Source organism: Podarcis filfolensis (assembly GCF_964270895.1).
Source record: "Podarcis filfolensis genome assembly, chromosome: 5".
Taxonomy (NCBI): Eukaryota; Metazoa; Chordata; class Lepidosauria; order Squamata; family Lacertidae; genus Podarcis; species Podarcis filfolensis.
In genome coordinates, this window is record NC_139608.1 from 74,605,392 (window position 1) to 74,741,765 (window position 136,374).

A 136,374-nucleotide genomic window follows, 5' to 3' on the forward strand; every position below is an offset into this window, starting at 1 on the left:
AGAAGAAGTTACAGCACTTGTTCAAGATCCCCTCCCCCTGGAGTGTTGTGTCTTCTTAAGAAGGAGAAACAATCGCATGTTCCATCAATAATCAATCCTTAACAGAGAATTGCAAATTGGGCATACTCCACGTGAAGAGCAATTACCTGATACACGGATGGTAGCGAATTGCTCGGGAGCAATCTATAGCCTTTTATGTCTCTATGAAACATTAGTGTCATAATTCTGAATAACATGTTCCTAAACATTACCCTTCTGTTCAGCGGCAATTTGTGAACAGACAAGAAAGTGCTAAATGTGTTGAATAAATTAAACTGTGCTCTCGCAGTTCTACCAGATCGTATCAATTGCAAGCTGCAGAACTTTAACCCTCCTACACTTGTAAAAGGAAGTGCTCTACTCCGCTGTTGGTGGGGTCAAATAGACCCAAATTAAAGTGTAACATAAGCCAAAATGAAATGTATTTGACAGTGACAACAATTTATTGTAAAAAAAAAAAACCCGCAAGAGACTCCATTAGCATATAAACTAATAGCAGACTTTCACTTTTCTGAATCAGCTTGTGGATATTTTTTTGGAAAATTTGTCAGAAATTTAGTGTTTAAAAAAGAAACAGAGACTGCCTTCTCACATAGACTAGTAGGGAGCTCTTTATCCAAGTGACAGTCTTTATGTAGCCAAAATGGCATCACTCCAAGGATCTTTAAGAGATACCAAACAGAAAACAAATAGCCCAATGAGGACAAGGCAGGAAATACTGACTGACTGCTGGAGCAGGTGGTTAGAGAAGACCCAGGAGGAGAAGGAAGGAAGTGAGATAGAGCATAGCTGGCTGGTGGAACCATGGAGAGGAGCATTCTAAACCGCAACATTGTGTTGCAGATCCCAATAGTCATTAATCATTCTTAAGTACAAGGATGGTATCTGCATTGATCCACAACTGTGCAGTCATACCTTGGATCCCAAACGCCTTGGTACTTGTCCGTTTTGGCTCCCGAACACTGCAAACCTGGAGTGAATGTTCCAGCTTGTGAACGTTCTTTGGAACCCAAACACCTGACGGGGCTTCTGGGGCTTCCGATTGACTGTAGGCACCTTCTGCAGCCAATCGGAAGCCGTGCCTTGGTTTCCAAACATTTGGGAAGTCAAACAGACTTCTGGAACAGATTCCGTTCGACCTCTGAGGTACCACTGTATTTATACATCTAAATTAAAAAACTGCCTTTTGTTTACTAGAAATCTGGGACAATGTACAATTCAAACAAAGCAGAAGAATATGGGGGAAAGGACCATCTCTCTTCATATGAATCAACCTGGACCCTCTGATCATAATCTGAGTCCCTTCTTTTTGTGTCCTCTCCGCAAGAGGTTCTGAGGGTGGCAACACAAGAGCAGGTCTTTTCTGTTGTGGCTCCCCACTTGTGGAATGCTGTCCCCAGGGAGGCTAGCCTGGCCACTGGCGGAGGAAGAGGGGGGTGGGGGGAGTTCACCGTCCCCAGCACCACGATCCTGGTGGGGTGCCATCACAGCTGCCCCTCCCTCGCTGGGCGCCACACCCCCTCAGGTGGCACACCACGCCCCAGGATGTGCACCACGCCCCCAGGACATGCAGCACGCCCCTGCGGGTGGTATGCCATGCCCCCGGGATGCGCGCCAGCCACGCCCCCGCCTGCTCTCTGCCACTGAGCCTGGCACCCTCTTTACATATGTTTGGGCTCCAGTTGAAAGTGCTCATCTTCTCCCAGAACTTTGGCTAATTGAACTATGACCTTTTCAACTGTGTACGTGAGGGGAGGGTGCCTTGTTTTGCTTCTTATGCTGCTATGCATTTTGTGTTTTTATGTTGTGAACCACCCTGTGATTTTTGGATGAAGGGTGGTCTATAAATTTAATAAATACTAACAATGATATAAAACATCCCCGAGACAGTTAAAACAAGATCCGCATAAAACAATTCATTCAACAAATGAGATGGGAACAGTCCTAAAAACACCCAGATCCATTATATTAATTCTCATAATGTGATGGATTAGTGATACCTCATAGTACTTTCCCCTTCAATTCAGAATCTGGAAATCTAAAAAAATATTCTTAGTCTAGATGCTGTATCAGTACAAACTAGACAGTTTGTTGTTATATCCTTTCCTCCTCCCAGGAGGGGAGGGGTTGTGATCGGGAGATGATTCTCGCGTCATGCAGGGGGCGCTCCGCCCCCTGCTTCAACTCCAGGGCTGGCGCCACGCTCCTCCCCAGTTCGGCACCCAATAGGGAAGCTCGACGGGGGTGTGGCTTGCTGCTCAAACGCAGCCGCGCCAGCGATCCCCACAAATGATCGAAGTAGGCGAGACCCCTCTCAGAACGCAATGACTGCTAGCCAGTATGTTAACCACGGCCTGGTTATCAGTTCTGAAGCACACCCGACGATTCCGGAACTCCTCGGTCCATATGTGAACCGCCACAACTATGAGAAAAAACTCCGGAAAAGTGAGATCCCGCATGATGGCCTCCCCTTGCCACTCTGCTGGCCACTGTTGCACGCACCAACGTCCCTTAAAAAACAGACCAAAGCCCAGGGACCCTGCCGCATTGGAGTGGACCTGGAAATCAGAGGCCAAATTAAGGATTTCCTGCCATAGGGAGAATCCGTTGTAGTGTTCCAGAAATCTGATCCACATCTCAAAATCCGCCTTGACCGACTTGGGGAGTCTTACTCTATGGTGCGGATGCTTGAGGGCTGCTGACAGCCTGGCTAAGTGGGCCTGGTGAAACTACTCTACATGCGAAGTTGAAATGATCTAGCAAGGACTGGACCTGTCTAAGAGCGACTTTATTATTATTATTATTATTATTATTATTATTATTATTATTATTATTTTGGGAAGGGTTTGACGAATTGTTTCCTTAAGGGCAACTATTTTCCCCTCTGGAAGGTGGGCGGATTGAGCTGCTGTGTCAAACTCTATACCCAGGCAAGTAAGATGCGTTGAGGGTCCGCCTTATCTTCTGTGAGGGGAACTCCCAGCTCCTGGGCCAAAGCTGAAAAGGCCTCCAGAAGGGAGGCACATTCGCCAGTATTGGGCTTCCCAACGAGTAGAAAGTCACCGAGGTAATGTGTCACCCCAGGTGAGTTAGTTCTGTAGCGCAAGGCACCCAAAAGGTGCTAAATGTCTCAAAGGCCGAGCCGGCTACAGAACAACCCATTGGCATAGCCTTGACAATGTAATATTTCCCTTGAAATTTGAATCCCAGCAAATGAGAGTCATTGGGATGAACTGGCAATAGACAGAAGGCTGACTCTATGTCACATTTTGCCAAGAGTGCCTCGTGACCAAAATTCCGGATAAGTCTTAGTGCCCGATCGAAGAATTCGATCGAAGAATGCGGAGAGGAGGGAGCTGGATCAGGGAAAATGCTAGACCCGGAGGGTCCCTATCGTCTGTTCCCTGCTGTGGGGGCTTCTCTGGAACTGGAACCCCGCCTCCTTAGGGATTGGTTGCAGCTGTGAGGATATTGGCAGTGAGCCTTTTGGCTCGGGTGGCGGTTAGGCATTGGAATGTGTTGTTGGTGTTTCGGGGGGCAAGGTGTGGCCATCGCCTTCCCCGACAATTTTGGGTATTCTGCTAAAGGAATCCGGCGGTCGTGGATCCTGTCCGATGCCCGTGTGGCGGGGGGCCATGGCACGACCATCGGTGACATCAGGAAGAGAGCCTATAGTTAGATTAGCATCAACAGGCTTCCCCTACTGGTGGTTAACCCCTCCTCAGACTCACCCCTCTACGAGTGGGTGGAGTCTAATGTTCCGTGGTCCAATGCCTAAGCCAATACCTTCTCACATGCTGTAATCAATAAAGTTGTGGCCTTTACCTTACCCATTAACCTTACATTCTGTGTCCATGTTTCTTTATTCCCCAAGCGGGGATCAGGTCCTTGAATCACAAAGTCTTTCCTCCTCCCAGGAGGGGAGGGGTTGTGATCGGGAGATGATTCCCACGTCATGCAGGGGCGCTCCGCCCCCTGCTTCAACTCCAGGGCTGGCGCCACACCCCTCCCCGGTTGGGCACCCAATAGGGAAGCTCGACGGGGGTGTGGCTTGCTGCTCAAACGCAGCCGCGCCAGCGATCCCCACCATTGCACACACATTTTCTTCGAGTCACCCACCCTCCACTCCCTTTAGATTAGCTGTTCCTGAGACTTTGCTATGGACCTCTGGTTGGTCACCCTGTTTAACCAGGGGGCCTGGTAGGAGTTTTTTCCAATTGGCTAAATTGGCCCGGCCTCTTGGTTTTTTTCGCCTACCTCGTAGCAACCATCACAACTTTCGTGGTATTTGGCGGTTAAGCATTGGAATGTGTTGTTGGTGTTTCGGGTGGCAAGGTGTGGCCATTGCCTTCCCCGACAATTTTGGGTATTCCGCTAAAGGAATCCGGCGGTCGTGGATCCTGTCCGATGCCCGTGTGGTGGGGGGCCATGGCACGACCCTCGGTGACATCAGGAAGAGAGCCTATAGTTGGATTAGCATCAACAGGCTTCCCCTACTGGTGGTTAACCCCTCCTCAGACTCACCCCTCTACGAGTGGGTGGAGTCTAATGTTCCGTGGTCCAATGCCTAAGCCAATACCTTCTCACATGCTGTAATCAATAAAGTTGTGGCCTTTACCTTACCCATTAACCTTACATTCTGTGTCCACGTGTCTTTATTCCCCAAGCGGGGATCGGGTCCTCAAATCACAAACTTATGTTTTCAGCACACTGGAGTCATAGAGATTCTCAATACCTTGGACATACACCGTTTAAACACTCCTGCTCAATTTGATTAGGGTCTGATTTGTGGTGGTCAATGATACCGGAATCCAACCCCTATCAGTCCCAGACAGCATGACTAATGGTCAGGGATTATGGAATTTGTAGTCAAACAGCATCTGGAGGGCTGCCCTTAGACTAATCCGAATGCCTTTTCAGTTAAAGTCTGAGAGAGTAAACACACACACACACACACACACACACACACACACACACACACTGTTCTTTAAAAATACCACTGAACAATTGACCATTTTAATCTACCAGAAAATGAAGTGGTAAAGGTTAAGAAACAACTTTTATTATACCCCCAGCGGCAGTTATACGCTTGAATGTGTAGAAAGGTTTATGATTGTGATCTTTTTAGCATCCTATCCAGTAAATAGTCAGAAGAACCTTATGCTGATGATCTCAGAAGTTATACTGTTTTTAATTCCCACTTTTCCTGGGGGCATCATGTTTAAACATAAGACATTGCAACAACTTTTCTATATTAAAATGCTCAGTTTTAAGGAAACAATCAAATGTTTTTAATTTTATTGTGTTGAAAATGGCATCGACATGGGTATGGCTGTAGAAAACAAATTAAAACAAAATACTTGAAGTAATTAACATGGAATTATGAATTTCTGTAGCTCATCTGGCACTAAATTCCCCTTTGTTCTAGATTAGATATTTATCCTGGCCTTATGGTCTTACACAAAATGGGATGCTCATGTACAAGACCAGCATTTATTCATTCAAATAGCTGCATTATTTGCTTAATATCTGCTTAATACCCTCTGTTAGGTCATAGGCTGCATACACACGATGCATTTAAAACACATTTGAAGCACATCCCTCCAAAAAGAATTGTAGTTCTGTGAGAGGTAAACTCCCAGGATTCTTTGTGGGAAGGAAATACTTTAAATGTATGACATATACGCAGCCATAGATACTTAGTGGACAATACAATCAGCTCTCACGTGATTTCATTCATGTAATATTCCTAAGACCTAGGCCTCATCCTTGCCTGACATAGAATTATGCTGTCAGACTCAGGCTGAAGATGTGAACTAGCTTTCTATGACATGGTTGGGTTTGAGTTCTCTGGACTATACTACATATTACATTAAACACACAATGTCTGTCCATGGCATCTCTAGTTCTTGCCTTACCTTCTAGAACCTTCTCAATCTTACTTCACTTCATGACACCACAATGTTGTACACTGGTTTCCGCCTGGCTCCATATCATTGGCTGAAAATGGGAGAGGGTGGAGAAACACGTTACGTATGTCACAGTGTCCCCTTCATGGATCACTGCCTTGCCGTGGCAAAGGGGCTTGAATAACTCAGAGAAGCTATGAACTATGCCGTGCAGGGCACCCAAGACGGATAGGTCATAGTGGAGAGTTTTGACCAAACGTGATCCACCTGGAGGAGGAACCGGCAAGCCACTCCAGTATCCCTGCCAAGAAAACTCCATGGACAAAGACAACAGGCATATAAAAGTTATGACGCTGGAAGATGAGCCCCTCAGGTCAGAAGGCGTCCAACATGCTACTGAGGAAGAGTGGAGTGCAAGTACAAGTAGATTCAGAGCTGATGTAGTGGCTGGGCCAAAGCCGAAAGGTCACTCAGTTGCGGGTATGCCTGGAAGCGAAAGGAAAGTCCAATGCTGTAAAGAAAAATATTGCATAGGATAGTGTTCTTGAAGGTATCAGCATGAGTTTGACCAAACTGCGGGAGGCAGTGAAAGACAGGAGTGCCTGGCGTGCTCTGGTCCATGGAGTCACGAAGAGTCAGACACGACTAAACGACTAAACAACAACAACAACAAATGCCACAGTGTCCTGACATGAATTATTGTGTGAATGTTTTTTTTATTATTATGATTTTACTATTGTTTTGCTGGTCTGCTCAGTAAGCCTCCTAAGCATTCTTATTTTTAAAGGCAGCTGTCTTTCAGAGAAACATGACCACTATTACTCATCACTGAAGGGCTTTTCTGAGAACCACGAGATTCACCAGAACACAGTTTGAAAGCCACTTACCTTAGTGCTTTGGGCATTCAACGACTGTAGACATTTCCTCAGAAATTCTGAGAGTTTCCAGGAATAATGAAACCTATTAGGCCTTGATTTTAGTGCATGATCACACAACTCATCAATAGGAGCCTAAGGCATGCATGCCATTTAATCTTTGGAGTCGAGTCATTTCTAATAGGATTTAGGCCTCCCAAAATTCATTTGTTGGTGCTTGCTGTCACTGAAGATATGACTTGTTCTGAGGATTTCTTTTCTCCCTTCCGATATCTTTGCCACTTCTAAACTTCCCGGTGCCAAGCTGAACATTTCTTGCCAGCTATTCATGCTGGATAAGTGGGCAAATCTTATTATGTGCGTTTAACATGTTGTGGTTTAAGATTAAAGCAGGAAGCACTTTCCCCTTTTTCTGAAACATTCACCATCAAATGAGATTTAAAATGGAATCCGTGTAAAGCAATTTAGGGAGCCTAGGAGATTAACCCAGAGAATCTCATTGGCGGCTGGGAACATTTCACTCCTTTCTTAGCAATGATATGTCATATTTAAAGAGAAACATTAAGCAACTGATGGACAAGAAGGATGAACATCCCAGAAAATAGGCATTATTCCCTGGTGAGTGAGGCCTGAGGCCAAATGTGGATAGGGCAACAGATGTTGTTCTTTTTTTTAAAAAAAAAGAACTTTTATTTAAATCATTAAAACAGCAAAATCATGGATTCTAACAAATGCAAATATTAACAGCATTACTGTCTGAACATCATTAAATGAGGCTTAACAGCTAAACTTTTTAAACTGTGGAAAGTATTGTTTTGTTATGTATTTTTTCTTTTAGTTTTTTTCTTTTTTTGTTTTATAAAAAATGTAAACCACCGTGTGATGAAGAGTGGTATAGAAATTTAATCATTACTATTAAAAATAACAATAACATAATTGTGTGAACTGAAACAGGCACAGCTTTAGAGTGGCGTTCAATGGAGTAAGTGGTGCACACCTTTGGCTTGCAGAGTTTGGAAGGATATATCCCCTCCTCAAAGAAACCGAGAGGGACTTAATTCATAAAGAATTGGTTTACTTGTGTCCGTTTGTATCCAGAAGTGACTCACCAGGTATGGTGGAACTGCTACACTAGCCGCCTGGCAGGTGATTTCCCAGGGAGTCAGTGTGATTGTGAATGGCTTGCTAAACCTCTCTGCTTACCCCGAAACTTTCTTTTCCTTCCAAAATTGGTGTGTTCTTGGGGAGGGGAAGAAAAATTGTTTGAGGCTACATCAGCCAGGAGTTAGCCAACCCTGCCTTAGCTAGTAATTTTTTAAAAAAGAGCTATAGAAAATTATTAAAGATTGAGTGATTTGTGAGAGTCTGGCTTTTTCACTGGAGTAATCTACAAAGTTTTCTCTTGAAACATGTTTGCTTCATGCAAGAGAAAGGGAGGCGCAAGTTCATTTGATCCTCATCAGTAGGTGCTGTGCTAGTGTTGGGTGTGGGTGTGGCTCACACACACTAGTACACACACATGTCATGCACACATAAAGGACACATTCAAGACTCTTTTCAAATATTCCCTTGGAAAAGAAAAAGAGAAGAGAGTTGTGTGTTTGATCGGTAACTGATTGAAACAAAGCTGCTTAGTTGCATTTTTTAAAAAAAATCAAAGCTATCTAAAAGGGATCTGGGCATAAGAGTGTTAAAGTAGAAAGCAAACGGGATCAACTGTGGCAAACTTCCAGTCTCCGTGTCCCTAAGGGCACATCAGCTGGGGCTGCGTTTTCAATATACTTGTTCCTGTTCTTGACAAAATCGTAGTTTCATCAGGGCTGGAACCTTAAATCATTCTGACAGTTCTCATGCAGGACAGTTGGCAGGTCTGAATTTTGCATCAGCATGACCTCGAACGAAGCACCAAAAATGGGCAAATGTCTGATGGGATGGAATTAATTGAGACTGAGTTTGCAATCTGTTTTCCTCAGAAGTGTGTGTTGGGAGGTTGGGGGCGGGGGAGGGAGAGAGGGTTTTTGCCACTGCAAATAGCAAAGTAAGATTTTTATACATAACTGATGAACACACATATGGTGTCTTGTAAAACTTTTCCATTACAAGGATCGTTTTAGGTTCCAAAGCAGGTCAGGCATCTTCCATCAAATTCGCTGCAATTGAGGAAAACAGGGTCTTTATACGGGGTCAAGAGGAAGTTTACCACTTGATTGTTAAAAGAAGCAGCAGCAGCAACAAAGCCCTTGGTGCTTAGGAATATTTCCCTATCAGCACTTTGTAAAGGTTTGCATGATGAATTCTGGAAATAATAATAATAAGGCTTTGTGAAAATATTTCAGGAAGTGGGAGTCCTTCTTTACTCAGCCACACCCTTTTCCAATAGTGTTTTCTATCCTGCATGGTAATAGTGGCTCTTTCCCCTTCATGGGATGCACAACCATTAGGTGAAAAATTGAGGAGGAGGATTTGATTTAAAAATAGGAAAATGAATGACATGCCAACCAGAGAGTGAGAGAATCCCTGCATGAATACTGAAATTATATATTTGTATCTATGGCAAATCCCAGTATAAATGTAAGGAATTTTAGGGTACCTTGTATATCAGGGGTAGCCAATGTGGTGCCCTCCAGATGTTTTGAACTACATCTCCAATCCTCCCTGAAAATTAGCCATGCTGGGCTGCTGGGAGCAGTGGCCCACAAAATCTGGAGGGCACCATGTTGACTATCCATGTTGAAGATGTTTCAGCAGCGGCTGCTTTGGTGGGGGTACATGGAACTTTGCTGCTGCAGTGTTTGACAGCTCAGCACCCTATGCACAGGTCCAAACTCACATGTTTTCAGCACCCGGCCATTGTCCCTGCTTTTATCTGGGTAATGACTGCATAGTAAAGACCTACTTGACTGGCCCCATTCATGTAACGCTGGGCTCTTTTAATCTTACAGCAACTCCAGAATTAGCCTTTGACAAAATAGCTACCATGTCCCTGTTGCAATATCCAAAACACCTCTGTAATGGTTCTAGGGGTTGCTCGTGCGTAAGTTGCTGCCACTCCTGGCTAGGTTACCTGGTTGAACCCTTTCTGTCTGGACAGCCTCTAGCTTCGTGGCTGTCTCAATCGCTGGCAGAATCCGTCAGTGGGCGTTTCTTGAACTTCTTCCAGCAAAGAAGTTCTTTGACGCCAAGTCTCCTCCTACTCTCCTTGCGCGGAAGTCTTCTGCGCAGGGAGGGTGTGGGCAGCGGAGGACCCGTACTCTCTCCGCTAGTCTCCAGCAAGGAGTCTTGGAGCCTCCTCTCCGATTTCCCCATCTGCCCCCCTTCTCCACTGGTGTTACGCTGATTTCCTTCCCCAGCAGATGGGCTGCCTCTCTCCCTACTGGGACCCTCTCCGGCATCCCTCTGGAGCCTTCCCTCTGCCTCTAGCTCCGATGGCAGTTCCCTGACAACCTCCAAACCAGATTTCTCCAGAAAAATATCAAGGCAATAAAACACTGTGCACACTCACCTGGAAATCCTAATGCATCCACTGTGAAGTTATCAATACAGTGGTACCTCGGGTTCATTCCGGAGGTCCGTTCTTAACCTGAAACTGTTCTTAACCTGAGGCGCTCTTTCGCTAATGGGGTTCCCTGCTGCTGCCGTGCTGGCGGCACGTGATTTCCATTCTTATCCTGGGGCAAAGTTTGTAACCTGAGGTACTACTTCCAGGTTAGCGGAGTTTGTAACCCGAAGCGTCTGTAACCTGAGATACCAGTGTATTGAGTTCAATGGGACTTTTCTTCTTCTTTTTGCTCCCAGATAAATGCTTACCGCAAGGACAAGGAACCATCCCAGATCTTGTTGGACAACCATGAGTCACAACCAGCACGGTGAATAGTCAGAGATTATAGGACGTGTATTGAAACAGGGGTGGTGGGGTCACAAGTTGCTTATTCCTGGTTTTTAGGATTGCAACCTAAATCCCACTAAGCACAACAGGATCTACTTTTGATTAGACAAGCCTAGGGTTGCACGGTTAGATGTTGAAGATCATAACGTGCTTTCACATAGCCCCCATGCTAATAATGCTAATTATGAACCCAACCTGGTCAAAGTTAAGCTGGTTTTATAATAATTCTGCTGTAAAGAGTTCTGTGTGTGCTTCACATTTTGAAATCAATGGAACTTTTGTGTTTCATTTTAGCTTGGTGCCCTGTAGTCATGCATTCAATATTTCTAAATCCCTTCAGACAAATGAGATCATATTGCACTGTTTGGTCTCCTCTCCCAGGGGCAGATTTAAGGCTGTTCAAGCAGTGCACATGTCTCAAAGCCTGGTAAGTGAGGTGCCAGGCTTTATGAAGAAGGTGTGAGGCAATGACAGGGACCTTGAGTCCTCCCTCCCTCTTCCTAAGGCCTATTTAGCACTTTCCCAGCTTTCGGAAGGAGGCAAGAGTGCTCTAGAACCCTGCCACAGCCTCACACCTCCTTCCCAAAGTCAGGAACCTCCTTACCCACCTTTGGGAAGGCAGGCCACCATAGTACCCAAGTCTGCCACTGCATCCCCTTTTTCTTCTGTTTGGTTTTGTCTACTTTTTTTTTTTTTGTCTAAAAGGGGAAAAAATAAAACATATAACATCCTATTGAATGTCACAGTGCATAGGAAGGTGAGTCCTTGTTTTGTGACATTAGGAAATGTCAGACAGGGATTGCACAGGTTTCCCCAACACATTTCTGATAATAAACCATTCCCTGACCTACAACCTCCCCTGCTGTTCCACTCTTCACCACCTCTACATGACATATTTCAGCTATCAGCTTGCAGCCCTCCACCGAAGGCATGGCTATTTTTTCTCCAGTAACCAGACCACAAAGACAAGCAAGCATGCATTCCTCGTACATCCTATCTAAGTCAGATACTTTATGATGAGCAAAGTTTGTAGCGTCAAATCTTACAGCCTCCTGGTGCCATTAACATGCGATATTTTCCCATCTCATCTCTTCAACCCATTCTCCCGAGATTGCTGCTCTTAATGAAAGTTACATGTTAAAACATTATCTTTTCTTGTAATAAGTGTGTGGCAAAGTAAAATGGTATCACTACCGGTGTCATTTAATGAGAGACATGGTAATGAATTTGGGGAAATATACGGACCTTAGTGCTCAGCAAATTAAACTAGAATGTTTGCTTTAAAAATTAAATAATTGGCCTATTATTACAGCAGAGATTTTAATAATCCAAATAAATGGCACTATAATAATAGCAGCTTTTGAATTAGTCTTGTTTTATCACCATTAGCACTTGTGGGATTATTGCATTTCGAAGATAAATCTCTATCAATAATAAGACAAAAAGGGACTTTGCCATCAACAAAGCATTTCCCGTAGATGTGACTTGAGGGGAATCATTACCCCCCTAAGCTGCTATTGCTGTGCATGTGTGCGAGGAATCCAAACAGCAATTCAAGTCAATGGAGTGCAGCACGATGTTTACATAAATTACCTAGGAAAGAAAGCTGGCAAAATGTTGACAGGAACTGAAAATCTCTATGGAAGTTGCCACATGCAACTGTGAGAATGAATGGGGAATTGCCCCACCAGTCTACCAACAATCAGTCACTGGTGGCACTGGTTGTCAGCTGCTGCTGCTGCTGCTGCTGCTTCTTCTTCTTCTTCTTCTTCTTCTTCTTCTTCTTCTTCTTCTTCTTCTTCTTCTTCTTCTTCATATATTTATATGCTGCCCAACTGACTGGGTTGCCCTAGCTACTCTGGGTAGCTTTCAACAAATTAAAACATCAAGAACAGTAAAACATCAAACATTAAAAACTTCCCTATACAGGGCTGCCTCTAGATGTCTTCTAAAAGTCAGATAGTTGTTTATTTCCTTGGCATCTGATAGGAGGGCATTCCACAGGGTGGGCGCCACTACCAAGAAGGCCCTCTGCCTGGTTCCCTGTAACCTCACTTCTCGCAGGGAGGGAACCGCCAGAAGGCCCTCAGAGCTGGACCTCAGTGTCTGGGCTGAACGATAGGGGTGGAGACGCTCCTTCAGCTATACTAGGCTGAGGCCATTTAGAGCTTTTAAGGTCATCACCAACACTTTGAATTGAAAATGCTCTGTGAGCCAATGTAGATTTCAGTGTTGCCCTTGGAGAACTTAGCAAGGAAGGAGTGGTCACAAAACTTGAATTAGTTGTCTCTGTCATTCACTCTGACTGTGCCTCTCTTTTGGCTTCTTGACTCACACTCAACAGTCCCAATGGACACCAGATCCACCATAGTGCTCAACCTATTACGGTGTCTGCCCCCTCTTTCTCATCTTCTGTCACATTTGCATGATTGACCAAGAGAGTGTCCTCTTAACACACATGCAATACTTAGCATGTGTGCAGATCCCAAGGATGTGATGGACGGCTGTGCTTTCAGCTCAGAATCCAGATTGGCCATGCATCCTACTTATTTGGCCTGAAAGGAAGCAAATCAATTATGTATCTTAATTTGACACAGTACTACTTATTAGAGGAGACATATTATCCATCTGCATTATGGACAACAGCATTTTAACAGGTCTAGACAAAAGCCTCATAACAATTTGCCCTAGACAGTGACGGCTAAAGGTCACTTCGTACAAAATGAAATGTGAAAATTGCTTGCCTCCTAGAAACCGTATTTGCACAACTTGTGACCAAACTAGGGTTGCCATATTTCAAAAAGTAGAAACCAGAACACCCCAAAAGTTGTTGAGTTGTTTAGGAAGACCCCAAAGTTTCAATTGACTTGCCTAAAATCCAGGACAAAGCGCCACCTTTCAACCCCCCCCCCCCCCGCCCACGGCATCATTTCCACCTTTGAAATCCCAATAATGTCTGGGGAAATCCGGACATATAGCAGCCCTAGACCAAACCAATCAAGGGCATTCCACCACCCATGTATAATGATCTACCATGGACTTGATAAACTTTATCCTTTAATGTCTGCTTGAGGCTGCAAATAGAGGGCTATCCAGCACCTGTCTGGCCAGCACACATATCCACGCACTAATTTGGTTTGGTGGAACACAAGTTATGCAGTGCTGTCATAAACATATGCTTGACTGCGAATCCTTGAGGTTCTTTCTCCCATAATCTATGCTGGGGTGTCTAAATTTTGTCCCTACCCCCTGTTCTCTTTAATTTATATAGAATTAGTGGTGTTGCTGGGACATTATCCCACAATGGACCCCATCTGGGACATATCATAAGGAAGAATGTGCACCTGTAGGATCATGTGCACATCGTATGAGATAGCCTGAGGCAACTGATTTCCCACTTTGCTTTCATGTCACTGTCAACTTTGTCAGGAGCTGTAAAAACATTTTGAAGTGTATCAAGAGGCTTTTAAGAAACAGCACTAAGAAGGAATTGAGCCCCAGATATTAAAAAGCACCGATTTTTAAAAAATAAGTAAAAGTTTTTACATTCCATACATTGTAGAATAAGGTTCATTTTGAGATAACTTCTCCAGATCTACCCAACAGAGTTCTATGGAATATTTATCCATAACAGTGGTACCTATGGTTACGAACTTAATTCATTCCGGGGGTCCATTCTTAACCTGAAACCGTTCTTAACCTGAGGTACCACTTTAGCTAATGGGGTCTCCTGCTGCTGCCACGCTGCCACCACACTATTTCTGTTCTCAACCTGAGGTAAAGATCTTAACCTGAGGTACTATTTCTGGGTTAGCAGGGTCTGTAACCTGAAATGTCTGTAACCTGAAGAGTCTGTAACCCTAGGTACCACTGTACATTATGAAACAGTGGGTAGTTATCAGAGGGCTCTCTTCTCAATCAGATCTTTTTTATAAAAAATGCCCAGGATACCTCCACTGAGAAAACTCCTTAATCCCAATCATATTTTATTCTTTGGCAGATTTACAAAAAGAAAAACGCACACCAATAAATAAATTGTAGAAAGTGGCAAAATTAGACACAGATACACAAATATATCAAGACTCATTGTGCTCTGATTCTCTCCCCTTTTCTTTCTGCCCAGGGCAGCCCTGCCCTCTGTCTGCCCATCAGAGCCAGCACATCACACAGGGCAGCCTCTCCTCATCATCACCCACTACTACTGTGGGAATGTTCAGGGTGGCAGGAGAGGATATGTTGTTTATTAATATCCTTCCTAACTTGCGGTAGCAAGTTCCTTATGTAGCAGAGTTACATTCCCCTTCTTGCCCACAGCAAAAAGCTGGTTGCAGGCTCGTTAGAACCTCTTACTATTAGGCCATTCAAGCTGCCTCAGATTGAATTGTACGTTCTGGTAAATTCCCTTGAATTCCTCTTAAAAGAATAAAGACACCACAATCCTATTCATAGTCAACAAAAAGTAAGTTTACTCACATTCAGGTAGTAGACAGTGTCAATTCTGAAGTCAGGCTTAAAGATTTAAAGTTACAAATAGCGACATGTGGATTTACCCCATATGGGGGACAGTCCCTGTGCTGCTGTTGGCTGCAAGCCAACAGAGCAGTCCTAGCTGAAAGCAGACAAAAGGAGAAAGAGGGGGAAAAGGGGGGGTGCTGCATGACTCGTCCTTTTGTTACCTGGACAGGTAAGGTCAAGCCCACCTCTGGTCACATGCAAGAGGAAGGATGCTCCAGGCCAGGAGGAACAGGAAGTGTCGACTGGCTGGACCAAACATTCCCTTGTATGTCCACTCTAGCATTAAAAGGAATGTTGTACTTGACTGCTACCATGGATCACATGCTACACCTACAAGCTGCCCAAGGGAGAAGGTTAGCAGCAGTGGTCGTGGAGAGGCCATGGAGAGGCCAAAGGATGCTTTCTCACCACTGCTGCTCAGGACAACTGTTGGCTTGTTCTCCTCCCTGAACTTGGTGACAGCAGCACTGGTGGGGGCAATAGGGACATTCTGGGATCAAATCAGAAGCCAGGGTGGCTTTTGTAATTCTGCGATTGTCTCAGGAGAATTGGGACACCTGGAGGGTATGTGGGTTTGGAAAAGTGAGTACAAGATTACAGTATATGGCATAGCATTTATGGATAGATTTGAAATAGATACAGATACATTTTAATGTAGTACCATCTCAGGTTCTAAAATGGGGGGAAATGGGGGGGAAATATAATCTGTTTATTAGTGTCTTCAGATCCTTCTTATGACAGCAGAATTCTTTTTTCCTGGACTCCTTGGTTAAGAGATATGTTTGTAAAAGTTTAAACTGCTTCAGCTGTATAAACAGCTTGATTTAGATAGAATAATGAGATAGAAACAAGGCTGAATTGGTGGGATGGTCCATCAAGAGATTGTCTACAGATAGGAGTGACCAAGCACTAGACTATGCTGCCTTCCGGTCCAATGATACCTGCTACCCCTGTGGTATGGTCTCAATATGGAACAGAATGTCTATATGAGTGAAGCATATTTTGCATCAACTCACCCAGGCAAGGCCTGCAGTTGAGGACATTATGACTGCTCTTACTGCTGGCACAGATCACTATTGGCATGAACAAAGTGGACTGAAATACCTTGAGTAAGAAAAACCTAAGGCAAGACCAGACTTTAATTGCCTGACACCTGCAGATGTTACAAGAAAAAGAAGAGTACAGTAAAAAGCACATGCATATTTTAAAATGTTATCCTCCTTAACTGATGGACAAAGCACAGTTCATCCCAGAAGACATCATGTCAGCTTCTATAAAATGTAATTTAAGGGATAATTGTCTCACACAGGCCACGTTGTAGGTTCTCTGTTGGTTTCCCCTCCTGCCCCAAGCTTTTCTCACCAAAGACCACCTGACTGAACGGACATAATTGATAGCAGACTTGCACTGGGACTGGAAGTGTTGGCTTCTTGTGACTGTGTAACTCCTGAGCAGCCAAGCAGGAACCCAGCCAGAATGGGACCAGACTTGCATGGAGCCTTAGGGCAGGTCCACCGGAGGCTCATTCTGGAGGCCTAGCTCCTCAATCCTTTGCCCATTCTACATACACCACACATACACACACACAACCACAATAGGCTATATATGAGATTTGTAAGGTATGATTGGTGATATTTTTTCTGCTTGAAGACCACACTCCATCATGAGTAATCTTTCAGGGATCACACCCCTGAAATGGGCAACAGTAAAGCTGGATTCAGAGCCACCTACATATCCCATTCAACAACCCACCCACCACACCACATTTCCATCCATCCATCCACCCACAGACTTCACTTCCTATTCTGCTCCTCCTCCTCTCTCTGCCACCCCATTTTCTATCCCCTTCATTAATGCATTCATTATCTTTATATACACCCATTCTCCCATCTCACACACAGACAAGCACACACCTCATTCTCCTGCTCTCTCTCTCCCCCTCCTTGCCAGTTATGTTAGCCTTTTACAGAAAGAACACTCAAGGCATTGTCCTTTCAAGAAGCCTGGATGCTGCAGGTTGCTCTTATTCCCGACTTCCTTCTGCCTGAGGCACCAAAGACATATTTGGAGATTCAGCCATTGTTGCAACCCTCCTCCTCCAGCTTGCATATTTGCACCTGAAATGGAATGACTTGGAGGCATCTCCCATGGTTTAAAGGAACTAGAAGAATGGAACAAGGAACTGCTTCTGTTCCAAGGACCCAGGTTGCTTGGATGGTGAGGCAGAACTGGGACCGATGAGCCAGATGGAGGCCCTCCAGAAGTTATGAGGGAAAATGAAAAGTAGTGACAGCAATATGCCTCTGAAGGCCAGTAGCTGGGGAACGTGAGTGGAGAGAGTGCTGTCATACTCAGGTTCTGCTTGAGTCAGCCACTGGTCAGCCACTGTTGGAACAGAGTGTTGGACTAGACAGGCCTTTGGTCTGACCTAGCAGGGCTCTTACATTCTTAAAAGGGAAAAGACAACCAGGAACAGAACTATCTAAAATGCATAGAAATTTATTCATGTATGCTACTACAGTGGCAAGAATGTTACTTGCCCCAAAATGGAAAGGAGCAGAAGTCCCAGTAAAGGAAGAATAGATACAAAAACTTATGGAATATGCAGAAATGGTGAAATTTACCGGAAGAATAAGAAATCAAGATAGCAATTTATTAAAATAAAAGAATGGAGGTGGTTTATTGAATATTTACAGATAACTTATAAACAGATAAAAACATTGGCAGGATTATTGTAACAACCTGCAGTTTTATGAGAGTATATATTTAAAGAAGATGAATAAATGAGTAAACGTTAATTTGGATATGCAGTTAATTTGGATATGCAGAAGACATTAAAATAAAATTTAATGAACCGCAGAAAGAGGGGAATTGAAGTCAAGTTTTGAAATGTCAAAATTAGTGAAATGTATAAAACTAGTGAAATGTATATACTTGAAAAGTATGTGTGTGTGTATATATATGAAAAAATATGAATGTTATTCACAGAGAGACTCTCCTCCCTGGAAGAGAGGGGAGTGGTTGTGGGCGGGAGACCGAGCTCCGCCCCTGGTAGGGGGCCTTAGCCCCCTCCCCTCCTTACCTGGCTGGTGCCCACGCCCACCGGAGGCAGCCAACCAGGTGCCTCCGGGGGGCGTGTGTAGCAGCTTAATGCTGTGGCACCAGCTCTGCCTCCTCCTCATTCGTCGTCGTCCCTCAGCGAGTCACCCACCCTCCACTCCCATTTAGCTCAGGGTCTAGGTTTTGGGCCTTGCTATGGACCTTAGGTTGGTCGCCCCAGTTGTCTGGGGGGCCTGGTAGGAATTTTTCCATTTGGCATTAGGCTTTTTGGTTTTTTCGCCTACCTCGTAGCAATCGTCACAACTTTTGTGGTATTGGTGGGTAGGTTAGGCATTGGATTCATGTGTTGTGCTGTGTCAAGGGCTAGGTGTGGCCATCGCCTATGCTATCTACCGTGGGTTATTCCGTTAAAGGAATCTGGCGGTCGTGTATTCCGTCCGATGCCTGCTTGGCGGGAGGCCATGGCACGACTCTCGGTGACATCAGGGGGTGAGCCTATAGTTGGATTAGCATCAACAAGCTCCACCTACTGTTGAATAAACCCACCTCCTATAGTCATCCAATGCCTAAGCCAATACCTTTTCACTGCTGTAATCAATAAAGTTGTGGCCTTTCCTTGCCCATTAACCTTATATCACGTGTCCTTGTGTATTTATTTCACTTAGCGGGGGTCGGGCCCTCGATCCACAAGTTGTATTTATGTCCAAATTGAAGCTCTCCTCACACAAACCAACATTAGTTCCTCTTTATTTTGTTATACTGTAGTAATGACATGAATGTCAACTGAATTGAATGGCCCCAAATGCACCTTTGGAGAAAAACAACAACAACTCTTTTCTCTCCACTCCATTTGTTTTGGACTTGTAAAGATTTTATTTGTTGGTTTGTGGGGCAGCTATTCTTAGATTAGTTGGCTTTGTCATTCTTGCTCCAGCTTTTTCACCCAACATTCTCTTATTATTTGCAACATTATGTCATATTGCATTGTGTGCACAGTGGTGTAATGTCATGCAAGATAACGTCATACCCGCTGAAAGACATCAGAATCAAGCTACGGCCTCAGCACAGCCTCCCTGGCAGACTGTGGAATTTATGTTCCAATGTAAAGCTAACTCTTCCCTTGAAGTTGACTCGTAAGGGTGACTATCCATCACATTACGCCATTACCTTATAGATTTGGAATGTTTCCTTTATAAAAAGATGATCGTTTCTGTCATTCATTTCGTCAAAGGAGCCATTAATGCAGAATCATAGCAGTGAGAATACATACACAGTAGCTTCTACATAATTGAGCATACACAAGCTTGAGGGCTAGGCATGTGCATGAACAATTGACAGGATTCTGGACATGAACACACAGGCAGCACAAAGTTGCCTTAGAGAGGGACCAAGCTTTGTGGCTGGGGAGTGGAGAGGATTTTTCCGCTCAGCACAACTCAACCTTCCTTTGTACTAGGCATCTCTCCTTGGCAGTGTCAGCTACGGAGGAACAGGGCAAGCTGTGGCTGAAGATGGTGTTGGGTGGGTTTAAAGATAATTAGATAAGACTACTAGCCTTTAGTACTAGATTACTGCAATGCAGTATAGAAAAGGGAGTTTGGAAACTTCTGCTAGTGCAGAATTCAGCAGCCATGTTATTCACCGGAGCAAGATGGTTTGAGCATATTACACAATCCTAGTCCAATTCCACGGGCTACCAGTTAGTTTCTGGGCACAAAGAAGCAATAAGGAGCTGTCCAAAGTCCTGAAAGCAAACAAATAAGGATATGAGTTCCACCAGCATTTTTCAGATTAATTTCAATTGCGCCTATTCTAAAGCACAAAATGCATGTATGATTTGTCATTTATGAGCAGCATGTGTATATGCATTTTCAGTTCTGCTAGGGGGAAAAGAAACATGCAGCCGGAGGCCTAACCATTATAGGTATGTTCAAACAAATGAACAGGTGATGAGATCAGTAGATCAATTGGACGTGCTGACCATTTTTCTTCTCCTCTTAAAGCACATAATTTGAGCAGGGCAGGAAACAATCAGAGAGAGAGAGCACTTTGGCTGGTCATGCCTTTGCCTTCTGGTCTCCTCACCCTAACATCTCTGCTCATTGCTAATACACACATGCAGAGACCCACACATAAGTGTCACACACAGCAAGTGAAGCTGCCCCAATTCCTGTTTGAAACATGTGCACAACCCCAAAGGAAAACACACACACACACACTGAGTTACAATACAAACTTCAGCACATGGAGCTGTTCTAAGGCTTCAAAACCCATAAAACATTCCCTGTACTGAAGTGACACTCTGTCATTATCCACTTATCACTGGAGCTGTCTCCAAATGTCTTCACTTTCTGGAAATTCTCTCATTATTCTTGCAGTAATTCTCTTTTATGGTAAAATACATTGTCACATGTTCCCTTTCCCACTTTCAGAGATTTTAAAGTAACAGTCTCTCTCTCTCTCTCCTCTCTCTCTCTCTCTCTCTCTCTCTCTCTCTCTCTCTGTGTGTGTGTGTGTGTGTGTGTGCAGTGCTGGATTTATGTATAAGCTAAACAAGCTATAGTTTAGGGCCCCACTCCCTTGGGGCCCCCAAAAAAAATTAATGGGAAAAAACTGGATGTACATTTCCAAAATATAACATAAAAAACAAATAAAACCTACATACAGTAAGAGTGTTTTGTGTTGTGTAGGCTCCTATTTGTTATGTGCAAATGGTTTTAGATACCTATTGGGTCCATAAATGACCATCTAGCATATATTCAACACAAAAAACAGCGAAAATTTGTTGTTGACAAAGGACAGCTGGACATATCAAGGGCCCCATTACCTTCAGTGGCTTAGGGCCTCATCAAACCTAAATCTGGCCCTGTGTGTGCAAATGTGTGTGTGTGTGCGTACGTAGAATAATTTATACTGAGGACATAATTTGAATATCCTTTGGTACTAAATTTGATCTGTGAGTGACAGAGATAGACATGCAATACATCAGAAGTGGCCAACATGCAGTAAGTAAATGAAGATTTGTAGCACTCCTAATGAGTTTGTATGTTACCAGGCTACAAGCAAGGGCAGTATATCAGGCACTGACCACATTCACATGGAACATTAAACCATGGTTTGACACCACACGCAAAAGTGTCAGGAGCTGGAGTCAGGAGTAGGTCAGCAATAAAAAACCCCCACTGATATCAGTGAAGTTAACTCATTATTCAAAGAAACCGAAACAGTTTCTAGTGATCACAGCAACTCTTCCCAGTAGGTCTTGCCCCAATGTGGCAGTTGTGAGGACTGAAGGTCCCTGCCTTCCCAACGCTCTCTAAGGACCCTCCCCTGGTTCCTTCCCCAGCAGCCTAAGGCTCCATTGCCTTGCCTTTCATTGTTCTGCCTTCTTCATTTTTTTGTGTGTTCTGTGAGACCTGGGGAAGGCCTTCGACCTCCCCTGTTCCTGAGTCTGGACCACTCTGCCACAGCCTCTTCCTGCTCATTAAACCCTGTTGCCTCTTCAGCTTCCAACTCCTCTTCCTCCCAGTCTTCTCCTTCTTCTACCTCTGACCACTCATCACCACCACCCCACCACTCCCCTGGGTCTGTGCCTTCTTCCTCTGGGGGTTGCCCTGGAAGTTCCTCAGCTGATGCCTCCCACCCAGGGCTTTTTTCATCAGAAATTCACCAGAATTGAGTTCTGGCACCTCTCAGAAGGGCACCATTGCCATTATAAGAGAACAAGGGAGATGTTCATGGTGAGTTCTGGCACCTCTTATTCTAGAAAAAATTGCTCCTCTGCATCCAGTCAGTCCAGGACACAAAGTCGAAATGAGCCCAAATAGCTACGTAGGTAGAGGACTTGGGTAGTATTTAGTTACTCTTTCACAGAGCAAAGTTAATAACAAGCTGTCATCAACTTTGAAATAAACCAGCTTCAAATTGTGGGTTATGATGCTGGCTTGTTAAGTAGGGCAGAGTTTGAAATAAACCACGATTATGGTTCCTACGCAGCAAGCCAGGATTCCTGCTGCTGAAATTGTTATTGATATTAATGTTGTCTTTTTTAGTTTTAGATTTTATGATTTATGTGGAAATTGTTTTCCGTTTGGCTGTATACCTTTTGATGTGTTTTATCTTTTGTTTATGACTTTTGTTATGTTGGTAATTATGTAAATGTTGTTGTGTTGTAAGCCGCCTTGAGCATAGATTCAGCTATGGAAAGGCAGCATACAAATAAAATGATGATGATGAAATCCTTCAACCCGCTGTGTGGGAGGAGGTGGAGCAAGTGCAAGAGGCTGAGTCATGCAAGGTGCCAGAGACATTTTCGCAGTGCTAACACACCTGCGGGAGTGCTGAATTAGCTCCACTGGTGCATTTGCACCACAGCAACCTCCCTGCTGCCTCACCTCTTTCCCTCCCAGTAAGCAGCAGCTGTTCTTCCATTGAATCACCTGCCCCTCCAAGCTTAAGGGTATTCCATTAAAGGAATCTGGGGGTGTGGATCCTGTCTGAAGCCTGGGGCGGGGCTAGGGCCATGCCACAACCCCGTCGGAAACCCAAGGGGCGCTCTAGTCGGTTGGCATCGACAGGGCTCCCCCTACTGGTGGTTGACCCTTACAGGACTCCCTGTGTGTCGGGCAGGAGTCAGATATAGTCAGGTCAATTCCAATGCCTAAGCCAATACCGCTCACATTCTGTAACCAATAAAGTTGTGGCCTAAATTTGCCCAATAACCATTAACCTAATTGTTGTGGTTTTGTCGTTTAGTCGTGTCCGCCTCTTCGTGACCTCATGGACCAGAGCACGCCAGGCACTCCTGTCTTCCACTGCCTCCCACAGTTTGGTCAAAAATTAACCTAATATCCATGTCCTATTCTTCAACGAGGTGGTGGCTTTGGGGTCTTGACACGCAACTGCTCTTCCACTGAGCAATGATGTCTTCTGGTGGCTGCAATCCAAGTCTCCTGGAGAAATGGAGCCTGCATGCCACCATTCTCTTTAATATTGTGATAAGGGCTGGCTGGGAAGCAGGTATAAATAATAGCACCAGCAACAACCAAAGTAGTTGCTTTCATACCTTTGAAAATGCAGAGCCCTGAAGCCATTATAACTGGATATCTGTTCTTACTTTTTATACTTCAAGTGGGAGGGAGGGAGGTCACCCATGAAGTTCTCTCATTCATATATATATATGCAACATAAAACACCATTGTTTCCCCTACATTCCACTTTTTGGCCATTGTAGCAACCAAACTTGTGTTTTCAGTGTTCCTAAGAATTCTAATACAGTTGCACTGAGATCTTCTAACCAACCAATTTTGCTTCAGGTACAGAAAATCTGGCTAAAGGCCAAATCCTGGCAGGTACAGACATAGTGTATTTCTTCAAAACTCTGCTGAATGCCTTGGATGTAAACTCATGCTCTCCAATCATAATAACAATAAAAAGACGTCCTCTGAGGACCTGGGCCGTGCTGTGGGATATTGATTTCCTTTGCTTTGAAATCCTCTGATCTGCAGATGAAGCTTGAGTTGCACAGTGAGTTATTTATTTTTTCTCTGCCTTCCCAGTACTATAGTGCTGTTTAACAGATGCTCAATCTTGAGCTTCTTTTTGGTATGCATGAAGGAGCAGAAAAGAAATGATTAGTCCCCAATTGGGACCAGTAAGGCTCTTGGGCAAATTGGTCCTTGCCCCCTAGCTAGTTGTCTCTGTAATTTTATATATTATTAATGTTGTTGTCATTGTTTTGCTAGGTGGAAACTAGGTGGTTAAGGCCCACAAACTGAACTGACCCAACCAAAACAGCTTCAGTAATAACTTTTTGTTTCTTCTCTGAAGTAGATGGTTTAAAAATATTTTAATAATGATGATGATAATAATAATAATAAATTTTATTTATACCCCACCCTTCCTGGTTCAAAAACTGGGCTCAGGGTAGCTAACAACAAATTTAAAACACTTTAAAACACTTAATTATAAAAACAGCATAAAATACAGTATAAAAACATGAATAACAATAAAAATCAAAAATCAAAAATCAATTAAATAATCCCCAGGGCTAGCTGGTTGAATTGGTCCTACTTGGGCCAGCGAGGAGGTCCAAGAGAGCTAGGAAAATGAGGTGGGTGGGTGTATATCAGTAGAAGAATAAAATAAGAGATTCCATTGTGGTAGTGTAGTGTATTAGCTAATACTGTGAGGTGTTTGACCTCAGCCACAAACTCACTTGCTGGCCTTAGGCCACCAAATATGAGAATGAAGTTGACCTGGCTTAAACAGAGTGGCAATGTGTCCCATTTTACAGAGGGTGGTCCTCTGTTTTGAATTGCTGTCCTCCATTTGAAGTTGTTTTCTGTTTGCTGGCTTCCAAGCCCAAGTCTTTAAAGACAAGGAAACATAAAAGGGAGAGTGGGAACCTTGATATTGTCTATTATCAGTTAATAGATCATGAAATCATAGAGTTGCAAGGGACCATGAGGATCATCTAGCACAACCTTCTGCAATGCAATAATCATTCATCCAATGTAGGGCTTGAAACCATGGCCCTGAGATTAAGGTAGAATCTTCACACATATAAAAAAACGCTGTGAAAATGCTTTTTTAAATAAAAAAAAGTTTTGAAAAGTACATTGAATTTGGCATAGCTCACTGTTGCCATCTAGTGTCAAATTTAAAATGTTTTATTTGCAGCTGTATAGCTGAGTCCTATGTGTCTCATGTTCTACCAACTGGTCTATCCCTCAGACACTAGTACTTGATCAGCTGACTGTACAGGAACATGTCACTCAGTGTTTTCCCCACTATGATGTAATGAATTGTATTTACTTTAAATTTCAGTAATAATTTCTAAATTCGCATCTGCACATACAAATTACTATATGCAACATTTATGCAAATTCACTTTTTTTGGGGGGGTGTTGCAGATCCTTTTTTCTGACAATACCTAACTGCCCACCCTCATTTTACAGGGTCAGTGTGTAAACATGTATGGCAGGTGATCCCACGGTGCTTTGCTGGAGATAAGCCTCTTCTTGCTGCCTTTTAGAGAGCAAGCAGAAGCTCTTCTCTGCTTGGTGCTATGGGACTGCAATGCTAAGTTGGAGATGTGTCTGTCCTGCTCCAGACACAAAAATGACCTAAGGAGGGTGTTGCAATTCTGGGTACGGCTCTTCAGCTGAAAAAGGTTCCACATCCCTGCTTTAGGTAACCTGCTCCCAAATCATTATTTTGCTTTTTTTGTTTTTTTTTTTGCAAATGCATTTCTGCCAATATTTTCTACAAGGTACACCATAGTAGATAAAGATGATTGACATAAAACACCGGGGAAGATGCCTGCAGATAGGGTAGCTATAGACCAGCATTGTCTCTGAAGATCAGAAGTTTTTAATAGTTAATGTTTCCATCAGGCATTGCCCCATGCTGACCTCTGTGAAATGGAGAATATACACTGGCAAAAGCACTTGCTGGATTACACCCCTTGACAGGTTAATACCTTAGTACAAGATTGCTAAATTGAGGCAAAATATTTTGCATACCCATCATTTCTGATAGTCAGGAACATTCATGCTTCAGATTTAATGGAAGCATTTTTGCTGGGTACGTGAGAGACTGAAGGAACACTTCAGTCAACAGGTAATCTACCACATATTATGGAAAGTGGTCTGTTCATCTGTTTGCTGTGCAACTGGGCACTTTTAAAGACATCGTAATCAAAATTCACATGATGGTTCCTAAGATCCAGGAGCAGTTGTCTATGTTTGGATACAGTTGGACGCCATTTCACATCAAGATGGTGGACTGAACATTTCAAAACTGCACTGATTTTAGCCACTAATTTCAAAACTGCACTGATTTTATTATTTTATTTTATTAAAATACCCAACCAGGTAAGAGGCTGGTAACTCTTCATATTTGTTAAACTACACTGCTTTTTCTTAAGGATCTCGCTGTAACCATTTTTCCCTAATTCAGTTGTGAACCCAGCACCTGACCTGGGTGACGGCATTTGGCTGGCTCTATAGAACCAACATGCTTGGTTTGCCCAAGCAGGAACTTCCAGATTCACCTTAGGAGCAATTCAATTCAGCCACAATTTGGTTGCAACTGAATTGTAGACTGAATTACATGCCAGGCATTCTGTTACACCTCTCCGGCTTCTCTGCCAGTCTCTTCCAACCCTGGGAAATTGCAGGGGGGAAAAACTCCAGCAGTACAGGAGGGCAATGCATATTCAGAGGTAACTCTTGAAACTTACAGTGATCTCTGGATCTTTATAATGTATGCCTGAGAAGCCCAACTTAAGGAAACCCTGCTCTGGTAATGCAAGTTGTTCAGAGCAAAGCTTCCTTTGCAGTATTTTTTCCTTTTTCAACCAAAGGTAGGGGGAGGCTCAGCAATGAGGTCGTTGGATTTGCATCAGTTGGGTCAATCAATCTATCCTGTGGGAAGAACCAACCTCACAAGGTTGTTGTGTGGATGACTGTGGTAAAGATTGCAAAACACTCTGAATGCTTACAGCTGGAATTTGTGGATGTAATAAACTCAATGGCGCTTACTCTCAAGAAGAGCATCTGTGGACTTTTAAACTGTGGGAGATATTATTTTTTATTTGTTGTTATGCTATGTATTTTTGTGCTTTTACATTGTAAACCACCCTGTGATCTTTGGATATAGAAATTTAATGAACGAATAAATGGAGAGAAATGGAGGGCATTTGCTGGAGGGATGAACATTGATGCTTCCTCACTTGATAGCTGCAGCATCAAAGGTAAGATGCATATATTCAGCAGCTAGCAGACATCAAGCACAACAGATAGTACTGTACTTCTTCAGGTGGCTTCAAATTACATTGTGCATGACACTTTTCAATGGAGGAGATGCAGCTGAAGGTCACTGAGTGATATAAGCCATCAAGTGACAAGGCTTCATGTGATATAGAGGCAGCCCTCAGTCATATGCTAATAGCAGATGGCAGCACTTTACTGCTTATCACTCATACATAAATTCCTGTCTCTGTGACTCTGGGAAACTGTTCTTTGCTCCTGGATCAGAGATCACACGGCGATCATTCATTATACAGCCCAGTGTATTAGCTAACATAGCAGCAGAAATGAGCTCCCCTGGGCATTGTAACAGCAGAAGGAATACGATATCTGAAGTAAGGATTTTCTGTGAAGGGATGATGTGTGAAAATCAATGACATTCCTTTAAAAATAAGGGACAGCTGGCAATGGACTTCATTTTACTCTTTTTACTCCAAAAACTGTACTGGGCACATGTATTGAGATTTCTTTCCAAATCTCTGGGTCTAGATATGGCAGTGGTTTTCATGCTGCATAGTGGAGGGGTCTGGGTCTAGGCCACTCGGTCAGGCCACACACCCTCCCCTTGAGCCCTTTTGCCTGGATGGAAGATGTCCTTGAACTCTGGTAATGCTTCTAGCTTGCCTGGATGAAGGACAAAGAGGGATGCACAGGCATGTGTAGAAATAGGTCTATTGCATAAATGTAAAGTTAACAGCTTTGCTTCTGTTGTATACTTAGGAATAGGGGACCCGGGTGGCACTGTGGTCTAAACCACTGAGCCTCTTGGGCTTGCCTATCAGAGGGTTGGCAGTTTGAATCCCCACAGTGGGGTGAGCTCCTGTTGCTCTGTCCCAGCTCCTGCCAACCTAGCAGTTCGAAAGCACGCCAGTGTAAGTAGATAAATACCATGTTTTTTGCTCTATAAGTCTCACTTTTTCCCTCCTAAAAAGTAAGGGGAAATGTGTGTCCATCTTATGGAGCAAATGCAGGCTGTGCAGCTATCCCAGAAGCCAGAACAGCAAGAGGGATTGCTGCTTTCACTGCGCAGCGGTCCCTCTTGTTGTTCTGGCTTCTGGGATTCAGCATATTTTTTCTTCTTGTTTTCCTCCTCCAAAAACTAGGTGCGTTTTGTGGTCTGGTGCGTCTTACAGAACGAAAAATACGGTAGGTACCGCTGAGGCGGGAAGGTAAACGGTGTTTCTGTGCACTCTGGTTTCTGTCACCATGTTCTATTGTGCCAGAAGCAGTTTAATCATGCTGGCCACATGACCCAGAAAGCTGTCTGTGGACAAACACCGGCTCCCTCGGCTTGAAAGCGAGATGAGCACTGCAACCCCATAGTCACTGTTAGTTAACTATTCAGGGTCCTTTTTATGCTTAGGAATGGTGTTCCTCAAAAATTGAATTGTTCCTGAATCTTGCCTAGATTTCAAAGGGGATTTGGATATGGCTGCTTGGGTGAAGGACACAAGGAAATTCAGTGGAAGTACGAAGTATTTCTTAGTAACATTTTCTCAGGATGGTTTTGCATATCTTGACTTGGGACTCATGAAAGGTTCAGACCAGGTATTCAGTCGTGCTGTGGTGTGCTCATTGCTTGCCTCCACACTACGATGTGGTCATCACCGACAATGGATGTCCTGATGGGAATCAGAGTTTGGGGAAGAAATAAGCCACCAGGCAAAGTTGATAAGGCTCCCAACTAGAGTGGTCGCAAAATGTTCCCTAAAGGGGGGATTTGCTGGTGAATTTGAATGTTTTTTTTCTAGAAGAGAAATGCCTGAAGGATTTTAAAGTAGCAAAAATAAACTAAAGGAAATAGTCCAGCAAAACTTTGCTCAGATGAGTATTAGAGGTTCTTTAATGAGACTAGAGACTAGAGATGAGGAACAGATTGGATTCAGTTACATTGCAAGACAAACCTGCCTAATGCACTCTTTGTGAAATTATATGCAGCCCAAAACACAGTCGCAAGAACAGTTTGCACCTCAGATTTTGCAGTGCAGTTCCACAGCCAAGTAATGTATGCAAAAATGCATGTTCTAGGAGGAAATGTGCATACAAATTCTTATTTTAGTGGAAATAGCACACAGAAATGCATTCTATAAGAGTAGATTGCTTTCCAGAAGAATGTTTATATTGGGAGAAATTAGCACTAAAATGCTGATGAATTTCCCTGAGAATTCTTTTAGAAACTGCAAACTGATGTAGAAAAGTGAATAACTGAATTCAGGACTGTAAGAAAATAGAAAGTGAAGTTGAGGCATATGCCCATCTCTGAGAAGTTCAGTAGCAGCAGACGGTAGCTCATGTATGCCTTTCATGACAGAGGCAGTGATGCAATTTTAGGAAGGGCAGCTCCAGAACACTGCCTTGCCATGCTGACTACTCCTACCACTTGGGCAGCTTTGAAAGGGGAGTCCACAAATTCACAAAGAAGAAGTCTATCAACGGCTATGTGTTTCCTCCAGCATTGGAGACACTACGCCTCTGAATACCAGATGCTGGGGGCTGTGAGAAGGAGAGGACTGTTGTGCTCATATACCATTTCTGGATTTCCCCTAGGCATCTACTTAACCACTGTGAGAACAGGATACAGGAAGAGACAGGCTTTGGTCTGATCCAGCAGGCTCTTTTTATATTCTTATAAATACATTATATACCTTCTTAGGTATGAGCTTGGAGCATGATTCCAAGTTTACCTTTGGGAAAAAAAATTGAGCCAGAGGTAGGAATAGTTTGGGAAACTCTGGAACGGGGGCTAGAGGCAACCAATCACTTGTAATTTATGGCTGTAGGCAATTCTCCTTGCTGTGCGGAACTGAGAACAATGACCTCAGACAGAAACTGACTCAAAAGAGTTTAAATGACTCTAATTAATTTTCTCCCTTCTTTAGCATAGCCTAGGAAGCACTAGTGTGTGCACAGCTTTTATAATGGCCTCAGTGTGCTTAGTTGCCAAGCTGCAGTAATTAAGATGGGAAGGGAGGAGACGGGAAAAAATGGCATTACCTGAAGGAACACACATTTGGAACTTTGTGGAAGGGGCAGGAGAGGATTCAGGGTGGAACATAGGACTTTACCTTATACTGACTCAGATCACTCATTCCTCTAACTCAGTACAATCTGCATTGACTGGGAATGCCTCTCCAGGATTTCAGATTGGGGGCACTCCTGGCTCAACTTGGACACGCCTAATTTCTTACCTGGAGATACCCATCATTTTTATGCCATGCAGTGTGACTTGAACAAAACTTCAGGTGCCCCCAGGAAACATTGTGCATAGTTCTGCTTGAAAGGATAGAACTTCCATTCCAAACATGACGGGCAATTTATCATGCAGATCATGAGACTTTTTCCCCAAAGCTTGGTTCACAAAACAAATTTAATGAGCCAGACTGCTGTGGATGTCTTGCCTATTCATACCACAGAACGGTATGGTTAAAAAACTCTTGGAATTAGAAAGGCATTTATATACCCAAAGTATATTCCTGTTTTCCATTTAGTTCACCCTAAAATACTCAAACAGAAGTTGACTCTAAATAGCCTTGGACCAGGTTATCTCCCAAACCAATTCATTCTATGCTAACATAGGTCTGTGACAGAGTATCTTAGGATACAGAAGTAAAGAGACAAATTCAAGGGGATCCTGGGTTGTACTTTGTGGCTACAGCTTTGCTTAGATCATCTTCTTCTAATGCAAAGGAAGCTTAAGTTGAGCTGTTTATGTCTGTGATGCTCTGATAGCTTAGAAGGGTTTGTGCTGGCTGACCAGTTATTATTATTTTTTTCTGCAGCTGATGTTTTCTGAGAGCTCAGGAGGAACAACAGTTTGGGTGTGCCATCTGTGCATGCAAGTTTCTTCTAACTTAAAACAAAACAAAACATTCAAGCCACTCTAATCCATTTAAGCGTATCAGAAGGGCAGCTCACCATGAAATAGGACATCAGGGAAACAAATGCACCAGTACATTTGACAATAAATGAGAGAGAAACTGCTACTATTCTTTTCTTTAAATGCTAATTTAAAAAAGAGCCCGGCGCCCGCAAAGAGAGGAAATAGCTTGTTGTTTTTCACTAGCAACAAGATTGCAGTTCCAGTAGTCCTGCGTTTGGGTTCCAGACACCAGAAGCGATGGAGCCATGGCAAGGAAGCACTTAGCACCAACTATGGTACTACTCAGCGGTGTGGGTGATAAACAGCTCAATAGCTGCCCTATCAAGTACGAGTTGGGATGGATGGATGGAGAGGCAGGGCGTGACGTCCTCTCTCTTAAATCTATCCAGGTGAATGAATGACTGCCTTCTGTGATAAGGAATAGCAACTGGTATGAAAAAAGAGAGAGCCATAAACAAACTGGAAGCCTGCCGCTGCTTGAGCAGCAGGCAGCCAACACAAGATGAAGACATATACCTTCCCCCTCACAGCTTCTGTTCCAGTGGATGGTTAGGCATTGCAACCTGCTTATTTCATCAAATAGCAGTTTTGATTACTGGACACCTGGCGGGAAGGCTTCTTTCAGAGTAAAACACAACACGTATTCCTGTGATCCTTGGAAACAACCAGAGAACTCCCTTCCCTAGCAAAGAAAGCAGATATGATCTGCCTTATATTGTTGTTTAGTCGTTTAGTCGTGTCCGACTCTTCGTGATCCCATGGACCAGAGCACACCAGGCACCCCTGTCTTCCACTGCCTCCCGCAGTTTGGTCAAGCTCATGTTGGTAGCTTTGAGAACACTGACCAAACATCTCGTCCTCTGTCATCCCCTTCTCCTTGTGCCCTCCATCTTTCCCAACATCAGGGTCTTTTCCAGGGAGTCTTCTCTTCTCATGAGGTGGCCAAAGTACTGGAGCCTCAGCTTCAGGATCTGTCCTTCCAGTGAGCACTCAGGGCTGATTTCCTTAAGAATGGATAGGTTTGATCTTCTTGCAGTCCATGGGCCTTATATAGGATCTGGCATCTTTTCTGGCTGGCAGCAGCTCTTTTTTATTCTTTTCACTGGAAATGACAGGGTTTGGACCTCGTACCTTCTGCATACAAAAAAGAAAAGAAAAAGAGCAGAGTTTGTACCACCAAGACTTGCAATAGATTGTCCCTCCAGGAGCCTGTTATAATATGGATATAAAATGATGGTGTTGAAGTGGCAATCCACTTCACTTGCTTGCATGAAGTTGGTAGCCCTACTAGCATGAACATAGGAACATGCCTTAGATTGAGTCCAACCATTTGCCATCTTGCTGAGTGCCATCTACATTGACCAATCTCACTCACCGGATCATCACCTTGTCATGGTGAGTGGGCTTGCCCATTCCTGTGATCCTTGTGAGTGAAACCGTCAGGAGCCTTGTACTCCCAGTAGGGTCAACCCCAGTAAGGTCAAGGGGTGGAGCTAGACAAGGAATGACCCAAGAAGTCCTCAAAAGCAGAACAGGCGGAAGATAGCAAGTGCTATGTTACAACGGCTGTGCAGGCAGATCAAGGCTGCAGCAGATAAGAATCGTTATGATACTCATGTCATTGGAACAGAGCCTTACTGCGAAGACTGTGCGTTGGTCTGATCTACGCACATAAATGTGTACTGATCTACACACATAAATTCATGCACAGATGTCTTCCAAAAAACCATCCCAAACCTGTTAATTTCAAGTTCATGGAAGACAATCTTACTTGGCTTTGAGTGATCGCCAAAGAAGGAGAAGACATTGACAAGCGGGAGCTCTCCACAATTTCAGACAGGAGTCTCATACCTGGAGACGCTGAGGATTGAACCTGTGACATTCTCTGAGCAAATCCAATGCTCTACCACTGAGCCACAGCCCTTCCTAGAGGTAATTCTTCAGAGAGGTGCAGCAAAATGTTTTGAAAGCCTTCTGGTTCAATTCCAGCTGGTCTACCTTAAAGGAAGTTTTGTTTCTCCTTCCTACATAATTTAAAACCATTTCTTTGCCACCTAAAGAGAGTAAAGTGGGCACAGAGGAGACAAACGGTTTTTTAAAAAAATAGTTTCAAAAGTGGATAACAATTAAGTGATGAACAGCAAAGAAGTAGCAAATTTCTTTGCTGCTGCCAACTGCCTAATTGTTTTCTAAACAGCCTCCCAATCAGGAAAATAATCCAGAAGTCAAGATCAGTTCTAATTAATAGCAATTATGTTGTCATCTCTTGTTTTAGTCTCTTTTAAATAATTTGCAGAATGGCAATTTTCTCAAAGATGCACTTATAACAAATTTGGAAGAGAACATCTGAAGACAATCTAATCTGCAGAAATGTTTAAATTATCCAGTCTCTTCACCTCCCATATGCTCCCTCCCCGCCCCCCAATAAAAAAGGTCTTTCCATTTCTACATTTATGGAGAGGTTTCAGAGTTGGATGATAAATTTCCCACCCAGTTAGATTTTCTTGGATTCTGAAGAATTTATAATGTTATCACATCATGGATTGTTAAGAGTGTTAAATGATATCATACACAGAGAAAACCAATTGAGATCAAAGGACTTAAGTTGCTCTATGACACGGCTTCCCAAATTCTGTTCCATGGATCACCAGTGGTATGTCAGCTTCATTCACGTGGTCTATGACATCTCTGTGGATTTTTGACTGAAGGCAAGAGGCAGCACATCCATCACACGAAATATTTGTTTTCTATGGAATTCAAAGTGTAATACAATCCATAAAAATCATACAGCGTCTTGCTACAATGGGTCAAGAAAGCATTATTGTGGCCCAATCAAGACCTTCAGCAGTTTTTAAGTGGTCCATGGGGTGGGGGGAGTTCAGGAACCACTGCTCCAGGACACCAAACCATCTTCTGTGACATAATAACCAAAATAATAGGACATTTTGTAAAGATAAGATTTCAGCTGCAATCCTATAACTCGTTTCCTGGGAGTAAGCCATGCTGAACTCAATGGGTTATGTATTTGAATAGACATATATACATTGGTAGGAACATAAACCTTAGACCTGACCATCCGGTTCCTGAATATTGCAGATAATTTTGCCTTTTTGCCATCCCAGTGACAATATTACTCATGACTTCAACATGAGGCATATTCAGACACAAGGGACAGCTACAGATGTGTCCTCGGTAGCTTATGTTCATCTCTGTGATTTTTGTTCTCTTCTCAGTGCACTCAGTTTTGGTGACCAGAGATAAGTTTAAATTGGATATGGTACTTGAGCAGATGCTTTCTTTAGCCTGCTGGTATTTGATTACATCTTACATGGGTGCTTTGCATTGGATGCCAACCCTTGTCCTAGAGTTGGGCAAACTGCAAGTGCAGACAAATGAAGAGGGAAAGTTTGCTAGAGCACAAGGAGCTGAAGGGAGGTCAGGTCTGGAATAAGTACGCAACAGGCTGGTAGTCACTCGTTTCTTTCTCCTTGCTCCAGTGAAGCACTTCATGGGATATTAGAGAAGCTGTTAAATGCAAGCAGGTGCCAGAATCTTTCATGGCTGCCTGGCCAGGTTTGGCCTAAAGAGAAAGAAATTCAGCAGGAGATCAAGCCTGGATTAGAACTGCGCCAGCTTTTTCTGACACATTGAAACTTACACAAAACATGGAATCAAGACATGAAGCTGACTTCAAAAGATGTCCCAGAATGTTGCAAAGAATTTCATGAATAATAGGTTTGGTTCAGTGCTGAATCATTTATGACCACCGTACTCCATCAGTCTCCTCTGAAATCTTGCGCTAGGTCTGCACAGCCCAAGCCTATAAAAAGCCCCACTAATATATTTTAGGATTCTCTTAATTGTAATCAGTTTTAGTTGTTATTAATTGCTGTTGTTGTTGTTTAAATTGTGGTAATGTGCTCTGGGACATCATGGTGGGAGGCTGGTAAGAATCCAGATCATAGGAGCCAACTCCTAGGTCCATGGGTGCTTTGGCCACCACAGTAAAGTATTTGAGGGGGCCGGGCCCCCACAAAGATGAGGGACATTGCCATTCAAATGGTGTGTGTGCACTGCATCATGTGATCAGTTATGTGGGGCGGGGCTTACCTGGGGCCCCACAATATTTTATTCAAGTTGGCACCCCTAATCCAGATCATAATGATCTGAAATGGAAGCATCTGCACAGAATTGCAGCTTTAGAGGTTCTGCTGAGGTAGTTCTGTGCAGCTACAGATATTTGAGTGTACCCATGGTTGAAAATGAATGGGATTTATAAACGCCTAGCATGCCCGCCCCCCAAAAAACCCATTTACTTGGGAAGAGAAGAGGAAAATGATATTAAGCATAGATAGCACAGCTTGAGTTAGGTTTAAAGCCAAGTTTGGAATGTTGGTAGGTCAGAATAAGCATTCTTGCATTTCTCACACACCTTCCTTTGAGTGAGAAGCCGGCCCTGTGAAGATACTGTGATTCCCTACAGCTCTTGGCAAGCAGACTTACACACGTTAACCAAGCCTGAATATGTTGCTCATTATGTCAGGAGAGAACCCACACACACTGGCAGACTAAGATAAGGCAGTAATAAGATCCAGCTTATCGTGGACTTACAATGCAGCCAGCTCCCCACCTCATTGAAAGTTGGCAAACAGATCTTCACCGCTTTCCCAAGATCTGCACATACTCTAAAGCTGGCTCAATCTCTCTGCAACAAATTTAAGGGTGGAGAGTCAGGAATGGAGTATTTCCTCCTTCGTACTGCAGCAATATTGGGGGAAGGAAGAGAGGAATGCGCTTTTTCAAAAACAAAAGCCTAAAATGGCTGTCTCTATCTAATTAAAAAACATCAGTCTTCTGTCTGTACAAGCCTACTGCTGAAACAATAATCTGAAGTATTCTCTGAGCTAAAAGTGCATCTGGCTTGCCGTTAAATGTCAATAAGCATGTTAAACACCCGTTAGCATTTCAAACATTTGTGAACACCAAACTCCAAGCAACTTTAAGAAGCGAGATGCAATTTGAACATAAAGTGCTGTAACCAACTACAGTGGTACCTCGGGTTAAGAACTTAATTCATTCTGGAGGTCCATTCTTAACCTGAAACTGTTCTTAACTTGAAGCACCACTTTAGCTAATGGGGCCTCCTGCTGCCACCACGCCACCGTCACACGATTTCTGTTCTCCTGAGGCAAAGTTCTTAACCTGAGGTACTATTTCTGGGTTAGCGGAGTCTGTAACCTAAAGCGTCTGTAACCCAAAGTACCACTGTACAAGGGTGTGAGAATTACATTGACAGTAGAAGTTTTCAAATATTCCAATCACACTGAGCAAAGCTGCATGGAGAGCATGTGGGTTGCAGTGGCGCACCCCCCCCAATTTCTACAGGCTCACTCGACTGTCCTGTCTGCCTCTTTAGACAAACTCACTAGACACAGGCATGTACAAATGCACTATCAACATGTAGATTCGTCCACACAATTAAGAACCTGGCTTTTTCCCTGACATGTATACAGCACAGAAGTGTTGGAAAATTCCAGTAGGAGCAGAAATCTCTCATGTTTGCTTATTTGCCCCATATCTGAAATGGAAATCCGTCCCGCAAATATGATTGGTATTTGCTGTGATTGTTTACACTCCTCAAACAACGCATAATAGATTACACCTGCTGCTTGTGTAGCAGTTTCTTTTCAGTGAAATGAATGGCCTTTCTGTGGTGTGGAGTAATGTAATGAATTACATAATGAGTTGTGTAAAATTCTGTCACGGTGGACAGCAAGAAGCTAAGTTTTTGCCAGAAGCTAAACTGCAGCCAAATAGAAACAGCACTGCATGAAGCAAAGGTGGGTCAGGACTGAAATAGAATCCTTATTGCATCTCTCATGCAGAGCCTATGCTCATATCATTGGTGGGTGGGCAAATTAGTGAATGCATACCTCATTGAGATTGACACAACAATCTTTTCCCTCCCTTGTATAATCACTTTACATGCTGGGAAATCTCAAGAGGGCTGCAGTGCACAGTGTCCGTGCTTAGCAAGGCAGGTGCCAAAAGGAAACCCTGAGTACATGTCAATGCAGGAAACTATGTATGAAAGTGATGCTCTGTGCTTCAGGCTATTTCAACCACATGGGTGCCAATTCCTGAAAAAGGGGAGTTGCACAGCTGTAGTTGAAATCCCTTCCTTAAACTGTACAGGGAGCCAGTCACACAACCAGATTTCCACCTGTAATGTGGCGTGTATGTCAACCGTGCCAGAAGGAGATGGTGTGAATTTTTTTGCAACTGGTGTCTCTGTTAGAATTCCTGCTCCATGATTGCAGTCATGGGATTGTTGTCTATCACATGACGGTATATGTTTTGACTCCATAGAGTGGGAAGTGACAGAGACAGGATGTTTGTGTTACTGTGTTCCGTGAAGTGGGACTATTGTCCTTTGTTCTTTTTTCTCTTTGCTGTCTGATGCTAGAGAGAGAGGGAGCCTTGTTGCAGTGCTCCGTGTGTGTTTATATGTAAATAAAGTAGATTAGCCAAAATGCTGAGTTGCTGAGGTCTGCCATGCAAACTGCACAGACTCTGTGGATCCCTAAGTGTGTCAGTGTCTGTTGGAATCAGTCGCTGTAATGTTTGGGCAGAAAAAAGCTTATGAAGCTCCCAAATGCTCAACCAGGAGGGAGAGAACATGCCAATCGGGCATGTGTCTCTGCCAGGTTCCTACTCGAGTGTAGGATGAACTCCTGACTGTGTGGTGGACCACTGAACACCAGCTGGCAGCCTTCTCTATGAAGAACATTCTGCAAGTCAACTAACACTGCCCACTCATGCTGGCCATTGGACTGGCCTGTCCAATACACAGCTTCCTGTTTCAGCTGAGCCTTGGTTGAGCAATAAAGATTTCTTGAGTTTCCTGTACTTTTGGTTCTGACTCCTGGTTTGACCTTTGGTCTTGACTGGTGATTAGTAGCTTGTCCCAGTTTTGTTATATTTTAATGAATATATATTTTCCTCAAATAGCTGTTCTTGCCTGAGTCTTCTTTCTGGATGTACTGGCAATTATTTCCCACTTAGCAAAGACTGCATGGCCTCCTCTTCTCCTATGTGTTTCCAGTGCAGCAAAAGCCAATGGTGCAGTCTTCTGTTTGCTCCTTTTCTAGCTGTCCATTGAGGCTAACTGGGACATTCCTCCTACCCAAGAACAGCTGTGTGCACAGAGGCAGCCTTGGGGGGAATGTGCATATCATCCTGCTGGCCTTTACCGAATGTGAGTTTTTTATGTGAAATCATCAAAAATAGAGAATTAGTGAGAAAAGACTGGAGGAAACAAGGGGATCGTAGCAATATGATTTGCAATAAAGGGCATTTTATCTACAGTAGCCTCTGAAGCTAGAAAAATATCCCAGCACCCAATGTGCCTGTCTGATTTTTGGGAATCTTGCATGAGAATTTTAAGCACTGTTGGTTGAGCCAAAGTTTCAGATTCCTATGTATCTAGGGTTGTTGTTTTTTAATAGATCCTGGGTTACTAGACAGCTGGCATTTTGCCACCATCACCCCGCCAGGTGTGGTGGCCCACTGAGGTCTTCCTTGGTTATTTATTAAGTCATAATCATGTCCAAAGAAATATCAAGGTGGGTCAGAAGGCGCTAAGAAAATGTCAAAACACAAGAAAAAAGTTACAGAAGCCAGAAATGCCAGGAGCCAGTATTAATGACCAAGTGCATTTTTAATTGCCAGCAGAAGCACCCATAGCTGGCACCTGCCTGATCTTGAAGGGAAGACTGGGCCACAGGTAGGTGCCACTACAGAGAGAGCTCTTTCCCACACTACTGTGAGATGCCCAGGGTATGTCTAACATGGTCTTGTCCATAGATTGAAGTGACTGGGATGGTCTATATGCGAGAAGCCGAGAAGGCGTTCATATAAAAGTAAACTTTACATTCATTGAGCTGGCCCAACCTACTGTGTGTCCCTGCCCAGAACGGAATGTGGTCTTGAGGACAAAAAAGTTTCTCCACCCATGATGTAGGGGTTGGGGGAAAACACAGAGAGTTGCCATTGCCAAGCATTTGGCAGGTCGCATAGTTGGTGAGCTACATTTGGCCTAGTACAGTGGTACCTCGGGTTAAGGACTTAATTCGTTCTGGAGGTCCGTTCTTAACCTGAAACTGTTCTTAACCTGAAACACCACTTTAGCTAATGGGGCCTCCAGCTGCCGCCGCGCCGCCGGAGCACGATTTCTGTTCTCATCCTGAAGCAAAGTTCTTAACCTGAAGCACTATTTCTGGGTTAGCGGAGTCTGTAACCTGAAGCGTATGTAACCTGGAGGGTATGTAACCCGAGGTACCACTGTACTGGGGTTCTGCAGACCTGCTTTCTTAAGCTGTGAAAGGAAAAGGTTGTTCTAATAAATCCCGGGGAGAGGAAGTGAGCAGGCTGGTCCTTCAAAGTTCCTCCTCTGCCCTGCTAAGCATTATTAGTATTGCCCCAGTGGACAGAGCTTAAGCTGAATGGGTTTCAGGCCTTGACACTTATTTCTTGATTGCTGACACGCTAGATCAGGGCTCTTAGTGGAGCAACGCGAGGCACAGCTCGGCGGCAAATGCAGCTAGCCTTGCCTCCGGCTTTGGAGAGTCCTAGTTACAGCTGAGCTTCCTGTCAGAATTAGACACCAGGCATGAGGCCAGATTTTAACACAGCCACAGAGCGACCTCATTGCTGTGGGAAGACTTATCCCCTGACTTTGACACAGCAACGAGGTCACTCAGCCATGCTGGTTTAACGCACTAAGCAGCGACATAAAGATACCAAACAAAGCTCACAGAAGGGGCCCTTATTTCATTTTTTGACAACCATCATCCCTTCACCTGCTCCCTTTGAGCCACTCGCCACCCACTTCTCACATCTTAATTGCAGGCTCGCTGTCCAGATAGCATTGGGAGCTGAGAGCTCTGTGACCTATCTGTGGCTTTTGCAGAGGAATTAATAATCATCTCTGCCGTTCAAGTATCCTAAAGGGGTGACCTTGTGAGAGGAAGAGACATTTCTATGGAGGGCAGGGGAACAGAAATCTGGCCTCTTGTTCATTTCTAAGATCCTGGATTTCAAAGAATTAGTAAACAGGCATAGTTGTATGCGAGGACAAATGGTTTGTGACTGACCCGATGTGGTCAGCTTGTTATATTTTAAATCTAGGTTTCAAGAAATGCTTTTTAAAAATCTGAACGGATGCCTTTGAGCACAGCCCTGTTCAAATTTGAAGTGCTAGAACTCAAACTGCCCCAGAAATTGCCCCCTTTAGGCTAAAAGTCAACCTCACTCATCCTGTCTATGCGATGGTGGCCTTTTGCTTAATGAGTAGTGAAAGAAAGCACTTTGCACATGCCCCAAAGCTATCTATAACCGCCTATTGGCAGTGCTATTTTTCTAGGAAAAAGTGCCAGAACTCATTATGAACACTTCCCTCATTCTCTTAGAATGGCAATGGCGCCCATCTGAGAGGTGCTGGAACTGAGTTCTGGAAAGTTCCAGCTGAAAAAAAGACCTGCCTGGGCATAGGGAGGAGTCCATGGGCACATTGTGTCAGCTTATGGGGCTTCTCTCAATAGACATCAGGTCACATAATTTCAGGGAAGGCATGTCCCCAAAATGCAAACCTTACATTTTCCCATTGGAGTGACTGGCAGTTATTTACTTCAGCGGGGGAAAGGCAAGAAGGATCCTGTGGAGAACTACACTGCAAAAATGGGAGAAGCACACGTATTGGTTTGAGAAGTGCACGTTAAGCAGGTTCTCCTTAAAATGCAAGCAAAATGGAATTTCTGTTGCATCCGTGGCCCTGGGACTTGCAAAACAGCATAGCAAGCAAACGCCAGGCAGGGCTTTTAGATGGCACTGAAGTCCCAATCCTGTACTAAAGGAGAGAGAGAGTTCCATACACAGCAAGATCACTCTTTCTCTTCCCACTGAAGCAAAAGCAACAGCTTTCCTATGACTGTTCCTGGAAATAAAATGGCCCTCTGGCAGTGGCGGAGCTTCATGCTCTGGCACCGGGGGGGTGGAGAGCAGGTGGGGGCAGGGCTGGCGCACGTCCTGGGGGCATGGCACACCGCCCACAGGGGTGTGGCACATGTCCTGGGGGTGTGGCACACTGCCTGCGGGGGCGGGGCACCCAGTGCAGGTGGGGGGGCAGCTGTGATGGCACCCTACTGGAATCGCGCTGCCGGGGGTGGTGCGCTCCGCCGGCACTCTCTTCCTCCGCCAGTGCCCTCTGGAACTCTGGGGGAATTACAGTAAAGCAGGTTTGGGGAACTTTCAGCCCTGCAGATGTTGCTACCATTCCCATCACCTTTCACCATTGGTTATGCTTGCTCGAGCTGATGGGAGTTGTAATTCAACAACATCTGGAGGCCTAAAGGTTCCCCACACCTTCCGTAGAGCAGACTCCTCAGAAATCTTGTATAACATGTCAGAAACAAACTGCCTCTCCAAACTGAATGGGATCTGCTCTGAAACATCCTTGGAGGTTTTGCACCTATACGGATATGAACAGTAATAGCTGGATTCCCCCCCCCCCCTCAGTAAGAGAAAATCAGCATTAACAAAGTGAGGGAGAGCAGGGAGGAAATGGGATGTGTCTGAATGCCCGGGCACTGGAAATGTGCAGTAAATGGCTTGTGCAGAGTGCCTTAGATACTTTAAGAAAGTTTATGGAGGACATATGTCCAGTCTCCTTCTCATTTCAGCCACTTTTGCACCTCCAAGAAAGCAGCCTCTCTAGAGCAATGTGAGAAGTGGTGCAGAGGAGAAATCACCCCAAACAACACAGAGCTTCGCCTGATTTAGGGGTGATTTGTCCACAGCCATTCCACATCGTTCAGAAGAGCCTCACGACCCCAAAGAGCTCTTTCATCAGGCTTTCTCATGTTGCAAGGTGGCGAGCAGAGACAAGAAACTTTTGTCCCGTGAAAGTTCTTCAACTTGCCTTGGGATCCAAGCCAATGAAGTCAAATTCGAAGGGACTGTAACCAACACCCATTTTGAACTGAGGGTTTCTCCACCCTTCCTCTTTAGCACTCAATTGGAGCAAACCACAATTTGGGTTTTCTCTGGAGGAGGAGGAGGAGTTTGGATTTGATATCCCGCTTTATCACTACCCGAAGGAGTCTCAAAGCGGCTAGCATTCTCCTTTCCCCTCCTCCCCCACAACAAACACTCTGTGAGGTGAGTGAGGTAGAGAGACTTCAGAGAAGTGTGACTGGCCCAAGGTCACCCAGCAACTGCATGTGGAGGAGCGGAGACGCAAACCCGGTTCACCAGATTACGAGTCCACCGCTCTTAACCACCACACCACACTGGCTCCCACCACGCTGGATTGGTGTTTGTTTTGATTTAGAGCTACAGGAAAGGAGCAGAACAAGGGTGAAACCATTCAGACTCAAGTGGGAAACTGCTCAGACCCACACTGAACTGGGGGGAAGCGGGAGTGTGGCTGAGCCCTAACAATGTTATGCCCCTGTCAATGTATGTAAAAGAGAACTCAAGAGGCTGTAAGGGCATTTTTTGGGATTTATCCTGGAAACCATCAGATAGCCTGAACATTTAAAATAAATAATAAGAATAAGAATGTCATAGTAACTTTGAAAAGTCAAATTTAAAAAAGATCTTGGCTTATAGCATAGGGCAAGAAGTGACTGTTGTGAAATTAGGCATGAGTGTTTGTAGATTCCAACTTCATTCTTGCATTGGATGGCTCCACGAATTCAGTTTTAAAAGGTGGATTAGTTGGATTAGTACCCACATGTGGGCATCCTTACCTTCACAAAGTATTTGACCATGATGAAGTGATAGGTGGCCGTTGGCAAGGTACAGCTAGTTGGCACACAGCATCTGATTACAGTGGTACCTCAGGTTAAGTACTTAATTCATTCCAGAGGTCTGTTCTTAACCTGAAACTGTTCTTAACCTGAAGCACCACTTTAGCTAATGGGGCCTCCCACTGCCGCCGTGCCGCCGGAGCATGATTTCTGTTCTCATCCTGAAGCAAAGTTCTTAACCCGAGGTACTATTTCTGGGTTAGAGGAGTCTGTAACCTAAAGCGTCTGTAACCCGAGGTACCACTGTACTCAGTTTATGGGCATCTCATCCATAGATTGAGCTTGAATAATTACGCATTCAAGCATTCCTTCTGTTCTCAAAATTAGTGTTCTCCAATTTAGCCAACGGAAAAACATTCAAGAAGTGATACCACCAGGAAGCCTTTTCCAAAGCTGAGTGTCGGACAAGGAGAGAGGAAGGCATTTTGACAAGGGCCCTGTGGGATTTGACATCTTTCTGCAGGGCCTGCAAGAAGGAGCTGTTCCACCTGGCCTTCGGCTTAGACTCACTCTGACCCCTTATATGGAATTTGGTATATAAATTTCCCCTTGGCTTTTTTGCCAGCCCATGTAGAACCAGCATGGATAGTTGGCTCAGGTGAATATCTGATGTTTCCTCCCTTTATGGTCTTGATTTATGGGCTACTACTAAAATGAGGCTGCATTTTAAGCTGTATTTTAATTAACTGTTTGTTTGTTTGTTTGTTTGTTTTGTTGTTGTTGTTGTTGCTGTTTCCTATTAGGTTTTATTGTAATTCATATTTGGTGTTAGCTGCCCTGAGCCCGGCCCTGACCGGGGAGGGTGGGGTATAAATAAATAAATAAATTATTATTATTATTATTATTATTATTATTATTATTATTATTATTATTATCATCATCCAAAAGGACAAAACAGAGTAGCATATTTGGGGGGAATATTTAACTTTCTCAAGTTGATGATGGTGTAGTTGCCTTCTGAAGCCACCAGATGTCCCCATGCTGCACATTAAGTTTGATAAAGGGCTGTTTTATAGAGACAAGGGTGATGCTAATTCTCCTTTTAAAATGCCTACTGACTTTAAGTATTGGAAACACATACACATCTTCTAAATATAAAACCATCAAATGGGAGCCGGGCACAGTTCAGACAACAGGAAAAAAACTGCTTTGAAATATTGCCCCCCCCCCCTTTTACACAAGGAAATAATTCTATGCTACACCAGGAAACCATGTATATTTATAGGACACAGAATTCTTTAAACCCAACCATAAATTGCATGTGCTTAAAGTGTAAGCAGGAAGATCGGATAATTAAGTCCTTGCTTGACAGTAACCTGTAACTTGCACACCAAACCTATCTGAATGTGAAAAGCACCAAACCAGAAAACAGGGTGTATGTTGGCGGTGGAAATTATGGGTTTCATTTGAGAGTAAATCTTCTTAACTGATATGGAGTGGTTGTGGAGGAAATCAGAAGAATGCATTACTAAAGGGGCTGTATGGGATTATCTCTAAAGGTGGATGGCATTCTCATCTTCAAATGCTTCCACAGATCAATAAGGAGGCGTAGCTAAATTCGCTATGTTATTTATATCAATCCACTATAGCAATCCACATGCTATTTATATAATTGCATTTTAGAATACACACTGTCAGCCTCAGCCAGTGCAGGGTGTGGAATATCGGTGCCATAAAGAAATGGGTTATCGGGACTTCATTTCACCTGGGCTTAGAGGGCTAGCTCAGCCACTAACTTTGGGGTATGCATGTCACACTGGGAACTAAGAAATGTGAGGGACAGGGTCTCAGAGCCACTCTCCTGACCATAGCTGTCAAGTGTCCCTTATTTGAAGGGACAGTCCCTTATTCCAGCGCCATGTCCCACTGCTGTCCCTTATTGATAGATGTCCCTTAAATGTCCCTTAAATGATGTCCCTTAAATTTCAAAGGAAGCAGCTCCTCTCCCTCCCTCCTTGCTGGCCAGGGAGGAGGGAGGCTCCAACTGTGTTGCTTGGCTGTGTTGCTCACCCAATAAGAAGTCTAAGAACGACTGGGGGGTGGAGCTTGCATGCCTTGTGTGTGGCTAGTTAATGCAAGCTGAGGGTTGGTTTTGAATGCTGGACGCCATTTTGTTGCACGTGCTGCTGCAAACTTTGCAGTGCAAAGCCAGGCTGGGGAGCCATCTTAAGTTGAGGCTGCATAGGCCTTGTGGTGCATGTGATTCAGATTCTATTCAGTTGAACCTCTGGTTACAAAGTTGGTTGGACAGTGTTCTCGAAGCTAACAGCATGTGTTTGACCAGACTGCAGGAGGACTCAGACTGGAGTGCCTGGAACAGGTGAGGCTGCAGGTCCCTTATTTTGGCTGCTGGTCCCTTATTTTCAAGGCTGCTGGTCCCTTATTTTCAAATCTGTAAGTTGACAGCTATGCTCCTGACACCACAGTTTACCTGGATGGGGCTAAGGCTGGGCAGCAAGACTGGGGCTATGTGAGTGCTCCAGTAGAAGTGCCAGGTTGGCTCTGTTTATGAACTTGTCCAGGCCCAAATTCGTGGGCTCAGTCACAGTGAGTCTGCAGACGTGGGGCCAAAGTATGGGAAGATGCAATAATCACAGGACAAACATCTTGGCATTAAACAGGCCACAACTTTATTGATTATTTTTCTTGGAAGCCAGCCAGAGTGGCTGAGGCAACCCGATCAGATGGGTAGAATATAATAAAAGCATTATTATTATTATTAATATTAGTAGTAGTAGTTGTAGTAGTAGTAGTAGTAGTATTTTACTAAGATAAAGAATAATCCCTGATACAGAAATAGAATGTGTAAAGTTTATAAACAATAAAGGTAAAGGGACCATTAGGTCCAGTCGTGACCGACTCTGGGGTTGCAGCGGTCATCTCGCTTTATTGGGTGAGGGAGCCGGTGTACAGCTTCCAGGTCATGTGGCCAGCATGACTAAGCCGCTTCTGGCGAACCAGAGCAGTGCATGGAAACGCCATTTACCTTCCCACTGGAAGGTATTTATCTGCTTGCACTTTGTGCTTTCGAACTGCTAGGTTAGCAGGAGCTGGGACAGAGGAACGGGAGCTCACCCCATTGTGGGGATTCGAACCGCCGACCTTCTGATTGGCAAGTCCTAGGCTCTGTGGTTTAACCCACAGTGCCACCTGCTTACCCAATGCCTAACCTCACAAAATAGATCAAAGCAAATGCCTTCAGTATTCATTTTTGCAACAAAACAGCAAAATGCCTCAAGAAGGTGTGAACAGCTAGCTCTGGGAAAGGCCTTTTCTACTGGAAGACAAGCAGCAGCTTGGAATCTTTAAGTGAAAATTCTGCAAGTAACAGGAGGAAGGCGCTGTTCAGTTCCTGTGGCATCAACAAGCAGTTTAGGGTGGAGATCAGGAAGATTGGCGTGCTGGCTGGACAAGAGAATTGGGATGACAGGCTTGATTGACAAGCAGAAACACTACTGCTAAAACGATCGTGAGTATAATTTCCCCCAATATGCAAGTTCTCATGTGCCATGCTGGGCTGAGTGTGTAGATGTGTATGGGAATATTTCTGACTTACCTGCCAGATAGACTGCTGGGCCTTCTCGGTAGTGGCGCCCACCCTGTGGAACGCTCTCCCATCAGATGTCAAGGAAATAAAAAAAACTATCTGACTTTTAGAAGACGTCTGAAGGCAGCCCTGTTTAGGGAAGTTTTCAATGTTTGATGTTCTATTGTGCTTTTAATAATCTGTTGGGAGCCACCCAGAATGGCTGGGGAAACCCAACCAGGTGCATGGGTATAAATAAATAAATGGTTGTTGTTGTTGGGTTAAAAGGAGCCCCATCATTTTGAGTAACTTTATGGCACAGAATTGGAGTATGCAATTGAACAGGAGCATCAATCCATGTTAATTCACATTCTGGTCCCATTCATTAGCTAAAGCAGGGGTGGGGAAGTTGTGACCCTCCAGGTGTTGTGGGACTCTCAGCAGCTGAAGCAGCTGCCATAGCCAATGGTAAGGTGGGATGATGGGAGCTGTAGTCCAGCAAAATCTGGAGAACTGCAGGTTCTGCTAAAAGACGAAGGGATGCCCTGATATTGTGCCACCCAGCAAGAGGAAGATAATTTCTCTTTTCTTTTACTTTTTAATGTAGAATGTTACGTATTTATGAAAGATGGAGCGGGAGATTAACTCAGCATGTCGAAATGCACCAAACCGTTGACCAGTTTCTGTCTCTGATTGAAATGGCGGTTTACAGACTCTACAGGGCACCTGCGAACCACAGCAAAGGAAATGTTTTCACCTGGAAGACAAAACCCTCCATTTAACACCGTGTTTACAGAAAACTCTGAATGATGGATCTATTCAGCATAATTATAACTGTGGCACAGAACCGCAATTGAGATTTTAGATGTTCCTTTGGCCTCTTGAAAAGAAGCCGCTGTTAGCTTTCGCCTCTGCTGGAATCCGCTGCTTTCGCATCTATTGCAGCCCGTGGTGTATTTCTTTTCAAAGGGAGCTAATGATGCACTTAGAAAAGTGACATGATATCTTTGCCCTTACAAAGACCTGTGTCCTTCACTCATTGATTTAAAAGCATCTTGCGAGCGGGGTAATTGGATTTCATTAGTTCATCGGGGAGCTGGGATGTATGTATATATTGTATATAGCAGATTTTATTAATATCTGTGGTGTGGGTTTGTTCACTCCCCCCTACTCAAAACCACAGTATGTCCTCATTTGCCCACAGGTCAGTTTCCAGAATGAGACAGCTGTTCAGCATCAAGCACTTAAAACTGCTGGCATTTCCCTTGCAGCGGGGATACACTGAAGTCCTCTCAAATAGTGTAGTGCTGGAAATTTCTCCTGTGGTTTTTTTCCCCACCCTGAACATTCTCCATCAATTTATGAGAAAAGAAAAGAAAAATGTGGTGAAATTCTCTCACATGCGGGGTGCAAGGCTTTTGGCTGCCAATGTGCTGGCCAAGTGGTGTTTGTGCATAGATAGGGGGGGAAATTGGATTCAAGTCACTTTTATAGGCCAACCTTCCCAATATACAAACCAACACAGAGACAGCCTTTGGAATGCACAGTTCTCTGAATTTTGCGGTGCTATTCTCCACCTAAGTTTAGGTAACGGTAAAGGGACCCCTGACCTTTAGGTCCAGTCATTGACGACTCTGGGTTGCGGTGCTCATCTCGCTTTACTGGCTGAGGGAGCCAGCGTACAGCTTCCGGGTCATGTGGCCAGCATGACTAAGCCACTTCTGGTGAACCAGAGCAGCGCACGGAAACGCCGTTTACCTTCCCACCAGAGCGGTACCTATTTATCTACTTGCACTTCGTGCTTTCAAACTGCTAGGTTGGCAAGAGCTGGGACCGAGCAATGGGAGCTCACCCCATCGCAGGGATTTGAACCGCTGACCTTCTGATTGGTAAGCCCTAGGCTTAGACCACGGTGCCACCCTAGTCCCTAAGTAATGTTTACAAAAATGCATATACAGTGGTACCTTAGTTTATGAACTTAATCCGTTCCGGAAGTCTTAAACCAGAGCATTTTTAAACCAAGGCTTGCTTTCCCATAGCGGCAGGGGACTCAATTTACAAATGGAACACACTCAACAAGAAGCGAAACATGTTCTGCTTCCAAGGCAAAGTTCACAAACCAAAACACCTACTTCCGAGTTTGCAGCGTTCTTAGTCCAAGTTGTTCATAAACTAAGCTGTATTGACAACTGCATGAGAAAAGGCATTATATTAAGGGAAACTACTTAGCTAAAATGTGTATATTGCGCAAAGTTGCACACAGATGTCTCGGTTAGGAGAAAGTTGCATTAAAACGCTGATGAATTTTCATGAGGATTTTCTAAAATAAAAATAAAAATCTGCAAGTGATGCGGAAATGTAGAGAATTGAACTTAAGATAGGGAAGCTTAGAGACACTGATCTTGATAGATTCCTCCACCGGTGTTGGTGTTGATGTCACCTGAGATGGGGGAGCATTCTAAGGCCGGGGTGCCACGATTGAGAATGCCTTCCTACCAGTGGTTTCACTTACAGAAGCAAGCTTCTCACAGAATCAAGCGAAGCTCCCATTTTCATGCATAGTGGAGTTGCATATTGGTATACTCCTTTGGGGGAAAACTGTTTCATGTTCTTTCCAAAATTATGCAACAATCCCTTTCACCCAATTCAGTTCTTGCCTTGTTATCGTTAGACTCAGATCTATACCATAGCCTTACAGAGATTTAGTATTTATTCTGTTATCAGAAGCCTGATTAACAACAGCAGGAGATTGGAAACAACCTGCAGAAATCTGGGAAAGTAATACTTGGAATGTGGCTCTGTCGAAATGCCTTACTTGCCGCAGAAGGGTAATTAAAGGGAATTCAGGGATAAACACTTTTGGTGAGACTTTGGTTCGTTGTTTTTTTTCCTTTGTAAAGACTGAAGATGCTTTTATTTCATGGCCATAATAATAATAATAATAATTAATAATAATAATAATAATTTATTTATACCCCACCCATCTGGCTGGGTTTCCTCAGCCACTCTGGGCAGCTCACAACAGAATATTAAAAACACAAACAAACATCAGACATTAAAAACTTCCCTAAACAAACAAGAATCCCTGTGGAGAGGTTACTAGAGCTGATATTGCATATATAAACATATTGCTTGTGTATTGTGTACTGCATATGAGAATGCACCTCTGGACAAGTTACTGTAATTATATGCTGTTCTTCTATTTACATGAAAAGCAATAAAAATTATTCCACACACGAAACACACACACAAAGACAGTGAGGGCTGGAGTGAAACTGCTACCCTAAGTCACAAATTTGCACTTTTAGCAGCCCTGCCTTGCTTGTCTTTCATTGCACACTGCTCAGTTCCCTTGTGCCAGGCTGATCTTAAAAGCAACGGATTAGTAGCCAATCCAAAATCCAGAAGACCCTCTTTCTAACTGGAGTTAAGAACATTACAAGCTGGGCTCTAAGTTCTCCGTGCCAGAGAGGAGACTATTCCCTGATCCTCCCAATTAGCACCTTTCAATCTGCCGGCTTCATTTCCTCGCCTGCCAGATGGCTGCCTTTTTGATGCACTCTTGACTGTGTATTGCTTCTGTTCTTTTCATTAGCCTAGATACTCCAGGTCAATTGCTGGATATGGGGCTTAATTACCGCTAGGGTGGTGAGTTACCTCAGGAGTGAAAGTGCACAGATTGGGGTGGGAGGGGGGGAGAGAGAGGAGAACTTGCTAGAAGACACTTGCTTAATGACCCACTCTCTGCTAATTATTCACTTGTACAAACAAAACACTCCATGTGCTCTAAAGAAGGGTGTACAGCAAAGCCAGAAAGGGCATGTTGGGTTGAGAAACAGGATAAAATAATTATAGGAAAAGGCAATCCCTTTGGGGGGTTTTCTTTGGCCTCCTGAAGTGGTTTTGATTATCTTTCCCCTCTAAGGAATTCATATTCATGTTAATCAGAGCATCCTGGTAGCAGGCAGAAGACTCTCATTTCCAAAACTTCTGAAAATGGAGTGAGGCACACTGGGGTTTTGCATTTCTCTTGTGTTAAAAATTGGAGGCACGCATCACTTTTATGCCTAGGCAGGTTTACTTTTAGCAGGTGCCAGAATATGAGTTCTCAAAGCTTGCAGAAGTAGCAGGGAAATGTTGATCTTTCAGGGTGAGAGGAAAAAGGAAAGCTCCCAGGTGAGAGCTGGGAGGGACTGCTCCCTTCTGTGGGTGGTAAGGGTTAAGAACTACCTTCAAGAGAGGACACTGTATTTTACCTATTTTATTTGTACTTTGCCAACAAAGGTCCGTATAGTTAAAGCCATGGTTTTCCCAGTAGTGATGTATGGAAGTGAGAGCTGGACCATAAAGAAGGCTAATCGCTGAAGAACTGATGCTTTTGAATTATGGTGCTGGAGGAGACTCTAGAGAGTCCCATGGACTATAAGAAGATCAAACCTATCCATTCTTAAGGAAATCAGCCTTGAGTGCTCACTGGAAGGACAGATTCTGAAGCTGAGGCTCCAATACTTTGGCAACCTCATGAGAAGAGAAGACTCCCTGGAAAAGACCCTGATGTTGGGAAAGGAGACGACAGAGGAGAAGGGGGCAACAGAGGACGAGATGGTTGGACAGTGTTCTCAAAGCTACGAACTTGAGTTTGACCAAACTGCGGGAGGCAGTGGAAGATAGGAGTGCCTGGCGTGCTCTGGTCCATGGGGTCACGAAGAGTCGGACACGACTAAATGACTAAACAACAACAACAACAATTTGTACTTTTTGTAGCTGTTTTTGGTTATTCATTTTCTATTTATGTTAGTTGTCTATATCTTACTGTAGTATGAAAAAAAAGTTTAATAAAGAAACACACACACACCAATCTCCAACGTCTTTATTTTTGGGTGGAATTAGATGAAATTTACAGGCATGGTCACTCTTTCTGAGGATATGAATCCTGCCCAATTTCAAAATAATAGCTGCAGTGGTTTTTTTTTCTTGGAAAGGGCAGGCAATACTGTTTTAGGAGGATGAAAAAGGCATCACTTAATCTTCTGTGCTATTTTGTGGGTAATTGGTCTGAAAATTGTTGACGTGAGAATGGTAAGAAACTTCCCAAATCACACTCAAATACATCCAAGGTTGTTTTTTTAAAAAAAATAAAATAAAATGCCATGCCTCTTTAAAGTTGGTTTTGGGATGGGAAGTCCTAAACAGAATTTGATTTCTGGATAAAATCATCTCCTGTGATTACAAGCGTTCAGTCAAAACAGAGCTCTCCCTTCACTCCCTCCCCCCACCCCATCCTGGCATCTTCCTTAGAGACACAAGTCTTGCTCAGAAATGCACTGGGACTGAGGAGCACAGTCATGAAATAGCTCCCCTCCTTGATTAAGACATTTCCCTTAAACTAGAGACATATGTTTTGATTTTTCAAAGCTGCTTCCCCTATCCTCACCATCCCCATTTTCCTTATGAGGTACACTTGGGGACACAGCTCCACTTTTAGTAGATGCTTCTTCAAGCTTTTAAATATTTATATACCTGAATTGCTGAGGTGCCACGAAGCACTTCAGGTGTTCTGCTCTGAGTCATGCAGCCTCCTGCTTCAATTTCAGAGACAACCCATCTTGCCTTGGGATTTAACCCATGGAGCCATTTCCCCGCGAATGGGAGAATGGCACATCTTTGCCCTGCTATGACTGAAGTAGCTTTGGACTTTGTCCAGGGCCCTTCTGCTTCTCCTGATGAAGCTGCAAGATTCTGAGTTTTCCCTTCCTTCATCCTTTGCAATTTCTCATTATTTCCGAGCGGGGAAAGAACAGCCTCCGAAGGAGAAAGCCACTTGTGCTAACAAGTGCGGTAATTAACAGCTAATGCAATTCAGGTCTTTACGTGGGGTGGGGTGGGGGGTGAAAGGAAGAGAAAAGACAAAAGTTGGCCTGAATACTAAGAGCAGAAGGTTTTTTCCAGTCCATTTGCTTTCTGCAGTGGAGTGCTGCACAGCTCAGAGAAAGAAAGAAAAAAAACAGGGAGTGACTGAGGAACAGGCAGCGGCAATAGCAATGCTGGAAAAGGGGTTTGGATTAATCCTGGAAACAGGAGCTGTTGACAATCTATTCATCTGTCTGCATGCACAGAGAAGAAGTAGCTATTGCTTTTATTTCCTTAGTGATGTCACTCCTAGGGGAAATAGTTGAGTTTCAATAAGAGGTAGCAGAAGGGGAAATTCCAGCTCTGTTTTTATATTGCAGGGCCTCCCTCCCAATTTCCTTACGCCACCACCCTGAGCTACTGTTTCCCATCAGTGGCTAGACCAAGCCAGTATGTGACCCGCTCACTAGCCACCTCTTCTGATCCTTTGCCTGCTTTTGCAATCCCAAACAGGCCACAAAGTGGGAGATTTACTGAGCCCCTACCAGGCTGTGTTCCAGTCTACTTGCTACCCTAGCTAATTATTTCATGGCATCAGATCTTGTAGGCAAGAGTCTGTTTCATCATGTGCAAAAAGTGGACCACATCACTGGCAGTTAAGAACTGCCTTTCAAAATTGGAGAAACGTGCAAACCAATTCACAGCAATATTCTGATTCTCGGGGCTTCCGAGTACCTTTTTGAAATCTAGCTTATCCCCACATTTTTGAAAACTTGAAAACTTTTGCTTTTTAAGTTTTTATTTTATTTTGCAAATATTAGAACGATATAAAACTTTTCTTTCCCAAGCCTACGTGACTTTCCTGAAATCATACCATATCAGTACCTGAAGGAGAGAAATGCAAAAGAGGAGCGCTATTCATAAACATGAGTGAGCATTATAAACATTTCAATAGTAAGAGGGACCCATCACATTCTGCTGAAGCAAGTTCCATCTGTTCCTTTCTAATACAGCTTGTCATATTTAGCTTAACTTCAGAACTGGAATCGGAAGGTAGAAAGAACATTATAAAGGCTAAAACAATTTTGTGTGCGCTGTGCATCAGAACATTAATTTAGAAGCGAAGGTCTTAGATCTCAAAGTTCCGATTAAGAATATGGGCACTCACAGAAAACCTTCACCTTAGAATGTGATAAAAAGGGGCCACAGAAGCTCTGGGAATGAAATACATAGCTGCACATTTAGGAGATGAAGTGCATAGTTCTTATGTTAGGAGAAGAAGTTATGGAAATGCATAAAATAGCTGCAGAAGGTGATTGTAGGGTTGTCCCCTTTTCCTATGAGGTCACAGGTTGACAGCAACTTTCTAGCATGGCTGGTTTAGAAGACAGCAGACAATGGACATCTAGGGATGTTAGTTCCATAATATTGTGGGCTTCCTATACCTGCAGAGCGATGCCAGTTCTTTGTAAAGAAGTGGGGTGGACGAAAGAAGCAGCAAGGGATACTGAGGAGGACAAGGGAGACTAAGGAGGGCTGGCCAAAATGGATTTTCTGGGAGGAGGAATTGAGTATGTAATGGAATTCTACTCAATATGATCCAGAGCAGATTCCAATGTATAGTTAGCAGGGTAAAAACTTAAACACATTGCAGGATTCCCCCCAAAATAGACCAGAGGCAATGAAAAATTCATCCAGCAGAGCTTTACTGCTCCTGAAGGCAAATGATCATAACTGTCACAAATCCAATACATTCAGAATTGGCACTGTCCATAAGAAATCCAGTTGCAGCAGACTTAACTTAAACTTACGATAACTTATAGTAAGACTAAACCTTACCACTATCTATGTAGAGAACACCACACCAGAAGGAAAAGAGATAGAAAGAGAATGTGAAAGGCTCCTTCTGGCCTTACTATTATAGTCAGCATGACCTTGACAGAAAGAGATAAGAGAACCAGTTTAAGCCAGCTGTACTCAGCTTCTCTGAAGGAATAACCCAAACATCATGAACCTTCTGCTTGTTTCTTTCACACAGAGAAGCGTCCAGAACCCTCTTGAATTAATTAGAATAGGAAAGATCTCTACACATCAGATGTACACACACACTTTCTACACACTTTCTGCACTAAGAAATGCAAACTGACAGAGTACAATGTCCTGCTCCTAAGGTAGAGGCACTGATGGTTGACACCCATTGGGATTGGTAGGGGAGAAAGCAAGGAGGCCAACAGTAGGGGGAGCCAGAGCCTATGATAACAACAGCTGCCTGCTGATAGGATGTAAGTAAGTAGGAAGGCAGGTGGAAGCTGGCTGAGGGCAGACTGAGGGTGGTAGAGAGCCTTGTTCCATCCACTGTAATGGACCAACATCCACTCAGTAGAAGACACTTATGGGGTCTGGCTGGGTCATCTTCCTCCCAGTAAACATTCCTTTAAAAGTGAGGTGCTAGCTATGGCTGGAGATGTGTGGCCAACAACCATAACCTATTCTCTTTTGACTCCAAGGATGACTATTGTAATGCCATCTAGATCTCCTTGGAAATAACATGGAAGGACAGTTGTTGCTGGAATGTCGGTGTGCACTGATATTTATTGGCTCTGGTTCTAGGACTCTGTCAACAGCTTGGAGGTGCACATATAACCCATTTAGCTAGGCTTGCCATACATCTGGAATTTCCATCGGAAACAGAGTCTGGGTAGAAATTGCTGAAACGTCCCAGAAAATTGGGATGTGTGGCAACTTCTGTTGGCAGTGTCGTTTTTGGCAATTTCCCTTAAAAATAGCTCCAAAACTTTGATTTTTTTCCGAGCAAATCCAATTATAAGATTTTCACTAATTGAGGGTTTTCCCAATAATGGTAAAGAAATGGAGATTTGGAAATGGTAGCCACACTTCTCAAAGCCTAATAAATGTGAGACTTGTTTTATTTTTATTTTTGGGGGGTGGGTGGTCCTCAGTAAATTAACAGGGATGAGTCTCTTGTGTTCTGCTGGATATATATTACTCCCAGAAATTTGATAGAAATGCATATGCCCCTCATATATATATGCAACCCTTTTAGGACTGCCATAGCAGGGATAAAGCTTTCCTGTAAATTATACAAGGTATTTCAACAAATGCACAGGAAGTGATAGCTTTCGGTTAAATTACTCAGCAGTGGGAAGAGAACACAAAGCAAGGATTTCTCATTAATCTAGTGAAAGAGGGAGGTGTGCCTCATAGCTCAGCTTTTCACCTTCCACTGTTTGCCTGTCAAATTTTTGAGACGTATGCATCTTCCACATCATTCCAGCACTGCAGCTCATTAGATTTCCTCGTTCACAGGGACAAACTCCTACTCTGAGCCACCAACTTTGCTTTCCTCGCAGCTCTAATGGAATTTAAGTTTCCTTACAGACACCAAAGATCTATATCAGGGAAGAGAACCTGCAGCCCCTTCAGATGGTGTGGGATTCCAACTCCCATCATCCTCCGGCAGCCTAGCCAAAGGCCAGAAGCAATGGGACTTGTAGTCCAGTAACATCCAACATTACAACTTCCCCATCCAGGAAGTAGACTATATACACCTTTATTTCACCCTGTTGCTGAAACTGACCAGTCTGCATGTGGATGATGAAGGAAAGAAGTTGTGGAAGTTGCTTTCCCTGACCCACAAGATCCCTGCCTCTGTTTTCCATATTTGAATCATCTTAATTTTCATTTTGTTCTCTTTTATATGCTTTTGTAACATTGCTTTGTGGATTTTAGGCTGTGCTTCTGTTTTAATGATGTCCTGTTTGTTTTTTAGACTGTATACTACTTGGGGATTTTTAAAATATTAAGTAGTATATAAGTGGTCTTAAATACAGTGGTACCTCGGATTAAGTACTTAATTCGTTCCGGAGGTCCATTCTTAACCTGAACTGTTCTTAACCTGAAGCACCACTTTAGCTAATGGGGCTTCCTGCTGCCGCCGCGCCGCCAGAGCACCAGTTTCTGTTCTCATCCTGAAGCAAAGTTCTTAACCTGAGGTAGTATTTATGGGTTAGTGGAGTCTGTAACCTGAAGCATATGTAACCTGAAGCATATGTAACCCGAGGTACCACAGTAAACAAATCTATCTATCAGGGAGCAGTAACTGGCTACAGTTCTCAGTTCCGCACCTACCCTATGGTAGCCTATGTTTACCTTTACATAATGTGTCAGATGACCCTCAGCTTCCTAGTGAGCTGAGAGGTCCCAGTGCTTTGGGACAATGTCAATCCTTTATCCATTAGTAAATGCAGGGAATGTCACAGCGCCATGGGGGTGGGGGGCGGGAAGCAATCTTTATGAATTCCATTCCAGCAGTAATGCACATTAGATCTTCTGGCTCGCTTTCTGCTGCTTAAGTCAATCCTTTGAGTGTTAGCTTGCTGTGAGATAATATTTTAAAAAGCCATTACCACCCAATCCATGCTATTGAAATGAGATCAGTCTTCTCAAAAGTGTTAATAACTCATCAACACCCATTAAGGAGGTGGTTGATTTAAGAGATGTTTGACTGGGGAAACAAAGTTGGTTTCTATTGGTCTAACTCATTGATGGTTAAGGTGTGCCAGAAATTGATTCCTAGGCATCAGTTTGCTTACATACCACGCTGCCTGTGGCAAATTGCAAATGATGGTGATGGAATAGGAAGATGGATTTGGTACACTAATTCCCCCTTGTGTACAACTTCTGTCTTCTTCCCTTTATATAATTGAAGTGCCTTTTCAACGACTTGTGCACTGTATGGAAGCCTTGCTGCATTTGTGTACGGGGTTCTGCTGGCCTCCTCCTGCCCAGGAATAATAGCAAGTGCACTTTTTTTCTGTGTAAAGGAGCCAAGCTTTATCTCAGCAGGCAGAGATGATGGAAACTCTGCAGCAAAAGAGCAGGACCAGTCTATATACCCCTAGGTGCCAAATATACAGCAAGGACCAAACTAGCATTGGGGAGGAGCTTCAGGGTTCCATAAATGCAGTTCAGGGACCAGTCTAGGGGGCCAGGATTCCAAAATCAAGAGCTGCAAACCAAGATTGCATAGGAGTCATCACAACAACAAGACCTGTCTGCCCACCATACTTTCAAACAGAGGTGGGCAAAGTTCAGCTACTCACATTCATACCTGCCCTGCTGAGAACTCCTGTCCTGAAGTTAGGTGTGCCTTCTTGGGGGCTGGATCTCCTGTTGCCTCCTGAGATGCTGTCAGTGCCTCAGAAACAAGGCCTGACTCTCCTGCACTCCTGACAGCTCAATATCTGCTATGATGCTTACCCCCCCTTCCTGCTGTGATGCCTCCCTGCCTCCTCACCCCAAGCCTAGGTGAAATATACTTGGAGTCGAGAATGGATTTCATGCTCTTTATTCAGCTCATAGTGAGGGAATGAAAGTTCCCCTAAAATATCTGCTTTATATACATTATTTACACAATGGGCCGCACGTGATTGGCTAATTCTGGGATTCTCCTGTAGGCCAATCAGGTTGCGGATTCACTTCCACCTGGAGCTGGATTGGGTGGCACCTGCGGACCAATCGCTGCATTGTTCTAGGACCAATCAGACTGCTGCATTCTGGACCCTATTGTTCTAGGACCAATCAGACTGCTGCATTCTGAATCCTATTGTTCTAGGACCAATCAGACTGCTGCCTTTTGGATCCTATTCAACTCAGTACATAACACCAGGAATGGGGGAGATGTGCAAAATTCAGAGAGTCTTGACAGAGAGGCCTGGCTCTGAGTCAGGTTTCATGACATCCAGAAAACTTGCTCACTTACAAAAGAAACTTTTGAGGACAAAGGGCAAGGTTTGGTGAAACGGAAGCCTAAGTCACACAAATGATCCTCATGCATGTGAGGAGCAGCTTGGAGGGCACAGGAGCCAACTCTTAGGGCCCAAGATCCCTTTGCCCCCCCCAATAATTTGAGGGGGCCAATCCCCCAAAGTCGATGGGCATTGCCATTCAAACGCTGTGCGTGCAATGCATCATGTGATCGATTATGTGGGGCAGGGCTTGCACACACGTGTCTGAAAACCTATGGAAAAGAAATATTTAAGCTGCCATCCCAGGTACTCTCATTTCTTTGAGTAAGTTCCTTTGAAACCAGGAGTTACTACCCATGAAGGATTGGGCTTGAGCTCTACCCTTCTGAATAAGGCAAACCACAGCAACAACACAAAAGGTGCCCTGCATGCTCATTTCTCTGCTTGTATTTATCTAGCTGTAGCGCTCACTGCACATTAACTAATTACACACAGTTAAATGTACTATTCTTTTCAGACTATTGAACATCACATTTGTAGTTCATTAGCATGCAAATGGCTCTAAGCTGATTGTCTCCTTGGCCACACTGCTCCATAGCTCACAGGATAAAAAGTAGCAAAGGTTCAACAATAATGGGTTTCATTGTTACTTAAAAGAGATTGGTGATTAGCAAAGAACTGTATGTATGTGTGTAGCTATCAGGAATTAATTTCCCTTTGTTTATTATTGTGGCTGTTTTGATTACAGGGTACTTGATGTTCTTTTGAAAAGTATATACATTCACGTATTGTCTGGTACTAGAGAAAGATACTTGTCTTCAGCTTATTCCTGGTCACCTTTTGACTCAACAATCTATGGGTAGTCTGGGTACTCTGTTTTTGTAGGATTAAAAGAAATCAAAAAACCAAGTAAAACACCAAGTGGCTTGCTGCAGTCACAATATAGTCAGGGGTGTGACTGCACACATAGAGGCTCCTCAACTCATTTGGGAGCCCAATGTATCCAGGGCTCTTCAACATACACAATTGCCTCTGTGAGTACAGAGTGCTTCCTATTTATACTTTTGTTCAGTGAGTGGAAGTAAAGGGTGGAGCCAGGAGGACAGGGGCAGAGCCAGCAGTACAGTCCTGCTACCCTTTAATCCAGGGGTTGTAATTTTTTTTGAACTAGAGGGAATTTTGAGAGAAGGCTGTTGGTGCCAGTCACAACATGGCTGCCCATAGGGGGGCATGTCATAACACAACATGGCTACCATGGTGGTTGGGGCACTGCAGAACACAAAATTAGAGAGAAGACAGTCATTTCTGCTACCTGCCCCCCATCAACCTGATGCTTCCATTGGGAAGTCTGTTGTGTCCTGATTGTGGAGATACAGCTGTTAAAGAATTCTGCTTTCCTCAATGAAAACCTGAAGCCAAAGCTTACACTTACCATCAACTAAGACCCATTAAACACAAAGAGGCTTAATTTTGAATGGCTTTAGGTCGTGTGTAGCAGGAGACATACCAAAGCTTCTTTGCAAGGTTTTCAAAGTTTAACTTTGGCATTTGTGGAGGAGCTATTGAACTTCCACTCACACTTGTTTTGTCATAGTATTTGCAAAAAATAACTTCTAGGGAGTACTTGATCTAGGCTGAATCCTCCATAGGAAAGACACACCTTAGTTGCCAGGAAAAAAGGAAAGAGATTACAAGGGCTACTAGAAGATGAGAAAAAAACCAGTAAAAGTGCACCTATTGGGGAAGGAAAATGGTGGCTAGTGATGAGAACTTTAGCACAATAATAGAGACGTGCAAGAAACTGATAGATGAAGTGAATGTAGAATTTAAAGTACCTAGACAAACCACACAACAGAAAAACAATGCCTATCATCCCAACCAATCTACAGATGAACTCTGCTGCTGGTCCATCTACATTCCTTACCTAGATTCACATGTTTCCGCACTGAGCATTCATTTCAGCGATTGAAACCAACTTGTTTTCTGTTTGCTAAAACTACATCTATCCCAGATGCACCAGGAAAAGGACTTTCAAACTCTTGTCAATTCCATTCAGGAGCTTTGCAACTTTGAAAAGTTAGGGGATGAATCTGTTACATGGTGTGAATTGTGAGCAAAAAGACATACCAAAGAAATCGGATGGTGGTTGTGTAACATTTGCAACATGAGCGTTACTGAACTATTAGACCCAACTGTTCCCTGCTGTTAGAATGCCCATCCTTATAGCACTTTCTCTCCTAGTTACAACATGTGCAACTGAACAATCCTTTAGCAATTTGCACAGGGTGAAGACATGGTTGCATTCAACAATGAGTGAAGATCGATGGTCTGGCTTGTGTTTGTTGCTTATCCACATAGAGAGGTTGAAGATCTATTCCAGGAAGAAACTGATAAAAGCAGTTATTGACCATTTTGACCAAGACCCTCAAAGACTCCAGTTTTTGTTGAAAGAATGACCCACTTTGTATTATATTTTCCTTTATGTTTCAGACAAGCATTAACAAAGAAGTCTGACTGGTTTCAGACCTTAGGTCTGGCATTCACCACAGCCAAGGCAGATTCTGTGTAGAAGGTGTGAAAACCTGCCTTTGTGGTTTTTAATTTGGCTTAGATTCCATTTTTGTTCAATGGACAAATGGAAGGTGTTATATCCTTTTAGTGCCTTATTCTGCTATTCTGAAATAGACAACGTTAGAAGTTAGTTTTGAAATATGTAATCTCTTACGATGGAGTAAATCACCAACAGAAACAGCCCACCCTTGTTTCCCGTTGCTTCTCTTCAGTGCCATGTAATAGTCCATGGGATTCAGTTGTGTAAAGACTGCAAAGAGTCAAGTCACCAACCACGAACTGCAAGTCATAGACCTTGCCTCCCACCACCCCAAATTATTCCTGCAGACACCCATGGTGAGGGGCCATAATTCAGTATTGAGTTGAAGGTCCTTAGCTACAATCCCTAGCTCAAAGGGTCAGACAGCAGGTGGCGGTGAGAACGACCCTCTGCCTATGATTGCAGAGAGCCTAATGCCAGCCAGAGGAGATAACACTGCACAGATGAGCAAATAATCCATCCCGGTAGAAGGCAGCAGCCTATGTTCCCAGTTAGCAGACCAAGGAGAAAGGCAGAATCAGGGCTGGATTTAGGTTTGATGAGGCCCTAGGCTACTGAACCATAAAGAAGGCTGATCGCCAAAGAATTGATGTTTTTGAGAGTCCCATGGACTGCAAGAAGATCAAACCTCTCCATTCTTAAGGAAATCAGCTCTGAGTGCTCACTGGAAGGACAGATCCTGAAGCTGAGGCTCCAATACTTTGGCCACCTCATGAGAAGAGACGATTTCCTGGAAAAGACCCTGATGCTGGGAAAGACCCTGATGCACAAGGAGAAGGGGACGACAGAGGACGAGATGGTTGGACAGTGCTCTCGAAGCTACCAGCATGAGTTTGACCAAACTGCGGGAGGCAGTGGAAGACAGGAGTGCCTGGCGTGCTCTGGTCCATGGGGTCACGAAGAGTCGGACACGACTAAACAACAACAACAAAGCTACTGGAGGTAATGGGGCCCTTTATATGTCCACCTGTCCCTTTTCACTGTTTTTGTGTTGAATACATGCTATATGGTAATTTATGGACCAATAGGTATCTAAAGCCATTTGCCACTGTTGCTGTATGTAGGTTGTTTTTTTATCTTATATTTTGGAAATGTACATCCAGGTTTCTTCCTTTAGATTTTTTGGGGGCCCCAAGAGAGTGGGGCCCTAAGCTTTAGCTTGTTTAGCTTATACATAAATCCGGCCCCGCCGCAGAATCTATGATGAATGGAAAGTAGCGAATGGAGACTCCCTCAAATGATGTCTTTATATCACCTTTGGTTTGCTGACTCAGGTGCTGACAGCTTCAGCCCTTGGTGCCAGCTTAATCTGTGAGAGGAACACAGCAAGGACATGCCAGTTTAGCATGCAAGGGTAACACACAGCAAGGACTCTCCATCTCGTTTAGTCGCTTTGTGCCTCGTTGCACTCTTGGGGCGTGCTGTCATTTCTCGGTTTGCTGAGTGCATCTTGGCTCTGTCCATACACCCTGCAGCCCAAGGTTACATCTGAATTAACATTTCTCTTGCTCTTTGGAATGTGGCATTGAAAAGAATACAGATTGCATAAATCTGCCCACTCCACACAAAACACCTTCAGGACGCTGGGGCAGGCAAGGGTGAAGAGGGCATGCCATTAAACTTTTAAATAAAAGCGCTCTCATTGCTGTACCCGAGCATGAGTTTGGTGCCGAGATTATTCCTGATCCACTGGCATAGCCATGGGAGCTTTTGCTCATTATACACAGCCCTCTGGGAATAAGGCCTGCAAAGTGGATATCTCCCAGAGACTTTATGGTGCAGGCAAAGCTGGTTAACTAGACTTTGCACATCAGGGATCCATTGGGGTTTTAAATCCTTGGAAGGGTCTCAAATGGAAACTGTAATTTGACAAAACATAGCGGCATGAGTAATATGGAGTGATGCATATTAATTGCCAGGCATAATGGCTTGAGCAGGCAATTATGTTTCTGACTTTGTTAGTCTTTAAAAGTGCTACTACTGTTCTTTTGCTAAAAATGCACTATGATCTACTTTACATAGTTGTGAGAATAATAATAATAAAAGCCTATAAAACACATCAGCAAACTTAAAATGCTGTTACAAAATGTAGGACAGTGCAAGGCTAGGTTCAGACGAGAACTTGGTGCAGAGAGTTCATAGGTAGCACAGAAGCAAAGGTGACACCCTGATTGTACACCTTCCACAAGCAAGCCTGTCCCAGCAAACAGCCACACATTGGATTTGATGAGGAGGTCCAGTGTTTATAAGCCTGAATATCCTTGTTGTGTCCCAGATTTATTTTATTTTATTTTATTTTATTTTATTTTATTTTATTTTATTTTATTTTATTTTATTTTATTTTATTTTATTTTATTTTTGCTTTGCTTTGCTTTGCTTTGCTTTGCTTTGCTTTGCTTTGCTTTGCTTTGCTTTGCTTTGCTTTGCTTTGCTTTGCTTTGCTTTGCTTTGCTTTGCTTTGCTTTGCTGGGTTTTTCTTTATTCCAAACCAGCCCTAAATCAAAATCAGGGCCAGACATTTTATTATTACCATTGTGTATTTACTAGTATTACTTTTACATCCATTCCATTTTTCCTCCAATGAGCGCATGGCAGCCTGGGTGGTCTCCTTTCCTCCATGATGTAATCCTTACAACAACCTTGTGAAGTAGGTTAGGCTGAGAGACAGGGATCGGTCCAAGGTCACACAGTGGGCTTCATGTCTGAGTGGGAATTTTAACTCTGATACCCTAGGTCTTAGTCCACTTTAAGACTAACTAGATCTGTATGTATGAACTAGTTGAGATTCCTGCATTGCAAGGGGTTGGCATACCATTGTCAGGAGTCCAGTCCCCGGCTTAATAACACAGCAAGTGTAGTTAATTAAAAAGGATGATTTATTGTCATAGCTCCGGAGGGCTCTAACACAGCCTCCCAGTATTATCAATCACTATGATTCTTCTGAAGACTGCTTTTGGCATGACCAAAAGCAGCAGACCTTTTGCTTCCTGTCCTGCAGCCCTCCCATTCGCCAATACCTCGGACTGAGTGGGTCAGCTCCCGCCTCTTCCCCATTCTCTGAGAGGGTGTCCCTTAACTCTTTCCAACCTGTTTGTGCTTCCGGCAAAGCAGCATAACTCTCCCCTTCCCCTGATGGCTCGGAGTAGGCAGGAGTCGCAGGCGGGCAGCACGCGAAATGTCACCCCCCTTGGTGATGACACCCGGGGCAGTCCATCCCCCATCGCCCCAACATTGCTCCGCCCCTGTGTCCATAGGAGGATGGTGAAAACAACAGAACTGACCTCATCCTGTGGTCTCATTGGCCACAAAAAACCATATCTTCCCCCTCAAGAACTTTTCAGCTTCCTGATCAGAACGACCGCTTCAAACAGAAAGCAGCCATTTTACCCAGAAAGCATAATACAGTGGTACCTCGGGTTACATACGCTTCAGGTTACAGACTCTGCTAACCCAGAAATAGTGCTTCAAGTTAAGAACTTTGCTTCAGGATGAGAACAGAAATCGTGCTCCGGCGGCGCGGCAGCAGCAGGAGGCCCCATTGGCTAAAGTGGTGCTTCAGGTTAAGAACAGTTCCAGGTTAAGTACGGACTTCCGGAATGAATTAAGTACTTATCCTGAGGTACCACTGTAGCGGGAATACTGCTTCACAGATGCTAACTGTCCAATCTGTAAGATCAAAACTTTCAGGGGGAATGATGGAGATAGCTAGCCAGCTGCAGACTCTGCCACAGGCCGGTGAGAGTGGCTTGAATAGGGTGTGTTGAGTTGGCTCAAAGTACGAAGAAGTGCTCTTTCCCCTGACATAAAGCAATGCCATTCATGCTCTGCCCATATTTGGTACTTTTTGGGGTGCAGTGTGGCTGGTGCTAAGCAGTGTGATTGGCCTTTTCAAGAAGAAGGAAGACAAATATCTTAAAGGCCTTCCAGCTGCGAATGATTCAAGTTGCAAGCACCTTGGAGAAGACTAGAGAAAGATCTGTCTGACAGCTTGTATTGAAGTCACAGGAGGGCTTTGAGCAGTTCTGAGGAAATTCTCTTTCGCAGAAGCGCTAAGAGAAACGCGCAGGAAAAGGATGTCATACCTTTTGTGTTGGGACTGTCATCTGGCACCCACTTCTTCCATTACCTGCCACACTTTGTGCTCCCACAAGATGAAACGCCACAATTCCTGTTTCAAGGGTAAGACAGGCTAGGGGAGGGAGGGTTAGACATCAATCAACGGTGTTTTGCGAAAGAGAGAGAATTATAACGGAATGGTATAGAGGCAAGAACCACAGCCGAAAGGCTGAGCTGTGTGCCAGGTTCATTAAAGTAGGAGGTGGATAGAGCAAGTCAAAACAATAGACAACAGGGTAACAGGACAGGTTCACAGGGATCAAAAGCATGCCATATGATACCAGCAGCTGCTCATTCTAAACAGGAATGAAATTAGGCCTCAGTTCCTATTCCCACTTGCTGTGTTCTAGCCTCTATTTAGACAATATATTCAAGTAAAGCCATTGTTCCTTGTGACTATATGAACCATATTTAGGCATTCCAGCAACTGTGTATGCAAGGCAAGCCTGAGAGCAATATGCCACAATTGTTTTATTTATGATCCTACCTTTCCTCCAAGAAGTTGGAAGAGGCATGCATACTTCTCCCCCTCTTCCTTTCATCCTCACAACAACCCTGTGAGGTCGATTAGGCTAAGAGACAGTGGACTCAACTGTAGAGCTGCAAATAAAACGTGTTAAGTGTGTTGTAAAGTGTATTGTACAAAAGTGACAAGAGATGGAGATGGTGAGCAATGGCAAATTCAATATATGTTTCCAAACGTTCTTTATAAAAGCATTTCCACAGCGTTTTTTTATATTTGTAGATTCCACCAGTGAAGGTCACGCAGAGAACCTCGTGGCTCAGTGAGGATTTGAGCCCTGGACTCCCAGGTACTAATCCAACATTCTAACACAGTGGCTCCCATTAACCATCTTCACTTCCTTCTGATGGAGTTCTCTCTAGCTGTGGCTGGGTATATGACTTCTCTGAGAACACTTTCATGGTTGATCAGCTGATACGTAAGACTGGTTCTGAGCTCTGCTAGGTAGGTCATCATTGCTTATCAGGATTATTTGCTTTTCTCTTTTCTTTTTCTAAAAAAAGACAAATCCCTAGCTAGTTATCAGAATGGCAAAGAACTGAACCGCTCTATTCAGAGGCAGCATCTCTCTGTTTACCAGATGCTAAACAGCAGGAGACCTCAACATGTGCCCTGCCTGAGTCAGGGAGCAACAGCATGGGGGGAGCCAGGAATCAGACATCCAGGTCTGATCCAAAACTGAACACCTCTGTTCAGTTTTAGGTGAGCTGATTCCAATGAATCTCTGGCATTGGTTTTTGGCTGATGGTGACAATTTTGCTTTTTTTATTGAGCCATTTGTCTGCGTTTCTTGGGCTACTTTAAAGCATTCGTTTTCATTTTGGCTCACGTTGCCTTGTTTGCAATTTTATGAAAACCACCTTGTGGAATTTCTGCAACCGTAAACCGTAAATCAATTTACCACATTTTTACGAAGAAATAAACAAGTGTTTGGTCTTCGCTCAGTCAATGGCTTGAGAGAGCTGCAAGGCAACCATTCTCTTAACAATGGGAACAAGGTGGTGGCGGTACTGTCAGCCAAGGAAGCCTGAAAAGGAAATTGCTGAACTTCAGCCTGCATAGCCATTCTCAGGGTGATGGATGACATTTTAACAGTCGCAGCTGTCACAGACCTTTGTCTGTTCCCTTGGCCAGCAGTAAATGCTTCTGCTAAAGCAGTCAACATTTCCTCAAGAGCTGAGTATAAATCTGAGCAAACTACACATTCTAGAATTGTGCAATATATATATATATATTTGTCAGTTCTTAGGCTATGACATTTGATTGCCAGCTCCCTCCTGCATCAGGTCAGGAGTCCACATGAGTCCAGTCCCTTGTCATCTCCCTTGTCGAGCTGGCTTCCGTGGTCAGCTTAGTCATTGCAGTGGATGTGCCAGTTGGCAGTCAGACAGCCTGAGCAGAATGTGGCATATTAGGAGCAAGGACTATTCTGTAAATGCAGCACCCTTCTCCACATCTTAAAGCACTTAGTGGCCCGTACAAGGTTGTCACTGAGTTTGCTTCCTGTCATTTTGACAGGAGAACTCGAATAGGCTGTGAAACTTACTAGGTTCAGTATGGGATTCGTATCCTCAGGGCAAGTTCCCCATCCTCACAGTCTTCACCAACTTGGCTCTCTGGGTCCATCAAATAGTTGTCACCACCAATAAAAGTTCCCTGGGCTAGTAGTGGCGCAATAATGGTGCTGTAGTCCCCCGGGGTGCCAGCTTGAATAAAATATTGCGAGAGCCCAGGTAAGTCCCACCTTACATAATCAATCACATGACAAAGTGCACACACACCATTTGAATGGCAATGCCCATCAAATTTGTGAAGGCGGCCTCCTCAAATATTTCATTGGGGAGCAAAGGGCCCCTCGGCCCCTAGGAGTTGGCTCCTATGGTAGTCCCATTCTATGTAGGAAACATACTGAGGTCACAGATAAGGACCATAGCTGAAATTTAATGTTCACAGCCTTTGATGATATAAACCAGTGCATTCAACTCTTCCTACCTGCAGTGTCGAACTTCTCTGAATTTTGTGAAGGAGTTTCAGTTCAAACAAATGCACAGAAAAATGCATACTTTATGGAAAACTGGTGCTCAAATGTATGTTAGGGGAAAGGCATCGAAATGAATACAAAATGTGTACTTTAGGGGAAACTGCACACAATTTATATGCAAAGTGCATTTTTAAAAAAACAACTGCAAAAAAGCGAGAGGGAATCTGTGATGGAGTGCATGTGAAGTGACACAAAATTGAAGCAGGCTGATGTGTTCACCCTTATGTCTGGCCTTCCTACTCTCTCCCTTCCTTACTAACGCTGTCTGCATATGGATGTAATATGGGTTGCCATGCAGCACATGATACTAGACTGTAGCTGCCTAACACCATCTGTTTAGAAAGATATGCGAGTGTGTAGATTAGAAAAAGTCAACACCATCACAGTGGATCAGCTATGCTTCAACTAATTTGTTTTGTGAAATGCCACCACCATGCCACCTTATCCTCTCTTGCTTGGTTTTTTTTTTTTTTAAATATCAAGTAACAATATCAACAGATTGCACTAATCAAACCAGCATCTGTAGCTCCTGCTTAGCTTGCATCTCACACAGAGGAATGAAAAATGAGGCAGGCTTGACAGATGTAACTGTCATGGTTTGAACAGAGGACATCTACTCCGAGACAAACTTGGGGTGAAAGAAAAAGAATGAATATAAAATGATTTCTTCTATCATTTTATATCCTGTTTTTGAAATGATTTGTTCCCAGCCTGTGAAATCCACAGAGAACTTAGAGAAGCATGATGACCCTATGAGACAATATTCTGCAGCACCGTCAAATATAGCTTTTCCCATGCCTTCTTTTTGAGCCCTTCTTGTCTCATCACCCCAGGAAGAAAACCCTGGAACAAGAAGCCACCACAAGTTGATTATCACCACCATGTATGAGCGAACATGCTAACTGCCACCTGGGAAGAAGGAGAAACTAGAAGCCAGTCACCACCTGGGAACAGGAAGCAGTGACAAACTGAACACAGCCACATGGTTAGTGGAGAAGCTGATTGCCACTGGGGAACAGGAAGTGACCACAAAGTGATAATCACTTTGAATGTAAGGGGACATGCACCAGTACTTCAGAAAGGACACATTCTAATCAGTACCTAAGAACGTATGACTTGCTGGATGAGACTAAGGTATACATAATCCAGCTTTCCTTTTCTATCAGTAACCAGCCACTCAGAAACAGAAATGAAGGTGTCCTCTTAGTGAAGAATATGAGGGGGGGGGGAGAGAAAAACAAGCATGAGAATAGCACACATACTGTGGAGGGGGATGGAAATCACACCACACACACACACACACACACACACACACACACACACACACACACTGTGCATCCCACAATTGCCACTATTAAAAACACATTAACAATAAGCAAAATAATATTTGGTACCAAGCATTTTCCTCCAAACAGCAGTTCTGAAAACAAACCCTCTTAATTAACTGAACTGTACTTAATACGGAAAGTGCAACTGTGAAATAAAAATAACCCTACATTCTGCAAAGCCAAGTGCGGAGAACCTGTGGTTTTCCAGATGTTGCTGTATTACAGCTCATCATCATCATCCCAGACAGTTAGCCATGCTGGTTGGAAGTGATGGGAGCTGATGTCCAATAACATCTGGAAGGCTGCAGGTTCCCCACCTTCGTTGTGTAATCAATTTTAGAAGCTGATCAGTAAGCACATTATCTGCCCATGTTTTTAGAAGGGGAAAACATACCATGTTGCAATGTGAAGGGTTAAGGGGATTGTATTGCCTAATTTAGTCATCTGACAATTTAATATAATCTTTTTTCACATTCTCTGATGAAAGCAGAATATAATATTGGTACCTCTTTTTGTTTGGCTTTTTTGCGTGGTGGATAAAGTTTTTGAAAAATAAAAAGTTTTTTAAAATATAGAGAGCATATGCAGTGCATACTCCCCCCCCCCTTTGCAAGCCATGAAGAACATATAAATTACTTGTCTTCACTAGTAAAATAGGAGCGAACATTTAGAGAGTGCCATTTGTTCCAAATAGAGACCATGATCAATGGTGCTGCTAATTGTAAAGGGTTTTTGCTAAAGTGGTGCATTAACATTTATGGGCTCTAAATATTTAATTCTAGCTTTATCTACACACCTGTTTATTATTTAAGAGCTAAGACCCTTAAGGTACCTTGTCTCAATGTGAAGGGTTTCAATATTTTTTCTTTCCATCAAGTGAGTTGAGAAATATGAAATGAACTGTTCCTGCTACTTGCATGGGACAGTCATGCATACTGATAGATGATTGCTTTCAGCTCAAAGGTCTACCCCCTCAAAAAAAAAAACCAAAAAACCCTAACCTTTCTCACAAGCCTGAAGCCTAGGTTCATTCTGATCCCCTTCCTGTGAAACTACACATACCAAGATAGTCATGAGTTTTCAGCACGCTGCAGTTGTATCAAGGGAAAGGTTGAAAATGGAATGTGAAAGGAGTGTGTATCATGGAAGAACCAGTGGCTGAGACTACCTTTAGCATCAGGGCAACTTGGGGAGGTTTCAGGTGAGCAGTTAAGGTTAGAGCATGGCCTCCCATTCCCCATATCTCTGTTAAAAGGACCTCAGAGACTGTACAAGATGGGTCAATGGACAGACTCTGTCTAAGGCAGTTTCAGCATAAGTTCGCTCTATACTGAAAGCTTTTTAAATGGAGGTGAACTTCTGCACTAACAAGGCAGCTAGAAAGGTGATTCTTGCATCATTTTATTCAGGCCATCAGTTTAGCCCACTTGTGGTGCAGATGTCACATTGTGCCTTGAAAGGTAAGCGGTTGCTTGCTGCCACCTCAGGCACAATGGAGAGAAAGAGACAGAGAGAGCACAAGCTTCTTATAGTGTACCCAGAAGCGGGTATTACAGCTTGGGAGTCTCTCGCACAGTTAGTACCACCGGTGCACATCAGACTCACAAAGCATTTAATATATATAAATAAAAGGAAGAGGAAGAACTGGGGCAAGCTATCTGTAGCAGAGAGCCACAGCAAGGAAGGGCGAGGCAGCTGGAGATATAATGATTTCCTCAAGGCTGCATTGAAAGTTTTGCAAAATTAAGGGAATGTTAGAAAATACCTTGGGAGCTGAAGACCTGAACAAGTCCTCCTTCAAAGTAGGAGTCCTGGAGTTGTGATCTTTTCCCACATCAGAATCACAGTGCTCCTGTTCTCTCTTCTATGGAACAGAGGCTCAATTAACAGGGTATGACACTGGTTTTCCCCCAGCGTTCTTGTCTCACAGTGGCCAACTAGGAGTGCTTCAGCCTTCTTATGAGATGAGGTATTAACACTGGATCAAAATGCTGAAGGTGCAGTTTTGTTCCATGCAAAGCCAAATGGGAGTGTATGTTAAATCCAATCAGGACCTTGGACAGCTCCAGGCAGCAATCCAACCCACACAGATCTCAGATGTTGCTTCAACAACAATTAACCATTCATTGAGTATTTAAATAGTCTACAGCTCTGTTTAGAAGCCAGTGTTTTTTCACATGGTTTGGGATCAGATCTCAAGATCATATATGCTATATTGGTAGTTTATTTATTGTCTTTATTTCCCACCATTCCTCCAGGGAGCTAAAAGCGGCATACAGAGGTCTCCTCCTCCCCATTTTACCCCAGAACAACCCTATGAAGTAGGGTGAGTGGCCTAAAGTCACCCAGTGAGCTTCATAGCCGAATGGATATTTGAACCCTGGTTTCCTAAGTACTAATCCAACACGCTAAGGACTATACCAAGGATAGCAAAACACTTGGCTCAGTGTCTCCCTCACCAGCCTCATTTGTCTGATCCTGCCAGTCACACGTGCCAGCAATGGCAGGGCAGGGCCTGTGATGACATAACTAGGAAGCAAGAACATAGTGATGGATTTATCCTATTTGGCTGGTTCTTTATCAGAGCTCTCCCTGACCAACTTCAATTGTTAGTGCTCTTGAATAAAGTTGTGCCCTGTTTAACCCAATTTTGGATGGTGTCTGTCTTCCTGCTCCTGCAACTGTAATGTAAGCACATTTTCAGCAGTTGCCTTAAGCGTATTCAATATGAAAGAGAATGTGTTTGACCTGAGGTTTGGGTTGCATACATGAGATTATGCAGCTATTTATGGATAGAATTTGGCCTGCAAATGCCTGGAAATATTTAATTCAGTCTTCCTCCGCCTTTGCCCTCAACATTTTCCAACTAAAGTTACATGCTTTAGAGCAACTAAACCTTTATCTTGTGTCAGGGCAAGATGTGTTAGCACTGAGATTCCCATTACCACAATCTCTTAGGAAAATAACTTTCGTATTCTTCGCTGCTGTTTTGATTAAGATTTTCTTACCAAATGATACTCCCTCCTAAACCCACTGGTTTTACATGCTCACTGTGTTTCATCCTTATCTACCTAGATGTTGCTTTGTTATTGTCAGGGAATCAGGAGCAGGAGCAATGGGGAGAGAGGAATGGGAGAGCGAAGGGGAAGAATCCGAGGGCAGCGTAGGGGAGTATGACAGTGGCCCGAGAGATTCCATGAGCTTCTCCAGCGAATCAGAAGATTCCCAGAAGGGGGCGCCGATGGTCAGGGCAAGGGGGGTCCCAGGGGGGATGCACCAGAAACAAGGAGCCAGAGGGGAACCCCAAAACAGCAGTGGAGGATCGGGACCAGTTTCCCCACCAGAGCGTAGTGGGGTGTGTGTGTCATGTGACATGTGTGACATGTGTCAGGGCCAGCGTCTCCTCCAGAGAGGGGGTCAGGGCTGACCACGCCTCCATCGGAGAGTGGAGGAACGGAAGGGAGGTCAGTTGCAGCTAGCCCCCCCGAAGGGGGAAGCAGTGACAGCAGCAGTGAAACGGTCAGGAGGAAAGCTGCTGGCTGGGCACGCGCGCCAAGTTCAAATGTGCAGGCGCGCGGGACAGCAGGAGACCCGGATGGGGAACCAGCTCCTAAAGCCCGCCGGAGGGAGGGAGACGGCTCAGGGGAATCAGCCTCAGAGGAGGCTAGAAGGGGCGAGACCCCGGCGGGCAGGTGGACCCAGAGGAGGAAAGAGCAGCGGAAAAGGTGGAGCAAGGCTAGAATCTTAAATTGGTGTCAAGGGGGAGGAGACTCAGACGGAGCATCAGCGGTCTGACAGTTGAGACGTAGAGCTGCGCGCTGCGGCTCTGGAAGTGAAACTGAACTTCAATAAAGACTTTTGTACTTAACAACGAAGCAGCGTTGGTCCTTTGTGAGCTGGGACCTAGGGTAGCTCTGACAGTTATGATTGCCTTTTTCACACCCACACCCACATTGGGTTGTTTCTCTTTTTCTTCCCCTATACCTTGTCCTTCCTAATTCTTTCCCTTCCCTGACAGCAGCCATTCCTGAAGGTTAACCTCCCATAGTTTCATCCTGTGCTACCCTGTGTATGACCCTGTGTATGAGAATCATTGCTCTGGCCCACATCTCCGTCCTGTCTGTTCTCCAGCTTTCTCCTGTCCCAGAGATGGCTGCCTCTCCTGCACCAGCCACTTTTGTCTTTCTCATATTATATTTTCATGAAAACCAGCTATCATCAGGACCTCCTCTCTCCCCCTCCTAATCCCTTGCCCAGAGCTCATGTTGCAAGTTGAAGCTCTTCTGCATCTCAGGATGCCAGAAAATCTCAGCCTCTGTGCCCTGTTGCTGCTCCACTTCCTGCTGCTTTCAGAAAGTTTGTCCCACTGTATTTATATTATGTATGGTGCCAGGTCAGTACCTGAGGTTCTTCTTTCTGCTTGCAGCCTACTGCCAGTTTGCCTTTCAACAGTGTGCAGCTCTGGCAGACACTGAGCTTGGGGTGTACTCACTGTCAATAGAAGCCCTGTAATAGCTGGGATGTTTGCCTGCCAACTCTCCTCTTCCCCTCTAGGGATGCTAGAGGGAGAATTTTGATGAAAACAAAAACATAGTGGATATTGACTTACTTGTACCATATCCAGAATGGAAATCAATCCAGTAAATACAGTATTCGCTGTTATGGTTGCTTTCAGTCTGCAAATGATATGTAGTTGATTACATCCCCTCCTTTGCATTGCCTTTCCTATGCAATGAAGTGAATAGGGTGGAATAATGCCATGACAAGCATAATAAGAATCCGTGGACAAGTGCCCAGCAACATTCTCACCACTGCATTCTGGACTGAATGGAGTTTCTGAACACTCTTCAAAGTTTGTCTCATGTACGTAGAAGGCATTGCAGTAATCCATTCTGCACAGATACAATGAAGGAGGTTTAACAAGCTGAAGGACATCATCCTCTTTCTATGCTTCTCCTGATGGAAACATGCAGATGGGGACAGATATACCCTTGCTTTAAGTCATTTACATACTGTTATCTCGTGTATATTATTTACTAAAAAGCTCTTTAGTGACGAAACATCAGATTACCGGAACGACGTCCGAGCACTGATCCACTGGCATACCACAACTGGATTCTTTATTACTGCGTTTGCAATTGTTCAAGATAAAAACTATTTAGGAAAAAAGCTACTTTTGCCATTTTTGTGAACGTTTATTGTTTGTTTACAGATAGTTGGCTTGGTGATATTATCTTGTGTTGATTGCAGTAGTCATTGTATCGCTACCCTGTTCATTGTTTTATTCAGCTACAACTAAGACAGGTGCTATCATAGTCAGATTGGACTGCCTCGGGAACAGGAACAGCTAGTACACTAGCTTAAGATGAGCAGAGGTACCCTTGATTCACAGCTGCAACATGGGCACTGAGGTGCAAAGCAGGATCCCGGAGGACATCCACTCAGGCTGTCAGCCTGTTTCTTCTGGAAGAGGACTATCTGATCCAAAACAGGATGAATCCCTATTCCAAAGTCCATCTCCTCCCTGACGAGGAGCACCCCTGTCTTGTTTGGAATAAACATCCATTTATTAGCCTCTATCCATCCATCCATCCCAATCCCCAGGCACCAATTTGGGACATCAACAGCTTTTAAACTGATTTTCATTCTGTGTTTCCTTTGACACCCCCCTCCCGATCCATTACAATGAGGCAATCTACAAATATAAATCTATGTGTATTTTCCCCCTGATTGAGAATTGTATACAGACTTGAATTTTAAATTCCCCCTCCCTCTGGACTTCAGCCACTATCGACTCCTGTCTCCGGGCTGTCTCTTTATATTACACAGAGAGAAGGCAAATGAGCTCAGTGTTCAACCCTTAAGTCTCTTCGAAATGTCTTGGGAACAGATCTCTGTGTACATTAGCAACTGAGTAATTAGCAGCGTTGAACTGATTACTCCTTCTCCTATTTTATTATTATTTCTTCAATGCAAAAAAAAAAAAAGGAGAAAAAAGTGCAAACTGAATAAGGATGTGTGGGTAGAGCTACCAAAACCACCCAAGGCCCTTAAATTATGGCAGCAGGGAAGCTTAGCCTGATTAGATTTATGTCCATTGCTGATGGGCAATAGATCTAGGAGATGTGTTTCATGGTGCTTACAGGGATTGACGCAGCTTTCAAAAACCTCTCTATCACATCTGTCCCACGGCAAAGCTGACATTCCAGCTCACTCCGTATAAAGAAAATGAGTGACAAATTGAGATTTGATCTTGCTCACTTACTAGCCCTATTGGGGCATTTCATACACCGCAAAATTAACATCATGTGAAGAAAGATCAGGTGTGTGCACCCTGGCCCTGGCCCTGCCTCTGCCAGCCCCTCCCCTGAGGCCCTGCCCCCATGATGTCCACACACTGAGGTCTTCACTAGAAACGAGAAGCCCGTGGGCCGCAGCAGCATCCCAGCTTCCCTGGGGTGAGATCTTGGCCAAGCAGAGGGTCCCCCTTTGCTTGCTCAGTAGCTGCCAACCTACATTTTGGCAGCCCTGAAGCTTGAACTGTTACACAGGCCCCTTCGCAACCAGCAAGTAAGGTCAGGGAAACCACGGTTATCTTCTTCAATGGGGTTGTTGTGCAAGAGATCATCAACCTTTAAAGCATCTGTGCTACTGACTCCCAACCCTTCGGGTGGTTGAAATATATACAGGCAACTCCCCATTTTTGTGGGGCAATGTCCCAAGGCACCATGTGTGTCAGCAGGATGAGTGTAAGCCTGCCCTGCCCCCGTTCCAGTGTCAAGAATGCCATGCGTGTCAGTAGTCACACACATGTTGAACACACCCAAATGGGGAGTTGCCCTTGCAACAAATAATTAATCAATTTGAGTTGTCAAATTGGGTCTACCAGACCCAAGATCTTTAAGCAATGTAGACTAAACTCACTTCTGGTGGCCCTCCAGGATTAGGAGCCCTGAAGCATAGCCTCATTAGTTTCATAGTAGGTCCACCCCTGCCACTCAACCTTCCCTGTAGATCTTTTCTCTGCCACCAAGTGAAATTTTTTTATTTGATGTCAGCTGCTGTCATGAACACATCTGCCCCAAGTAGAGAGGCATAGCATGAGTTAGGAAGCAGCCAGCAGCAGGAAAGCTTGCATTTCTTTCAGACAGCTGGGAGCAGTTGGCTGTCTACTCCCCCTCCCCCTGACACTGAAAGGAATGCAGAAGGTGGGATGGAGAGAAGCCAACTTGCTCAAGAAGCCCAGGCAGGCTTGGAAAGCAGGAGGGAGGACATTTCCTCATCAGAAGAGGAGGCAATTAATCCTATGAGCCCATGGAGTAGACGTATGGGAAAGGTATTAGACGGGAAACAAAAACCAGAAATGTAAGGGTCATAGGTTCAGGATATTCTGCAGAAGCAGGAAGAACTCCTCAGAAGGGTCAACTGAATCGTAAGGTACGGAAGCTCCGATAGAGCGTCCGAGGCTGATGGTTTGTTTTGCAATAAATCGTCAAGCTAATTACGACTTGTGTGCTGTGTTATCAAGGGCTCCTGGGCTCCTGACCGCTGCCTTCCACCAAATGGCCTCAACACTTCGCTCATGTCTCCTTGTGAACACTTCAAAGTACAGTGGCACCTCGGGTTACAGATGCTTCAGGTTACAGACGCTTCAGGTTACAGACTCTGCTAACCCAGAAATAGTACCTCGGGTTAAGAACTTTGCTTCAGGATGAGAACAGAAATTGTGCGGCGACAGCATGAGGCCCCATTAGATAAAGTGGTACCTCAGGTTAAGAACAGTTTCAGGTTAAGAACGGACCTCCAGAACGAATTAAGTTCTTAACCTAAGGTACCACTGTAGCATAGAACTTGGCTGGAACATGGGGTAGCAAATAAAAAGAATCCCCCAAAAGTTTTATAAAACAAGTTTAAAAGTTTATAAAAGTAGCTAAAGTAGGTAGTTTTCAGGGGAAAGGATTAAACGTAAGAAAGGTTTACATGCATGCACAAGCATCCCTCCCAATTGGAGCAAAAAATTACAGCAAAATAAACTAGTTAAAAAACCCTACCCAGCTCTCCCTTGAGCTGTATGATCCTACCAACTTAGGAGGCTTGCAGATCTTCTGACAGCCATCTGCCTGGCATGTGATCCTTGTCTCTGTGATTTGCCTTGAGTCTGAAACTTAAATAAGTCCCTGACTAATTAACCCCCTAGATCTCTATTGTAATACACCTGCATTTCAAAGGCTTCAAGGAAAACAATGGCTTCTATCCTTCACAGGCAGAAATTATTTGCAATGAAATGTTCTAATTAATATGTGGCGCCTATCAACTTGGATGGGCAAAACAGTGAACCAGCCAACAAATTAACCCCATAATCCTCAAACAAATACAAGCAATACTTCTTGTAGTGCCAGTTCATTTCCTTCACGTGTGCACATTTGGGTTTTGGAGGGAGTGCCAGGGATGCCACACCCCTTGTCCCTTCTCTCCTTCTTCACCTGAATCACCCACCTGTGCAGAAACAAACACGCAAATATTTTGCTTTTCTGAGTGATGTGGGCAAAAGTCAGATCCAGTAAAAATCTGAGTCTTGAAAAGCACATAGGGTGGTTTTCAACCAAGTTTTACTCAGTGTTGACCATTAAAATGAATGAATTTGCATAATAGTAATCATAATATTCAATTTATATCCTGCCCATCTGACTGAGTTTCCCCAGCCACTCTGGGTGGCTTACAGCATATATGTGCGTGTGTGTGTGTGTGCATACACACACAACATCAAACATTAAAAACTATATATATATATATAACACAATACAACATCGAACATTAAAAACACAATATCCTATACAAGAAATCAACCAACCAATAAATCAATAGAAACAAATAACAATACTAATAACAACATTACAAACAGTTTACAGTTATAACCAAATAAAAATAACCACCAATGCCAACTAAACATTAAACCAACACCAACCCGGCAAAAACAAAACAGAGGAACCAAAATTAGAACAGTTTAAAAGTTAGGTGCACTGATTTCAATTGGCTTCCTCTGAGTGGAACTTAGCTGAATGCCACCCCTGGATATGAAAAAGGAAGTGGGACAGAGAATCACATTCCCAATTTCCTCCTTCAGCAATATGTAGTAATTGTGGAAGAAAAGGGTAACCACAATCACCATCTCATGACCATGGGAGCAAAAAAAAGGTGCATGTGCAGACTTTGGCTTCACAGGCTCCTAGGGAAGATTTTCTGGGTACCACTACATCCATGGATGCTGCAGTGGCAACTATTGGTGTGAGCTGTCCTCATTTACAGGTATCCTGATTGCACAGGGTTCTATTTCACAAGGACAGCAGACATTCATTGGGCTGAGTTGCCTTCTACAGAGAAGCTACCAATGTGTGGGCAGCATAGGGGTGGGATCACCAGAAGATGCAATGGCAGTCAAGGTCTGCTTCTATGGCCCCACTCTCCACATAATGTCGGGCTTCAGGGACTTGGCTCCCCCCCCCCTTTGGCAGTAGATAAGCAGAACAAAGCGAAAGGAGTCTCTTACCAGTTAGAAACTTTAATGATCACAGCGAGAGAACAAAGAATCCATTCCTCAGAATGAAGGTGCTCCCAATTAAGGGTTCCACCCACTTCCTCCCTAGTCACCCACATCACTTCCGCGTCTTGCAACCTGATCTCTCAACAACTGTGCTTTCTGTGCTGCCACCTTATCTGCTCTCCTTGACCTTAGGCTGAGTGGCTGGACACTTTCCAGCGACAATGAGTCTGTTAACTCTCTCTCTCTCCAAGTTCTTCTAGCTGTTCCCTACCCAGTTCTTCCCAGCTTCTGCCTTCTGAACTATGCCCTTCTGCAAACCACTGTTCCAAATCTATACTACTTTCCTGCTCCTGGGAAGATTCAGGATCCTGATCAGGAGCAGGGGAAGGGCAAGGTTCCCACCATTCCCCCCTCAGAGCAGTCCTCCTCAGTACAGTCCATGACAAATAATTTGATTATGTAGACTACTGGATGCCTGCTTATGGCTTTTTTATTTTGAAAGTTTGAAAACGGCACGCAGCATTGCATCTATATTTGTTCCCCATGTGACCACTATGCCACTGGCGCTGGGGGATTCAACACCCAGAAGACTTTCACTCCAGATTTTTTTTTTTTTTTTTTTTTGTCTTATGGTGACTACTCATTTTGCAAAGGATTTGTAATGTATTCCGGGTATGTTGCTGGTGGTTCAGGACAGAAAGAAAGTCAGAAGTAGTTAACAGTTATACCTGAGGCGAGTTTTGATGCTATTTATAAGTACATTGGTGAAACGACAATCCCACACACCTACTTCTGTTCCTTACAATAATTACTATACTAACTGAAAACATACTGATTTGAAACCTTCAGTTTGTAACATTATCATTATCATTATTAATTACTATTATAATATCTGATCTTTCCCCATCATTCCTTTTTTAGTTTTGCAGGCAGGTTGTGGATGAGGTGATTTCAGTCTGGTCTAGAAATGTGAAGGCTGGGGGCAGGGGGAGGGAGAAAACAGAGAAAAGTAAGGGGAACAATTTCCCCCTGTTTCACACACTCCTGGGTCATATATTCAGGCAAGACTCTGTTCTGGAAACCATGTTCTGTCTGGTTGTACTCCGTTCCATGTCTTTCCAATGTTCTTGGTTCTCAGTGTTCTGTTTTACTGATTGTCATATTACATTTCTATCCCATTTTTCTTCTAAGAACCTCAAGGTGGTATACATGTTATCCCCCTTTCTCCATTTTATCCTCTCGACAACTGCGTGAGGTAGTTTAGACTGAGGGACAGTGACTGACCCAAGGTCACCCAGTGAGCTTCATGGCTGAGTGAGGATTTGAAACATGGTCTCTCAGGTCTGAGCCCAACACTCTAACCACCATTGCTTCAAAACAACAACAACAACATTTGTCCTTGTTGCATTTAATCTAAAGTGATATGCATGTTTGGACATTCTTTTGAGCTGAGAACTGTCAAATTTGGTAAAGTGAAATGCCAAAGAGTTACTGTGTTTTGATCTGTGTATTAGTTGAGGAAGCGTGACTTGGGTTGGTTTGCTTTCAAATGTAGACTGAAGAAATTCTTTAAGAATTCCAGTGTTCTAGCTCTCATATTAGTAGCAAGTATGCTCTGAGTCTGGAAAAACTGGCTTTCAAATGCTTGGCTAAAGCTGTGCCTATAATTTGGCCCATTCCCTGTCTTGAGTCTGAGTGTGTGGGTGGGGAGGGGATTGCAAGAACTATAGTATAATTCACTAAAGTGGAGCAAAGAATCTTCTGTTGTGAGCGAGAACTGCTGAGGCATTTTATGGAGAAGAAACCCAAAACAGTCTAATGGAGGGTTCACCATCTAATAGTGACACAAGGATTGGGAATTGGAGCAATGTGAAGATGAAGAAAAAAGGGATCAGTGCAGATGTGTTTGAATGTGAGATGAATCTCAAATGAGGCACTTGGATGAGAAAGATTTAGCTAGATGGTTCGGGCAAGAAATCCCAGCGGTAAGGGGTCACAAGGGACATATAGGAAGATGCCTTATACTCAGATCATTGATCCATGCAATGCAGTTTATCTAGACTTGCTTTCCAGGGATTCAGAAAGGGTTCCCTAACGCTACCTGGAGAAGTTGGAGACTGAAGCTTCTGCATGTGACACAGGTGCACTGCTATAGTCCTTCCCCATATATATTCCTCTGGTAAGGGACCACAAGGAGTGAAAGGGGAATGGGCAACAGATTATGGGGGTAATAAGAAGCAACAGAGAGACAAGGTAGGGAGTGAACACAGAGAGAGAAAGGGCATTAAGCAAAAAGAAAGAGTAAACTGGTGATTCTGCATAAAAGTACCAGGAGTTGGAGAGGATATTATAGAGAAAGGGAAGCCAATGAAAGGAGCAATAGAGGTGAAAGATGATCATAGTGTTGAGCAGTAAAATTAGATGCCTTAGTGAATTTGGGACTAGAATAAGAGGCTGGAGAGGATAAGTAGCTCAGCCAAGGAAAAGGAACTGCAGTTGTTCTTGAAAATTGTGCAGTATATCTTCATGGCTCCATTTTTAATGCAGAAATCATAGAATCATAGAATCATAGAATCATAGAGTTGGAAGAGACCACAAGGGCCATCGAGTCCAACCCCTTGCCAAGCAGGAAACACCATCAGAGCACTCCTGACATATGGTTGTCAAGCCTCTGCTTAAAGACCTCCAAAGAAGGAGACTCCACCACACTCCTTGGCAGCAAATTCCACTGTCGAACAGCTCTTACTGTCAGGAAGTTCTTCCTAATGTTTAGGTGGAATCTTCTTTCTTGTAGTTTGGATCCATTGCTCCGTGTCCGCTTCTCTGGAGCAGCAGAGAACAACCTTTCTCCCTCCTCTATGTGACATCCTTTTATATATTTGAACATGGCTATCATATCACCCCTTAACCTCCTCTTCTCCAGGCTAAACATGCCCAGCTCCCTTAGCCGTTCCTCATAAGGCATCGTTTCCAGGCCTTTGACCATTTTGGTTGCCCTCCTCTGGACACGTTCCAGTTTATCAGTGTCCTTCTTGAACTGTGGTGCCCAGAACTGGACACAGTACTCCAGGTGAGGTCTGACCAGAGCAGAATACAGTGGCACTATTACTTCCCTTGATCTAGATGCTATACTCCTATTGATGCAGCCCAGAATTGCATTGGCTTTTTTAGCTGCCGCGTCACACTGTTGGCTCATGTCAAGTTTGTGGTCAACCAAGACTCCTAGGTCCTTTTCACATGTACTGCTCTCAAGCCAGGTGTCACCCATCTTGTATTTGTGTCTCTCATTTCTTTTGCCCAAGTGCAATACTTTACATTTCTCCCTGTTAAAATTCATCTTGTTTGTTTTGGCCCAGTTCTCTAATCTGTCAAGGTCGTTTTGAAGTGTGATCCTGTCCTCTGGGGTGTTAGCCACCCCTCCCAGTTTGGTGTCATCTGCAAATTTGATCAGGATGCCCTTGAGTCCATCATCCAAGTCGTTGATAAAGATGTTGAATAAGACCGGGCCCAAGACAGAACCCTGTGGCACCCCACTAGTCACTCTTCTCCAGGATGAAGAGGAACCATTGATGAGCACCCTTTGGGTTCGGTCAGTCAGCCAGTTACAAATCCACTGAGTGGTAGCATAGTCAAGACTGCATTTTACCAGCTTCTTTACAAGAATATCATGGGGCACCTTGTCAAATGCCTTGCTGAAATCAAGGTAGGCTACATCATGGGGTAGACTTGTGCTTTCTGACAACAAAGGTATGTGCAAAGGGCAGATATGCACCCTTAAACACTCATGTATCGTTTTTAACACTTGATTGGGACCCGCCCAGAGTGGCTGGGGAAACTCAGCCAGATGGGTGGGGTATAAATAATGAATTATTATTATTATTATTATTATTATTATTATTATTATTATTATTATTATTTATTATTATTATTATTATTATTATTATTATTATTATTATTATTATTATTTAAATCTGGGTGCTTGATAAAACCCTGACACATATACACATATCTTCTTCTTTGGCGATCACTCGTAGCCGAGTAAGATTGTCTTCCATAAACATGGTTTTAACAATGAGTCCGTAAGTGACTGTGGAGGCCAATTCTGGATTCTACATTTATATAGCAAGGCATTGTCCACACCTGTGTTGGGGTCAGCTGATTGGAGAGGAGATGGAAAAGAAAATGTATTGGATTAGTCTGCCTCACCTATCCAGGGCAAATTGGGAGGGGGTATCTTAGGTTGCATTCACATAGCGATTTATTCCATTTCCCCTCAACATTTCCCTAACTGCTAATTTCCACATTATGTTTCAGCTTTCACACAACATAAGAGCCTGTTCCGGAAATGTAGCAGAATATATCACAAATTTAGTACTCATTTCCATGTTGTTTGCGAATGGATTACTTCTGGAAGTAAATAACATGGACAGGAGCACTAAACATGCATTATATGCTGCTATATTTCTGGAAGTGAGTTTTACATCATGTGAAAGCCCAGAAATTAACAGTTAGGAAAATGTTAGGAAAACAGAATACCTGCTGTGTGGATGTAGACAAAGACTGACACCCTCAGCACATGATATGGATGCATGGACTGTAAGGACTCAGAATCTCTGCTGCAAATGGTTCTAGGTTTCAAAACCAGCACAGGGCCAAGGAGACACATGGGTGAGGGATGAGGTATGACTGACCACCACCAAATAATCCTAGGATGAAAGTTACCCACACTGGAGGAATGACTTTAGTTATAAACAGAACATGGAAATATTCATTTGCAAATCCTAGCAGTTATTTTTGGTTCAGAACTTGTGCCTCAACATTTCTTTTTTTTTTTTATATATAATATTTTTATTTTCCATTTAAACACAATACAACGAACATAAACATACAAAAAACAGAAAACGAAACAAAAAAAACATGTATCATTTCATATCCTAATTTCATATCCCATCTTCCCCGACTTCCTCATGCCTCCCCTTTCTGTATTCCAAATTCTTATTGATTGTTCAGCAAATCTTCCCTTATTTTAATTTAAATTTAGACTATTCTTCCTTATTCTCCTTGTCTTAACCATTACTAATAGTAACCATTTACTTTCCAGTCCAACATCATTCTAACTTTCATTAACTTTATAATATTTCTTTAAATAGTCCTTGAATTTTTTCCATTCTTCTTGCGCTGCTTCTCTTCCCTGGTTTCGGATTCTGCTCGTCATTTCTGCCAAACCCATATAGTCTATCACCTTCATCTGCCATTCTTCCAGTGTGGGTAGTTCCTGCGTCTTCCAGTACTTCGCAATGAGTATTCTAGCTGCTGTTGTAGCATACATAAAGAAAGTTATATCCGTCTTTAACACCCCTTGGCCGACAATACCCAAGAGAAAGGCCTCTGGTTTCTTGGGGAAAGTATATTTAAATACCTTTTTAAGTTCATTATAGATCGTTTCCCAGAATGCCTTAATCTTCGGGCAAGTCCACCAAAGATGAAAAAATGTACCTTCAGTTTCTTTACATTTCCAACATTTGTTATCAGGCACATGGTAAATCTTTGCAAGCTTGACTGGGGTTATGTACCACCTATATATCATTTTCATAATGTTTTCTCTTAAGGCATTACATGCCGTAAATTTTATCCCGGTGGTCCACAACTTTTCCCAATCAGCAAACAAGATATTATGACCAATGTCCTGAGCCCATTTAATCATGACCGATTTAACCGTTTCATCTTGTGTATTCCATTTCAGCAGCAAATTGTACATTTTGGACAAATTCTTAGTACTGGGTTCTAACAGTTCTGTTTCCAATTTTGATTTTTCCACCTGGAAGCCAATTTTACTGTCCAGTTTAAACGCTTCGTTTATTTGATGGTAGTGAAACCAGTCTCTCACCTTCCCTTTTAATTTCTCAAAACTCTGCAATCTCAATTTGTCCCCTTCCTTTTCCAAAATTTCCCAGTATCTTGGCCACTTGGACTCCATATTTAACTTTTTAACTGCCTTAGCTTCCATTGGCGACAGCCACCTTGGAGTTTTATTTTCCAGCAAGTCTTTATATCTGACCCAGACATTTAGTAGTGCTTTTCTGACAATATGATTTTTGAAACTTTTATGTGCTTTAACCTTGTCATACCACAAATATGCATGCCACCCAAAAATGTTATTAAAACCTTCCAAATCCAAAATGTCTGTGTTTTCAAGAAGTAGCCATTCTTTCAGCCAGCAGAAAGCTGCCGCTTCATAGTAAAGTTTAAAGTCTGGCAGGGCAAACCCCCCTCTTTTCTTTGAATCCGTTAATATCTTAAATTTAATTCTGGGCTTTTTGCCCTGCCAGACAAATTTAGATATGTCTTTTTGCCACCTCTTGAAACAATCCATTTTATCAATTATTTGCAATGCTTGGAACAAAAACAACATTCTTGGCAATACATTCATCTTTATAGCTGCAATACGGCCTAACAAGGAAAGCTTTAAGTTGGACCAAATCTCCAAATCTTTTTTCACTTCTCTCCAAGTTTTTTCATAATTATCTTTAACCAAATTCACATTTTTTGCTGTCATATTTATACCCAAATATTTCACTTTTTTAACCACAGTTAACCCTGTCTCATTCTGAAACCTTTCCTTTTCTATCTGTGTCAAATTTTTCTCCAAAACCTTTGTCTTAGACTTATTCAATTTAAATCCTGCCATTTGACCAAACTCTTGAATTATTTCCAAAACTCTTTTCGTGCTAGCTTCTGGCTCTTGTAATGTAAGTACTAAGTCATCTGCAAATGCTCTCAGTTTATATTGTTTAGCTCCGACCTGAATCCCTTTAACCAACTGGTCCCTCCTAATCATATTAAGCAAAACCTCCAGGACCGATATAAAAAGTAATGGGGAGATAGGGCACCCCTGACGTGTCCCTTTTTCAATCTTGAACTCTTCTGTAACCACATTGTTTACAATTAGTTTAGCTTTCTGTTCAGAGTATATTGCACCTATACCATTCTCAAACCCTTGGCCTACCCCCATCCCCCGGAGGTTCTTCAACATAAAACTCCAAGAAATATTGTCAAAGGCTTTCTCGGCATCCACAAATATCAAAACAGCTTTAGTGTTTATGTTCACTTCCAGCTTTTCCAAAATATCAATTATATTCCTTACATTGTTCGACAAATGCCTTTTTGGGAGAAAGCCCGCTTGGTCCCCGTGAATCTCCTCTATCAAAACTCTTTTCAGTCTTTTTGCTAAAATATCAGCAAAGATTTTGTAATCCACATTCAATAACGAGATGGGTCGGTAGTTTTTAAGTTGGGTCTTTTCAGTCTCTGTCTTTGGTATAAGTGTAATGTAGGCCTCTCTCCACATATCGGGTGCCCTTTTCCCCTCCATAATCTCATTGCAGACTTCCTTCAGAGGTTGTATCAACCCTTCCTTCAAAACTTTGTAGTATTTGGAAGTCAGTCCATCCGGTCCAGGGGATTTGCCCAGCGTCATGCCTTGAATGGCATCTTCTATTTCTTGTGCTGATATCTCCTGGTTCAATATTATCTTACTTTCTTGCGAAACCTTTTTCAGCCCATTTTCCTCGAGGAACTGTTGTATGTCCATTTCTTTTTGCGGCCCTTGTGTGTAAAGTTGTCTAAAGTAGTTCTGAAAACAATTCCTAATTTCCGCTGGGTTGCTTATGTTTTTTCCTTCCACTTCTATATTTGTTACCGTGTTGAGTTTTTGTCTCTTCTTTATTTGCCAAGCCAGTAACTTGCCACATTTATCAGCAGATTCAAAGGTCTTTTGTCTCATTTGTTTAATTTTCCACTCTAATTCTTGATTCATCAGTTCCATATATTGTGTTTGATGAAATTTGATTTCTCTTAGAATCTCTTGGGATTTTGGCTTCGATCTTAATTGTTTTTCCCCTTCTTTTATCTTTTCCAAAATTCTCTCCTTTTTCTCATTTTGGTTTCTCTTCTTTAAAGTATTTTGCTGAATCAAAAACCCTCTCATCACGGCTTTGCTTGCGTCCCATACTATTCTTTTTTCTACTTCAGACCTTAAGTTGATTTCAAAATAGTCTTTCAAGGTTTTTTGGGCCTTCTTGCAGATCTCCTCATCTCTAAATAAGGTGTCATTCATTCTCCATCTGAAGGAACCAGTTGTTGTTTGCCTCATCACCATCTTTACAGCATTATGGTCGGAGAAAGTTTTTGGGCAGATTTCTACTTTTTTTATGTTCGGAGCCATACTGCTAGTCACCCAAATTTGGTCAATCCTTGTCCATGTCATTTTGGCTTCAGAAAAGAAGGTTCCCTCTCTTTCTAATGGGTGTTTTGTTCTCCAAATATCAATCAAGTCCATATTGTCAGTCATTTCAAAAAAAGTCTTTGGTAGTCTTCCATCTTTTGTTATTACCTGTCTTTGTGCCTTGTCCATATTTGTTGAAACTACTCCATTCATATCTCCCATCAAAATTAAGTTGTAATCCATATGGTCCATCAAAATTTCATGCAACTTCTTAAAAAATTCAGCTTTCCCTTCGTTTGGTGCATAGATTCCCACTATCAAATACTTCTCTCCTTGAGATTGAATTTCAATTGCCAAATATCTTCCTTGATCATCTTTAAAGATTTGTTTCGGTTGCAATTTTTCTTTTGCATAGATCACCACTCCTCTCTTTTTTACTCTGTCTGAAGATATAAATTCCTGTCCCAGTCTTTTATTTATTAATAATTTCCTGTGTGCTCTTGTCACGTGGGTCTCTTGTAGGCAAATCAAGTCCAATTGGTCTTTCTTTAAGACATGAAATATACTTTTTCTCTTCCTGGGAATATTTAAGCCGTTACAATTCCAGGTTAGAAGTTGCAGAGCCATGATGGGATTATTTACTCCTTCCTCCTACAGCTCCCTGTTTTTGTTCCTCGTCTGTCGGTGGTACCGTGTTCGTGTCCAGTGATGGATGCCCTTGTCCTGGAAATGTCTCTTTCTGTAGGTCTTCTTCGTGTTCTCCCAAGAACTTGTCTTTATCACTTACAGTCTTTATTCTTCTCTTCTTTCCCTTATATTTAAAAGACAAGCCTTGGGGAAATTCCCACCTGAATGGTATGTAGTTCTTCTTCAGCAGTGTCACCAAGTCCTTATAATGTCCTCTTGCGTCCAAGATACTCTTAGGAATGTCTTTAAAAATCTCAATAAAAAAGTCTTCAATTCGAAGGGCTGTTTGGTAGTGCAGGTTCAATATTTTATCTCGCTCCTCCTTTGATCTTAAAGTAATAAGACAATCTCTGGGTCGATTTCTCTTCTGTCTTATTCCCAATCTAAATGCACTTTCTATCTTAAAGTCCTCTTTCTTCAGCTCCTGCTTCCAAAAATCAGAAAATTCTTTTGTCAAATAATCCACCAAGTTCTCTCCTTCCTTTTCCGGCACAAGTCTGATCCTCAGGTTCCTCTCCTTGCGTTGCATATCCTGCATAGAAAGTGCCAGTTCATATTCGTCCAATTTCTTGTAAACTGGTGGAAATTTTTCCTCCGCAGCAGTTGCAATTTCCTTAGCTTCCTCAGCTATCTTTCGTGTTATAGATGAATCTTCCAATAATTTCCCAATTGCTTCTGCATTTGAGTTCACTTTATTCCCTAGGTCAGTTATACTTTTAGTATTTAGGTCAATTTTCCCAGAGATTTCTTCAATTTTTTTATTTGTTTCAGCAACTTGTACTTTAGTTTCAGCAACTTGCAATTTAGTCTCCGCACCTTGCTTTTTTAGTTCCTCCAAAGAGTCATTTATCTTCTCCAATACCTTAGCAAATGATTCTTCTGTAGACATTGCTTTCACTTTTGGCTTTGCAGCCACTATAGTTCCAGAGGCTCCTGTTACAGAAGCCCTTCTTTGCATGAAAGTGTCAATTTTGTATTGTCTGCCAGATCTCAAGGTTGTTTCTTGTAAATCCCCTTTCTCTTTACCATCTGCCATAACAAAGTCTTTTAGTCAAGGTCATTCCCAGACTTTGAAACTCACAAAGTTCTCAAGTTTTAAACTCCACTTGTTGCTGAAACAATTTGTAGGTCCTCTAGAGGGCGTAGAGACAGTTCTATGCTTCTCAAAATAATCCCACACTCTTCAAAAAAGAAGGAATAAAAGTTTCCTAGTCCCTTTCAATTTTTCTTTCCTTTTTCAAGGGGATCCCAGTCAATAGTGTCCTGTAAGTAACTTTGTAATACCACAGAAACAGTGTTTCAAATTGGAAGTAACCAAAGTCAATTTAAGATACTTTTTAGCTTCTTATAGCAACAGTCCTTAGCCGGTTCCTTTTCTCCGGCAGTCCGGTCCCAGGTTAAAGAGCAGCGATACTTAATCCAATTCTTTTAAATTGGCAGGGAAACACTTTTAAAATCTTCTTCCCCCCCCTCCTGCCTTCGGGGGGGGGGGAGTTCTTTGCTTTGGTGGTGGATTTCTTAAATCCCACAAGTTTCCTCTCAAGCAGTTACAGCTAGAGTGCCTTTCGCTTTGATCTTGCTACAGAACGGAAAGCAGACTTCCTTTTTAGTGCTTATCCGTCTCGGTGCCCAATTTCTTTATTTTAGAGTCCAATTTATACTTTAGCAGTCAATCCTACTCACGGATAGTTGTTCTTTTAATCCAATTTCACGGGAAGAAGTCAGCGCTCACCGCTAATGGCGACGCGGCTTCGCTTCGCAGGCTGGGTGAAGACGACTCTCAGCACCGCTCCAAGACCCCTCCGCTGCTCCGGAGCCTTTAAAAAGGCTATTTCGCAGCGTCGGGGGGGCGCAAAGGTGCCCGCCGAGTCTCCAGTTCACAGGCAACGCGCCTGTGATTTTTAGGGGTCCCCGCTTCGCCGTAGCTGACAGGACCCGAACCCACGAAGCAGATCTCTCCCGGAGCTCCGGTTGAGATCCGCCATTAAGCGCCGGCGCTAACCGGAAGTCCAACATTTCATTTCTGGATTCAATCACAACATCTAAAGTGACTTTCATTCAGAAGTTCTCAAGGGAGTAGAGGTGTCCAATCATTTATTCAGCCCCCCCCCCTTAAACTCAACAACAACAGAGGAAATACTCACTGCAAACTTTAAAAAAGAGGGCAGTGTACCCATTCAGAATTCAGCTTTACCAAATGAATTCTAAACTATTTTTCACTGGGAAGGCTTAAAACCATAGCTCTTCGTTCCTTATTGCTGATTTCCATCATTTCACTGAAGGACAATGAGCTAAAATGTGGACATTTTAAAAGATGTGGGATTCCTACAGGCACTTGGCTTTCTAACAGGGAATGTTAACAAAGGGATGGAATCCATCTTCCTTGAGTTTCTGTCCTTAAATCTTTTACTGATGCTTGACTGCGAAAAGACACACAGTACAAAGATTATTGCAATCTTTGGAAGAGATTATTGCATTTTCAGTCTGCCATGGGCAATTGAAGTATGGTGTAAATTTAATTGGAACTGTCTTTTTATGCCTCATAATCAACACTAAATTAAAGAGAAGAACAGCAAAATAAACTAGAGTGCTAGTGCTATGGCCTGACTTTTTTTTTTAAATAACTTATCAGAATCACTCTGTATGGAAATCTATAAAATCTAAGACCGACTTTGTTTAAGTAGTATGAACAGATTTTTCTCATTACTTAGCTTTTCCCCCTTTCCTTAGAAAAGAAATGGTCTTAGTTCACATCATTTGAGCTGCAAGGATGTGGGAAGAATTCAATATCTTTGGTAATATACGGGAGCTCACGAAAAGCTTTTATATACATTTATATTTTAAAAAATGCTCATACATTGCTGGTTTTGCTAAATGGCATGTCCACCTCTTTGGTCACAGGTAAGCAACCCACAGCCTACATGTGGTTCCCAACTGTTGTCTACATGGCCTAATAATCCCCCCCCCAGGTGGGGTGTGCACACTTATACCCACTGCCCATCCATCAGCTGCGTTTTGGGGAAAGGATCACTTGTTAGCCTTGAAGCAAGGAGAGGCTCTTTCTGGGATACAAGCAAATGCCCTACTTTCTTTCCTGAAAAAGTCCTTCAGGCTTGTGAACGCATATAGCTAAGAAGACCTATGCTAAGCCTTTTGGCCGATGCTTGCGACTGCTTTCTAACTCTTCAAATTAGCCTGCGAAAATGCCACATGGAGGATTACACCACTCAAGCATTCCAACGCACGAAGGCCGTGCAAAGTGCCACTTCTGTGCGAAGCTCGCCCCAGTGACTTGTTGAGGGGCAAGGGTGGGGGGAGCACAACAGCAGCATAATAGCATGCCAACATCTGCTATATATGTTTCATTCGCCTTCTGTGTTATTTAGCAGTGATGCAAAAAACGACGACAACATTCCGCTCTGTGCTTTGCCTGTATGGGAGAATTCGGCGAGCTGAAACAAATTGTTCCAAATTGCTCGTGAGAATGGTGCAGCATCTTTGTGAGACGCACCATCTGTGAGGCTTTCCCCGATTAAAAAAACAACACACCAAGCAAAACTGAAAGCGGACACATTTATTGTGGAATGAAGTACAGCTGTGGGCTCTTGAAACCACAATCTGCAGCTTCCTATCATGCGTCCCTATTCATCCAAGGGATTTTCCTTGCCAACTATGTGTACTTCTTTTCACTCTTCAATTTCACCAGAAGCTAAAATTTGACACGTCTGGATGCCCCTGCTATGACCAATCATCTCTAGCAGGCCTGTGGTGCTGTGCATCAAACAAAAGCCAGTCTTTTCATTATATATGGCAACTCACTTTGATCATATGCCTGTTTGTCCCCATTCTAGGCTAAGTTTTCATGAGATTTAGTTCACATCAAGAACGCAGTCTCATAAAGCAGGGGACACTAACCTGGTAGGGCCTGGCCACACATCTGCAAGCTGGAGAAATTGTCACGGGAGCCATGCGCTCACTGCAGCCAAGCATATGCTGTGCTCCAACAAAAGGGCTCATATCCAATGTAGCTCTCAGTAACCATCCCATCAGCGTAATGATTTAGGCTTTTGCTAGAGGACTCTTTCCCTCTCTCATCCCACGATGCTTCACCTGAAATGGTTCTGGAGATGCCCCCAACCCCCAGTAGCTGATATGGGGAGGGTGTGGGGCATATGTAGGGGAGAAGAGGTGGGGAGGAGTCCCATTGCACAAGCAGAAATCCACCCAAACTTCCTTTCAAAACTAACTTCATTGGAGATGAGATGGTGAATGGGACCCGGTGGGCACCGGGGAAAGCTTCTGCAGCACATGTACACCCACAAACATCACAATGGCAACCGATGTCATAAGCAGATGGCCAAAAAAAACCCTTTCCTCTTTCACACATTTCTTTCTGTGCCACTTTGCTGCTGTTTTTCTCTGCAGGTGCTGCTGATTTGGCACCATATTGCTTTTATATGAAAAGGTGGGAGTTGTTCTGTTCATAATATAATCACATGTGTCGACGTCATGGACTCTTGTGGCCAATCAGCTGTGCTTTCCAGACCATTGCAATGTCCCAAGACACAAAAAGTCTTATTTTATTTTATTATTATTATTTTAAAAAACAACAGATATCGTCTAGGAGCGTTTTCTCAGGTTTCACCAACAAAGATGATGAATTTTTTTGAGGCACAAAACAGTTCATGCAACGTACTTGCCCCCAGTTTGAATCAGTACTAATTTTCACTTCTTGCCCAGAACTAGAAAAAATAGGAAGGTTATTAAGAAACTGGAAGATCACAGTCATGATTATTAGGCTTCATTCAGCTTGATGGGTCAACACAAGCAAGTTTGTACTGGCCTGAATTTATCATGAATTTGATAAAATCAGCCATGTTTCCCTGGGAGGTTTCCTATATTTATAAGTTGCTACCAAACTTTGTCTGAGGGGGAAATTGACCCAAATTTAGAAGTTCATGTTCAGGTGAGACAATGGTAGGCTTTTTGTGGGGGGAGGAAGGAAGAGTCTTGATCATGGTAGCCAAGGAGATGTTATCCAGGTATTGTTTGACTAAAACTCCCATCATCCCTGAACATTGGCCATGCTTGCTGGGGCTGATGGGAGTTGGAGTCCACATCATCTGGTTGTCACCATGTAGGATACCCAGATTTTGGCCATTTTCTAAGCAGAAGTTGCCTAAAGTTACAGACAATATATGGTGAATTTGGAAGGTTCTGTTCAGGCAGTACATCTGTAGGAGTTTCGGGAGAAGCAGGAAGTTTGGTAAGATTAGCAAAACATTTCTAATGGGGGTTGGGGAGTGCTTTACACACATCCTTAGTATCTGTCTCTCTCCCTCCCTCTCTCTCTCTCTCTCTCCCAGTATCTGGTTGTTGTTATTCCCCGCCCCCGCCCCCTTTGGGAAGCCTTCTTATATTTAATTCCCCATTCTCCTCCCTGTGTTTTATTGCAAAATGTGAAAGTTGAGAGAAGTGGGAGATTTTCAACTGAACTTTTCAGAAACCGTCTCTAATTGGCACCCTGGCTAGGAGCCCCAGCATGGGGACAAGCAACTGAATCATCATGTTGTGTGAATTGCCATCTTATTGCTTGTGTTGTCCTCATTTCTACCTCAGGATTAAAGCACAGGGGCAGAATGGTGTGTGCAAACCATGAGCCATATCTTCTCTTTCTCTCTCTCTGTTCAGTGTGCTCCAAACAGTACTGTCTCAGGGAACGGGAACATCCTTTGCTCAACCAATAAATTCCCTTAGCTAAGGATAAAGTGGAAGATCAAACAGAGTTTGCTCTCATAACACTACTGAGCCTCACAGATCTGCCACCCTGATCTGAGGAATCATATGTTTTTAAGTACTGTACTGAACCCAGTGCTCAAAAATGCCCAGAGAAATGATATCAAGTCACATCTAAATGACCTGTTTACTAAGCATTCATTCAGATTTGTTTGTGGACAGGTCATTTTTATTATTTATTTGCTTGCTTTTTTTTATTACCTGCTCTTCAATGTAATATCCCCGGCAGGGTTACAAATCCACTACCATAGTGGTTAAACAAACTTTATTCATGCAAATGTTATGCCACACTTTGCAGCTCATTTCCACATCTCTTTTCAAATCGCAAAACATCAATTGGGGGGGTGTTTGTTTGTGCAAGAACTCCATAGCAACTTTAAGTGCAGAACTTTAAGTGGATTTGCCAGTATGTGATAGAATCACACCCGAAAACAGTGCCAGTCTGGAACAGCTATTAGCCTCATCAGAGCTTTTCTCCACCAAAGGTGCAGGGATGTGTGGACCATTACCACCTGTCTCCTTTTGCTCAAAAAACATTATAATTTCACCAGACTTTCTTGCTGTGACTTCCATCCCTGCTCCCCCCACACCACACCACCACAGTGCTGCATCTGAGGTGTTTCAGGGAGGAGAAAATGGGTTTGCTGGACAACTGAGAGGCAAGTGCTCTTATTGCAGAGTGAAAGAAATTGGCACCATCATTGCTCAGCATAATTCCTTTTTCACCGCAGAGGTGGCAAACTTCTTGTTTGCTTGCTTCTCCCGATGTCAAAAAATACCCAGCATTTTAATTTTCTCCCAGGCCTAGTTTTAGCTTTATGAAATTTAGCTTTGCTTTACAGTTAGCGATGGCTTTCCGTAACTGCAAACCTTTCTTCACTTGACTCTCTGCCTCTGCTTCTTTCTCATTTCAAAATGGCGGCTCCCAGCTCTTCAGTGGTCCCCGTTAACGGAATGAGGGAGCAGGTCAGTTTAGCACAAGGAGAGACTGCTACTGTCTGGCAGCTAGAGGGTAGTCATCCCACATCTTGAAAAAAACTCAGCTAGATGGCAGTGCCTCTCTGGCAGTCTGAATGTGGAAGGATGGAAGAATAAGGAAAAGTAACCCTTCCTGTAATATTTCAGATGCAAAGGTTCTCGTGAAAGAGGTTGTCAAAGGGTGGACACAGGGGCCAGTGACTCTCTCCTTCAGGCGGACAGAACTTGATCCAGTCAGTCTTCAAGCAGGCAACTTCAGCCTGAGGTCACAATAGGCAACAGTTCTCCTTCAGTTGGGCAGCATCATCATGAGGTCACAATTGCCAGCCTGCTCCTTGAAGTAGGCAACATCAGCATGAGGTAATAATGGCCAATTGCCTCACCTTCTGGCAGGTGGCAGGAGATTGCAAGTCTCTCATCTTCAGGCTGGCAACATCAGGATGTGGCAAGGTCCATGTTCAATCTTTGGGCTTCCATCAGCACAGGAGCACAAAGTTGTGGTGGCCATTCTCTCTCCTTTAGCTAGGTGTAGAAAAAGATAGGAAACTCGTTAAGTTAGCTAAATGTATAAAGTCAGTAATAAATGTTGGAAATGTAAAGAAAAAGAAAGAACATTTTATCATATGTGGTGGCAATGTAAAAAGGTGAAAAGCTTCTGGGAGATGATATATAATGAGATGAAAAAAATGTTGAAATATACATTGATAAAGAAACCAGAAGCATTTTTACTGGGCATTGTAGGAAACAGAAAGGAATGTAAGCTCTTTTTATATGCAACAATGGCAGCAAGAATACTATTGGCCCAAAAATGGAAGCAAGAAGAATTACCAACAAGAGAATGGAGGATGAAACTAATGGGCTATGCAGAACTGGATAAACTAACAGGAAGGATTCGAAATCGGCAGAGATCCACAGAAGATTGGAGGAAATTTACGGATTATTTGAAAAGTATTTGTGAAGATCAGACGACGTTTGTAGGTTTGCAAGAAGTTTTGTGAGGAATATTATTGGAATTATTGCAAAAATGGATAAGGGGGAAGATGATCAGTTAAGATATTTAAAGGTAATATAAATTTAAGAAATGCATAAGAAGTAGTTAAAATGGTGGATCATCAGAGGTGCTGATGGAAGTCCAAAAAGATTGTATAAGTGATGAAGTTTTGTGGTATGTATTATAATTTATATGTTAAAATTAATTAATAAAAAGTATATATATATATATATATATATATATATATATATGGAAAAAGATAGGAAACTTTGGACATGCGAATTGACCCATAATTTGGGGTTTCTTTAAAGCAGGTGGTGCTAATGTAAGAAGTTTCTGTTCGACTTCCGGAGGCGGCGCGAAACCGTGATGGCGGACCTCTTCGAGCTCTGAAGAGGGGCACCGCAGAAAAGGGTTGTTCGCGACGGCGCAGCGGCAACCCATCAAGATAAACCACGGGCAGAGTGAGTCCGTGGCCGTGGGACCCGGCGGGCACCTGGAGCGACCCCGAAATCACAAAAGGAACCCCGTAAGGGGCTCCGGAGTGAAGGAGGGGGAGCGGTGCTGTGGGTTCATCGCTCTTTCTGCGGAGGCGAAGCCGCGCGGCTGTCACGGATGAGCGCTGACCTTTCTTCCAAGAAACATCGGGCTGAAACATCAAACCCGTGAGTAAGGACCCAAGATCCTACAAATTAATTTGGAAAATTTGGCTAAAAACGGGAGACGAGAAAGAGGAAGTCCGTCTTCCGGCACTGCTTTCAAGATCAAAGCAGACGGTCTAAAGAGCGGAAAGCGCTGTGAACAGGGAAGCTTTAAAGCTTTAAACTGGGACTTTCGTGCACACTTGAATTTTCCTTTTAAAGAATAAATACAGCATAAATTTGACCTGGAGCGGTCCCCCAAGGGGCAAGGGAAGATTCTAACCCCAAATTCCCGGGTGGCCGGGTAAAGTTGTTTAAACTGCGGAACTGTTGCAAACTTCCAGATACTTTTGTAACTGGAGAGTGTAATTTTGAGCTTACTTAGCTGAAGTGGATACAATTGCAGGCACCTTGCTGGAACTTTGTTACATGTTTAAAAGTGCCCTGCAGGACTTTTTTCTTAGTGTGCTGGAACTAATTTGCCTTTAAAATTGTTTTTAAAGTTGGAACAAAGGGACTTTAATGGCGGAAAAGTTATCTTCTTCTTACTAAAACTTTGGTGGCACTCCCCCTAGAGGACATTGGGAATATAGAGGCCTGGGAAAAGTTTTTCTGTTTATCTTCTCTCAATAGACTGTTTTTAATTTTGGGCTTGCCTTTCCCATGGGACTACAACATTTGACCTTGAACATTGATTGATGAGTGGCACAGGAAAGACAAGAGCAGCCAAAGCTAAAGAAGCTAAGGAGAAAGAGAAAGCAAAAAAGCAAGCACAGCTTTTGCAAACAACTTTAACTCAGGGACGTAGATTATCAGTTCCAGCTGTGCTTGCGACACAAAAAGTAGAAACCGAAAAGCCTGAAAGATCTGAAGAGGAAGATATGGCAGCAGGAGGAGCTGAGGGAATACTGAAACAAGTTTTGGAACAATTGTCAGCAATAAATCAAAAAATTGATAACCAATCAATAAAAATTGATCAAGCAACATCCTCGATCCAGAAATTGACAGATCAGGTTTCCCAACATAACCTAGCAATTGAAAAATTGCAAGGAGCAACAGAAGAGAATCGTAAACTGGCAGGGGAAGCCGCTCAAATTGCAACATCAGCTAAAAAAGAAGTCGAGGAAGTTAAAGCGGAAGTCAAGCCTCTCCATAAACAGATAGGGGACCAACAAACCTATCTCTCGTTGGTGGAATTGAAAAATCGCGAGACCAACCTCAGGCTAAGGGCAGTCCCAGAAATTGAACAAGAAGATCTGATTGGACTTTTGACAACAGAGTTTACAAAGTTCTGGGACTTAAAAGAAGAAAGTGATTTCAAAATTGTATCGGCTTTTCGGTTGGGAAGATTAGTAAGAAAAGACAGGTCCAGAGACTGCTTAATAGCTTTGAGATCAAGGGAAGAGAGAGACAAAATACTAGGCCTACATTTCAAAAACTCAATTGTGATACAAGAGAAAAGGGTGGAAATTTACCGAGATATTCCTAAACAGTTATTGGACTTGAGAGCCACCTATTCAGAATTGGCTAAGTTGCTGAGACTCAACACAATTCCTTATAGGTGGGAGTTCCCACAAGGGCTATCATTTACTTACAAACAGAAGAAGGTTAAAATAAGATCACCAGAGGACCTACAAAAGTTCCTGCACGACCACGGAGAAGATCTCCAAAAAGAAGCAGCAGCTAATTGGCCTATACTCAACCCAGGTGGAGCAACACCTGCACCTTCGGAACCAGAGGAGAAAGAAGACACACCGCTCTAGGTGTGGCAGAATAGTTCAGGATGTCTCTGCGGCTACTCAGTTGGAATATAAATGGCGGAAATTCCCCGGAGAAAAGAAGGAGGTTATTTCACATATTGAAGAAAGAACAATTGGACATTATTTGCTTACAAGAAACCCATGTGACCAGGCTCCACAGGAAGGTTTTGGTTAATAAAAGACTAGGCCAAGAATTTATTTCGTCTGACAAAGTAAAGAAAAGAGGAGTGGTGATTTATGCCAAGGAGAGCCTGACACCTAAATTTTTATTTAAGGATGAACAAGGAAGAATTTTGGCAATTGAAATTCAAACCCAAGGAGAAAAAATATTGATATTAGGAATTTATGCCCCAAATGACGGGAAATTAGAATTTTTCAAGAAGCTGCATGAGACGCTGCTGGACTATCTGGATTATGCTAACATCATAATGATGGGAGATATGAATGGAGTGGTGTCTACACATATGGATAAGTCTTACAACCAGAACTTAACATCAGACGGCAGACTGCCTAAAACTTTTTTCGAATTGACTGACAATCTGGATTTGATCGACATATGGAGGACAAAGAACCCCCTAGGTAAAGAAGGAACTTTTTTCTCTGAGGCCCACCTGTCCTGGTCAAGGATCGACCAAATCTGGACTTCCAGGGGGCTGGCACCTAAGACTAAAAAGGTGGAAATCTGCCCAAAAACATGCTCCGACCACAACGCCTTGAAAATAGAACTTAGATTAACTCAACCCGGTTCCTTCAGATGGAGAATGAATGACACACTACTAAGAGATCAAGAGATTGTGAAAAAGGCCCAAAAAACATTAAAGGATTATTTTGAGATAAATCTGAATACTACAGTTGAAAAAAGAACGATTTGGGATGCAAGCAAAGCTGTTATGAGAGGGTTTCTGATACAACAGAATATAATTAAGAAAAAACTCTGGAAAGGAAAGAAGGACAAAATACTGGAGAAAATACACCAAGGAGAGAAAAAACTGAGAACCAAACCAAAGTCCAAGGAGGTGCTGAGAGAAATTAAATTCCACCAAGCAGAATACTCAAAATTGATCAATCAGGAGATTGAATGGAAAATAAAACAGATGAAGCAAAGATCCTTTGAATCAGCAAATAAATGTGGAAAGCTGCTAGCTTGGCAGCTGAAAAAAAGACAAAAGCTAAATACGATAACAAATCTAGAGATTGATGGAAGGATAGTACAGAAACCAGAAGAAATTAGGAAGTGTTTCCACAGATACTTCAAAGAACTGTATGCACAGGGGCCCCAGAAAGAATTAGAGATAGATCAATTTTTAAAGATAAATGGACTATCAAAAATAACTCAAGATAAAAGATCAATCTTGAACTCTACAATAACCTCACAGGAAATTGAAGGTGCCATTCAGAACATGCAACTAGGCAAATCTCCAGGCCCGGATGGGCTTACCTCCAAATATTATAAGGTTCTGAAGGATTATTTGATACAACCTTTGTTGGAGGTATGCAACCAGATCATGGATGGGAAGAGGGCACCAGAAACGTGGAAAGAAGCCTTCATCACATTGATACCTAAGTCAGAATCTGAAAAGACTCAGCTTAAAAACTACCGTCCTATCTCACTCCTAAATGTGGATTACAAAATATTTGCAGACATTTTGGCAAATAGACTTAAAAAAGTTTTAAATGAAGTAATTCATAAAGACCAAGCAGGCTTTCTCCCTGGTAGACATTTATATGAGAACACTAGAAACATCATTGACATTTTAGAACTTTTGCAGACTAACAGGAACACAAGGGCGGTGTTAATTTTTATTGATGCGGAGAAAGCTTTTGACAACATATCTTGGATGTTTATGAAGAAGAACTTGGAAGGGATGGGAGTAGGACGGGGGTTTGAGAATGGATTACATGCAATCTATTCAGAACAAAAAGCTAAATTAATAGTGAACAATGTGGTGACGGAGGAATTTAAAATTGAAAAAGGGACACGACAAGGGTGCCCTCTATCCCCTCTGTTATTTATTTCAGTCCTGGAGGTGCTACTGAATATGATCAGAGAGGACCGGTTGGTACAAGGGATAGAGGTCGGAGTGAAACAATATAAACTGAAAGCTTTTGCAGATGACCTAGTTTTGACACTGCAGGAGCCAGAATCCAGTACAAAAAAAGTTCTTGAACTTATATCTGAATTTGGTCGGGTGGCGGGATTTAGGTTGAATAAACAAAAAACTAAGGTTCTGACCAAAAATTTAACAATTACAGAAATAGAGGGGTTTCAGAGAGAAACAGAGCTGAATGTGGTTAAAAAAGTGAAATACCTTGGGATCTATTTGTCCTCCAAAAATTTGAATTTATTTAAGGATAATTATGAGAAATGTTGGTTGGAAGTTAAAAAGGATTTAGAAATTTGGTCAAGATTGAAACTTTCCTTGTTGGGAAGAATCGCAGCTATAAAAATGAATGTGTTGCCGAAAATGTTATTTTTGTTTCAAACCTTACAGATCGTGGACAGAGTGGATTGCTTTGGAAAATGGCAGAAGGATATATCTAGATTTATCTGGCAGGGCAAAAAGCCCCGAATAAAGTTCAAAATATTAACAGATTCAAAAGAAAGAGGGGGGTTTGCCCTGCCGGACCTGAGGTTGTACTATGAAGCTGCAGCCTTCTGCTGGTTGAAAGATTGGTTCTTGTTGGAAAACACTGATGTCCTAGATCTGGAAGGTTTTAATAATGCTTTTGGTTGGCACGCATACTTATGGTACGACAAGGTTAAAGCACATAAATTGTTTAAAAGCCACATTGTCAGAAAAGCAATTTTTGCAGTCTGGATGAAATATAAAGACTTACTAGAGAGTAAAACTCCGAGGTGGTTATCACCAGTGGAGGCCAAGGCCCGAAAAAGACCCAATATGGAGGCCTACTGGCCGAAATATTGGGAACTAACTGAAAAAATTGGAGACAATTGGAAGTTGCAGAGCCAGGATAAACTAAAAAATAAGGTGCGAGATTGGCTACATTATGCTCAAATTCAAGAGGTTTTCAAAATGGATAAAAAAGTTGGTTTCCAGGTGGAAAAGTCGAAACTAGAGACAGAATTGTTAGAACCAAAGACAAAGCTGTTATCTAGAATGTATAACTTGCTGCTTATGTGGAATTTACAGGATGAGACAGTTAAATCTGCTATGATTAAATGGGCACAGGATGTTGGACACAACATTATGTTTGAAGACTGGGAAAGGTTATGGAACACCGGAATGAAATTCACGGCAAGTACTGCCTTGAAGGAAAACATTATGAAAATGATATACCGGTGGTACATGACCCCAGTCAAGTTAGCTAAGATACATCACCTGTCTGACAATAAATGTTGGAAGTGTAAGGAAGCAGAGGGGACTTTCTTTCACCTCTGGTGGACATGCCCAAAGGTTAAGGCTTTCTGGGAAATGATTTATAATGAGTTGAAAAAGGTATTTAGGTATACCTTTCCCAAGAAACCAGAGGCCTTCCTGTTGGGCATGGTGGACCAGAAAGTGTTAAAGAAGGACAGAGCTTTGTTTATGTATGCTAGTACAGCAGCAAGAATACTCATTGCAAAGAACTGGAAGACACAAGATTTACCCACGCTGGAGGAATGGCAGACGCAGTTGATGGACTACATGGAGATAGCTGAACTGACCGGCAGAATCCGAGATTTGGATGTAGAAACAATTGAGGCGGACTGGAAAAAGTTTAAAGACTACTTGCAAAAGTATTATAAACTGTATGAATCTTAAGATTGTGCATGATTTGGAAAGGATACGCTTTAGCAATCATGATTAAGTAAATAGTAAATCAAGTGATAAAAGAGAAAAGGAGATAATATGAATTGAACATGTTACGTTTATTTTAAAGGTATAAAAATTGTGATATAATATATTGAATTTAGATACATAACATGTAAAAGTTACAATAAGGTAGGACATAAGGTAATAAATTGCTGACAAGGTTAATATAAAGAACGCAGAATCGGAAGGGGTGGGGAAGTCCAAGTTGGGATTTATTTTTGTTTTGATTTTTATTGGTTTGTTATAAAAAAAAAAAAAAAAAAATGGTTTCTTGTAAACTCCTCATTTGCTTGCAATGTACAAAATTTGGAAAGAAACGCAATAAAAAATACTATTAAAAAAAATAAAAAAAAAAAAAAAAAGAAGTTTCTGTTCAGTTTGTTAGTATCTTTTAGCACATCTTTGAAGCCTGTACGGGAATTGGGATGGGGACATTCTTGAACAGGAAAAAGAAAGAAAAGAAAATCCTTGATCATGCAGGTTTGAAAAGTAGTAGTAGTTTCTCCTCCTATCTCATCAGGAGTTTTGAACTGTGGCTGAAATTCTGGGGAATGGAGCAATGGAGAACTTCTGAAACAACAGTGGGATATTAGCTCCGTCCAAGGCATGATGGATAATTGTCACACACAGGAGAAATAAGGATATAGTTTGAATGCTTCACCTATAGCTTTAGAAATAATTTAGTGTGTCAAGATGAATGGATGTTGTTAATATTGCAGTTGTTGTATAAGGGAATGTAATTGAGATGAATAAAATTTTGGAACGCAGAAACAAATTACAGTGGTACCTCAGGTTACAGACGCTTCAGGTTACATACGCTTCAGGTTACAGACTCCACTAACCCAGAAATAGTACCTCAGGTTAAGAACTTTGCTTCAGGATGAGAACAGAAGTTGTGCGGCAGCTGCACAGCAGCGGGAGGCCCCATTAGCTAAAGTGGAGCTTCAGGTTAAGAACAGTTTCAGGTTAAGAATGGACCTCCAGAACGAATTAAGTATGTAACCAGAGGTACCACTGTACGTAAATAATCAAACCATCAATTCTAGCATGTGGGAGGCCACCTAAATTTTATAATTCGGCATTTGAATGATTGGGATTAGTAATTGTATTATAACTTGGCATTTATATAATGAGGCTACCATTGGATTATTGTAATTGGAAACTAATAAAAATTATTGTTAAAAAAGAAAAGAAATTCTGGGGAATCTGGGAATCTCAATAACCTATCCGTTCAAATCCATTTCAAATCCACTAACTTTCTTCTAGGATGCATCTCATAAAACTTGGTGTGTCAAGGCTACTCCCATTATTGCTGCCCTGCCCTTTTTATTATATGAAAAAGACACATTAGATCAGAAAATCTGTTTGTTTCCTTTCCAGAGCACAATTCTTCCTGCCCGTAGTCTTCAGTGTTGATACCCTTTCAAGTGGATGATTTTAAATGCCTCATATGATTGAAGCTTTCCATTTCCCTTTATGGAAAATCATTGCTATAATGATCACAGGGCTGGGTTGTATTATTATCCCAAATATTTCCAAGTTGTTGCCCTGCTCTTTCCCAATATAATTTGGCTGTCTGTCTTTTTTTCCCAGTTGCTTTCATTTCCAGGATTGTTTCCTGCGAAATGTCCTGCTGTGATGCAGGGCCAAATTGCCTCTTTGTGGGTTCCTCTCCTGCTTCTTCATTGCAATCATTTCTCTTTTGCAGAGCATTTATGTAGCCTGGCCCTCCTGAGCATATTTGCTGGGATGTTAAGTGCAACTGAGCTCAGCTGAACTAACTCACATGAAAGTGTGCATACGATTGGAGCTAGAGGCATCCGAAGATCAGTGCTTTCCCATTTATCTATAAATGTAGCCTTGCTGCCTTCCTCTACAACACGTGGCTTGGTTCACTTCCTTGAGTAATAATAATAATAATAATAATAATAATAATAATAATAATAATAATAATAATAAATTTATTATGTATACCCCACCCATCTGGCTGGGTTTCCCACATATGGAGCTTTTTTTTGTCTAATGTTACTTTACTTGCCCATGAAAGTTCACGACACAACAGACTGGTGACTGGGAGCAGCCACCAAGACCATATAACATCAGTCTTGAAAGAACTACACTGGCTCCCAGTACGTTTCCGAGCACAATTCAAAGTGTTGGTGCTGACCTTTAAAGCCCTAAACAGCCTCGGTCCAGTATACCTGAAGGAGCGTCTCTACCTCCATCGTTCTGCCTGGACACTGAGGTCCAGCGCCGAGGGCCTTCTGGCGGTTCCCTCACTGCGAGAATCCAAGTTACAGGGAACCAGGCAGAGGGCCTTCTTGGTAGTGGCACCCACCCTGTGGAATGCCCTCTCACCAGATGTCAAAGAGAAAAATAACTACCAAACTTTTAGAAGCTATCTGAAGGCAGCCCTGTTTAGGGAAGCTTTTAATGTTTAATAGGTTATTGTATTTTAGTGTTTTATTGGAAGCCACTGAGAGTGGCTGGGGAAACCCAGCCAGATGGGCGGGGAATAAATAATAAATTATTATTATTATTATTATTAAACCTGTTTATGATATCATAATTCAGCCTGATATCCAACTAAGCCAAACTCAGAAGTGACCCACTGAATTCAATAGAGCATTGGATTTCACCTAATGCATTTGAAATCAGCTTTACCTCAGTTAAATCAACTATGAGAGATTTCCCAGGGGGGCAGGGGGCGCAAATCATTTATACTTCCCAGCTGGACAACAGCCATAGGAAATTAAAACTACAGCTTGCTTAGATGGTGGGTATCTTGGGCATTTTGCTTTCTTCCTAATAGCTAGTCACTTTGCACAGAATTTTATCAGAGACTGCCCTGTTGGACTGTTGTGACAAGCTCCTAATAGCTGCTTCAGTTGTCTTGATCATAGCAAAGAGCCTGCGATTAAAAACAAGAGGCGTTTGTTAGCAAAATGGGTCACACAAAGCACTGGAGCATGCTTCTGGCAGAATATGAGGAACTGAGATGGGAGGAAGATCGATACAGCTCTCACCAAGCTAATTATGCTTCATCTTTGCTCTAAAGAAAAAAGAAAACCCATTGGCCCTGCTTCCGAGATTGGCAGGGTTAAGGGCCGGAAGATGTCAGTGTCGCACCGAACATGGAGAAAGGCCAGGTGGCGCTGCAGTCGTCCCCTGAGTTACTGGGTCAGTAATACAGCATTAGCTCTGAATTCAATGCAATACACTGACTTAAAAAATAGCAACGATGCTATCCATGAGATTTTTCAAAAGCTCTGGCCATGGAATATTTGAGAGCACAGGGGAACAAAAGTTCAGCCAGGCTGTACGCTCTGAATAACCAGGGGAGGGGTTGTAGGATCAAAAGTGGCAGGAACTCTGGTTGGAAAGCTGCCAGCAGACAGCGGAGAATATATATTCCTGGGCTAGGTGACCAGCAGTCTGTTTCAGAGCTATTTCACGTATCACACAGAACAAGGTGGTGGGTTATCATCCATCATACACAGTTGAGCAAGTTTTGCTATGTTCCCCCGATTTGAAAAGCTCCCTGCATGTAGTAAACTCACACAACTGGAAGAAGACTAGAGGTGCCTACAGAGTTGCTGTTTTATGAGTGGGTTTCAAACACATTCCAGAAATTTTGTTTTCATGATGGTGAGTAAAATGCTCTACCACTCTTGGGACCACCAGATGTTGCTGAACTTTGACTCCTGTCATCCCTGGCCCTTGAGCATGCTTGCCAGGGCTGATTGGAGTTGTAGTTCATCAAAATCTGGAGTGGAAAAGGTTTCCTAGCACAGTCAATTCACTTGGAATAAAAAGGTTTTGTGGTTATGAATGTGACAGGGAAATGCACTGAAAAGTATGGGATAGAGCAATGTTTCCCAAACTTGGGTCTGAAGGTGCTTTTGAACTACAACTCCCATCATCCCTGACCACTGGTCCAGCTAGCTAGGGATGATGGAAGTTGTAGTCCAAAAACAGCTGGAGACCCAAATTTGGGAAACACTATGCTATAAAAATGAATGTATTGCCAAGAATGTTGTTTTTGTTTCAATCATTGCAAATTTTGGATAAAATGGACTGTTTCAAGAAGTGGCAGAGAGATATTTCTAGATTTGTCTGGCAGGGCAAGAAGCCTAGAATAAAATTTAAAATACTAACCGATGCAAAAGAAAGAGGTGGATTCACCCTGCCAGACTTTAAACTTTACTATGAATCAGCTGCATTTTGCTGGCTGAAAGAATGGCTGCTTCTTGAGAACACAGACACTTTGGATTTAGAAGGTTTCAATAATGTATTTGGGTGGCATGCATATTTGTGGTATGATAAGGTCAAAGCACATAAAGCATTTAAAAACCATATTGTTAGGAAAGCATTGTTTAATGTCTGGATAAGATATAAAGACTTACTTGAAAATAAAACCCCAAGGTGGTTATCACCGATGGAAGCGAAGGCTCAGAAAAAGCTCAATATGGAGGCCAAATGGCCGAAATATTGGGAGATTTTGGAACAAGAAGGAGATAAATTGAAATTGCAGAGCTTTGAGAAACCAAAAGACAAAGTGCGAGATTGGCTTCATTATTATCAAATAAGGGAGGCCTACAATTTGGACAAGAAAATTGGCTTCCAGGTGGAAAACTCAAAATTGGAAACAGAACTGTTAGATCCCAAAACTAAGATATTATCAAGAATGTATAACTTGCTGTTGAAATGGAATACTCAGGATGAAACGGTAAAATCTGCTATGATAAAATGGGCACAAGATGTCGGACATAACATTATGTTTGCTGACTGGGAACAGTTATGGACCACAGGTATGAAATTTACGACATGTAATGCCTTAAGAGAGAATATTATGACAATGATATACAGGTGGTACATGACACCAGTTAAGCTTGCAAAAATCTATCATTTACCCGATAATAAATGTTGGAAATGTAAGGAAAATGAAGGTGCATTCTTTCACCTTTGGTGGACGTGCCCAAAGATTAAGGCTTTCTGGGAGATGATCTATAATGAAATGAAAAAGGTATTTAAATATACCTTCCTGAAGAAACCAGAGGCCTTTCTCCTGGGCATGGTCGGCCAATTGGTGCCAAAGAAGGATAGAATTTTCTTTATGTATGCTACAACAGCAGCAAGAATACTCATCGCAAAGTATTGGAAGACACAAGATTTACCCACCCGGGAAGAATGGCAGATGAAGTTGATGGACTACATGGAACTGGCGGAAATGACTGGCAGAATCCGAGACCAGGGAGAAGAGTCGGTAGAAGAAGATTGGAAGAAATTTAAAGACTATCTACAGAAACACTGTAAAATTAAGGAATGTTAGAAGGATGCTGGAATGAAGTTATGTGGTTTTAGCAATAATGTTACAAAGGGGTATGTAAAAATGGATTGTTAACAGGTAAAAAGGTAAAGTTATAATATATTAAGATAAAATATCAAGATAAAAGCAAAAATGGAAAGGACTTGTTGAAACAACTATTGAACTAGAATACAAAAAAGGGAGGTGTGAGGAGGTCAGGGAAACAAGCAAATGAAAGACAAGACATGGAAAGATTGATTTGTTTTTAATTGTTTTTATTTTTCTGTATTTTTTATTTTTTGTTTCCTTTTTTTTCCTTTTCATTTTTGTAACTTCTTTGAAATTTTAATAGATATTACTTTCAAAAAAACAAAAACAAAACAAATTTGGGAAACACTAGGATAAATGAATAATAGGGATGTGTAAACACCCTGCAAATGAATCAGGGTGAATGTTCATTGTCATATAATGAAATCTGAATGAATGTTCAATGAAGAGCTAATCTAACCACCATGTTAGCTTTCTGAAAGCAAATTTGGATGGATGCCAAACCTGTTCTCACTGTCGTGCTTCTTTTACTACATGTGGGGAAACTGTGAGCATCTGCCAGTTGTAACTCCTCCACTGCATTCTGAGCCAGTACATCCCAGAAGTCTTGCACCCTGGTTTACTACCTGATTCTGCATGATGACTCTCATAATAAGGCAGCCCCCTGTATCTTAGCAAACAATGGGCTGCCTGTCAGACACGTGCCACAGATCGCTATCACGTCCTTTTGCTTCCTGTTGATGTGCCGCCCAAGAACGCAGCAGAGTGATATACAGAGAGGGTGCGCAAATGAGAAATGGATTTGGAAAACAAAGGGAAAGGGAGAAAACAATAAAGGAAGCTTACTGAGCAAAATGCAATTTCCTGCCATCACCCTCGTCAGAGTCTGCCTGCTCGTGAAATATGAGTCAACTGCTTTAAAATAAGAACAATACAAGAGCACATTGAAAGGCCAATAATTAATATCGCTAACTACATGCAAGGATGCATGAAAAATTCATTGAAAGAGCAAAACTGAGCTCCAGTGCCAATTTCCCTGTGAATTACTCAAAACCATTAGGGGTCTAGGCTAGCTGGTGGGCCTCATAAGGGGCCTGCCAAACCTACACTGTCATGCCAGAAAAATTATTCTAACAAGACTCCTACCCTGCGCCTCAGACAAGATCTGCATTGGGCTGGTTACCCTCATCTCCAGTGCCTCCTCTCATCTGCCAGATATTGAAGGTTTTCAAGACTTCCTCCACACTGCTACTCTTTGCTTCATCCCTAGGTTCCAAGAGTCAGCAACCCTAGTGAGAATCAAACTGAGCTAATCATCAAACTCTCCCCCCCAAACATTGGGCTCATCCGTACTTTTGCTTGACCTGTATTTTGATTGTATTGTGCACTGATTGATTCCTCCAGGTCTGAGAGCTTTCCTTTTTGTTCCATGGCTGTGCCTTGCAAAAATCCACAATTTGAAGCTCAGTTAAGCAAAATCTCTCTCCAGTTTTTCCGCACACCTTATAAGATCTGATTCAGCAGTAAGATCAAGTTTTTACAAGCCCAGCCACAGAATGAGAAGAGCTCTCAGACCCAAGGGAATTAATCAGTGCTCAATACGTTCAAAATACAGGTCAAGCAAAAGTGTGGATGAGACTCTAACATCTGTTCCATCTTTCTTTTAGAAACTGCTTCCACCTATAGGGACCTACTCTTGGAGGCAAGAAAGGGTTTAGCGTTTATTTTTAAATCCATGCATACATGTCTTAAACTTGACTTGAGATGAAGCATTTCTCCAAATCAATGCATTCCTTCATTACACAGCGCACTGAAAATGCAAGTGCCAGTTCTTTCTTCTAATGCAGTACTTTTTTAGATGTTGGACCAAGCTGAAAAGTCAGATGGAAAGTCACTCACATACCAATTCGCAAGGGCGTGAAATGCAGCTGTGAAGGGGCAGAGACAGCTGGTGTCTGCTGCCATGTCGCTTTGCAACTGGCTCGGCCAGAAGTAAACACAGCCGGGACATGTTTTTGGTGGCTGGCCATTTGGTGCATTTTGGGCTCCCCCACACCTGCATATATACCAGGTGCAGTTGATGGGGAAGGAACAGAAGCCAACAGAAGCATTGGAACTTGGCAGCCACTCCCACAACAAGGAACAAAATGGGGAAAGGTTCGGCAAAGCCTGTCCATCATCTGAGACTATAGGAACATAGAACAAGCTGTCTTATCCTGAGCAGGAACATGGGTCCTTCTAATTCAGCATTGCCCCTACACTAACTGGTAGCACCTCTCCAGAATTTCAGACAGCCGTCTCTCCTATCTCTACCTGGAGATACCAAGGAATGAACCTGAGATGTTCTGTATGCATGGTATATATTCTACTGCTGAACCGCAGACCTTCCAGTTACCCGGTGGTGAGTCAAAAAAGGTGGGAGGAACTTATTGGAGGAGTCCTGGTTAAAAGGGGGGGTATTTTCAGAAGGGGAAGTGCGAGGAAATCACAATTCAATGGATGGACATCTGTGATGAGCAAAGCTGCCAAACCTATTCCATAGTGCATCACCCTTCTGAAGATGTAGGTGATGGTCTATGGAGTTCCAGTTCTGTTAGAAACACCCTATTTACCTGCATGGCTATCTAACAGCATCCTTTGATTTGTTTTGCCTTCATGGCTGCGATGGCGACAATAGCTTGGAGGATTTTGACATCTGATGTGGCAAATCATAACCCCGCATCCGAAATTAAAGGCTATTTTGAAACAGCAGCAATATGATGATGCAGGATGAGAGTCTGATATGTATGCAGGACAATTCTAAATAATAATAATGCTAGAAAAACAGCAAATTAGACAGCTTTAGCCTTAAATAACAGGAATTGCCTTCAGTTTCATTGTTAACAAGATGTCAAAGGAATGCAAACCATGATGTGAAATGCACAGAACGGAAACGTTCCTATTTTATCCTCTGTCTCAGAAAGTTGCCCTAAAGGGAAATGAAATAAATCAGTTAATCTCAAGCAATGGTCTATGGACCAGTGGATGGTTTGCAGTGCATTTCCAGGTGGCCTATAAAACCATGTGTAACAGATAATTTCCATGTGTGTGGAAAATCTTGCCTCCTCCATCCAACAGAGTCGCTCCCAATTTTATCAATGTCAACTCTAGACTGCAGTACACAACAGTTTAGCTTTTGAAACAGCCACCCACTTGGATTTCATAGCACAAGGTAATTGGCAAGAGAACAAGGAACCCAATTTTCTTTTTTTTTAACAATATAAGAAACCTTTGAAAAGCACAACCTCGTTTTCCCTTAACGAAGGTGGGAGGGGGCATAAATGTACAATGTAAGGATATTTCTTTTCTGGGGATATATATGCAACTACAGTAAAATAAGCACCTGCTACCTTGTCATTATGATTGAAGTATAAAATCCCCTCAAGAAAAAGCACAGACACACTAATGCACCCATGAGGAAACATCCAAATTACATAAAGCTAACCTTTCCAGAGCATTTACTTGACAGTGAGATGAATGGGATTCTGTATCTCTTCCTTCTTTATTAATACACTTTGGTTCATTTCAGCCCATCCAACCATATTTTAGCAAGAATGGAGGTAATTACTCCATTGCTCTTCTAATTACCATCACATCTCGTTATTATTCAAGGGCATGGGATCACTAAGGGCTTCGGATTTGGCAACAGCTATTAAAAACCCATTCTTACTCATTTGAGGCCTGCAGTGAAAGATAACTGGCGGGAGGCACAGACGTCTACTGCCATGTGCCTGGAGTTCTTGTAGCACCTATTGCCATCCGCTGAGTCTTCCTCAGGCAATTTTTTTCTTCCTACGTACAATTTTGTAATTAGAAAAAGGTGTCGCTCTGCAGTTTGCATGGCTGCCAGTAGATGGGACTGCAGCATTCCTTCTTTTTCTTCTCTTCTTTGGCAATCACTCGTAGCCGAGTAAGATTGTCTTCCATAAACACGGTTTTAACAATGAGTCCGTAGGTGACTGTGGAGGCCAGTTCTGGATCCACACGTCCTTCCACAGTGGGGACATTGGTTTCCAGGCAGGAATTTATCATGGTGTGGATTTGCCAAGCGTGCCTTCCTTGAGTGTCTTCCAAGCACATGACACCTTTGGTAAAGGCTGCTCTCCAAGTGGAGCACTCGCAGGCAAGTGTTTCCCAATTGCTAGTGTTTATACTAGTTTTTTGTTTTTTTTTAGATTTGCCTTGAGACAATCTTTAAACCTCTTTTGTTGATCACCAGCATTATGCTTTCCATTTTTAAGTTCAGAATAGAGTAATTGCTTTAGAACATGATCATCAGGCATCCGCACAACATGTCCAGTTCAACAAAGTTGATGTTGAGGAATCATTGCTTCAACACTGGTGATCTTTGCTTCTTCCAGTACACTGGTATTAGTTTGCCTGTCTTCCCAAGTGATAAGTAAAATTTTTCAGAGACACCATTGATGGAATCTTTCGAGGAGTTGGAGATGGTGTTTATAAGTGGTCCATGTTTCACAATCATACAGTAAGGTTGGTAGTACAATAGTTTTGTAAACAAGCATTTTGGTTTCCCTGCAAATGTCCCGGTCCTAAAACACTCTACACTTCAATCGGAAGACAGCTGCACTCTCAGAGTTCAGGCAACAAAGCAAGCGAAGCAGGATGGCCCACAGCACAAGTGAGTAGACTGTCGGAGCAAGCAACTGAGCAGACCAGCTAGTGGACCAAGAGAGTCTTTCAACGTTAACGTGTCATCGGTGCTGCCACCTGCCTCATTGCCTGCTTTCATGCACATATAACAGGGAGAGGGAAGCCTGGGGTGAGCAAGCAGTTGGCAGAACAAATGAACAGCCAGCCAGCAAGGGAGGCTGAAGGAGTTGTGAGGGGATGAAGGGGTTTGAAAGATGACCACAGAGAGAAAAAACCTGAATGGCTACTGAAAAAGCACAAGAAGGCTGGAGGGACCGTGTGAGCTTGGAAAAGGACAGGATTGGTCCTTGTAGGGTTGTTGATGATGTTTTGGTTTTGGTTTGGGGAGGGGCTTATTTGGATGAGTTTCGGCTGGCTCTCGTGGAAAGCTGATTGTGTGAGACAGACACACTTTCCTGTAAGGAGAGAGGAAGAGAGTTTGTTTGGGGTTTGAGGCCTGGAATAGATCACCTCTCCGGTGACCAGATAAAAGAATGGTAGATAGAGCCACGGACAGAATGGGAGCAGAGAGCAACACATCCTTTCATACAGTGAGGCATACGAATGATTCTGCACAGTTCTTGAAATAGCTGAATGCAGGCAGCCCTCCCATTTATGCGCATTCAGTATGTGCACAACCGTGTATACATGCATCACACTGAACCCAGAAGTGACCCAGAAACATCATAAAGATGTCACTGAAATGCCACTAAAAGGGGGGGGTAGGGTTAGGGTGAGGCGTTTGTCATTTTCCCCCAATATGTTTCAATTATATGTGTTTTTACCGATGTGTGGTGCCTTGGAACCCAACCCTTGCGTAAAAGGGGGGCTTGCCTGTCGTTCTTGAGCTACCTGAATGGAGGATTGAGCAGGTTTCCTTAAAAACAACAACACAAAAAACACCAGTGTGTATTCTCAAAAGCATTCATGTGTACATGCATGAGGGATCTCCGATTTTCCATTTCCCATTTAAGCTCTGTGTGCTGTAGCAGAAGCTGCTCCCATGCTTACCCTGTTCTTCCTGGAGTGGCTTTTGAGGGAAGTTTGAGTAGTTGGAATGGGCAGGAGCTTCTGAGGTGTTCTTGAGTCCAGGTGAAAACTCCACCTGTGGCACCTGACCAGAGTTTGATGTAAAATGATTATTTTATAGCTTGGCAAAAGAAAGCAGCTCTTTACTGTGAAGCGTTTCCTCACCCCACCCCTGTAGACTAGTGCCCTCAGGTTGCTTCACAAACTGAAACTACATGGAAATGTGTGGGAGCTTTGCTAGCAAAAACAGCTTATATATATGTATGAATCTCTGAAAAGTGGAAATTCCTTTTAAAAAAATATCCATTTACCAAACTTGTGGAATCTTGTAATTTGGATGTGGAATTACCAATCAGGTATAATGAAAGAGAAACATAAACCAGCTCTTGTTTTCTGATCAAATGGTGCCGTATATATAAAAAGACACATAACCCAGACTATTCAAGGCTATTGAAAGAAAATGAAGCACAGCAGGAAGAGATTTAGAAAATCCCCAAATTATCAATTTCAGTCTGCGGCATGTGTGTCCATCTTTATTCAAATAAATCTGGGTGTGATTTATGGATATTGCTAACAAGCTGTGCCAGATGCTAATAATTGCTTTATAATAATAATAATACTACATGCTGTAGTAAAACTTTACTATGCTGTCAGTGCTAATTTCCAATAGGAAAAAAATGTGTATTTTAAATACCAATAAATCCATTTTTTAGCAGATCCCTCTCCATTCCTTTCTTCATACTTATCCAGACATGAAGCCATGTTTGCATAGAGAACTATTTGGTCCAAATGCCAAATGTTAGATGTATTTATTTTGTATTTATATTTTCCTAACAATGTATTTGTATTTTGCTGAAAGTCCTTTGCAGGATGAGAATTCCCAGGAAGAGGAGAAAATATTAATCTTTCATACAGTGTGTGTTTTTTTAAAGCTACACATATACCTCTCAGACTGCGTCAAAAGCATCTAGGCCTGATAGCTCGAAGGTTAAGCCCTCAAACCCTCCTCTCAGAGCTTTGTAACGGGAGAGGAGAGAGCTACATATATTGCCTCAGAACATAAGGTGATGAAAGATGAGAAGAAACATGCCCGGTCTTTCGAAAGCCAGGTTGTGACATGGCATCCATGTCCCACAGGTGTTCAAAGTTTGTCTGTTGATCAAAACAAAACCCCACAAGCCACTAACACAAGATTCTGAATCCCTAGAAAAAGCCAGGAGCGGCATTTATGTCTAGAAAAAAAAGGGGGGAAGTAAAAGTTTTGTAGCATCAGAACAGGGCCTAAGTTCAATCATAGAGCTCAAGAGTGTGCAGTGGTACCATTAAGGTAGGCCTTTGGGGCAGAAGTCCAGGGCCTCACTAAGAAGAATGAGAGGAAAGATCCCAAAAAGCAGCAGAATTGGCTTACTACATCTGGGAGCAAGTGAAGTAACGGACATTGCCATCTAAAGAGGGAGGGGGCACACAAGACCTTTAAGTCCAGATTCAAAAAGTATCTATGTGTGCCACTACCTCTGAGAACAGTCAGTTGCTCTTTTTCTCACAGGTAACAACGAAGGCGGCATCTTCCAAGAGTCCAGGACTGTCAACCATGGTGACCAGAAGCAGCCAGTTCTGCAGCAGATGGGGCACCACTGAAGTATTTCCACATCAGCCTGCAGGTTCTCCCTTTACTCTCTACAATGTTGCCATTATTAAGCCATGTCTAAAATGGGCAGTCAAATATGGTAGGGGTGAAAGAGTGGTCTGTCTGGGGTTTTGTGCTTCTTTCAAGAAAAGCAAGGGGGCAAAGCCACTTCCCAACTCCAGCCATTATTTTAATTTTACACTTCTGTATAGATAACGTTCTATGCTTTGCTACATTCCCAGGCCCACCAAAAACCTGCTGCTCTCTATCACTGGATGGGCCAAATATTAATGGGACTCAGATCCAGATTTTCACAATTAGTTGGCTCTGCATTTTTTGAGGGGGTGGGTCTTTCCCCTCTGACCATATATGTAAAAGAAATATACAGACTCACAAAGGACCTACCAGCCCTCCTCTCCCTTCACTTCCTGCTTTGTCTCCATGCACCCATCTGTTACATAGTAATTTAAGCTTTTGATCTGGCAAGCTACTCACCTGGAAGGAACCGTTATTCCACTCTGGTGAACAGGTGAATGGTTTGCTATCAGAATGGATGAACAATCATGTTGCCTTTTTTCAAATCCTTGTGAAAACTGGATCAAGGAAGACACTGAAGGCCTTCTTTGGTCCCAAACATCAGTGACAAAAGACTTCCTAATTTGTCCAAGTCCTTGTTAAGGAAGTTGCAGTTTACTAGGAAGAGAGGGGTGTGTGTGTGTGTGTGTGTGTGTGTGTGTGTGTGTACACACTGAAGTATTGTCTTACTGATAAAGCTTCAGACAGCAAATTGCTTGAGCAGTGCTGATGTCACAGAGGCTGAGCAGCAGTGACATCACACACTGAGCTGTGTGGGGAGCAGTGATGGCATCACAGGCAGTGAGCAGCAAAGGAAGCTTTGTGACAGAGAGTCCACACAGTCAGCATTGCTGAAAGAAAGGCACAGAAAAAAGTAACAAGGTAAAGACCCCCTGGACGGTTAAGTCCTGTCAAAGGCAACCATGGGGTACTGCACTCATCTCGCTTCTGGTCGAGGGAGCTGGCATTTGTCCACAGACAGCTTTCCGGGTCATGTGGCCAGCATGACTAAACTGCTACTGGTGCATGGAGGACTGTGAAGAGTGCCAGAGCGCATGGAAATGCCATTTACCTTCCCACCACAATGGTACCTATTTATCTACTTGCACTAAGACTTCCTGGAAAAGACCCTGATGTTGGGAAAGATTGAGGGCACAAGGAGAAGGGGACAGAGGATGAGATGGTTGGACAGTGTTCTCGAAGCTACCAGCATGAGTTTAACCAAACTGCAGGAGGCAGTGGAAGCCAGGAGTGCCTAGTGTGCTCTGGTCCATGGGGTCATGAAGAGTCGGACATGACTAAACAACTAAACAACAAAAAGCATGCTTTTGAACTGCTAGGTTGGCAGAAACTGGGACAGAGCAACAGGAGCTCACCCCATTGCGAGGATTTGAACCACCGACCTTCTGATTGGCAAGCCCAAGAAGCTCAGTGGTTTAGACCACAGTGCCACCCACATCCCTCACACAGAACAGGCAGTGGACAGGGGGAAAGAGACCTGAGAAATGGGACCTGAGAGGAGGGTTGAGAAGGCTTGAAGCAAAAGGGCCATGTAGAAACATTTTGCTGAACAAAAGCATTGCTCCATTCAGCTCAATATTGTCTACAATGGATGGCAGTGGCTCTCCCAAGATTTCAGATAAAGGTCTCACCCAGCTGGAGATACTAGGGATTGAACCTGATACCTTCTGCATGCAAAGCAGATGTTCTCCCACTGAGCTATGGCTGTTCCCCTTTGGGTTGGGGCAAATCAAGGAGGAATGGGGAAAGAAAACAGGATTCTAGGGAAGAGGACAGGAGGCACGGAGCAGAAGAATGGGGGAAAGGGAAGGCCTGAAGGAGAAATCAGTGTCTAAATGTGCATGACTGTGATAAGCTGAAATCGCAGCCTCCAGCTTCTAGTCCATATGAAAGAAAATTGGCATAACACATGACACCAGTACTGAAGAAACCTGAAAGAAAGAAGAGGGAACCTGCTGATGTTCAAAAACAACATTTTCTCAAAGCAAATATATGCTTAACGAGAACAAAATGGTTTACCACATCTAGTTAGCAGTCTCAAAGCATCCGGGCTTCTGCTTCAGTGCTGCGTCAAAGCTGATCTCAGGGCTGGGGTGAAAAAGCTTGAAGCCTTAAAGCCCAACTGAGCATCAGCACAGCGGTAAAGCAGGAAACCCTAATGCTCACGACGGCCAGCTGCATGAGTTACATAAACATCTTCTGCTACCCCTGTTTGCCAATGAAGCTACATGGAACTGATTTCCCAAGTACCTATAGAGAGTTCTGTTTGGGCAGCTGGCCCACGCATCAAATTGAGCATCGGAAGCACAACACATTATTTAAAATAGGCAGAAAGAAGGGGCACTTACATCCAAACACTGCAGTGTGGGTTGTGCCTGTTCTCACGACTGGATAGCTGGAACCTCTCCCTCTCCCAGGATATTCCATCTCCTCCCTGCTGGTTTTGCTATTCTCTTCCTCCAAAGATCAGTTGATATTCTGTTGGGAACGAGTAAGTTCAGTCCTCATTGGGCTGCTTATAGAGGGCTTATTCCTCCCTGAGGGTTTCTTTCCTCACTTTTATTTTTGTTATTCTGCAAACCTGATGCCTCCTTCTTGAGCCTGGATGTTGCCCACACAAGAACTGAAATCGCTACTAGAAGAGACGCAAAAATTTGGCTGGGAAAGATGGTTGGTAGCACTGGCGGGATGGTGGCAGCACTCAAACATCTCAGAGAAAGCCAGCACATGGCTCACTAGCACATCCTCCAGCTCGGCCAGTGTTTTAGAGCACATTCTTCCTAACAGACACATTTTTCTATGCAATTTCCCTGAAGAGATCCATTTTTACAATCACATTTCTCTAACAGAATGTATCTCTTGTGCTGCTTTCACCAACACATGCATTTCTAGGCACAATTTCCCCTCACGGCCTCGGCCCAGTATAGCTGAAGGAGTGTCTCCACCCACATTGTTCAGCCCGGACACTGAGGTCCAGCTTCGAGGGCCTTCTGGCAATTCCCTCTCTGCGAGAAGCCAAGTTACAGGGAATCAGGCAGAGGGCCTTCTCAGTAGTTGCTTTCACCCTCCCATCAGATGTCAAGGAAATAAACAACTATCTGACGTTTAGAAGACATCTGAAGGCAGCCCTGTTTAGGGAATTTTTTAATAACTGGTGTTTTAATGTATTTTTAATCTTTTGTGGGAAGCTGCCCAGAATGGCTGGGGAAACCCATCCAGATGGGTGGGGTACAAATAAATTATTATTATTATTATTATTATTATTATTATTATTATTATTATTATTACTATTATTATTACTATTACTCGATGTTATTTAGTTGGAGAAGTGCACAGTGCGGAATCTGGAGAAGTGCAGATTTTGATGGATATCCACGCTTTGACTCTCAGATCTCATTGTTTTGGGAAGTGCAAATGACATGGATTTGTGATAAAATGCAACCCAGCCCAAAATTATCCCCATATCTAGCTCACAGAGCATCCTTCGTGAGTATGCAGCACCACAACCCCAGTGGCTAATTCTGTCCAATTGTTCACAAATCAATCTCCCTCTGGAAGTGCTGCTGTGTCAGTGTCTAACTTGCATCTGCATGAATATGCAAGACAGCAGCACTCAGACTGGGAGGAGGGAGCGAAAGGAGCTTGTCAATACTGGTTTGTGTGTGAGTGAATTGCATACACATATACACACACACACAAATGGTATTTTTATTTAATTTGTCTTTGGAATGGAAAGTGTGTAATCATGTGGAAAATGAATTAGGACAACTTGTAGGTATTAAAGAAGGGGGCGGGAACTGCACACCTCGTTTTCCTGAAGGATGTGGCTGTTGAGATATGATAAAGCACATTTTCACCTACCACCCTTCTCAACAGCTTTTTGAAGTTTGTTGGGAAAACAAACACTTTTTTTAAAAAAAAAGTAAAAGAAAACTCTGTTCTGCTTCATTCTCCAAAGAAGTAATTTTGTCACAAAGTCACACAGATGAGGAGAAATTTCCTTTTCATATACCTGTCCCCTCCCTTCCTCTCACCTGTAAAATGTGCTTGAGCCACAGTCCGTGTGTACTGGAGGATGCGAAAGGTGAAATCCTGAATTATTGGGTTATTATTTTTTCTAGGGCTGCTTTACGGAAACAGTCTTTCTGCCCTTTTACCACTTTGGGTTGGCAACTGGAAGCCCCAGGGCTCAATCTACCCTCCCCTCAGGTTGCATCGTTTGGCCCCTCCAGTTCCAACTCAGAGACACTGGTACTGAGGATAGAGCAGTCACTATGGCCATGGGATCTGGCTGCAGGCTACTCCAGGATGCTTGCCCTAGCCTACCACTACCCATTACATTTTTATAGCGGTCCCCTGGTAAAACTAGTTAGCTTTATTCGGACAGTTAACTCTTGACATTATTATAACTGCTACCCAAAACAATAGATTAATTTCAGTAACTTTAATGCATCTGCCTAATGCTGTTGTAGATTATGACCAGTCAATGTATGCTCCTCTTCTTCATGGCAAAGTGCTGTCATTTTAGAAGGAAGGTGTTTACCCTTTTCCCTCTGAAATCAACCAGACTCATTTCCTTTTTTTATTATTTATTTGGTTTTTCAGATTAAAATTTTACAGTCATATATCAAACACAGATCATAAAAACAAGATTCCAAGGAATCTCCTGGACTTCCATCCTACCCTTTGTGGATCCTATTATTAATCATTTCCTCCTGCATCTTTTATGATGATCCAATTCTTTTACATCTACATTGTGTCCAAAATTCACCATTAAACTACACGTGATATTCCAATCCTACTAACGATTTTAACTGTTTACAATGGTCTTTAAGTTATAATTTTTCCTCATTCCTTATTAAAATTTTGGTCTTCCTGATTTCTTATTCTTCCGGTCATTTTAGCCATTTCAGCATAGTACATTATCTTCATCTGTCATTCTTTTCTGGTGGGAACTTTATCTTCTTTCCGTCTCTGGGCCAGTAACATCTGTCCAGCCGTGGTTGCATACATAAATAATCTTTTCTGCTCCTTTGGGATTTTGGCACCTAGAATTCCTAAAAGGAAGGCTTCAGGATTTTTAGCAAAGGTTATTTTAAACATTTCCCCCCCCCAACTCATTATATATCATTTCCCAAAATCCTTTTACTACCCTACATTTCCACCACATATGATAAAAGGTGTCTTCTTTTTCCTTACATTTCCAGCATACATTTGAGCCTGTTCTAACCAGACTCATTTCCTGTCCGAAACTTTCACAACTCTTCCCTTTAGCATTCAATGCATAAGAATCCTAGGCACTGTAACCACAAAAACCATGGAAATAACTGAGATTTACTCTGTGGTTAACTGGCTACAACCTACGTCAGGCGGTGTCAACATGAGGTCACATCACCCAGTCTCACTTCTTCCAGTATGACGCATCAGGGTGAAGTTAAAGTGGTCAGCCTCTAACCCCTTCAGGCAGACAGCATCAGCATGAGATCACAACTATGGCCAACTTTTCAACAGCATGATGACACAATGGAGGTCTCACTCCTTTAGTTAGACAGCATCAGTGTGAGGTCACAATGGCTAGGCTTACTTCTTTGGGTGTCAGGGCAACTGGGCAGAGAAGGAATGATGGAGACCACCTCCCCATCCTGATCCTTCCAGGGAGGAGGAAGAGAAAGACAGTATAGATTTACAACAGGGGTTTGCGGGAGGTCACAGCTCAGAGACAGATGAGGGGGAAAGTTGGGGAATAATGGGAAAGGAGGAGCAGGCAGAGCTGGAGCAGCAACTGGCTGACACAGTGTCATTAGAAAGCATTCCAGACCCACCATCTCCCAGAACCCAGCAAGCCTTGAAAGTAGGAGAGCAAAGAGCTCAAAGACAGAGGGCACTTAACGGCACCCGTAGGAGAGATGATGAGACTAACAAATGAGGAAGTGGGAGAGACAGGGGGTGGAGATTCACATGGGACAACGCCATTATCCAAGAGGCTGGGTTCTATGGCCTCTCTCTGTAAATATTGAAATAAAAAAGGACGGTAAGAAACTTTTCCTTGTTTTTATACTTTCCTGGGCAACCAGTTGGGAGCTGCTGACAGCATCCTGAAATTAGGTGAGAATATTGCTTTAGTCCAGGCTTCCTCAACCTTGGCCCTCCAGATGTTTTGAGCCTACAATTCCCATCATCCCTGACCACTGGTCCTGCTAGCTAGGGATCATGGGAGTTGTAGGCCAAAAACATCTAGAGGGCCGAGGTTGAGGAAGCCTGGCTTAGTTTCTTCCTTGCTCTAGGCACAATGTCCTATCCAATGGAGGCAGCAGGCAGAAGATGAAGTGTGCACAATCTATTTCTCATGGAGATGGGCAGCAGTAGAACTGGAACCCCATGGCCACCAGGGTCTCTCTCACTGAAAAGAGAAGCAACAGTTAAAGGGAATGAGAGAGCCAGCTGGCAGGCAGGCAGGCATCCCAGCTATTCATAGGGGACTTTCTGCACTTACCATTTATAATTGGTGTAGTTGCTGGATTTTGGGATTTGTGGTGTGTTGCCAAACCACAACACCCTTGATCAGCTAGTATCCCAGAATAAGGTACTCAAAAGAACACCGTGTGTGAGCTCCGTTCAGAGGAGAGACCTGGCAGACAGAGATGATGATAATGAGTCGAGGTGCTGCCCATGACAGCAGTCAGTAGCTGCAGACAAAGTTCCATGATGATAGGCAGGTTCACCATAGCTCAGCCGGAAATGTAGTTACTCTCTGCACAGGCTCTCAGACAGGGGACTTTCCCATCCCTACCTGGAGATGTTGAGGATTGAACCTGGAACCTTTTGCATACAAAACAGATTCTCTATCACTGAGCTAGTGCCCTTCACCTCCATTTCTCTAGTCCCTGTCCCTGTTGAAGGTGGAGGTCCAAGGCACCGAGTTGGAGGAGGAGGAGGAGGAGGAGGAGGAATATGGTATTGGCAGCAGCTGTAGGGGTGAGGTTGAGGGTGAGAAACAGAAAATATATATATCAGAAATGTTCTCAGAAGATGTCTTCTGAGAAATCTCTGCTCTGCTCTCTAGCACCAGCACATAATTTGGGAATTAATGTGCTACACAACAGTCATTTCAAAAGTTTGAGGAACTATTGGCAGCAGGTGTATCTACCTCACTCTGCACTTCTGCACTGGGTTGTTTTCTTTTGGGGTGGGGGAAAGAGGTTGGTGGCAGCCCCTGGGACCCCACCCCCCACCCCAGAATCTGTGGACCCAGGCATTAGCCCAAAAAAGCTGAATGTCGCCACTGGGCCCTTGTTTGTTTCATATGCAATCATAACATATTCTGCCTAATTTCAGCAGTGTTTTGACTTACAGCCACACAAGTGTATGTGTGTTTGCTCATAAGTAAGTCCCATCAGTTCAATGGTACAGCTTCCTGGTAAGTGTGCTTAGGATTGGAGCTTTAGAAAGTTATTTCTGACAGCTACTATTTTTCAGACAAATGTGTGCTTACTAGCAAGTACCTCGGAAAATATGCCGAAAGCCAGTGGGGGTGGATACAGATAACAATTGTCTTCAAGAAGGTTTCGGGAAGTATTTTGTTTTCATCATTTTCTGTTTGGCAGGTTTTGAAGCGGATATATTTGTATTCACAGCGTTTCCCATTTTCCCGTACACTGGTTCACATTTTCATAACTTTTACTACTCTTTTCTCCTTTAATAGTGAGAAAGAACTTGGCAGTCTAAGAGATCTCACTGAAGCTTGGCCCTTAAAATCACTGCTGCAGTTATGCGCTGACCTGTAAGATGATTTCCAAGACTTTTCACACATGAGAGGAAATAGACAATAAAACTACTCCTTAACATTCTCTACCAGCCATTCTGTACATATAACATCAGCTCCTTGCCAAAAGGAAAGAAAAAAAGCATAATAAGAAAACAGTGAAGACTACAGCCTCTTCTGATTTTAACTGCATGGTGATTATTTATTGGGTGTAGAGAGTATTTCTCCCATCAATGAAACAATTTTTCATGATAAAACTTCATTTGGCTTGTTTTGAAATCTTGGACCCTCGGGAGAAAATAATTTTTTAGTTCACTCTTTATGTAATTCCCTGAAATGGCAGGATTGGAGATGTGCAGGATTCAAGGGAGTGCTGCATTGTGGAAAGCACAAGTTAGGTAGGTTCACATTAAAATCCTAAATAAGCAGAATTTTCCCCATCTCTGACCGCCACTAGGGGTGCTTTCCAAACTCCCACCATCCAAGAGTCGTGGAAGGAAGCCTATATTACGCTTATACTGAAAACTGAGTCTGAAAAGACACAACACAAGAACTACCGCCCCATATCCCTGCTTAATGTGGATTACAAAATATTTGCTGATATTTTGGCTAAAAGATTAAAAAAAGTATTAGTGGAAGAGATACATAAGGACCGGAAGGGGACAAATTGAGATTGTAGAGTTTTGAGAAATTAAAAGGGAAGGTGAGAGACTGGTTGCACTATCATCAAATAAATGAAGCGTTTAAACTGGACAGCAAAATTGGCTTCCAGGTGGAAAAATCAAAATTGGAGACAGAACTGTTAGAACCCAGTACTAAGAATTTGTCCAAAATGTACATTTTGCTGCTGAAATGGAATACACAAGATGAAACGGTTAAATCGGTCATGATTAAATGGGCTCAGGACATTGGTCATAATATTTTGTTTGCTGATTGGGAAAAGTTGTGGACCACCGGGATGAAATTTACGGCATGTAACGCCTTAAGAGAAAACATTATGAAAATGATATATAGGTGGTACATAACCCCAGTCAAGCTTGCAAAGATTTACCATTTGCCTGACAATAAATGTTGGAAATGTAAAGAAATTGAAGGTACATTTTTTCATCTTTGGTGGACTTGCCCGAAGATTAAGGCATTCTGGGAAATGATTTATAATGAACTTAAAAAGGTATTTAAATATACTTTCCCCAAGAAACCAGAGGCCTTTCTCTTGGGTATTGTCGGCCAAGGGGTGTTAAAGACGGATATAACTTTCTTTATGTATGCTACAACAGCAGCTAGAATACTCATTGCGAAGTACTGGAAGACGCAAGAACTACCCACACTGGAAGAATGGCAGATGAAGGTGATAGACTATATGGGCTTGGCAGAAATGACGAGCAGAATCCGAAACCAGGGAAGAGAAGCAGCGCAAGAAGAATGGAAAAAATTCAAGGACTATTTAAAGAAATATTACAAAGTTAATGAAAGTTAGAATGATGTTGGACTGGAAAGTAAATGGTTACTATTAGTAATGGTTAAGACAAGGAGAATAAGGAAGAATAGTCTAAATTTAAATTAAAATAAGGGAAGATTTGCTGAACAATCGATAAGAATTTGGAATACAGAAAGGGGAGGCATGAGGAAGTCGGGGAAGATAGGATATGAAATTAGGATATGAAATGATACATGTTTTTTGTTTTGTTTTTGTTTTTGTATGTTTATGTTTGTTGTATTGTGTTTATATCGAAAAATAAAAATATTATATAAAAAAAAAGAGATACATAAGGACCAAGCCGGCTTTCTCCCAGGTAGACACTTGTCTGACAACACGAGAAATATAATTAACATTTTAGAGAAGTTGCAAGTGAATATTAATACTAAAGCAGTTCTGATATTTGTTGATGCGGAGAAAGCCTTTGACAATATTTCTTGGAGTTTCATGAAGAAAAATCTACAGGGGATGGGGGTTGGTTAAGGTTTTGAAAATGGTATAGGTGCAATTTACTCAGAACAAAAGGCTAAATTGATAGTTAACAACGTGGTGACAGAAGAATTTAAGATCGAGAAAGGGACACGACAAGGCTGCCCAATTTCCCCATTGCTTTTTATTTCGGTCCTGGAGGTTCTGCTAAACATGATTAGAAGGGACCATTTGATCAAAGGTATTCAGGTCGGAGCTAAACAGTATAAACTTAAAGCGTTTGCAGATGATTTAGTATTGACATTACAGGAGCCAGAATCTAGTACTAAAAGAGTATTAGAATTGATTCAGGAATTTGGTCAAGTTGCAGGATTTAAATTGAACAAGTTAAAGACTAAGGTTCTTGAGAAAAACTTAACACCGATCGAGAAAGAGAGGTTTCAGAAGGAGACGGAATTAACATTGGTTAAGAAAGTAAAATATCTGGGGGTTAACATGACTGCTAAGAATCTAAATTTGTTTAAAGATAATTACGAGAAATGTTGGTCAGAAGTCAAAAAGGATCTTGAAATATGGTCAAATTTGAAGCTTTCCTTGTTTGGTCGAATTGCTGTTATAAAGATGAATGTATTGCCAAGAATGTTATTCTTATTTCAATCATTGCAAATTTTGGACAAAATGGATTATTTTAAGAAGTGGCAGAAAGAGATTTCTAGATTTGTCTGGCAGGGCAAGAAGCCCAGAATAAAATTTAAAATATTAACGGATGCTAAGGATAGAGGTGGATTTGCCCTGCCAGACCTTAAACTTTACTATGAATCAGCAGCATTTTGCTGGTTGAAAGAATGGCTGCTTCTTGAGAACACAGACATTTTGGATTTAGAAGGTTTCAATAATGTTTTTGGGTGGCATGCATATCTGTGGTATGACAAGGTTAAAGCTCACAAAGCATTTAAAAACCATATTGTCAGAAGAGCATTGTTTAATGTCTGGACAAGATACAAAGATTTACTTGAAAATAAAACCCCAAGGTGGTTATCACCGATGGAAGCGAAGGCTCAGAAAAAGCTCAATATGGAGGCCAAATGGCCAAAATATTGGGAGATTTTGGAACAAGAAGGTGACAAATTGAAATTGAAGAGTTTTGAGAAACTAAAAGATAAAGTGCGAGATTGGCTTCATTATTACCAAATAAGGGAGGCTTATAATATGGATTAAAAAAACTGGTTTCCAGGTGGAAAAATCAAAATTGGAAACAGAACTGTTAGATCCCAAAACTAAGATACTATCAAGAATGTATAACTTGCTGTTGAAATGGAATACACAGGATGAAACGGTTAAATCTGCTATGATTAAATGGGCACAAGATGTTGGACATAACATCATGTTTGCTGACTGGGAACAGTTGTGGACCACCGGCATGAAATTTACGGCATGTAATGCCCTAAGAGAGAATATTATGAAAATGATATACAGGTGGTACATGACACCAGTCAAGCTTGCAAAAATATATCACTTGCCCGATAATAAGTGTTGGAAATGTAAGGAAAATGAAGGTACATTCTTTCACCTTTGGTGGACGTGCCCAAAGATTAAGGCTTTCTGGGAATTGATATATAGTGAAATGAAAAAGGTATTTAAATATACCTTCCTGAAGAAACCAGAGGCCTTTCTCCTGGGCATGGTCGGCCAATTGGTGCCAAAGAAGGATAGAACTTTTTTTATGTATGCTACAACAGCAGCAAGAATACTCATCGCGAAGTATTGGAAGACACAAGATCAACCCACCTTGGAAGAATGGCAGATGAAAGTGATTGACTATATGGAATTGGCGGAAATGACTGGCAGAATCCGAGACCAGGGAGAAGAGTTGGTGGAAGAAAATTGGAAGAAATTTAAAGACTATATGCAGAAACACTGTAAAATTAATGAATGTTAAAATGATGCAGGATTGAAATGAGATGGTTTTAGTAACAAAATTAAAAGAATATGCAAAAAAAAGATTGATAATTAGATGAAAATATGATGTTTAATATGTTAAGACTTATAATTAAGATAAAAACAAAGAGGGAAAAGATTTGCTGAATTAACTATGTGAATTGGAATACAAAAAAGGGAGGTGTGAGGAGGTCAGGAAACGAGTAATTGAAATATAAGACATGAAAAGTTTGATTTGTTTTTAATTGTTTTTTATTTTTCACATATTTTGTATTTTTTTCTGTATTTTTGTATCTTTTTTCTTTGTCCTTTTTTATTTTTCTTTTCTTATATTGTAATTTTCTTTGTTTGTAAAATCTCAATAAGTATCTTTAAAAAAAAAAATAAAAACTCCCACCATCCAAATTAATCCAAGGATATATATTTTTGGTAGTACTGAATTGCCTGGCCCTGGCCCTAGCTGGAACTGGTGTGTTAGGAATTCACATTGCTCCATTTAAAGCAAACTCACCAAACAACCCACAGTCCCACAGCGCACATCTCTAGTCTTCCATGGCTCTGAGTCCCTTCTGCGTCTCTGCATCCACATCCCCTCTAGGCTACAGAGGCACATGGTATAGAATACCTAGAGCCAATTCTGTAGAGTGACCTTCTTTTTGTAGGGGTGATGTGGAGGGTGTGAAAAAATAATAATCAGAAATGTTCTCAGAAAAATGTCTTCTGAGAAATCCCTGCTCAGCTCTCTCGCACCAGCACATAATTTGGGAATTAATGTGCTACACAACAGCCACTTCAAAAGTCTGAGAAAGTTGTGCTTAAACTAATAATTCAATTAAGCCAGCCTTGCAGCATCTCACCCCTCCCCTTTACCTCCAAAAGAGAAAAACAAAACAACCCGAGTTTATTTGCTCTTCTGTGGATAACTTGGGAAAACAGCAAGCCTTGTGTATTCAGCAGTAACAACGACTCTTCGCTTTTCGGGTGTATGCTTAAAAATTCCATTGCTGTTCTCGTGCTAACATTCTTCATCTCTACCTGATTTCTGCCAAGGGTGTAAAAAAAGCCCCTCTTTTCTTTCTCTCTCATACTTCATGGGACTTATTTACCTTTTCCAACGTCAGACTCTCTCAGTAGCTGGAATCTGAAGTTGTGCTAGAAGGGAACAATGTGTGATGAATTTTAAACCAGATTTGTTTTTTATATATAAAAGACATATTGAATTGGCTGCGGGTAATTGGGTGTGTGTTTCTGTAGCTTGTTAGATCATTCCCCTAAACAGAACAACATCTAAATTATTTAGTATTCTTCCTCCCCATTCTTCTTCTGCAGAGGTCATGGCTGCTTACTTGAAGGGCTCCCAGTAGCCTACCATCTAGATAGCTATCAGGTCTATCAGCTTCTTATCTTATCACCATATTTATAGGAAACGGTTCAAATGTTCTCCATTAAGAGAACCCAGAGAAGCCTTTTAACATCTTGTTGTCCACTGAGAAATCCCTGGGGAAGTTGTTTGATGGTGGTGGCAATGACATTATACTTAGTATAAGCTTCCAGATTTCGTTATATGCCACCTAGAGTCTTCTGCATTAGCTAGCGACATACTGAATGAACGAATGAAATCCTCTTTGCAGTTGTTATTGTTGTTCACTAAATTATATGGCACCGAATTACAAAATAGGCTTCCAAGTAGCTTCCAAGTAGAAAAACCATGTTAAAATAGTAGCATCCGTAATTGAAATATGTAAATATGTAATTGAAATATTGAAATAGATAATAAAACAATCTCATTAAAATAGAATAAAAATATTAACATCCATACGTAATTGAAATATGCAGCAGATCCCATTAAAACAAGACAGAAACAGAAACAGGAGATTCAGGTCAAGAGATCATGGGAATTCCTGTGTAAGCAGATGCTTCTTCAAAATGCTGTGGGATGTCAATACAGATGGGGCTTCTCATACAGATGGGAAGAGCATCCACATGCATAGGGCTTTATGTATCCTTGCCCTGGGGGACTTACAATCTGGATATCAATGCAAATGAGCCAGAGCAAGGGGAATGTTAGCAGGGGTAAATGGGGAGGAATAGGTTATTATTGCAAATCAGTTCCACTTGCCTAGGCTTAATTTCAGCAGAGTGTGGAGGATTTGGAGTTTGTGACAAAGGCTTCCCGGAGAAAGTGGATTTTGAAGAAAATATGTACAGTTACAATGACGTACTAAAAGGTGGTTCAAGCTGCTGGAGCCTCCAAGGGGAAAGGAGGCAGAGATGAGGCAAGGACTTTTCTTTCAACTCTGTGAAGTGTCATGTACACTGAAAGGAGGAAGAGGAAGATGATGATGATGATGATGAGGGCCTCATCTATCTATCCCAGGGGTAGTCAACCTTTTTACACCTACCGCCTACTAATGCATCTTTCTTAATGGTAAAATTTCCTTAGCGCCCACCAGTGCTCGATGGAAGGAGGATTCAGCCTATGTTGTAGAACCCACTACCGCCCACCTAGAATCCTGAAACGTCCACTAGCGGGCAGTTGGGACCAGGCTGACAACCCCTGATCTATCCAAAGATGGACCAAACTGAAGATCTCATGGCTTGATAGAGTTAATACTCTTAAAATGAATGCATTATTATGGTGAAAATAATCTGTTTGACAACATCAAGAGACTAACAAACTATAGAGAAATCTTATAGTAGCACCATCCATTTAGAAAAAACAACCCAAAGGGAAAGGTTGATTTGCACGTCCAAAGTTTCCTTTGTATTTTTATGCTAGTGTTACCTTCTGCTGATGCTGCCTTTCTGGAGGAAAGAGACTGGTCCTGTGACATTTTAGTTATGTTGCTTGGCCAAAACACAGAGCTTTTCCACTGCAACATCCTGACTATTGGGATGTCACACTTATGCCACCTGCCTGAAGGAGGGAGATTGGCCTCTGTGAATTTGAGATTATGTGGTCTAGCTGAAAGGGAGCTTGGTCACTGTAACATCTTGATGTTGCCAGCTTGAAAGAGTGAGACTAGTCCTTGTGACTTTATTGCAGATAATTAATATTGCACAGGATGAATAAAATCTGACTCCTCTTCAAATAAAAATTGTCCAGACCAAAATATGGTTCCAAAATTTTACCAAACAGAACTTTCTTCAGACAGACAAAAAACAATAAATGATACCTCCAGATCGTTGCATAAATCATATGCTTCTCCAAGCATAGGTTCAGCTTCTTACAAATATGCAATAACTTCAAACAGACCTAAAATCAAAGGTCTTTCTCTCTACACAGACTCCATTGCAGCCTGAAGCTGTTTCCCTTCTGTAGAGACCTCATTCGTTCACCTTTGTCTTTGGTGGCTTTCAGGAAAAAAAGGAACAAAGACCAGCTCCCCAAGATGATGATTTGCAACTAAATAACTATCTCATGTGAGCTAAAGTTAAACACCATGTGAGAGAGCAGAGAGGCACATCAACAGATAATTATCAACCTGTTTAGGTACCCAGAGAACTATTCTTAGCTTCAATGGAATTTTCCTAGTTAGCAATTCTCATATGAAGTTATTTTTCATTTCAGTGTACAACTAAGCATACTGATGCTGCCTGCCTGAAGACGATGAAAGACAGTCTTCAGACCACCTCATCATGGGATAATAATAATAATAATAATAATAATAATAATAATAATAATAATAATATATTTATACCCAGCCCATCTGGCTGGGCAGCTCCCAACAGAATTAAAAGCACAATAGAACATCAAACATTAAAAACTTCCCTAAACAGGGCTGCCTTCAGATGTCTTCCAAACATCAGATAGTTGTTTATTTCTTTGACATCTGATGGGAGGGCGTTCCACAGGGCGGGCGTGACTACCAAGAAGACCCTCTGCCTGGTTTCCTGTAACTTGGCTTCTCGCAGTGAGGGAACTGCCAGAAGGCCCTCGACGCTGGATCTCAGTGTCTGGGTTGAACAATGGTGGTGGAGACGCTCCTTCAGCTATACTGGGCCGAGGCCATTTAGGGCTATAAAGGTCAGCACCAACACTTTGAATTGTGCTCGGAAACATACTGGGAGCCAATGTAGGTCTTTCAAGACTGGTGTTATGTGGTCTCGGTGGCCGCTCCTAGTCACCAGTCTAGCTGTCGCATTCTGGATTAGTTGTAGTTTACGGGTCATCTTCAAAGGTAGCCCCACACAGAGCACATTGCGGTAGTCCAAGTGAGAGATAACTAGAGCATGCACCACTCTGGCAAGACAGTCTGCAGACAGGTAGGGTCTCAGCCTGCATACCAGATGGAGCTGGTAGACAGCTGCCCTGGACATGGAATTGACCTGCGCCTCCAGAGGACAGCTGTGAGTCCAAAAGAGTGCAGATTCCGAGGCAACTGCACATCCAGTCTACACATTAGACTGGATCAGGTGAGTCTGATTTGACATTCAAACTTCCTGCATTCTTCCCACATCCCTAGTTTCAATATTTTCAAATGAAAGGAGATACCATCAACTCTTATTTGTAGAGAGATTATTACACATAAAAAACTGTGCTGTTTTTGTTGTAAATGCCCCACACACCATTTCAATTTCATTAATGTATGATTGTTTTTTCATGGGGTTTTTTTTAACCTATGTTCTTATTTTATCTGTAAGTGGCCTTGTGTCCCTGTCAGAGAAAAAGGTGGGGTATGTATGTATGTATGTATGTATGTATAAATAAATAAATAAATAAATATAATACCAACAACAACAAAGTGCAAACTTTTTTTCTATATCTGGCCAGACAATAGATGTAGCGGAGCAAATAAAGCTATAAGACTACTATCTAGTGGTAAGAAATAGGTATGACAGAATCTACATATACAATCCCAATATCACTTTTCTAGAAATGGAAAACAGGCATTGGGATTTGCATGACTTTAGTGCAGCAGTTCTGGATATGAATTAATGTGACAAAGAAACTGAGCAATGTTTCAGTGAAAGATTTAAAAATAAAATAAAATAAAACCTTTTGTATTTAATGTCATGCAGATTAAATCAAATATATAATTCGGTTAATGATTGCTGCTGCAGTATTTGATGTCTTAAGTAGAACTCATTCTAAATTTCTGGTCATGTACATTGATTAAGTAGCTCTGGAAAGTTCTTGATGCAATCAGTGAAAGAATATGTTATTGGCTGTGATCCTGAAACTTTCCTTTTGGGTTCTTAAATGGATTATCTTGCCAAAGAGGTTCTTAAGACGACCGCACATACTCGTTGTGAATGCAGTTCTCTGAGTACCAGTTCTTATCTAGACAAAAAGGCACCGTCCATATATCAGCAGGTTTGGGAGAAGCCCATGGCGATCAGAAGTAGAAAATAACTTTAGAGCAAAAGAAACACTGGGGTGGGGGGCAACCCAATAAAGACTGTGAGAATTATGGGTACAGAATTCTAGCTGACTGTCAGAAGCAAAATGGAAAGCCAGGAGGGAGGGCTGATGGAACAGGTTATCTGAGCAGGGTCATTCCATATTGCAACACAAAATGGTGCAGGGCTGCCCCCTGCTCCCACCCACATTTTGTGCTCTGTGGAGGTTTGAGGGAATATTTACCAAGTCTTTTTGCGGGTGCCATGAGAGCTGGTTGGATGTATTAGCACCTGCAGGCACCGTTTTGGAAACCCATGCCTTAAATAGTGGTGGTTAAAGTGGGAATAATAGCAGAGGTCTACCTGGTTGCCTACTCAAGTTATATAGGAGAACAGCTTATTACATGATAACACTGTTCTGGGAATGTAGTATCTCAGATAGTCAGGTTTTAGGGAATCCAATCCCCCTCCCTCACTGCTGGCAGCCAGAAATAGGAATACGAGACATTCTTACCATGGTATTTTCTTCAATATTCTCAGAGACAGACAGATGATGCCACCTCTTAGATAATGGCGTTTTTCCAAGTAAAGTCCCACCCCCTCCGTCTCTCCTATTCTACATCATCCCTGCGTCGGCTAATCTGAGCTTTCTGCCTCTTAGCTTTCTGTTCTACTACTCTCGATGCACGCCTGGGAGAGCGGGGGTCAGGAATGCTTTCCAAAGGCACTGAGTCTGTCAGCTGTCTCTCCCCTGGTGCTTCTTCTTCCTGCTGTTCCTCTCCCCATATTTCCCAGCTTCTCCCCTCTGCAGCCTCTGAACTATGGCCTTCTGCAAACCACTGTTCTAAATCTATACTTGCCCTCCTGTTTTTGGGAAGGTTCAGAAGAAGCGGGGCGGTCTCCATAATTCCTCCTCAGTCCAGCCCCTGACAGACAGCAAGCAAAGAATGGTATATATTGAATGCCCTCCCATATATCTATATATAACAGCTCCCTCAGCATCCAATCATTCCAGTCTTCCACCTGCATAGCAAACCTGTTTAGGGCAACAGCTGTTCTTAGCTAGAGCTGAAGCGTCTACTGACCAGCTGTGTGTTTGCTCTGGACAAGCTAGATTTATTTAAGGAGTTTGCCAAAACCCAAAGGGGAGGGGAAAAAATCAATAATGCAGATATCCATCAAAGACAGAAACACAAATATTTCCCATCTCTGCCATTATTTCCGCTTTAAAAACAAATTTGCCCTTCTTTGCTGGGCTTGTCCAGCAAAAACTCAATCTGCTGAACTCACCCTCAGGCTCTTGCTAAGACAAATGCACATCTATCATGTCTGTAAGGAAAGGAACTCACTTGTGTCAAAGGCAACTCTTCTCTTTTAAAAAAAATATTTACAGAATCGGCAAAGTGGAAGAAGAGGAGGAAGAAGAAGAAGAGGAGGAGGAGGAGGAGGAGGAGGAGGAGTTTGATTTGATATCCTGCTTTATCACTACCTGAAGGAGTCTCATAGCTGCTCACAATCTCCTTTCCCTTCCTCCCCCACAACAAACACTCTGTGAGGTGAGTGGGGCAGAGAGACTTCAGAGAAGTGTGACTATCCCAAGGTCACCCAGCAGCTGCATGTGGAGGAGCGGAGACGCGAACCCGGTTCACCAGATTACGAGTCTGCCGCTCTTAACCACTACATCACACTGGCTCTGAATTGGGCTCCGCTTTCTACTGTATTCACAAATAAAGCTGTGCTTGAAATGCAGGTGTGCCCTTCATGACTGGCATAGTGCTTCTTTCATATTTGAGAGCCAAAGCAACAACAGATTGAAGTCTGTTATACGGTAAATATTATACCAAGTTAAGGGCTCAGTCTCATTGTCTTCAACAAGATATACATATTGTTCTCAGTCCCATTCTCCCTAAATGCTTGACTGTGGTTGCATTACAATTTTCTCTTACTCTGTTTCCAAACCACTTTTTCTTTATGTTGCTGCTGTTGTGATAAAAGGTTACAAATGAATTTTCGAAAAAAACAAGCCTCACACTAGCTTTTCTCAGATATAGCATAAACTATTTTGTTTGTTTTACCACCTTTTGGTATCCCCTTGTACACTGTATCCTTAGCATTGTTTTTTTCCTTATGAAATGAAAAACACATGAGTCCTTTCATTCCTGGTGTTCATACAAAATTTTCTGCAAGCTTGACCTTTACATAGCCCTTTAGGGCATGTGGAATTTTTCAAATTTCAGATTCCAAATTAAGGGGTGCTAAAAAGTTGTAACATTACTTGGGAATTCAAAAGATATTCTGGTTCAGTTAATATAATTTAGTTTTTCTTGGTAAGTAAAATGTGCGTAAAATTGCATAGAAATGGTTAAAAAATGATTGCCAAGTACTTGCAGTTATATGATATATTAATATTATTTTTATTATTTATTTGTATTGTTACTGAGCATTACCTTTTTCAGAAGGTAAAATTAAAATTCTTTGGTTTTCCGAAAAGCAGGTTATGTGCTTCTTCATCAAACATTGATTTACTAAGCTAATGGGAGGTAAGTCAGGCTTAAGACTCAGGTGAGGAGTAGGATCTGCCACATGAGCAGAGCGATGGCCAGTAGTGGACAGTGTGGAGGAGCGGAGGCACTTACACGATCTTCTAGCAGGGGAGTTACTGCCACCTACTGGGAGGGAAGGGGTAGAGATGAGGCGGTGGTGAGGTTGGCATGGTGCAAACACAACAGCAGGGCCACTTCAGCACTCCGACTGGTGTGCTTGCACTGTGACACCACCCAAACCTAACCTTCTCCATCCACCCACCCAGGAGGCAACAGTGACTCACCTGCGGGGATGTCAGGTAAGCCCTTCTGCTCCATCTTGCCACCTGATGCTGAGTACAGCGTCACTGCACAGTATTACTTGAAGCCTAACCAGTGCTCCTGCTGGTGTGTACCCATCACCTCCTTACCTTGCGCCTGCCTGAGAAGCAGCAGTGATGCTGCTGTTGGGAGGTTGGCTCTACGATGCTGTCCCAATGTGACAGCAACTTCTGCTTGCAGGATACCTGGGAAGTGGTCCAGTGCATCTTCTCCTGCTGTTTGCTTTACTAAAGTTGAAAAAGCATCCTCAGCAGGATTATGCCAGGATTATTTTATCTGATACCTGTGTGCACTGTGTGTATTGATAAAACACAGCTGAAGGGGAAAAGAAGAAGCAAATTTGATGTGATTTTTTGTGTGTGATTGCTTTTGTGATGCTTTATCAATGCACAGGGCACATCTGTGAAACACTGCACAGAAAAGGATCTTGGTACAATTGTGCATAGAATCACACTATGACTGGGTTTTTGTGTGTAGTGTGTTTTCTGTCCACACGTACACAGTGTCAAAACAGTGGAGAAAGACACAGCTGAATGGAAAGAACACTCATTCTGATACCTTAGTCTTTAAGGGAAAGATCACATCGCGTAGTGTTTCATGCTCTCCTTTGCAAGGGTAGACATGTCAAAAAGATATTTGAACTTGAAATCCAAAATTCTGCCCTGAATGTGTGTACCAGCATTCAATGCTTTCAATCAAAATGAATGCCAAAGAGTGAAAGCAAAAGGCTGAACTTCACTCAGCCAGTAAGGTGAGATTTAAAGATAAAAAGCCTGAAGCTACAAAACAGAACTTGATTGCTGGAGCAATAAATGTCTCATGAATATGATAACTAACCAAATGGGAGACAATTACTTTTATTACTCTTACATTGCATAATCTATACAACTTTTAATTTACATGTATCCCCCCTCGCACTTTCTCTGTCATCATTACCATAATTTTAATGGTATCACATAAACATTAAGATTTCAATTGCTTGACAAAATGGTCAGCTGTGCAAACAAAGTCCCTCTTCAGTGACTGATATTTTTATTTTTTAAAAAAAGAAAAAGAAATGAAAGAGCAGTACAATTGGTATTCATAGCTTTTGATGTTCGGTTTCATACAAACAAACGCCCCCTTTGCACTTTATAACCACTAAAATCCAATGGAAGCCATCCATACTTCATGGGCATACCAGCAGGGTTGCATCAATTAAGAGGCGGAGAGAGAAAGAGAGGGAGAGAGAGAAAAGAGATCAAAGCATGGCTATTGAACGAACTCTTGGCTCTGGATTCTATTTGTTGGCACAGCATCTGGGCACGAAGGCATCCCCACTCTCCTCCGTAATTCCGCTTCTCTTTGCTCTCAGCTGTCTTCCCAGCACCATCCGTCTGGTTGCAAATGTGAGCAGTAGGAGATGTGGGATATTGCAGAACGAGCTAATCACCTTCAGTGCAGTGATCGGTGCCCATAAAGGACAATCTGAACGGCATGCAGCTATTTAAATGTTTCCTCACTTCCCGCCTCCCGAAGAATGTGGCACACAGGCTGCGTTTGGAAAACATGTGGCTGCCCTATTGCTGGGGGAGGAAAACTGAAAATGGTTTTTTTGTTGATGTTTCTGTGTGACTGTTGATTGATTTAGTTAGCATGATCGTGCCCTTTCTTCTGCTCTAATAATAGTGGCTTGTAAAGAAGGTATTGCTATGTGACTGTAACAGCAGCACAATGATTTCGACTTGCAATGTGACTCTCCTGCCCCCCTGCTCTGTTCTGGGTTTCCATCCAACCCTCCAGACCAGATCTGAGGAGACCACGGGGCACATGGTAGAGGGGGAGAGGTGGGAAAGTCCTGTTGTGGAAGCTGAAAGCCTTGTGTTGATCAGATGGTTACTTAGCGCTCCAGCAAATGCAAGCCAATCTATCTATCTGAGATAGATAGAAAATTATTGCTAGACAGAAAGGAAATGATCACTCACATAAACACAGCACTATATATTCATTTAGCTATAAAACATACACACAGATGATGGTAGTGGACATGATAATGATGATTATAACAGAAAGACATCAGAAAAAAAAACACATCATGGTAGCTTTATTAGTAACCTGCAGCAACTCTTCTTGAAATATCCCCAAAGACCTCCAGAAGAGCTAGGTTTTCACTAGGTGGTGGAAAGCAACAGTGATGCCATCAAGTGAACCTCCCTTCAGAGGGCCGAGGTGCCACTACTTAAAAGATCCTGTCTGGTATCTTCACCTGCTGAAGTTCAAGAGAAGGGAGGACATCATACAAGATCTATGATGTTAAGGAAGCACTAGACTAGGTAAGTTTGTATGCATTTATTTGCTGCATTTATATACTACCTGACTGCCAAGGTGCCCAAGGCAGTTAATAGATTAAAAGTATGGAAGAAGGCAGTTCTTAAGATATCTCAGAACCAAGCCAATTGACAATTTATAGGTGAAAAGTCACCATTTTGGACTAGCAACCAATGAAGGTGCTAGAATACCAGAGTGACATGCTCCACAGGGGAGCTCCAGTTTAGATGCTGGCAGTTCCTCATGGACCAGCTTTAGTTTCTGAACGCTCTTTAGAAACAGTATTGTGTGGAATACAATGCAATAGTCCAATGTGGACTATGCTAAAGAATGGGTGGCAATAGCCAGGAAATAACATAGATAGAATTCCAGCCTAAATTGATGGACAGTTATCCTGGTCTACCACTGCCTCCT

The 136,374-nt window shown here is 42.7% G+C and overlaps 3 long non-coding RNA genes across 5 annotated transcripts; 1 reads left to right on the forward strand and 2 right to left on the reverse strand.

Moving 5' to 3' along the window:
- Window positions 1-76,810: 76,810 nt before the first annotated feature.
- LOC310763036 lies at window positions 76,811-114,482 on the reverse strand. 3 transcript variants are annotated; one of them, XR_014548408.1, is made up of 3 exons: window positions 114,240-114,482; window positions 112,100-112,202; window positions 76,811-77,106 (listed from the first exon to the last, which is right to left on the reverse strand). It is a non-coding gene; the product is annotated as an uncharacterized lncRNA (long non-coding RNA). The 3 variants fall into 3 exon arrangements; XR_014548409.1 differs by lacking the exon at window positions 76,811-77,106 and adding an exon at window positions 103,687-103,954; XR_014548410.1 differs by lacking the exon at window positions 76,811-77,106 and adding an exon at window positions 109,347-109,367.
- LOC310763082 lies at window positions 103,968-113,807 on the forward strand. The gene is made up of 3 exons (XR_014548465.1): window positions 103,968-104,223; window positions 108,682-108,800; window positions 113,664-113,807. It is a non-coding gene; the product is annotated as an uncharacterized lncRNA (long non-coding RNA).
- A 3,930-nt stretch (window positions 114,483-118,412) lies between the features above and the next one.
- On the reverse strand, window positions 118,413-119,409 carry LOC310762680. The gene is made up of 2 exons (XR_014548134.1): window positions 119,148-119,409; window positions 118,413-118,561 (listed from the first exon to the last, which is right to left on the reverse strand). It is a non-coding gene; the product is annotated as an uncharacterized lncRNA (long non-coding RNA).
- Window positions 119,410-136,374: the final 16,965 nt, after the last annotated feature.